This window comes from Meles meles, chromosome 18 (assembly GCF_922984935.1).
Source record: "Meles meles chromosome 18, mMelMel3.1 paternal haplotype, whole genome shotgun sequence".
NCBI classification, from domain to species: domain Eukaryota; kingdom Metazoa; phylum Chordata; class Mammalia; order Carnivora; family Mustelidae; genus Meles; species Meles meles.
This window is the reverse complement of record NC_060083.1, coordinates 2,509,720-2,644,691: the sequence shown is the minus strand read 5'-3', so window position 1 is coordinate 2,644,691 and position 134,972 is coordinate 2,509,720. Positions and strand designations below refer to the sequence as shown.

At 52.5% G+C, this 134,972-nt stretch overlaps 3 protein-coding genes and 3 non-coding genes across 10 annotated transcripts; 2 read left to right on the top strand and 4 right to left on the bottom strand.

The window, feature by feature from the left end:
* Positions 1–12,476: 12,476 nt before the first annotated feature.
* Positions 12,477–30,338, top strand: ZNF287 (zinc finger protein 287). Its single transcript, XM_045986379.1, has 6 exons — positions 12,477–12,707; positions 13,650–14,250; positions 14,890–14,990; positions 17,042–17,168; positions 17,628–17,714; positions 25,037–30,338. The coding sequence occupies exons 2-6, from the start codon at positions 13,848–13,850 to the stop codon at positions 26,602–26,604; spliced, it is 2,286 nt and encodes a 761-aa protein (XP_045842335.1). The 5' UTR covers positions 12,477–12,707; positions 13,650–13,847; the 3' UTR covers positions 26,605–30,338.
* A 33,185-nt stretch (positions 30,339–63,523) lies between these two features.
* On the top strand, positions 63,524–106,134 carry LRRC75A (leucine rich repeat containing 75A). The gene is made up of 4 exons (XM_045984055.1): positions 63,524–63,901; positions 92,350–92,478; positions 101,909–102,024; positions 104,796–106,134. The coding sequence occupies exons 1-4, from the start codon at positions 63,650–63,652 to the stop codon at positions 105,334–105,336; spliced, it is 1,038 nt and encodes a 345-aa protein (XP_045840011.1). The 5' UTR covers positions 63,524–63,649; the 3' UTR covers positions 105,337–106,134.
* Positions 106,135–106,775: 641 nt separating this feature from the next.
* TRPV2 (transient receptor potential cation channel subfamily V member 2) lies at positions 106,776–128,700 on the bottom strand. 5 transcript variants are annotated; one of them, XM_045984054.1, is made up of 20 exons: positions 127,362–128,700; positions 125,592–125,876; positions 124,040–124,179; positions 122,415–122,708; positions 120,940–121,238; positions 118,608–118,781; positions 118,062–118,217; positions 117,375–117,470; positions 116,501–116,571; positions 115,971–116,136; positions 115,078–115,144; positions 114,630–114,970; positions 113,603–113,730; positions 112,610–112,689; positions 109,214–110,914; positions 108,892–108,990; positions 108,644–108,695; positions 108,063–108,154; positions 107,464–107,565; positions 106,776–107,233 (listed from the first exon to the last, which is right to left on the bottom strand). In XM_045984054.1, the coding sequence occupies exons 2-15, from the start codon at positions 125,768–125,770 to the stop codon at positions 110,820–110,822; spliced, it is 2,286 nt and encodes a 761-aa protein (XP_045840010.1). In that variant the 5' UTR covers positions 125,771–125,876; positions 127,362–128,700; the 3' UTR covers positions 106,776–107,233; positions 107,464–107,565; positions 108,063–108,154; positions 108,644–108,695; positions 108,892–108,990; positions 109,214–110,819. The 5 variants fall into 5 exon arrangements, with proteins under 5 accessions (XP_045840010.1, XP_045840009.1, XP_045840006.1 ...); XM_045984053.1 differs by having other exon boundaries at positions 124,040–124,176; positions 125,589–125,876; positions 127,362–128,699; XM_045984050.1 differs by having other exon boundaries at positions 124,040–124,173; positions 125,571–125,876; positions 127,362–128,692.
* On the bottom strand, positions 107,303–107,374 carry LOC123930375. The gene has a single exon (XR_006816086.1). It is a non-coding gene; the product is annotated as a small nucleolar RNA SNORD65 (small nucleolar RNA).
* On the bottom strand, positions 108,242–108,311 carry LOC123930357. Its single transcript, XR_006816070.1, has one exon. It is a non-coding gene; the product is annotated as a small nucleolar RNA SNORD49 (small nucleolar RNA).
* Positions 108,766–108,835, bottom strand: LOC123930358. The gene has a single exon (XR_006816071.1). It is a non-coding gene; the product is annotated as a small nucleolar RNA SNORD49 (small nucleolar RNA).
* Positions 128,701–134,972: the final 6,272 nt, after the last annotated feature.

Sequence of the window (134,972 nt, the reverse complement as noted above, 5' to 3'; positions counted from 1 at the left end):
ACTGTAGTCCCTCCCTAATACATTAAGAATTACACAAACCAGGGTGCCTGGATGGCTCAGTGGATTCAACGGTTAAGCATCTGCCTTGGGCTCAGGTCATGATCTCAGGGTCTTGGGAGAAGCCTGAGTTTAACTCCCTGCTCCCTGGGGAGTCTGCTTCTCCCTCTCCCTCTGCCCCTCCCCCTGCTCATGCTCGCTCTCTCTCAATCTCTCAAATATAAATAAATAAAATCTTAAAAAAAAAGAAAAAAGGGCTTACAGAAACCACACGGGTGAACTGACGACCATGTACCACAGTAAGAAGCAGGATTAAGTCAGCCCTTTGAAGCTGAGGGGCACTGAAGAGGAGGGGGAAAAAAACCCTAACAATTGTATTGGTAGAGACTATGTTCATGAAGATTATATACGCATTTGCTTCTTTAATCCTCAAAGTGAGTCTCTACTTGGTGCTACCCATTTCCAAATGAGGTGGACACAGTTCAGAGAGGTTTAGTAGCAGAACTACAGGGCTAAATTATGAGGTGGCTAGAATTAGGATCCCTCTGCCTCTTTCTGGAGCTCAAATTCCTAAACACATGCATCTTCACGGTGTACATCTGAGCCGGGTTATGCTGGGTTTTCACTTCTCCGGTCCATCATCTGAGATCCCGCCCTCTTTCCATAACCTCCTTCCAGCGCACTCCCACAATCACGGGGTCTCTGACCATGAGGGAACTCCCAGAGCATTGAACCCACTGCTCACGAAGGATCCCCCCACTTCTTCTTATTTCTTTAAAAGGTTTCATTTACTTATAAATGACAGAGAGAGGGAGAGAGAGAACAAGCAGGGGGAGCAGCAGAGGGAGAGGGAGAAACGGACTCTCCTCTAACAGGGAGCCTGAGGCTGGTCTCAATCCGAGGACCCTGGGATCAAGACCTGAGCCTAAGCGGATAGCGGATGCTTAACAGACCGAGCCCCCCAGGCACCCCTCCCTGATCTCCTTTTGAGATCCTTCTATTTCCCGGGGTCCTCGGACATCTCAGGTTCCCGTCTCCAGGCTACCCTAACCCTTCTTGCCAGTGTCTTCTGCACGAGCTCCCTCAAAGGGACTAGTCGAACCCTGGTTGGAGACAGTGTCCCACCCCCCTGGTTGGAGACAGTCAGTGTCCCACCCCCCTGGTTGGAGACAGTCAGTGTCCCACCCCCCTGGTTGGAGACAGTGTCCCACCCCCCTGGTTGGAGACAGTGTCCCAGCCCCCTGGTTGGAGACAGTGTCCCACCCCCCTGGTTGGAGACAGTGTCCCACCCCCCTGGTTGGAGACAGTGTCCCACCCCCCTGGTTGGAGACAGTGCCCCACCCCTGTGCTCTCCTCTGACTTCACAGGGTCTTGGAAATCTCGAGCATTTATTTCTTCAGTGGCTTGAGTCTTCCATTGCGAGTTCTGCGGGGACTATGTCTATAAACTCACATCCGTATTTCACTCCTGCAGTATTTTTTTTTAAGATTTTATTTATTTATTTGACAGACAGAGATCACAAGTAGGCAGAGAGACAGGCAGAGAGAGAGGAGGAAGCAGGCTCCCCACGGAGCAGAGAGCCCGATGCGGGGCTCAATCCCAGGACCCTGAGATCATGACCTGAGCTGAAGGCAGAGGCTTAACCCGCTGAGCCCCCCAGGCGCCCCTCATTCCTACAGTATCATCTCGACTAACATGCGCTGCAGGAAGTTAAAAGGAAATGTGTCTCAAACCGAAACCCTCAAACTTTCTCCGCAAATAAAAGTGACTTTTTGTCTTGGTTCCCGTCTCACGTAATGGCTGCAGAAGAAGTCCAGTGAATTAATCCTTGACCAACCCCTCCAGCTACGCAGATACAAGGCCGCCCTGCAGTTCTCTCTACACGCATGAGCTTTCCCCGGTGTAAACGTCAATTCCTCAAACATCGCCACGGTTGGTATTGAAATCTAAAACATAGTGTTTCTAGGCGCCTGGGTGGCTCAGCGGGTTAAAGCCTCTGCCTTTGGCTGAGGTCACGATCCCAGGGTCCTGGGATCGAGCCCCGCATCGGGCTCTCTGCTCCACGGGGAGCCTGTTTCCTCCTCTCTCTCTGCCTGCCTCTCTGCCCACTTGTGATCTCTGTCAAATAAATAAAATATTTTCAAAAAAATAAAAGGGAATCTTTCAATCTCCAAACACCAGTTGACAAGTGTTGCCAACTTCTTTTTCCCATGAGGAAGCGGACTTAATAATGTAATTTCTACGCCCCCCCTGTCGCCATGGGGCCGGAGAGAAAGCCAAAGTGAACTAACAAGCATCTAAGACACCGGGTCATGAGCCATCGTCAAACATGTCCATCATCTCAGGTGAGAACGGGATCGGGTAGGAAACCCGTTCTGAGAGTTACGAACTGATGACTGTGCTTCCGTTAACGCCACGAGGGCCCATTCATAATCCACTTTCTTTTGGTAGAAGCTGAAATTAAAATTATGTGGGAAGAAAATTATAGGACACGTGGGGACACTCCAGACAATCAAAGCTCCTGCATTCGCTATTTAAGAGAAAGGTCCCTGGAGACGCTGCGGGCAAAGCCCCCTGCTGGGCTGCGGACACCCAGCGCTTTCCTCCCCGCCACCACCGCCCGGACCCGGACTCAACAGGCCGACGCCACACAGATCAGAAAGGGCGGGTTCGCGCGCCCTCTTGTGGCCATTAGGTGCAGCGCACGGAGTTTTGCAGCGTTGGCCTGTGCCCCCTGCTGGCCGTCTGCTGGCTGAATCACTGGAACCGAATTTTGCATTTCCCCTGAATTACCTCATTTGCAGGTGTGCTTTGCTCGCACTATTCTCTTATAATCCCTTTTCTTTTTGTAAAGCAGGTAGCAGTGTTTCCACTTTCAATTCAGATTTTACGCCTTTGTGTCTCCTCTCTTTTTTCTTTGGTCTGTCAAAGTAAAATGTGTCCATTTTGTTGATCTTTTCAAACGTTTGATTTTGTGGATTTTTTTTTAAAGATTTTATTTATTTATTCAACAGAGAGAGATCACAAGTAGATAGAGAGGCAGGCAGAGAGAGAGAGAGAGGGAAGCAGGCTCCCTGCTGAGCAGAGAGCCCGATGCGGGACTCGATCCCAGGACCCTGAGATCATGACTGAGCCGAAGGCAGTGGCTTAACCCACTGAGCCCCCCAGGCGCCCTTGATTTTGTGGATTTTATCTACTGTTTTCCTATTCTCTATTTCACTGATCTCACCTTTAATCTTTATTATTTACTTCTTTCTTCTAACTTTGGGTTTGTTATTTTTCTAATTCCTTAACATGTAAATTAGCATGTTAACTTGAGGGCACCTGGGTGACACAGTCGGTTAAGCAAATGCCTTTGGCTTTTGTATATTTTTAAAAAAACAACTTTATTTGAAAGAGAGAGAGCGTGTTAGAGAGAGCATGAGAGGGAAAAAGGGACAGAGGGAGAAGCCAACTCCCCACTGAGCAGGGATCCTGATGCAGGACTCGATTCCAGGACTCCAGGTTCATGACCTGAGCCAAAGACACTTGCTTAACCAACTGAGCCACCCGGGAGCTCTCTGGCCCTTCTTTTAATCAGTGCAAGTAATTTACCTCCCTTCCAACTGAAGACATGGTGAGCAGGTGTGAAGACTCCAAGCCAGCCCGTTTGTATAGTGTAAGTAAAAACAGAACTGGGCTGTGGTCGGAGATAGTTCTGCAGGGTTCAAGGCTGGGCTCTGCCCCTAACCACGGGAGGCCCTGGTTATGTCACCTTATCTCTCTGAGTGTCCCTTTCCTCATCTGTGAACGGGACAATGGCCTCAGCCTACAGCATGGAAGAAAATGCATGTCCCCTTACTGCGCAGACCTCACACCTCCGCAGAGGAGGGGAAACGGTTTGTGTCCATGTAGCCTCACCTCCCTGGTCTCTCGCTTCCCCTCTGGGAGGTGGCCTTGGGCCCTGGGGCTCCTGGAAGATGGGCTAGGGCTGCGTCCCATTCCTACCGGACCTCCACGCAATCACGTCCCAGGAAGTCTCTGCTGATGTGCGCGCCCAGAATCCCTGAAGACAAACACTACAGAGCAGAGGGGATTTAGACTTCCTACTGGGGAAACACTGCGGTACTGCGAGACAGTTAGGGTTCAGCGGAACGAGACCTAAGGGGCAAACATCAGGGACCCGGGGCGCTCCCTGGGGGCTGCTCCAGCTACGCCGCACCTTCCAGAACAGAAGCGGCCGGCGGACAGGCCCGGGCACCAGCCAACCCTAAAACGCAGGGCCCGGCTCCGAAATCCACCAATGAGCTGCCTGAGCGGCCTGGCAACCTCACCCAATCAGGGCGAGACCCTTCTGACCAATCAGAACGAGGCCCTCCCAGCCAATCAGGATGAGGCATCTTTTTTCCCCTTTTCCCTTATTAGCATATTGGACCGCTCGCGGGAGCCCGAACGGGATCTTTCTCCACGTAAGCGGACCCTTAGGTGTGCGCAGGGGGCGGCTTCGCTGTGTCCTGTGTCTCCTGCAGCTTTGAGCTTTGAGCCCCGATAAGGTCTTGCCTGTGCCTTTGATTTTGGGGTCCAGCCTCGTTTCTGTCGTTGGTCACAGGAACGTGACTCCGGTAAGGCTACCCTAAAGCTTCCCCGTTCATAGCCTTTGTGTGAGGGTGGGAAGACTTGGGTTATAATTTCTCTGGCTGGTGCTGATGAACCAAATTAAAATGCCATGCAAGCTTGGCTCTCCATTATTTAAATAATCCCCTTTTAAAAAAATATTTTATTTATTTATTTGACAGAGAGAGATCACAAGCAGGCAGAGAGGCAGGCAGAGAGAGAGGAGGAATCAGGCTCCCCGCTGAGCAGAGAGCCCACGTGGGGCTTGATCCCAGGACCTGAGATCATGACCTAAGCCGAAGGCAGAGGCTTAACCCACTGAGCCACCCAGGCGCCCTAAATAATCCCTTTAAAAAAAAAAAAAAAAAAAAAAGATTTCATTTACTTGACAGAGAGAGAGAGAGAGAGAGAGAGAGCGCAACAGAGAAAACGGAGGTGGGAGGCATAGGGAGGGAGCCACCCAGGTTCCCCTATTTAAATAACCCTTAATGCTCTTTAAAATCGTTGGCCAAGGGGGCGCCTGGGTGGTTCAGTGGGTTGAGCCTCTGCCTTGGGCTCAAGTCATGATCTCAGGGTCCAGGGATCATCGGCAGGGAGCCTGCTTCCCCCTACCTCTCTGCCTACTTGTGATCTCTCTCTCTGTCAAATAAATAAATCATCTTTTAAAAAAAAAATCCTTGGACAATTTTCTCGATCAAGTGTTTGCCCAAAGAGTGTTTTATTCATGTGTTCCTAGGTTCCTATTTTTGTTTTCGTTTTTTAACTTCCTCTTTGGATATAAGGATTGAAATTCTTTCCTAGGAAAAGAGAATGAGAAAAAAAAAATACCTAAGTCTCTAGGAATGCATTAGCAAGATATTATGCAGTGTAAAGTTTGCAAGAATAAGGATAGTTCAAGGAATACTATTATAAGCTTTACCCAGATCCATTCATTTGTAATATTTTTGTCCTCTTTTTTTTTTTTTTTTTTTTAATGTAGGCTTCACACCAAGCAGAGCCAATGCAGGACTTGAACTCACGACCTGAGATTAAGACCTGAGCCCAGATCAAGAGCTGGACACAACTGACTGAGCCGCTCAGGTGCCCCAATTTTTTTACATTTTTTTGTTACTTGTATCTGTTTAATTTCTCCTTCGGGATGAAGATACAGACACACACACTCAGAATATTGTCCCTTGAATTATTTGAGGTCCCGTTATGTATGTTCTGGACTTGAACCCCTAAATACTTAGGAGAGATTTTCCTAACTGTTGAGATACTCTCTCACGTTAAGTTCTGCAACTTTGGTCTCCATACACAAGTTTCATCTGTTCTGCTCTCTTGTGCAATTTGCCAAATGAATTGAAAGTCCTTTTTGCCTCTCAGTTACAGGATCTAGTCTGTAGTCAGTGATGCCAGTAATTACGAAGTGACCTTTACCTTCCTTTTTTTTTTTTTTAAGATTTTATTTACTTATTTGACAGAGATCACAAGTAGGCAGAGAGGCAGACAGAGAGAGAGGAGGAAGCAGGCTCCACCTTGAACAGAGAGCCTGATGGGGGCTCGATCCCCGGACCCTGAGATCATGACCTGAGCCGTAGGCAGAGGCTTAACCCACTGAGCCGCCCAGGCGCCCCACCCTTACCTTCCTTTAATCTGGAACGTTTTTGTGTCTTTCTCTGTGGTTTATGATACTGGCATTTTGCTAGAATTCCCCACACTCCTCATTATGTAAAAGAACATTCCGCAGTAATCTATCATTTTCTCACCAATAGATTCAAGTTCTCTCTCAGCTGAAATACCAGATAATCATATGCTGTTCAGGGTTTCATATTTGGAGGCACAGACGAGCCGTCCGTCCCCCACTGGATGTCGATTTTGATCAACCTATGGAGATTTGATCGACTTCTAGGATACGTAATCACTGTTTGCCTCCCTGTAACTGTGGGGAAACGCCCAAACACAACAGCCGGCTGAGAACCAGGAAGCAGGTTCTTCCTCAATGGGCACCAAATCTGTGGGTGCCTTGATCTTGATTTCCAGCCTCCAGAACTGTGAAAAGTAAATATGTTCCTAACCAGACCCCGCAGCGCTGGAGCTGGAAAACCAGCATTTTGCCATCATCGTAGTAAAGATACTGCCTGATCTCTCTTCACTGCGATGGTGGCTTCCAGACCAGCCACTCCCAATGCGGTCAAGTCTAGTGGGTCAGACAGTCCCAGTGGCCGCCACTGAGCCTTTCCCCCGCCCTGTGCTCTACTCAGAGCTGACAGCCTTCTGTTCCATGTAGTAGATGGCTTGGAACAGCCTGCCCAGTGGGGACAGTCTGCTTTCAGATGCCTGAAAGTCCTATAGGTATTGTTTCCCTCTTAAGAGATGAGAGTGTGAGATAAAAATAATCTGTCTGTCTTTTTTTTTTAAGATTTTATTTATTTATTTGACAGAGATCACAACTAGGCAGAGAGGCAGGCAGAGAGAGCAGGAGGAAGCAGGCTCCCCGCTGAGTAAAGAGCCTGATGCGGGGCTCAATCCCAGGACCCTGAGATCATGACCTGAGCCGAAGGCACATGCTTAACCCATTGAGCCACCCAGGTGCCCTAATCTGTCCTTTCTATTGCAGGGAATTCCTGACATGTCCCAAACCCCCAAGCTGACCCAATTTGACCCCCCAAAATTTTACCTCTGTGGCAGTCCCCTGAAACTTTGTAGGACCGGTCTCCACCCTCTGTGGTGTTTGTGTCACCGAGGCCTCCAACGTGCCTGTCCCTTCTTGCTTATCTGGCGGAAGAACGCATTTGCCAGAACCATGGCTGAGCGTCGTATAACTTGATGCTGTCTTAGTCCGTTCCAGCAAAGCAATCGGAGGGACTTTTTCACTACATAAATGTACGTTATACATTTATAAAAGATATGATCACCCATGGTCATCCTCAGATCCGTCCGGCTTTTGGAGGGGGCTGACTCATGGATTAAGTGGGAACGGGATGAGGACCTCACTGTCTACCCTTTAGGTGGTTAAGAGAGGCACGGATCTCGGCCATTCCTTCTGGGAAGTGATGCTCTTTCTGATTTCTGTCTTAGCCAGGGATGGAGTAGGGAGGCATGTTTCAGAGCATTCCGCGTGGTCTTCCCAATTTGTAGAGCTCTTACGCTACAGGCCAGGGAGTTGAGTTGACCTGCCAACTAAGAGTACATTTACTCCAGTTACTCCATTACTCCAGTTACTCAATGCTTCGAGAAACTGCTGCTGGTCGGGACAGTGAGTCCTGGGGACCTGCTGCGGGGCAGGGGAGTCGTCTCCTAGCTGACTCCCCTTTTCCTCCATTCTGACACACAGCGTCTCCTGATGCCCCAGGTCCCTAAATCTGGCCTTGAAACCTGTGGGAACTCCCCCTTCCCCAGTGCCCCTGAGTAAAGAGCCATAGGTCCCTTTGGGAGGAGGGCCAGAAATGTCATTGCTAAGCCTCTTGATCACCCATCCTTTATCTTCATGTGATTGTGTGGACTGAGCCCCTGCCCCTCTCGTCTGCCCATATGTCGCACGCCCGGAGAGACACCGCGTCTGTTGTGTCCACAGCTCTCGGAAGACCATGCACGCCCTCCTCTCTCCCTGCCTCCATCCGCTTTGCCCTTACTGCTTATCGTGTCCGCTGAGCTCACCGTGTTTCTGAAGGTCAAGTGCTGTCCTCAGGAAGCCCAGTTCTGTAACAAATCCCCTGTTGTCGGCCTTAGCCTGCACACACAGCCACCACTGAGCTTCTCAGTGATACAGCTGCCCGCCTCCACCGCACAGTCTTGGTCTCAACACAGAGGACCTTCCAGGCGGTCCAGGGAAGCAGTCGGCTGGTACCTGTTCCCGCCTCTCGTAAACCCTTCTCTCCCCTTCTGCCAGAGCGATTGCGGCATTTCTGCTCAGTGTAGGGCCGTCTCCTCCTGCTCTCCGAGAGTCCTTCCAGCGCCGTGTGTACACCAGCCGTCTCCTTGCATCCGTGCAAGACCTTTAAGCCCTGTTCCAGAGGAGTGTGCTTTTTCTTTTTCTTTTCTTTTAATAACAAAGCAGCATTTTATTTTTTTTAATTGAGATGCAATCTGCTTAAGATTGTCTCTCCATCTGCCCCTCCCAGCCCCTGTGTGTGCTCTTTCTCTCTCAAATAAATAAATAAATCTTTTTCTTTTTAAGACTTTGTTTATTTGACAGAGACACAGCGAGAGAGGGAAACAAGCAAGGGGAGTGGGAGAGGGGGAAGCAGGCTTCCCGCCGAGCAGGGAACCTAACGTGGGGCTCGATCCTGCTACCCCGGGATCATGACCTGAGCCAAAGGCAGATGCTTAACGACTGAGCCACCCAGGCGCCCCTGGATATCAGTCCTTTATCGGATCTATGATTTGCCAGTGTTTTCTCCCATTCACTACATTGACTTTCCATTTTGCTGATGGTTTCCCTTGCTGGTGCAGAAGAAGTGTCTGAGATTGATGTCATTTTACTTGTCCGGTTTTCCTTTTTTTTGCCTTTATTTTTGTATCAAATCCAGAAAAAATCATTGCCAAGACTGCTGTCGAGGGATTTAACCGTCTTTGTTTTCTCCTAGGAGTTTTGTGGTTTCAGGTCTTAAGTTCATGTCTTTAACCCATGTTGAGTTCATTTTTGCGTGTGGTGTAGGACAGTGGCCTGCTCCTGTCCTTTTGCATGTGGCTGTTCCGTCGTCCCAACACCAATTATTGAAGAGACTGTTCCGTCTCCAGTGTACTTTCTTGCCTCTTTTGTTGATGATGAATTGACCAGACCTGAAGTTCTCCCATACTCGCTGTATGTTCCGTCCTCCTTGGTCCAGCATCTTTAGGATCCAGACCATGCACTCTCCTGTTCCCACAGATACAGGTGGGCGAGGGCCTGCGGCAAATGCAGGGAATATTCCTTACCTACCCTATCAGGACCGGCATTTCTCCTGTTGGGTTTTGTGGTGACTTGACCCTATTCATTGATCTAATGGTCAGGAGGGAAGGAAAGGCTAGCTCCTCAGAGGGGCACGGGTTTTATTGCAAGGGAGAAACGTCTATAGGCATCGTCTTCAAGCAAGACTGCAAAGAGTGGGCCACTTTTGCAGACTCAGAGAACTCAGAGGGTTAGTGTTTCAAGGCGGTTGCCTGTATCAATCCGGATGACCCATCCCAAGTCTCGGGGTGCTACAGCAGTATTGTTAAGTAGTGTTCTCTACAAAAATACATGCAGAGGAGGGACATAGGAGGATTGGGCCCCAGGAAGAAGCTGAAATGCTACACGATTGCAGGAGTGGCCTCATCTGATCCCATAGGGAACTCAAGCCAGAACAGCCCTTTAGAGAAGTTGCAAGATGAAGCAAGACATCTAAGGTCTTTGACCCGCTGCAATGACGCCCTTGGCCAAGGACTGCTCCGCGGAGGAGAAGACGTCTGTGGGAGGCGGCTCCCTTCAGCCGGTGCAGTTCCCAGAGACATAGTTAGTCACGAGCTGTCAGCCATGAAATGCACGAGCCCCCAAGGAAACAGGTGCCCCAGCCCTGAAAGGGGGATCCCGGCAGCCCTGCACTCCGGTGCTTTGGGGGATTTGTTAACGCTTTCAGCTTCCGTTGTTAGTTTATGTTTTATTTCCTACAGTTATCAGTTACTGCTTAGTATCCCTGGAGGCCTTATTGTTAGGGACATAGAGTGATGGTGGATATATAGTCTTTGTCAGTTTTTCTTTTTATAAGTGGATACCGTACTCATTTATTCCCTCGGGATTGCTTAAAGTTCCCTTTTGTCAGTTATTAGGATTATTACCTGCATCAGTCAGGGTGCAGGCAGAGAAGCAGAACATAGGTACTGGGTTTCTACAAGGAATTGGCTAATTGTGGGGGCTGGCTGGGCAAGATCCAAATCCTAGGGCAATCTGTCAGGAAGGGCAAGCGGGAAGCATTGTTCATGGAATTTCTTCATCAGAGAAGCCTCGGTTCTGCTTTTCAGGACTCTCAACTGATCGAATCAGCCCACCCACATTATCTAGGATAATCTTCCCAACTTAATTCAACTGAGTTTGTGCACTTTTTTAAAAAATATTTTATTTATTTATTTGACACAGAAAGAGATCACAAGTAGACAGAGAGGCAGGCAGAGAGAGGCGGGGAAGCAGGCTCCCCGCCGAGCAGAGAGCCCGATGCGGGACTCGATCCCAGGACCCTGAGATCATGACCTGAGCCGAAGGCAGAGGCTTAACCCACTGGGCCACCCGGGCGCCCCTGAGTTTGCGCACGTTAATGATATCTACAAAACACCTAAATTCGTGTTTCACTGAATGGCAGGAGGCTGTAGCCGCGCTAAGTGCCACATCAAAAACCGTCACGCTGCCCAACGTCTTTTTGCTCAAATTTGCCTATTGTAGTTTTAAGGCCCTCTGACACTCCTCCCATCAAGCGATGAAGTCTACTTTTGCCTCTACTTGATGCTGCACAGACTTGTGACTTCTTTGATCACGTGTGACGGTGTGATGCTATGTGGCTTCAAAGCTATGTCGTCATCAGCCATGAAGCTTCTTTCTTATTCACTAGAATATCTGCTCTTGAGCCCAGAGATGCCATGTAAGAAGTCCAGCCAGCCTGAATCCTTCACGTGGAAGGGGTCACTCTGAACAAATCCAAGCTGAGCTCATCCTAAAGGCATCTGAGCTCACCCATTAAGACATGTGAGTGAGGGGGCGCCTGGGTGGCTCAGTGGGTTAAAGCCTCTGCCTTCGGCTCAGGTCAGGATCCCAGGGTCCTGGGATCGAGCCTGGCATCGGGCTCTCTGCTCTGCAGGGAGCCTGCTTCCTCCTCTCTCTCTCTCTCTGCCTGCCTGTCTGCCTACTTTGTGATCTCTGTCTGTCAAATAAATAAATTAAAAATATATATATTTAAAAAAAAAAAAAGACATGTGAGTGAGGAGGCCATCTTGGAAATGGACCCTCCCTGCCATTAAGTCATCTCAGCTGGGCCCCCTGGGCACAGTGGAGCTGGGAAGAGCCAAGCCCACTGTTCCCCTTCCAAATTCCTGACCTGAAAAATCCATGAGCATAACACAGTGATTGCTTTTTAAGACCTATTAAGTCTTGGGTGGTTTGCCAACATGGCAGTACATAACAGGGGCACCTCGAATGTATTCCCGTCCTTTTATTTCCACGTGTGTTATGTGGGTTTGCTGCGTCTCTGTAAACAGCATGCTGTTAGACGTTACCCTTTGCCAAGTCAGAATCCAATTCCTAGGCGGGACTCAGAACTTTTCGTAGTAGATGCGTGTGCACAGTAAGGCTCAAAAATGCACTTTGGGTTCTGCCTTTGGACCCGTATCTTCCATGCCCCTCCTTTCTCCAGAACTCTGGCACCAGCTTTTCTTTTCTATTTTTTTTTTCAGATTCTATATTTTTATTTGACAGACACAGCAAGAGAAGTGACACAAGCAGGGGGAATGGGAGAGGGAGAAGCAGGCTTCCCGGAAGCCAGATGTGGGGCTCGATCCCAGCATCCTGGGATCATGACCTGAGCCGAAGGCAGACGCTTAAGCGGACGCTTCACGACTGAGCTACCCAGACGGCCCATGGCGCCAGGTTTTCCCTGGTTAATTAGGGTCGAGCTTTAACCGCCGCCCATCCGCATCCCCCTGGCCCAGATGCTGGTAGCTCCCCGACCTCCCAGTCGTCTTCCAGACCCGCTTCTGGCCAGGGAAACTCTAAAGTTCCCTTAGAACCTTGCAGGCTAACAGGCAAGTCGCAGCGATGGGTGGAGGAGGTTACCATGGAGACGGGTCCACGGAATGAGGCTCGGGCGGGCGGGAGGGCCGGGACGCGCCTTCCGATTGGCTCGGCGGGCGCGCAGCGTTCCCCTTGCGCACATGCGCAGTGGGGCTGAGGCGAGGTCGCGGTGGAGCCGAGGTGCGGTTCGTGCAGGGCCAGGCTCCTCGGGACCCGGCTGGAAGGTGCGGCTCCTGGCCGAGACACGTCGTGCTTCCCGGGTTAGGGAAGTGGCGGAGCCGGAGACCCCTCTGCAGCGCGGGGCTGAGCTCGCCACGCAGGCGCCCGCGCCCCCGCCGCCATTGTTGCCCCGGGCCTCTCCGGCCGCTCCGGCTGCGCGTCCGCCCGGCCCCCGCGACAGGTAATGATGTCGAGGGCGCCGCCGGGGGCGAGGTCCGTGCGGTCAGGCCGGAGCCCCAGCCGCTTCCCGCGCGGCGTCCGCGCTCGCGGCCTGCGGAAAAGGCGAGCACGGGGTGTTGGCCGCGGTGGCGGGCCGCTGCCCGCGACCGTCCGGCTGAAGGGGCTGGGGAGACCCGACCGGGCAGGGAGGCGGCGGGCGGGGCTGGCGCACATCCTCTGCAGAGCCTGTAGACGGTTGGCTTCGGTTACGCGACTGAGCCTGAGGAGGGCTCAGAGCTGGGGCCCGAGGACAGGTGGTGTCAGGTCGCCGGGTCAGGCCTGCTCTGAGTTTTTTTCGGGAATCCTGGTTTCAGATTGACTCGTGGGGAATTGTCTCCCGTAGAAGCGTTTCAAAGGGCTTCCAGGCACACCAGCCTCCTCCTTTTCCCGGGTCCAAGCGGCTTGTCCCTCCAGCCCTCTGACAGTGAGAAGCTGGAATGTGCTGGCGTTAACATCCAAAGCAGGTGCCTGTCCGCCCTTTTTCCTTGACAGTTTCCTTGGGAACCTGGGGAGGATTCTCCTCCCAGGTTGTTCCAGGTACCTGCAGGTAAGCTCTGTTGTTGAGAGCCTTTACAGCTTCTGTGACATCGCAAAAATACTGAAGCTCCCCCCCACGCCCCCCCCCCCGAAAAGTTTAATTTCTGTTTCAACAAGTTAGAAATTCGATCTGTTGTTTTGCTCATGCTTCGTGGCTTTGCTTCTGTTACCCTTTTGATAGCCGTCCCGACCCCTCTCCCCAGCAGACTGCATTTATCTCACAAGTCTGAGGATGTAGGGGAGGGAGACCCAGGTAAAGTCTACGTGTGTTTACCTGTGAACACTTGAGTAGGCTGTTTCTGTTCGCGGATGTGGATAGCAGAGAGCACCAGAATTCTTGACTTTAGGGTCTGTTCTTGTGTTTCAGGGTCTCTTAACCATCCCTGCAAGTTCTGGGCTCAGAATTTGTAACCAAGGCTGCTGACTCTACCTTGACCCTGTTCTGCCCTTGTCTGCAGCAGCCCTTGATATAATGTCTTTGTGGCTCTAGCATGAGACTTGAAGCATTTGGCTCACTACTGGAGATATAAAGAATACTGCCAGATTGACTCTCCCACCTGTAGCGATGTTGGCCTCGTGCAAGAGGATGACCAGTTCTTCACGCGCCCAAGTCCTTCTCATGTGGAAGCCGGACAAGGCTCAGAGTGGACCCCACAACATTGCGAAGGAAACCCTTGCTTCAAGAATCTTGCGTGACACTGAGACCTGTCGACAGAATTTTAGGAATTTTCCATATCCAGACCTAGCTGGTCCTCGAAAGGCATTGAATCAGCTCCGAGAGCTCTGCCTTAAATGGCTGAGACCTGAGATTCACTCAAAGGAGCAAATCTTGGAGCTGCTGGTGCTCGAGCAGTTCCTGACCATCCTGCCTGGGGAGGTTAGGACTTGGGTGAAGTCCCAGTACCCAGAGAGCAGTGAGGAAGTGGTGGCGCTGGTGGAGGATTTGACTCAGATTCTAGAAGAGGAAGGTGAGAATCATAAAGGCAGAAAGGGGAGGAATCCTGGGCAGTGAGAGAAGTCAACCAGCATATCACAGAGCGGCCCTTTAAAGAAACTGAGGAGAGCAGAGGGCAGTGAGTCGAGAACGGGCTTTAACATGGAACCCCATCCTGCATGGTGTGCCCCTTCCAGGCTGCTTGGGACCAAACACATGTTACCTAGTGTCCTAAAACAATGACCAGACGCAACTCAGTTACCCCAGTGTGAGCCGTCGGGAATTTTACCTGCAGAGGTTTGAACCATTCCGTCAGTATGCCATTTGCTTTGTGAATTGGATTTTACAATAACATGCTTCCAAAAAAAGTAGGAAAGGTCCAGAGCATAGTTCCTTATTAAGAGACAGCACACACGATTTACATCGCATGGAGATTTAGTAGAAAATCGGGAATTTGGTGCATATCCTTAGCAGTCCCAGAACAGACTTGTTTTTGAAGCCTGCATTGATATCTTAGGACAAGTCTCACTGGTCCTTCCCTCTGATTCTTTAAAGTAAGAGTGCTGTTTTTTGTTTCTCATTTCTCACTTTAGGGAAGTATAGGCGTCTATTTGGTTAAGTTTCCTAGACTGATCATACAGGACTAATCTCCATCATGGTCTCCCTTCCCTAGCTGTTCCTCAGAACTCTGCCCTTCCCCAAGAGACCCCAGAGGAAGACTCCAAAGGAAGACCTGCTTTCCAGGCAGGGTGGTTAAATGACTTGGTGACCAAAGTAAGTGTTAGTTTTTTTCTGTGATTTTTAAATGGCTTCTTGGAGGTGTTGTGTGAGGACGTTTTATGTCCTGGATCTGTAACTTCTGTCCCCCCCGAAAGCCCAATCTAGGACTTAAGCTTCTATTCCTCTCTTTAAATCCAGCATGGCCTGTTAAGATAAGTGACTACCCTTTATAAGAAATAAGCTCCTGTTGCATTCCCCTGATACCCCTTTCCTCACTGTTTTGATTTTAAGGCAGCAACATTGCATAGAGGTTAGGGGATTGACCTCCACAGCCGGATGAATCAGAACCTATGATTTGGGGCAAGATACTTGACCACACTTAGCCTGAGTGATTAAACTCTAATAAATAGAACTTACCTGTTAGATTGTGAGGATTAAACATTACAAGACTTGTAGTTAACCTGGATTACAGTAAACCATCAGTAAGCAAGTTGCTAGAATTATTTTTCTCTTTAACAAGTAATTAAAGGCCATGTATTTTCTGATGTTGTGTTGATCGGGAGTCTGTGTTCTGTCAGGCCACCTTAAGAGAAAATTTTGTTGTAAAAATATACATCTGAGGGGTGCCTGGGTGGCTCAGTGGGTTAAAGCCTCTGCCTTCAGCTCAGGTCATGATCCCAGGGTCCTGGGATCGAGCCCCGCATCGGGCTCTCTGCTCAGCGGGGAGCCTGCTTCCTCCTCTCTCTCTGCCTGCCTCTCTGCCCACTTGTGATCTCTGTCTGCCAAATAAAATAAGTAAAAAAATCTTTAAAAAAAAATATATATATATACATCTGAAATTGGTAGAGTAAAATTATTATTCATAGATAGTACGATTATTTACCTGAAAACCATAGGAAAGTGAAGGGAAGAACTGAGAGATAATAGGAGAAAATTTGAGTGAGGTGATTACTACAGAAACTGGCATATGAAAATAACTTTTCGGGGTGGCTGGCTCACTCGGTAGAGCTTGCGGCTCTCGATCTCAGGGTCATGAGTTGGAGCCTCATGTGGGACATAGAGCTTACTTTAAAAAAAAAGAAAATAACTTTCTTACATACACACTGAAACCAGACAGATGATAAAATGAAACAAAAGGTTCTCTGCAGTTTTCCCCACCGCCAAAATTTAAAATGTGTAGGAGTAAACGTAGCATAGATTTGTAGTACGTCCACGTCCTGTATTGTACCGTAAGACATGGAAGCAGCTTTGAGTGTTGTCGAGTTGTCTGTTCTCCATAAAGTATAAGTAGTGTCATCGGCAGTTCAACTTTTTTTTAGATTTTTTTAAAAATTTATTTATTTGACAGAGATCACAAGTAGGCAGAGAGGCAGGCAGAGAGAGAGGGGGAAGCAGGCTCCCTGCCGAGCGGAGAGCCAGATGCAGGGCTCGATCCCAGGACCCTGGGATCATGACCTGAGCCAAAGGCAGCGGCTTAACCCACTGAGACACCCAGGCACCCCTTTAGATTATTTATTTATTTGTTTGTTTGTTTTTAGTCAATACAATTTTTATAAGGAACTTAGGAAGTTTATTTGAAAAACATATAAAAGGAATCAATTTTTTTTAACAAAAGGAAGAAAAAGAGCAAAGGGGGGTACTTACCAGATTGTGAGATATATTAAAAGTGTAACAGTCCCCCCAAAAAAAAAAGTGTAACAGTTCATCAGTATGGGTTTCGGTCCCAATTTTATTTTAAAAAGGAAGGAGGGGCTCTGCATTTCACCCTAAAGCATACAAATTTATCTTAAGATTTCAAATTAGGACAGTCCGAATTCTTCAGGCAGGACTTGAAAAGCAGAGCATTCGGCTGTCGGCTGTAAAACCCTCCTTGAAGACAGAGCCGTCCGCACCTGCACTTGAGCCAGCTGAAAACGTCATTACAAACTCTGTCTTCAGACTTCCCTGTAGGACCATTCACGTATGTTCATCCGTAACTGAACTAGATAACCTTTAGGCTCTTACGGAAGGTCAGCGTTCTCTGATTCCCGCAGCACACGTGTCCCTGGTGTTCGCACTGTCCTCCTCCTGCCAGTTCTCGAGCCAGGTTACATTTGCTGTTTCAGGAATCAGTGACATTCAAAGATGTGGCTGTGGATCTCACCCAGGAGGACTGGGAGATCATGCGTCCTGTGCAGAAGGAATTGTACAAGACCGTGACGTTACAGAACTACTGGAACATGGTTTCTCTGGGTAAGCATCCACCACGCCCACGGCTGCCGGCATGTCCACCGTCTTTCTGTCCTCTCTTGTTAAAAACGGGTTGTCCTCTGAAGCACTTTGCTGAGAATGGGGCTTAGGGGTGAGTTCGCTCCTTCCATCCGGGCACAGATACCGCTGTGTTCTCCCTTTTGCCAAATAAGACGTTTCTAATTGAAGGAGCATTGAGAACTATGACGCGCACCTTGCCTGCTCCCTGCTTTTCCTGTGGTCTCCTCCCACCGTGAGCTCGGTGCACACACCCTCCTGAGCGGCAGGACATTTTTATCGGAGCACTGAAAAGCACAGTGACCTAATTCTCCCACTAGACCATGTACATGAAACCACTGTTTCCTGTGGACGTCTGTCCTCACAGATAAGTAGAAGTTAGGCAGTAAAATTCGAACAACTGTTTATCTCCAGGATAAAACTCCTTATATTCCTCCGAAACAGGACTTACAGTGTACCGACCGACTGTCATTCCCTTACTGGAAGAACCATGGATGGTGATAAAAGAGATCTTAGAAGGCCCTAGTCCAGGTGAGAGAATAACTGTCGTGAGATTGTTTGCATTGAAGAGCATGAGCGCAGTGAGACACACTCATTTAAATATGGCCAGGTCACGCTCCGCGGACATCCCGACCCGTCAGGGAACAGAGGTCCAAACATCATCGTTTCGCCTGTCCCTGGTGTCTCCTTTTATCCTTCCCTGTGACCCCTGGGTCCCGTTCCCAGCTTTGTCTGGCGCTTGCATTGCTGTTCTCCCTCCCTCTTGTAAGCGTGCGTGAATGTCCCTAAAATTCTAAGTTTCAGACCTTCCTTGTGTAAGTTTCTTTTATTCTGTTACCAACAAATCCCTGTAGCCTCCAGCTTCCACTTCCCTAACTCATTTTCTTTCCTAATTTTGAAAAAATATCTTTAAAACACTCAAAAATGTTCTCTTACTGTATATTGCATTCATCCGGTCCCTGCATCTCTCAGCCCAACTGCTGGTGCTTGTTTCTAGTTGTTTCTTTTTTTTTTTCAAAGATTTTATTTATTTATTTGACAGAGATCACAGGTAGACAAAGAGGCAGACAGGGAGAGACGAGAAAGCAGGCTCCCCGCTGAGCAGAGAGCCCGATGCGGGGCTCGATCCCAGGACCCTGAGATCATGACCTGAGCCTAAGGCAGAGGCTTTAACCCACTGAGCCACCCAGGCGCCCCCTAGTTGTTTCTGTTCAGGTATTTGGTTTGGTTTTGTTTGCATATAAAGTCAATATAAAAATATTTGGGGGAGGCGCCTGAGTGGCTCAGTTGGTTAATCGACTGCCTTCGGCTCAGGTCATGATCCCAGAGTCCCGGGATCGAGTTCTGCATCAGGCCCCCTGCTCAGCAGGGAGTCTGCTTCTCCCTCTGCTCCTCCCCTTTACTCATGGTCTCTCTTATTCTCTCTCTAATAAATAAATGAAATCTTTAACATACATATATATATGTAAATTTTTTTTCTTAAAAAAATTCTATACGTGGGATGCTTTCTTTATATCATTTGGGGAAAAAATGTTTTCTCCTCCTTTTTAGCAAACTTTTTATTAATATTTTTTAGTAATCTCTACCCGCACTATAGGGCTCGAACTCTACTGACTTGAGCCAGCCAGGCGCCCCTTTTCCTCCCATTTCCTAGCAGAAATGGTAGCAAACGATACACATAGTTTTCTACTTTGCTTTTGTTTATGTAAAAGCATATCCTGAGAAGTGTTCCAAATGAGGATATAAAGAGCTTCCTTGTTCTCTTTTTTTCATATCTGCATCACATTTTATTGTATGTCTCATAATTTATTGAACCTGTTCCTTTTTGATGGGCTTTTTGGTTGTTCCCTTTCCTTTTCTTCCTTCCTCCATAAGAACTTCAAACCTGTAAAAAGATTGCAGAATCAGTACATTGAACACCTGTGTAATTTTTACCTGGAACCACAAGCTACCATCATTTAGCCACTTTTGCCGTTATCTTTTTAGGAGGGGTGAGGGCAGAGGCAGAGGGAGAGAGAGAATCTGAAGCAGATTCCCCGCTGAGTGCGGAGCCTGACACGGCGCTCGATCCTGAGATGATGGCCAGAGCTGGCATCAGGAGTCAGATGCATAACCGATTGAGCCACCCAGTCGCCCCTTTGCTTATCTCTTTATACACACATGTGTGCATGCACGTGCGTGTGCGCACACACACACACACACTTCGTTTTTGTTCTTTCCCCTTCCCTTCTGTTCCCTTCCATTTCCCTTCTGACATTTTCTGAAGGATCCAGGCCAGGTTTTTTTACAATGACCCACAATCTAGATTGGCCTGATGATTTCCTTATGTTTACATTCAGATGAAATAATGTTTACTGAGAAGATACCATCAGTGTGTGCTGTCTGTTGCCATTTGTCTCACTCATGTTAGTTAAGGTGCTGTTGACCTGATCTCTCCATCTTAATGGTGCATTTTTTTTAATAGTAAGTAATCCGTGGCATGATACTTAGAGGCCACATGGCTATTCCACTCCCTGGCACTATTTTATTTAAGGATTTGTAGCATCCATTCTTTTTTTTTTTTTTTTTAAAGATTTTGTTTATTTATTTGACAGAGAGAGATCACAAGTAGGCAGAGAGGCAGGCAAAGAGAGTGAGAGGGAAGCAGGCTCCCTTCAGAGCAGAGAGCCGGACGTGGGACTCGATCCCAGGACCCTGAGATCATGATCTGAGCTGAAGACAGCGGCTTAAACCACTGAGCCACCCAGGCGCCCCTGTAGCATACATTCTTGTGTCTCGCTTTATTATATCACTGAGTGATTCTCTAAATCAGTCATCTCTTCTAAAGGATGAATAGCATTCTCCTGTAAAGAATAGTTCCTCCTCCTCTCACCTCATTTTTTATGTGAACGTGTCACTATGGACATTTGGGAGTTTTTGAAACCCAGTGTGTTCTTAGTCCACCAATCCAGGTTTGTTTGTCCCAGACTTGGTTAATACTATTTGAAAAGCTAATTCTTGGGGCAGGTGGGTGGCTCAGTCGGTTGGGCATCTGCCTTTGGCTCGGGTCGTGGTCTTGGGATTCTGGGATTGAGCCCCGAGTAGGGCTCCTTGCTCGGTGGGGGGTTTGCTTCTCCCTCTCACTCTGCCCACCGCCCCCCACCTTGTGCTCTAGCAAATAAATAATAAAATCTCTAATTATTTTTCTTATATAAAAATAATATAACAAAAAATTACAACTACATCTCTAGTACTAAATAGCAATAAGTTATATAGACAGTATATTGAAAATTAGAAAATAATTTTTGAGGGCACCTGGGTGGCTCAGTGGGTTAAGCCTCTGTCTTCGGCTTAGGTCAGGATCTCGGGGTCCTGGGATCGGCCCCCACATCAGGCTCTCTGCTCAGCGGGCAGCCTGCTCTTCCTCTCTCTCTGCCTGCCTCTCTGCCTGCTTGTGATCTCTGTCTGTCAAATAAATAAATAAAATCTTTAAAAAGAAAACAAAAACAAAACCTATCTTCTTAGCTCTTTGATGATATTTGTGTAGTTCCAGTGCATTTTCATGTTAGCTATGGGACTACTTTTTTCATTCACCATTAGTCCCGAGCATTTTCTAACGCCATCTCTGATTTTTGTATCTGAATCAAAGTAGTAAGTCAATAATCATAAATCTGCCTAGTTATTGTTACCAGTTATTAGTGTTCCATTATCCCTTACTCTAGTCCTTTATTGATGAATGGCAGCTATCACTTTAAAACACTGCATATGAGGGGCGCCTGGGTGCCTCAGTGGGTTAAAGCCTCTGCCTTCGGCTCAGGTCGTGATCCCAGGGTCCTGGGATCGAGCCCCGCATCGGACTCTGCTCAGCGGGGAGCCTGCTTCCTCCTCTCTCTCTGCCTGCCTCTCTGCCTAGTTGTGATTTCTCTCTGTCAAATAAATAAAATATTAAAAAAAAAAAAAGAATTTCTTTAAAAAAAAAAGAATGCATATGATTCTGTGGAATGGATATGTTTTAAAAGTTTTTATATTTGGATCTGCATCTTAGAAAATTTCTGAACTATCCAGTACCATTTTTGCTATATTATAAACTCTGTATTTGGTATTTCATTACATAATTCATAATATTCAAAAGTCCTATGTTTCCGACCAGATTTCAAGAGAGAAAGATACTCTAATTTAAATTTGTTTTAAACCGTCATACTGGAAATATAATAGGCATGAATAAATACATATTTGATTGCTTTGCAGCCAGACTTGAGGTCAGGGATTTTTTATTGTTTGCTTTGCTTTTATGTGTATGTGTGTGCTTTCATTTTGTTCACCTCTTCACAACAAATTATTGTCATTTATTTTACCAGTTCCTTGCGTGGCCACCATAGCCAGAGTCTTGGGCCATGTTCTGAAGGAAATGTAGAAGAGGCACAGGCTATTCTCAGAGTTTGCATCCAAGTTGGAAACACAGGAAACACACAAAGTCGTGAAGTAACAATGTAAGGCCAAGTGCTGTCCTGGCCCCAGTTTTGCATTAGGTTGAATCACACGAGACTGCTGATATTTCAGCCATATCGACTACACAAAGCCAAGGTCGTGTGATTCAGCCTAATCTGTACTGAGGATTCTGAGAAAGAGAGAAAACAGGAGCTGGGCCATACACTTTTTTTCATCAGATAGAGAAGTTATCTTAGGCGAATGCCTGAATCTGGGGGTGCCTGGGTGGCTCAGTCAGTTAAGCATTCAACTCTTGGTTTTGGCTCAGTGACCTGGGATTGAGCCCCAGGTCTGCCTCCAAGCTCAGCAGGGAGTCTGCTTCTCCCTCTCCCTGCTCACGCTCTCTGTCTGTCAGAGAGAATGCCTACGTCTGGAATTTGTATGGCCCCTATAGAAGGCTATGAGGAAGTAGCTTGAAGTTATGGGTAACTTTACATTTTTAAGCTGAATATGAAGTTTGGAAGAAGATACAGTAGAATAGGAAAAGCTGGACTATTTGGGTACTGAATACGTCAAGTGGAGATATTTTGAACTTTTAAAACTTTTCTCCTTTAAGCCATTGGGGCTCAAACTTCAGTGAACCTCAGAACCACCTGAAGGGCTTTGTAAAACAGATTGCTTTAGCCCTATCTCCAGTTTGTTTGTTTGTTTTTTTTTAAGATTTTATTTATTTAAGAGACAGCACAAGCATGAGCAGGGGATAGGGGAACAGAGGAGAGGGAGATGCACATTCCCTGCTGAGCGGGGAACCCGACATTTGGGATCATGACCTGAGCCAAAGCTTAACTGACTGAGCCACCTAGGTGCCCCCAAAGTTTCTTCTTTATTTTATTTTAATTCAGTTAATTAACATGTAGTGTATTACAAGTTTCAAAGGTAGAGTTCAGTGATTGATCAGTTACATATAACACCAGTACTCACTACATCCTGTGCCCTCCTTAATGGCCATCAGCCAGTTACCCCATCCCAGTAACCCTCAGTTTGTTTCCTATAGCTAAGAGTCTCTTATGGTTTGTCTCCCTCTCTGATTTCGTCTTACTTTATTTTTCCCTCCCTTCCCCTGTGATTCTGTTTTGTTTCTTAAATTCCATATATGACTGGAACCATGTAATTGTCTTTCTCTGATTGACTCATTTTGCTTAGTATAATACCCTCTAGTTCCAGGGCTCAGTGGGTTAAGGCCTCTGCCTTCAGCTCAGGTCATGATCCCAGGGTCCCGGGATGGAGCCCCACATCAGACTCTCTGCTCAGCGGGGAGCCTGCTTCCCTTCCTCTCTCACTTTGCCCGCCTCTCTGCCTACTTGTGATCTCTGCCTGTCAAATAAATAAATTAAATCTTTAAAAAAAAAAAAAATACCCTCTACTTCCTTGCACATCATTGCAAGTGGTAAGATTTCTTTTTTTTTGATAGCTGAGTAATACCCATTGTCTGTGTGTTTGTGTGTATAAATATAAATATATATCTTCTTTGTAAATATACATATCTTCTTTATCCATTCATCTGTCAATGGACACCGGGGTTTTTTCCATCACAGTTTGGCTATTGTGGACATTGCTGCTATAAACATTGGGGTGGTGTCTCCTTTCAGATCACTACGTTTGTATCCTTCAGGAAAATACCCAGTAGTGCAGTTTACTGGGTTGGTAGGGTAGCTCTATTTTTAACTTTTTGAGGAGCCTCCATACTGTTTTCCAGAGTGGCTGCACCAGCCTGCATTCCCACCAACAGTGGAGGAGGGTTCCCCTTTCTCCGCATCCTCACCAACATCTGTCATTTCCTGACTGGTTAATTTTAGCCCTTCTGACTGGTGTGAGGTGATCTCTCATTGTGGTTTTGATTTGTATTTCCCTGATGCCGAGTGATGTTGAGCATTTTTTCATGTGTCTGTTGGGCATTTGTATGTCTTTGGAGAAATGTCTTTTCATGTCTTCTGCTCACTTCTTGATTGGTTTATTTGCTTTTTTGGGAGTTGAGTTTGATACGTTTTCTATAGATCTTGAAGACTAGCCCTGTATCTGATAAGACATTTGCAAATATCTTTTCCTGTTCTGTAGGTTGTTTTGATTTTTGTCATCTGTTTCCTTTGCTGTGCAAAAGCTTTTTATCTTGACGAAGTCCCAATAGTTCATTTTTGTTTGTGTTTCCCTTGCCTTTGGAGACATGTCTAGCAAGAAGTTGCTGCGGCCGAGGTCACAGAGGATTTTGATGGACTCCTGTCTCTTGCTTAGGTCTTTTATCCATTTTGACTTTGCGTGTGGTACAAGAAAATGGTCGTTTCATTCTGGATGTGGCTGTCCAACAATTTTCCCAGCACCATTTGTTGAAAAGACTGTTTTTTTCCCATTGGATATTCTTTCCTGCTTTGTCGAAGATTAGTTGACCGTAGAGTCAACCATGGTTGAGGGTCCATATCTGGGTTCTCTGTTCCATTGACCTGTGTGTCTGTTTTTTTGTGCCATTACCATACTGTCTTGGTGATTATAGGTTTATTATAGAGCTTGAATCCAGAATCATGATGCCACTGGCTTTGGTTTTCTTTTTCAACATGCTTTGGCTATTTGGGGTCTTTTCTGGTTCCATAGCCCCCAAAGTTCCTGATTCAGCTTGTCTGGATGGGGACTAATAATTTAACACATTCCCGGGTGATAGTGATGTTTATGCCACTCATCTGGGGACAGTACTTTAAGAACTATTACTATGAGAGATTTACTAGAGATATTTAAGCATGGAGAACACTCCTTGAAATTGCTTTTGGAGTATTATGTGGATTGTGCAGAGTAGGTTGGAAGGAGTCAATGAGAGTTAGTGTCAGCTTGATACAAATCAATCCATGAAGTCATCCCACATTGTCCCAGTCTTGTTTTCACATCTCTTAGTCCAGTCACCTGACTTAACCTGTTTTCTTAATCTATGTCCATGTTGAGTAGTGAGGAGCCTGTCCTTTTCAGCAGTTAGGTCTTCTGATTTTCTGCCCCTATAGTCTCTTTTCCCAAGCTTTTTTCTTTCTTGTTTTGTGTGTGTGTGTGTGTGTGTGTGTGTGTAAAGATTTTATTTATTTGAGAGAGAGAAAGGGAGAGACAGAGCTTGATTAGAGAGGGAAGGGTAGAGGGAGAGGGAAAAGCAGACTCCAGGCCGAGCAGTGAGCCCAGTGTGGGGCTTGACCCCAGGGCTGGGATCATGACCCAAGCTGAAAGGCAGACGCTTAACCGACTGAGCCACCCAGGCTGCCCCTCTTTTCCCAAGCTTTAAGGACCATGTCAAAAGGTTGTCAGAGTCATAGTCTTTTAAGGTATTTTATTCATGTTCAGTATTTTGTTTGTGTTTTGGCAGTTTCCTTCTCCAAATAGAGGAAAACTTTTTATGTTCTATATTCTTTTTATCCCAGAATGGAAAACAGAAGCCCCAGAGTGTACTCCAGTTACAAATACTTCTACCCTCGTAAAGACTGGAACTCAGACTGTCAAATTGGAAGAACCATATGACTACGATGAGAGATTTGAGAGGCACGCATCAGATACCTATAGGAAAATTGCCACGAATGAAAGAAATTTTACTTTGAAGTCAGTCCTCTCAAAAGATGACGACCCTATGGAAGAGTGTCTTAGTAAATATGACATCTATCGAAATACTTTTGAAAAGCATTCAAACCTAATTATTCAGTTCGGTACCCAATCAGATAATAAAACTATGTATGATGAAGGCAGGGCAACCTTCAATCATGTTTCATATGGTATTGTACACAGAAAGATATATCCTGGAGAGAAGCCTTATAAATGCAACGTGTGTGGGAAAAAGTTTAGGAAAAACCCATCCTTTGTGAAACACCAAAGCACCCATACCAAAGAAAAATCTCATGAATGTGAAGAATGTGGGAAAGAGTTCAGGCACATCTCATCCCTTATTGCGCATCAGAGAATGCATACTGGAGAAAAACCATACGAATGCCACCAGTGTGGTAAAGCCTTCAGCCAGCGCGCTCACCTTACCATACATCAGAGAATCCACACTGGAGAGAAACCCTATAAGTGTGATGACTGTGGCAAAGACTTCAGTCAGCGCGCACACCTCACTATACATCAAAGGACACATACTGGAGAGAAACCGTACAGATGCTTGGAATGTGGTAAAACTTTCAGCCACAGTTCATCGCTGATTAACCACCAGAGAGTTCATACTGGTGAGAAACCTTATATATGCAACGAATGTGGGAAGACTTTCAGTCAGAGTACACACCTTCTTCAACATCAAAAAATACATACCGGAAAGAAACCATATAAATGCAATGAGTGTTGGAAAGTGTTTAGTCAGAGTACTTACCTCATTCGACATCAGAGAATTCATTCCGGAGAGAAGTGTTACAAATGTAATGAATGTGGAAAAGCCTTTGCTCATTCCTCAACTCTTATTCAACATCAGACCACGCACACGGGAGAGAAATCCTATATATGTAAAATATGTGGAAAAGCCTTCAGCCAGAGCGCAAACCTTACTCAACACCACAGGACTCATACCGGGGAGAAACCGTACAAATGCAGTGTGTGTGGGAAAGCGTTCAGCCAGAGTGTCCACCTTACTCAGCATCAAAGGATCCACAATGGAGAGAAACCCTTCAAATGCAATATATGCGGGAAGGCGTACAGACAGGGAGCCAACCTCACTCAGCATCAAAGGATTCACACCGGAGAGAAGCCGTATAAGTGTAATGAATGTGGGAAAGCCTTTATTTACTCCTCCTCACTTAATCAACATCAGAGAACTCATACTGGAGAAAGGCCCTATAAATGCAATGAATGTGATAAAGATTTTAGCCAGAGAACATGCCTTATCCAACACCAGAGAATTCACACAGGAGAGAAGCCCTATGCATGCCGTCTGTGTGGTAAAAGCTTCACGCAGAGTACAAATCTCATTCAGCACCAGCGTGTTCATACAGGTGCCAGACACCATAATTAATGGACGCAGGAGACTTCAGTTAGGTCTCACAGTTCATTCAAAGTTTATTTTGTGCTTGTTAAGACATTCAGAAGAAACCCAACAGAAGTGCAATATATGTTCGATGTGGCTCAGCAGGAGTATCAGAATTAGTGAGGTGGATATAAGCTATTTAAATCGAATGTGAAATTGAAAAAGAAAACTTTATTCACTTCTTCACCTTTACTTGAAATCAGTTTAATTCATGCCAGAAAGAAACCCTGCAAAAGTAAGAGTACTCAGAAACCTGCAACTCATCGACTCTTAGTGTATTTCAAGTACTTCTTAATGAGACTTTATGAATGTAACTGGGGAAAGCTTCCATCAAGTAGGGATTTCACACTAGTGAGTCATCTTGGGGTAACTGAAAAAGCTGCTTTCAGGCCTTTATTGCTTCCCAGCTCTGAAGCCTTAAATATGTAAAGGGTTCCCTTCCCTTTTCCTGTTATGCCATAACTGCCATGTGGAGCCGGTAGGTTTGCAAAATACATATAGTGGACAGCATCTTAATTTTTATGTGACAGCTGTTGAATTACATTTTCCTTTAAGTATGGAAATGTTCAAGGAAGAGAGCTTAAGGAAAGATGAGCTGTTAGGATAAACTAATGTATATATAGCCCTTAGGCATTTGTACAAATTTAGTTCAACGGGCAAAAGTTAAACACCTAACCTTAAATTCATCTTTAAAACATCAGCCTTCGTGTCACTAGGTTTTGACATCTGTCCGCCTGAAGGAAAAAAATAAGAATAAAAGTCCCACTTTTTCACCTGACTCTTAAATTCGTAACTTAAGGTTCCCTGTGGCTGTTTTACCACAGAAAGCCCATTTCTGTTGAGACACTGCTCAGGGCCCAGACTTCCTGACTGGAACCTTTCAGGGCTTCTTATTGTGCTAAAAACCACAGCTAATTTAGCGACAGAAAGCTTCCTGAAGTAGTGGAAGAGGACAAGGGACGTGTCACGGAATGAGCCTAAGAAGCCGCCTAAGCTGGGTTGCCAGATGTGGCCCCCCACATTCCGAGACAAACGAGGAGTGAAAACAGCTATTTACAGAGTGTGAGGAAAAGATCAGTGATAGAAAATAGACGTAAAGTTCACTACAGAACGTGGGTCAGGGCAGAAATCAAGGGTGAAGACTTAGCCGTGAAGAAGGGATACACCGGGGACTTAGCACAGGAACTGTTGTTAGACTTGGTTTGTCTAAGTCAGAGTGGCTAATGGGATGAGACAAAATTTAGCCTATTGATAAGGAACTAAAAATGAAGTGACTGATTTTAGAGTAATAATTGGAATCGATACTTTCTCATAAGTAAAAATGGGGATTACTCTTAAAATGTCAGAAAACATTGGAAAACACATTGATGCAGAAACTGTCATTTGATGCAGTCATCATTGAACAATAATAACTAAGTTTGTGGGGTCCTAAACCTAAAAGGGAAACTGGCAGAAAAGCAAACAGAAGTAGGTACAATTACTGTTACATTCAATCTCCACAGCATTCCGCTGTCAGAATTAAGACCATATTCTGAGAGCTGAGGTTTCGTCCTGCTCTTAATTCGTTTCTTCAGTGCCTTGCGCGTGGGAAGTGGTCAGTATATGTTTGTTGAATTAAAGAATACGTGGGTAAGTTAGAGGTGAGTAATAAGGTAGAATTAACAGACTCAGAGTGAAGTTGGATTTAAAATTCTTTTTTGTACATGTGCAAAATGTACAAAACCACTAACAAAGAGTGGTTATTTATTGGGTACTAGGAACTACTTTAAAATTGAAGAGTCAGAATTCCACATCTTTTTTTATTTTTTATTTTTTTGAAGAATTCCACATCTTAACGTGGGGAATATTCTCAAAGAAGTTGCAGGACATCTTTGCACAGAAGTTTTCCTGAGCTGGATGAAAAGTCATATTCTGGTGCCATAGATAACCGTTGCAGCGTATATAGAGCACGCGGTTCCATTTGGATGTTCCTGTTGATAGAAACATCCGGCAAACAGGTGCCGAAGCCAAGACCTGGGGTTCTAGCATCTTCCAGGCTTTCTTGTTGAGTGTTTTCTTCAGAAGTTACTGCTTTCCCTTGTCCTCACATCAGTTAACCCCAATGTCACGGAACCCTTCACGAAGCGTAGACTGTCTTTGGGTTGCAGAGTCAAGTTACGCTTATGCCATAGTTACCGTGTTAGACAACAACCGCTGTATTTAAGATGCAATTTTTATTTATGATGCCACTTCACACCTTGCACAACACTTTTCCCCCCTCCTGGCATGGATGTGTGGAGTATCACAGTCCCTAGCGCCTTTCTTTGCTTTAATTTGTATTTCCTGCCTTTGTGAGTTTTATGTAAATAACGCATTCCTAAAGTCTTCCATTAATACACTGAGGCAACCGATGCCCTTATAAAAAAACAAGCGAATCATCAATCTTTGTGTATTTTTCCCACTTTTACAGTTGTCTGAGCCACTTGGATTTAGTAGACTTATTTTCCACAACTTTTTTATTACAAACGTGTTGAAATATACAGAAAAGTTAATAAAACGTCTTTACCTACCACCTAGCTTTAAAAATTTAACCTTTTACTGAACATTGTCAAGTTAGACATGACATTTCACCCTAAATATTTCAGCATGCCTCTCATAAAAATGACAGCTTTTCACATAACCACATACCACTACATACCTTGGAAAAAGAATAGTAATTTTCAAATATCTAATGCTTCATCCATGTTTAAATTCTCCCTGTTGATGCTGTCAGGTTTCACGCATCATGTTTACTTGTTGCATTTGTCTCATCCATCAAGCTGCCTCCCACCTCAGACTTTCTCCAGGACCTTTTTTTTTTCCCCCAGTATAGCAGGTCAGCTGTAGAATGTCTCAAATTCAGGACTTAACTGTTGGTTTATATGTGGTTTCTCTTGTTCCTGTGTCCCCTGTGGTTTCTGCAAACTAGCATTTAGGGCCAAAGCCCTGATTGGCTTCAGGTTCAACATGTTTAACAGATGTATTCTGTGTCGCCTCACATCCAAAGTCTTCGTAACGTTTGGTCGACTACTGGCGAGGTCAAACCAGATGGCTCGGTTGACATGGTAACCATCCTATCTTCCCAGTGTGAAGACCTGTTTGCCAACAGCCTTTCACCTGATAGGTTTAGTATCCAGTGATGGTCCTGAATCCGCTGTTTCATTAAGATTTGCAAAATGGCAATTTTCTTTCTATGCTGACTGCTGAATACTTCCGTGAGGCAGAGCCTTCTGTCAACTGGGAACGCGCTAGAGGCAAAGTCATACTTAAATTCTTTTCCTTTCCTTAAGAGTTTCAGAGTACGTGATCGGCAGTGATGGCAGGTGATTCCGTGTATTGAAAATCGATTATGGCCATTGTTTCTGTTGCTCAGATGGTCCCAAACTTGGCCACTTGGAACCCTTCATGTAGCTCTTCTATCCTTTGACATTCCTTCTTGTCTAGTCTTTCAGAACTTTATTTCCTTCTGCCATATCTCAGGTTCAGGGCCCCAGATACGGAATGAGCCATTTCTCCAGGAATCTTTGGTTAAAGAGGCAACTGTTTAGAAACCGAGATCCGGGCACAAGGCGTGCTCGTTGCTGCTGAGGTGTCCCTCAGGGGTAGCCTTTGAGTCTTTCTAACCACTCAGCGGAGGTTCTCATAAAGGCAGCCTTTTGCACTCGTTTCATCCGTTACACAGTTCTGTGGGAGATGTAATTACGTCCTGGGACAAACTGGGGAGCACACCTTAAGCCCTGGTAAGCGTACAGCTAAACTGGGGAGGACGGAAGTGTTCGTGTATACCAGAAGGCAAGTGTAACTACAGGAGGTCTTGGGCCAAAGGCAGCAGGTTTTACTGGAGCTCGTCAGTTGGTCTGGCAGGTGGGTTCATCAGAGAGCAGTTAGGACCGCAGCTTAATGTAGGGTACCTAGTACGTTGTCACTCTTACGTGCCTTGGTAGTTGGCATATTTATAAACTAATCCCATCTTTCCCATCACATTCTTTAAAGCAGGTTTCTGATCTAAGTGTGAATCCTGAGGGTCTGTTTCGTGCAAACCTAAGTGCTAGTTTTTCTTGCCAGACCTGGGCTTCAGAGCTTGAAGAGTGTTCGGTTTCACCCTTCAACCGTTTCTCCTGGTGTCAGTTCACTTGCACGTGCCTGCAGAGGGACCCAGTCCTCTATTTCTGTTCTCCCCACGGCTGTATTTCACTCCAGCTACTAGGCCCCAGGCACTAAAAATGGCAAAGCATGTGCACTCTAGTGATATGTATAAGTGTGTGTGAGCTTGCAAGCCGCACTAAGTCTGCAGCCCTCTGTGTGGCGGGGAGATGATGCCCACGAGGTTGATGTGTCTTGCCTGAGGTCCTATAGTCGATCCATGGCTCGAGCACTTAGTGGGTCTCACTCTTAGCTGCAACTGGAAATGACCTGGGAGCTCCTAAAATTACCACCTCAAGGGATACTGATTGCTTTACGTGGGTTGGAGACTGGCCATCCGTGTGTCAGTGCCCCAGGTGACTCCAGCGTCCTCAAGTACAGCAAGGGCAGAAGCGGGAAGCTATCACAGAGATTCAGAGGACCAACGGTGGTTGTGGCGGCGGAGGTGATGAGAAGTGACCCAACGCGACATAGTTTGAAGGTGAGTCTCTAGGACTCGTTAAGGATCTGGACTGGGACGAACAGGGGCACGAGGCTGGCTCACCTGGTAGAGCGGGCAGCTCTCCATCGCAGGGTTGAGTTTGAACCTCACGTTGGGGAAAGAGGTTACTTTAAAAAAATAAATGTTTAAAAAAAATAAAGACCTTCAGAAGAGTGGCCACCTTTCCTACTAAAGAACATGCTCCTAACAAGGGAGAGACTGTATTGTACTCACTGGTGTATCTCCTTCACCAAACACAGCCCCTGGCACCCAGTTTGATCAGGGCAACCCTGCAGGAACTTCCGCACAATAATCAAGATTCTGTTCCCAGAAAGAAAAACATGTTTTGCTTGTCCAGAGCTGTCAAGCATCTGGGTTGGGTTTTTTTTTTTTTTGTTTTTTTAAGTTTTTTTTTATTTATCTGACAGAGATCACAAGCACGCAGAGAGGCAGAGAGAGAGAGGAGGAAGCAGGCTCCCCGCTGAGCAGAGAGCCCGATGCGGGGCTCGATCCCAGGACCCTGGGACCAAGACCTGAGCCGAAGGCAGAGGCTTTAACCCACTGAGCCACCCAGGCGCCCCGGGTCTGGGGTTTTTACAAGATATAAGCTAGGCTCTCGTTATGTCATAGATGGAGAAAACAGCAGAGTCCTGGGTCACAGACAGCTTCATTACTCACGGCAGAAGCAGCCCGACTTCACGCCTGAGCCGCTCACTGGACTCGCACCCCCACCTCAAGTTGCAAGAGGGTGACCCCAGGTGGGCCTAGATGAATTCCGGCACCAACAGTGGGCAGCACGAGCGGAAAGCAACACTGAGCCTGGGGAATCGCTACTTTTCTAGTGAGCTGTGAGCAGACGCGCGGTCTCGCCCCACCACCCGCCACCTTGCAAGTCTGGGCTAAGAAATGGCCCAGGGAATAACAAGACCTCGCAGTGTCCGCGTACCCAGCAGGAATACGTAGGGATGCTCAGAGCCCCTGGCCTATCGCTCCTCCCAATATTGTCCTTTCCAGTGCAGAAGACTGGAAATCTCCAAGAATTTGGGGGCCTTTACGGCTTCTATGTAGAGAAGACAGAAACCCAAATGAAGTTGCCTGTCCCAAGCTTACAGAGTAGATCTTTCCCTGAAAACAAAAAATCTTGGGTCATTCCAAATCCGGTCTATACCCAGAGTTGAGAAGTGATCATCTCACTCCACTGTACACGGATTAAAAACCACACCTGGGGCACGACCCTCCCTCACTGGAGTACAATGTATTTAAAGGGTTGGGGGAAATAAGAGTATTTTCTAGTACACGAAATTCAGATTTCAGTGTTAATGACGTTTTATCAGAACACAGCCATATTCACTGGAGGATTCCCTTTGGCGGCTTTCCCGCTACAACCGCAGTTACAGACGCCGCGAAGCCTAAAATATTTACCGCCCTTTAGAGAACGAGCTGCATCCGTGTATCCACGCAGCGGGGCGGGGGTCGGTCCGCAGGCGAAGCCCAACACCAGGCAAAGTGATCAAAGGCGCAACGCTCGCCGGGCGTGTGGGAGGGGAGCGCGTGTCGGGAAGCAGCGGTCCGTTAGGGGCGCCCCGGAGCGTGAAAGGAGGGCCACGGAGGCACGACGCCGGGAGTCCGGGTCAGCAAGGGCAGCACCCGGCTGGGAAGAAGCGAGCAGCCAGCGGCGAGCGCGGGGCGAGCAACGGTGCCCTCTGCCGGCCACGCCGCGCCGGTGCGCCTGTGCCCCGCCGTCCTCCATCCGTGCCCGCAGCCCGCAGGGGGATGGGAGTTGACAGGTGGACCTCTGCGGGCCCAAGAGGGGTCTTCCCGTCCGCAGTCGCCCGTGCTCGTGCACCCCTTCTCCAGTCCTGCTTCGGGAACGTGGGTTCAAGCCCGCGCGGGGTTCCCAGCCGCCGCGGAACTCGGGCGTCTCCTCGAAGCGCGCTCGAGCCCCCGAGGAATCAAGACGGCGGGGAGCGTCGCTCCTCGGAAGTGAGTCCTCTTGAAACTCCGTTTCCTCCCCGGCGTCCCGCGCGCTCAACGGGCCGCAAGCCCACCCGTGCGGCGGGGTGGGTGGTCCTCGCCCGCCCCCGGGGACGGCCCGCCGTCGAGGGAGAAGTGACAAAGGACCAAGCTCCTAAAACTCGTTCCAAACGGCCTTCGGCGCCTTCCCTGAGCTAAGCCCCGGGAGCCCAGAGGAGGTCCGGGAACAAGCCCGCCGCCCGGCTTGAAAGGGACTCTGGGGGCACTGGGCGGGGCTAGACGCGCCGGCGTTCCTGGGAAGTGTGGTCCGCAGCCTCCGCGGCGCATGCGCACCTCCCCGTCATAGTGGCTCCGCGCCTGCGCAGCTGAGCGCCCTCTTCTGGAGAGGAGGTCGGGAGCGGCGTGCTGGGAAGGTGTCCGCAAGCCCCTTCCAGGGCACCAGGCCACCTCCAAGTGAGCTGCATTAGAAGCTCAGCTTTCAGGGACAGAGGGACTTGTTGGCGCGGTTTCTTCAAGTATCTGCGTTGGCTGCCGTTACAGCAGCTACCATTTCTCGCTCCAGGAATGCCGCTGCCTTCTCCCTGGTCTCCTGCGTACCTCGTTCTTGTCCACTGGCTTCCACTGTCGTCCTGTCCCCTCCGATCTACAGCCTGCACGTGTCCACCGCCGACGCGGCCACCCCCGCCACGTGGAAGCACATCTCAGCATCGTCGTATCGGTTCGCGTTTCTAGAGGGCTCTTTTTAAACACAGCGACGGATCTGTATTGCCTTAAAATAAAGTCAGTCCTGGGGTGCCTGGCTGGCTCAGAGGTAGAGAATAGGACTCTTGATCTGGCCCTAAGTCCAAGCCCCACCTTGGTCCTAGAGCCTACTATAAATAAATAGAAAGTCCTAATATTATCAAGTGAATTGTTGAGATCTTCCCCCCTGATGTAAATTCCTTTGCGTTTTTCAGTTTGAGTCAGGCCCCAAGTAAGTTCTACACTTTGAACTTAATTATGTCTGTTAAGTCATAATTTTTCAATCTATAAATCCCGCTGACGTTTCTCTTCTACTTCTTTCAATATATTTCTCCGAGAAACCGACTCTTTTGTCCTGTAAAGTTGCCTACAATCCTGATTTTGCTAGTTAACTGGGGAGATATTTTAATGTTCTGCTTTCATTTCCAAAAAAAATGCTAACACAGGAGGCTTGATCCCATTCAAGTTCAATTTTTTTTCCACAAAAATACTTCACAGAGGGTTTGTGTTGTATCAGAAAGCATAGATGTCTGGATTTTTCTTCTTATGATGTAAGCACCCATTGGTCATCATTACCCAGATCCGTTAATTCATTAGGAGTTGCACAACAGTAATATTCTATAATCTGTAATTCCTTCCTGTATACATTGGATTATCCCTATAAAAGGAACTTCCCATCAACTATTGGGCTGCTCTGGGGGATGGTTCATTCCCTAGGATACTCCCAAGGTGACCAATGAGGTTTTTGATTATTTAGTTGTTTGCTTGCTAAGTGCCATTGAGTTCATGCATTTAAACTGTTTAATGTGTTTCAAATTTATTACAGTGAGTGTAGTCATTGATGTTCAAATTGTCCCACCTTGGACCTTTATAGGTTGTTCCTATAAAGTCTTTATAGCTGGGTTCCTGAACGCTTTAACATAACTGGTTACCTTTGATACTTGTTTGTTTTCTGAAATGATATTGATGAGGATGCAGGAGGCTGGCTGAGGACAAAGCAAAAGCTGGCACCTTGCACCCCCTCTCCACCCGCTCCCCTCGGTGATATGTGTGGCATTCCTCAGTCACCCCTGACCGCCAGAAATGAGAAAGAAATAGTGAACTTGCAGAGATCAAAATCCTGCAAGACAGGAGTCTCCCAACTATCTTGATGTTAATGGCCAAAAGGCCACATCGATCAAGCCGGAAGACCTCCGGGATACTCCCCACCTTGCAGGCCCTCTTTAGCATGAGAAAACTCCGTTGAAACCTCCCTTTCCCTCACCTTCCCCCAACCGCAGGGTCCAGAACCTGCCATCCCTCACAACCCGGGGAGCCGCTCTTCTGCCCCCGGGGCCCATCCCGTGCTTTCATTAACCACCATTTTGCACCAAAGATGTCTCAAGAATTCCTTCTTGGTCATCGGCTCCGACCTCAGCCCACCGAACCTCCCCTAGTTCTAGAACTTCATCACTACCAGGTTCGTCTTGCACACTTCCTGTCCCAAAGCAGGATTTCACCATTTCTCAAGAAGCCCTGCTTCCCTTCAGCGGGAGCTGGATTTGGAGAGCACAGTCTGGGTACTAGGGAGTGTACTCCTCCCCAAAAGCTTAACTATTTAAAACATCTCGGATTTACTCTTCCATTTTTTAATACAAGGAAATGTGTGCATATATATTTCTATTCCCCCCACCATTGTCCCAACAAACGGTAACGTACTATATACACACGTCTCAGCACTTCCTCTGCATAAAGATATATCCTGGGGCACCTGGGAGGCTCATTCGGTTAAGTGTCCAACTGAGACAGATAGACAGACAGATATCTCCTCACTGAGACAGACAGACATCTCCTCACTGAGACAGCTAGACAGACAGACAGACATCTCCTGGTGATCACAGAGGTAGTTCTTCCTTCTTTCTACACTTGCAGTACTCCATCGTTGGGAGGTACTATAATGCGTTCAACTAGTCCTTTAATGATAGACATTTGGTTTGTTTCTAAAAGGGGGCAAGCAGGGAGAGAAACAATTCTGGTGAGACAAGTAGAAAACAAAAAGCAAGAAGGTAGATTGAAACCCAAACACATCTATAATTACATCAATATATAAATGGAATGGGGCGCCTGGGTGGCTCAGTGGGTTAAAGTCTCTGCCTTCGGCTCAGGTTGTGATCCCAGGGTTCTGGGATTGAGCCCCGCATTGGGCTCTCTGCTCATCGGGGAGCCTGCTTCTTCCTCTCTCTCTCTCTGCCTGCCTCTCTGCCTGCTTGTGATCTCTGTCTGTCAAATAACTAACTAAATAAAATCTTTTATATATATATATATATATATATTCAGAATAAATATTTCAAGTCAAAGTCAAAGATTATCAGGTTGGAATTTTTTTTAATCATTCCATTTTCAAGAGACACACGTTAAAATAAGGGCCCAGGGGTGCCTGGCTGGCTCCGTTGGTAAAGCATGAAACTCTTGATCTTGGGGGGGGGGGGGGGGGTCTTGAGTTCAAGCCCACACTGGGCATAGTTCACTTCATAAAAAATAAATTAAATAAAATAAAACATACAGACACAAAAAAAGTAGAAAATTAAAGTACAGAAAAAGAGATACCATGCAAACACTAATCAAAAGAAAGTTGATGTCACTGTATTAATATCAGACGAAAGAGATTTTAAGGCAGAAAGTACTACTAGAAATGAAGAGTGGTGTTATTTCATAATGATAAAAGGGTTAATCTACCAGAAAGATACAAAAATTTTGAATTTGAAATGAGGTTAACATAACCTCAAGATACATAAAGCAAAAACTCAAGAGAAACAAATTCTCAATCATAATGTCATAACATATGCCTCTAAGGAGCTAGTAAGATAAGCAGATAAAAAATCGCTAACAATACAGACAATTGAAAGAGTATGATTATATTACTCCTACAACTGCATAATTTGCAGTTTCATTTAAACACTTGTAAGCTGTTTGATTTTTTACTTCCATAGAAGTGTATTTCTTTTATAAAAACAAAAGCTTTGAACAAACACATATAAATTATCCTATTATCAAAAGTACAAAATCAGGGGCCCCTGGGTGGATCACTGCATTAAAGCCTCTGCCTTCGGCTCAGGTCATGATCCCAGGGTTCTGGAATCGAGTCCTGCTTCAGGCTCTCTGCTTGGCTGGATGAGGGAGCAGGAGGCTGGCGGAGGACAAAGCAAAAAGCTGGCACCTTGCACCCCCTCCCCTCGGTAATATGTGTGACATTCCTCGGGCACCCCTGACCGCCATGAAAGAGAAACAAATAGTGAACTTGCAGAGATCGCAATCCTGCAAGACAGGAGTCTCCCTCGGTTTACCGATGTCCTGGAGATTTACAACAAAGAAGCTATTTTAACAATAGCACAATTTCCAGAGGCAAATAACTCAGTTCCTCAAGCCCTAAATAAAGTTAAATTCCTTCTAAACCCAAATCTCACTAACAAGGACACTTGATGGGAGAAATGTGAAACTTTATCTCTCGATCTCCAAGATAGTGTCGAGAATCATTCCCAAGCATATGGCCCACTGATACACATCTCACAAGAAGATTTTTACTACTAATAATAAATAACCTTTCTCCCAACAATAGTTAGCCCCTCAAGGTCTTGGAGACCTTGCTTCCAAAAATCCTTGGAGACTAACATCATCCCCCTTTGTTCTCACCTACCCAACTCCTGTGTATATAATCAGTCACTTCTTAGGATAACCGGGCGGCAGCCCTTTCTGCCCACGGGTCCTGTCCCGTGCTTTAATAACCCACCATTTTGCACCAAAGATGTCTCAAGAATTCTTTCTTGGTCATCGGGCTCCGGACCTCAGCCCACCAAACCTCACCTAGATTCTAGAATTTCATCAGGCAGGAAGCCTGCTTCCTCCTCTCTCTCTCTCTGTCTGCCTCTCTGCCTACCTGTGAACTCTGTCAAATAAATAAATAAAATCTTTTTTTAAAAAGTATAAAATCACTAACTTTTTTTTTTAAGATCCCATTTATTTATTTGACAGAGAGAGATCACAAGTAGGCAGAGAGGCAGGCAGAGGGAGAGGGAGAAGCAGGCTCCCTGCCAAGCAGAGAGCCCAACTCGGGGCTTGATCCGAGGACCCCGGGATCATGACCCGAGACTAAGGCAGACACTTAACAACTGAGCCACCCAGGTGCCCCCAAAATCATTAACTTTTTTTTTTAAAGATTTTATTTATTTATTTGACAGAAAGAGATCACAATTAGGTAGAGAGGCAGGCAGAGAGAGAGGAAGGGAAGCCGGCTCCCTGCTGAGCAGAGAGCCCAATGCGGGGCTCGATTCCAGGACCCTGGGATCATGACCTTCAGCAGAGGCTTTAACCCACTGAGCCACCCAGGCACCCCAAATCATTAACTTTTAAAGCTCCTTTCAGTGAAATAAGGAATTCAGTATCCTCCCCCCATCTCACAATTTCTCACTCCTGTTCAGCTCCCCCAGCTTTCACTGTTCTCATCTGAGGGAGAAAACCCACCCTCTTCTTCCCCACAGTATTTAAAAAAAAAATCTTTAAGTCATCTCTACACCGGACATGGGGCTTGCACCCCAAGGGTCATAGGCTCTAGCACCTGAGCCAGCCAGGTGCCTCACCCCCCAGCATTTTAAAGATTTTATTTATTTATTTATCTATTCATCTGAGAGAGCGCATGCACTTAAGCAGGGGGAGGGGCAGAGAGGGAGGGGGAGAGAAGGAGAGGGAAAGAATCCCAAGCAGATTCTCCCCACTGAGTACAGAACCCCAGGCAGAGCTCAGTCTCAGGACCCTGAGATCATGACCTCAGCAGAAACCAAGAGTCTGACTCTTAACCAACTAATCCCCCCAGGCGCTCTTCCCCAACATTTTAAAAGTTATGTTCTCTTGCTTTTTTAGAGTGTGGAGCCCTATGTGGGGCTCGATCTCACGACCCTGAAATCATGACCTGGCCAAAACCAAGAGTCTGACGCTCAACCTACCGAGCTACCAAAGCACCCAGCATGGAAACACTTTTTTTTTTTTTAAAGATTTTATTTATTTATTTGACAGAGAGAGAGATCACAAGTAGGCAGAGAGGCAGGCAGAGAGAGAGCAGGAAGCAGGCTCCCCGCGGAGCAGAGAGCCCGATTTGGGGCTCGATCCCAGGACCCTGGGATCATGACCTGAGCCAAAGGCAGCAGCTTAATCCACTGAGCCACCCAGGCGCCCCAGCATGGAAACACTTTTAACCAATCATTCCTCACCTAAGAGAGATAGCGTAGCTTTAAGTCTGCAAAAAGAAAAAATTTTTAACCAAGTATAGGACATTGTGGGAAAATGTCTCTGATAACTTTTAAAAAGTCAAAGCCATACAAACCAGCAGCTCTGAAAAGGAGTGGCTACATTCACGTCTCTGACGCTGAGAGGGTGAGAGGTGACGGCTGGAATGACGCTGCTGGCAAACTGTAAAAGAGAACAGGGAATACAGTTAATTTGATTGTTGATTTGGAAACTGAGTTTAGCCTCATTTCCAAGGTTTGTGCCTACCACTTCCCCGGGACAGGTCCTGCCCCAGAATGGAGCACCTGCACACTTCCTGGGCCGCCCGCCCTCCCCTGCCCTCGGCGCCCCGTGACAGGTCTGTCCACAGCGTCATTGCTCTGGGTGGCCTCTTGGCCGGAGGCAACAATACGAAGTTGAATACAAATGGTGTCTGTGGTGTATTGGGAGATACTTAGAAATATTTGGGCTTCATTCCCAGCTCCTGGCCGGAGCTCCTAAAACCCTTGTAATTTCCTAAGAGTTAAGAGCCATAGTCACATCCTTTGTTATAATATTTGCATTCCATGAGCTATAAAGGTGAAAAGAGGGTCTTTTGTTATTCATAATAACCCCAGGGTTTACATTAATGAGGTGACTTTTGGAAAGCCCCTAAGGAGGCTGCTGGTGGCCAGAAGAACCAGTCATGTGATGAGAGGGTTGGAATTTTCAGCTTCACCCCCCAGACCCCTGGGGAGGAGACGGGCACTGGGAGGTGACTTAATCACCAATGGCCGATGACTCAATCCCGTGACGCCTCCATAAAAACGCTGAACAACAGGGGTTCAGAGATCTCTAACAGTGAGGTGCTGGGAGGGCGGCACGCCCAGAGAGGGCACGGAAGCTCTGCGCCCCATCTCCATACCTTGCCCCATCATCGATGTCTTCCATTTGGTTGCTCCTGAGCTGCGCTCTTCATAATAAACCAGTAAATGGGGGTACCTGGGCTGCTCACTGGGCTAAGCCTCTGCCTTCTGCTCAGGTCATGATCTCAGGGTCCTGGGATGGAGTCCTACATCGGGCTCTCTGCTTGGCAGGGAGCCTGCTTCCCCCTCTCTCTCTCTGCCTGCCTCTCTGCCTACTTGTGATCTCTGCCTGTCGAATAAATAAAATCTTTAAAAATAATAAAATAAACCAGTAAACATAAGTAAAGGTTTCCCTGAGTTTCTGTGAGCTGTTCTAGCAAATTACCAAATTCTATGATTGTAATGAATGTGGAAAATACTTGTCTTCATATTTTATTCAACATCAGAAAATCTGCTGGGCGGAAAAATCTTTTCATTGCAAAATATGCAGAAATCTCTCAAGCAAAATACACACCTTATTCAACGTCACAAGATTCGAACAAGCAAGGATCCTTCTGAATATAAAGGATGAGAGAATGCTTTCAGCCAAAGCTTATCTCTCATGCGTTATCAGACAAATCATACTGGGGTGTATGATCCTAAAACAAGTGTAAGAATTGTGGGAATGGGGTGCCTGGCTGGCTCAGTCAGTTAAGAGTCCGACTCCTGATTTCGGCTCAGGTCGTGATCTCTCGGTCAGGTTCTGTGCTCAGTGGGGAATCTGCTTGAGATTCTCTTTCTCCTTCTCCCTCTGCCCCTCCCCCTGCTCTCTCACAAATAAATAAAATCTTAAAAAAAAAAAAAGAATTGAGGGAATGCCTCAGCCTTAAGTCGTCCCTTACACGAGAATTTATATGGAGAGAGGCTATCTGTGTGCTAAATGTGAGGGATGGTCTAAAAGATCATCTCTTGAATGGATACAGAAGGTGTGGTGTGTATATCTACAGTGGAATATTATACAGCCGTCAAAAATCCTGCAACGACATGAAAGGAACTAGAGGGTATTATGCTGCCGCTTCCAGTACACAACGATGGGAGAAGAATTAGGCACAAACAAGTCAGCTTCAAGAGACTGGGAGCAGGGGGCAACAGTCGAAAAGACTGCGGCCACGAGCAGAGCAACGCCACAGTCTCACTTTTATTAGATAGAAACAATAGCCAACAGAAGCACCGATGAAGGTCAAATATTAGTCACAGGTCTTGTGGACTAGCAAGGAGGAGGATAAAGTTTATAGTTAACCAAGCACATTCAAATGGCCTCAACTAAAAGACAATGGGCGCTTCTGGGAAGACAAAGGAGCGATAACGATAACGCAAAAGCGAAACAGGTGGTATTTTGTTCTACCCTGAGCAAGCGGGCGTTCCCCGCTGCCCGGCTTCAGGGTCGTATATCATCCTTCTCCCCAACGACCTGTTGCCAGTATATGTTTTTCTCAAGGCCATATCTAAATGTGCTTGGCAACTAGTAAAATCCTCCAGGGGCTATAGTTTAAGCAACAAATTGTTCCGAGGGGCAGTAGCATTATGCTAAGTGAAATAAGTCAATCAGAGAAAGACAATTATCCTGTGATCTCACTGATATGAGGAATTTGAGAAACAACACAGAGGATCATTGGGGAAAGGAGGAAAAAAATGAAACAAGTCGGAAACCAGAGAGGGAGACAAACTGTAAGAGACTCTTAATCTCAGGAAATAAACAGAGGGTTGCTGGAGGGGTTGGGGGGAGGGAGGGATGAGGTTGCTGAGTGATGGACATCAGGGAGGGTATGTGCTGTGGGAGTGCTGTGAATTGTGTAAGACTGATGAATCACAGACCTGTACCCCGAAACAAATAATGCATTATATGTTAATTTAAAAGAAAAAAAAAAAGATCATCTCTTACTTTCCATCAGAGAATCCAAACTAGGGGAAAGCTCTGAATATCATGAATGTAGGACATCCCTCCATGTTTACAAAATCCCATCTGCGCATTAGGAAATTCACCACGGGGAAAACCTGAAAGCATGACATGGGAAACAACCTTCACCTAGAGCACTGAACTTATTCTATGTTCGCGTACTCATGCCCGAGAGACACCTTATACATGTCGTAACTGTGAAAAGCCCTCGTCACAGCTCTTCCCTTACTGCCGTCAGGAGTCCTGTTACGGGAGGACAAGCCAGCAGACGTCCCCAATGTGGGACAGTTCTCAGAGCAGACATCTCATTAAAGACCAGAGCGGAGAGGGTCCAGCCACTGCAGAAACAGTCTGGACTCCACCAGAAATTAAAAAGAGAAATACCGTATGACCCAGTAATTGCCCTTCTGGAGGGTTAGGAAAGAAAATGAAGACACTAAAGAGCTATACACACCCTATGTGTCTTGTAGCATTATTTACAACAGCCAAGATAGGGAAGCCGCTGAGTGTCGGCCCATGGAGGAGTGGGTACAGTTCCTGGGTGGCTCAGCGGGCTAAGCGTCCGATTCCCGATTTCAGCTCAGGTCGTGATCTCAGGGATCCAGCCCCGAACTGGACCCTGTGCTCAGCAGGGAGCCTGCTTGAGATCCTCCTCCCTCTGCCCCTCCCCAACCCTGCCCGCACTTGCAAACCTGCCCTCTCGCAAACAAAGAAAAGATAAAATCTCTCTAAAAAGCAGAGGAACGGGGACGCCCGGGTGGTTCAGGCTTCAAGCATCTGCCCTTGTCTCAGGTCATGATCTCGGGGTCCTGGGATCGAGCCCCACGTAGGGCTCCCTGCTCAGCGAGGAGCCTGCTTCTCCCTCTCCATCTGCTGCTCCCCCTGCTTATGCTCTGTCAAATAAATAAATAAAATCTTAAAAGAAAAAAAAAAAAAAAAGTAAGTCCCGGGGATGAAAGGCACAGCACAGGGAGCGTAGTCTACGGTGTCGTAATGGCACCGGCGGCGACTGTCCCATCGCTGTGTGGAACGCCTGAAACTAACCTAACAGTCCGTCGAAGAATCACACTAGAAAAAGATCTCACCGACGTCAGAACTGGCAGCACATCTCTTTTTTTAAAGATGTTATTTATTTATTTGACAGACAGAGATCACAAGCAGGCAGAGAGGGAGGGAGAAGCAGGCTCCCCGTGGAGCAGAGAGCCCGATGCGGGGCTCGATCCCAGGACCCTGAGATCATGACCTGAGCCGGAGGCAGATGCTTAACTGGCTGAGCCACCCAGGTGTAGAGATTCCTAAAAATAAAATCTTTAGGGGTGCCTGGGGTTTCAGTTGGTTAAGTGGTTAAGCATCCAACTCCTGATTTCTGTTCAGGAAAAGATCTCACGGTTGAGGGATCCAGCCCGGAGTAGGGCTCCACACTCAGTGGGGAGTCTGCTTGAGATTTTCTCTCCACTCCTTCCCCAGCTCACACTCACTCAAATAAATAAATAAATCTTTTAAAAATAAATAAATAGGGGCGCCTGGGTGGTTCAGTGGATTAGGCCGCTGCCTTCGGCTCGGGTCATGATCTCAGGGTCCTGGGATCGAACCCCGCATCGGGCTCTCTGCTCCGCGGGGAGCCTGCTTCCTCCTCTCTCTCTGCCTGCCTCTCTGCCTACTTGTGATCTCTGTCTGTCAAATAAATAAAATCTTAAAAAAAAATAAAAAATAAAACAGAAGTTATTCCTTTTTGTATCTGAGCATGCCACATATATTTATTTGGAAGTATTTATCAGTCTGTTCCAGAATGTGATTTGCAGTGGATTCACATTCCAATTTTTTATTTTCATGGGAAGTTTTTGTTTCTCTCTCTCTCTCTCTCTTATCCTGCACTCCCGTCTCCACGCACCCAGTGGTCTTGCAGTGGCTTCCACCTGCCTCCTGGCCAAGCCATCGTCTTACCATGACATCACGGTCTTAAGAGTCATGCAGAATCAGGGAACGTGCCCACGGGCGACTTGGCTGAAAGCTTGTCTCCCACGTCCTACATGCCCGGTCTCACAGCATAGGAAATGCCACGTCCACAGGTGGCCGTCAGCCACAGTTCTTTCTTCCCAACTGCCTTTCATGACCTACTCTGCCCCTCACTTCCAGCCGTGAGCCCTGTGTGGAACGCTTCTGCTTCTCTTCATCCCACAGGATTCAAACCCCCGGTCATCCCCACTGACTTCTGACCGGAACACAACAAACCCAGGGCTGCCGTTTGCGCTCAGCTTTACATTTCCGCTCTTGGAGTATTTTGTCTCTCTCCTGCTTGATCTTTTCCATCGTCAAGCATTCAGCCTGTCTTTGAGTTTGTGTGGGTATTTGGGGTTTTCTGTTTCAACAGTTTATGTGTCACTGCTGTACGTTTGGAGCAGAGGACGTGCCTCAAACACAGGCTCTCTGTCTTCTCCCTCGCCTTGCTTCCCTGCTCTGGGTTTTCCCGTCTAGTGGCGACTGCGCCGGGAGGGGCGGTTTTGGATCTGTGGACGCAGTGGTGTAGGTAGGTGTGAGCTGATAACCCACCAATTACCAGATGGTTTAATGAGCTGCCAGACCTTTGACGAGATAGACAGGCAGGGCTTCTCACAGGTGGATTATTTCTGAATGACTTATTAGACTTATGAACCAACTCTCTCTTTCATGCCTGGAACCACCAAGAGATCTCAGATAACACAATCGGAACAATCTCAACCAGATTTTTATTTATTTTTAAAGATTTTATTTATTTAAGATTTTATTTATTTATTTGACTGACAGAGATCACAAGTAGGCAGAGAGGCAGGCAGAGAGAGAGAAGGGGAAGCAGGCTCCCCACTGAGCAGAGAGCCCCATTGGGGCTTGATCCCAGGACCCCGAGATCACGACCTGAGCCAAAGGCAGAGGCTTAACCCACTGAGCCACCCAGGCGCCCACGATTTTATTTATTTATTTGACACAGAGAGAGAGATCTCAAGTAGGCAGAGAGGCAGGCAGAGAGGGAGAGAGAGTGGGGGAAGCAGGCTCCCTGCTGAGCAGGGGGCCTGATGCGGGGCTCATTCTCAGGACCCCAAGACCACAATCTGAGCCGAAGACAGAGGCCCAACCCACTGAGCCACCCAGGTGCCCAAAGATTTTGTTTATTTATTTGACAGAGATCACAAGTAGGCAGAAAGGCAGGCAGAGAGAGGGGGGACAGGCTCCATGCTGAGCAGAGAGCCCCATGCAAGGCTCAATCCCAGGGCCCTGAGATAATGACTTGAGCCGAAGGCAGAGGCTTAACCACTGAGCCATTCAGGCGCCCCATCTCAACTAGATGTAAATAATCTCCCATATTAAGTCCTTACTTCAGAGGAACACATGGCAACCAAGTTATTTTTGAGTGATTTTGTAATCACCAAACTCAATTATGAATTTATTAGGTCATCTTATCCTAGGGTACGGAACACCGAGACACATGTTACAGCCTCACTGCAGAAAATCCAAGCCTCTGAAGGACTGCGGTAAAGCCAGTCACAAATCGCTATCCTTGATGCATATCCTTGATAACCACCTACAAATGGGATGTTTCTTCTTTACGAAGTTCCTTTTCCCCAACCCAAGTCAGGGCTTTCAACCACTAGACAAGGGAGCCGACCACCCTCCTGGAGAAAAGCAGACAGGGGACAGGACTCAAAGGCATGGATTTGGGGATCTAAGTGTCTGAGTCGCAATCCCAAATCGGCCACTGGTTGGCTTTATGAAACAGGGCAATTGCTTTCATTTTTCTCATCTCCTGATAAAGGAATAGTAATTGTTCTCCCTCCTCGAATTACCATGAGCATTCAGTGAAAGCCTGTGGGCAATAAATTAATGAACACAGATTTACCATATGATCCAGCAACTCCACACCTAGGTCTATCCCCCAAAAACCCAATACTCGAACGGGTGTTCGTACACTTATGTTCATAATAGCCAAAAGTTGGAAGCAACCCAGGTGTCCCTCGATGTATGAATGGATACACAAAATGTGGCATACACACACAATGCTGTATCATTCAGCCTTCGCTCAAGAGGAAGGAATTTCTGACATGCTACAACACAGATGAGCCTTGGTGACATTATGCTCAGTGAAAGAAGCCACGCACAAAGAGACAGTAGGACAGGATCCCACTTACATGAGGTCCCTAGAATACGGATCTGTCTGATTCAGAGAGACAAGCCGAAGAAAGGTGGCGGTCAGAGGCTGAGAGGGGAGAGGGATGGGGAGGGAGCGTATAACAGGTACAGAGCTTGGGTTTTACAAGACAAAAGGAGTCCTGGAGGTGGTTGGTGACAAAGATGAATTTTACGTTATGTGTATTTCACCACAATTAAAAAAAGAAAAACCACATGACAGAAATTTCTGTTAAGATTTTTTTTTTTTTTTAAATTTGGCACAGAGAAAACACAAGTAAGCAGAGAGGCAGGCAGAGAAAGCAGGGACAGGCTCCCTGCGGAGCAGAGAGCCAGATGTGGGGCTCCATCCCAGGACCCTGAGACTATGTATGACTTGAGCTGAAGGCAGAGGCCCAACCCACTGAGCCACCCAGGTGCCCCAGAAATTTCTGTTTTTTTCTCTGTTCAATAAATTCGTATTGAACAAACATTCTCCACATCCTTCGTTAGGCACTACTGCTCCCCCAAACAGCTTAGACACTGGCCCTGCCCTCAGAGGAGGGGCAAGTCAGACATCTAAATAATGTGTGACGGAAAGTGCAAACATTCTGAGTGACAAAGGCGTATCGATGACAAGAGGGAGTGGAGTGGCCAGTTTTTCTTGGGTGGCCACAGTAAAAGTCGGGAAGCTTTCTAGAAAGTGTAACATGTGACCTGAATCCTGAAACCCCGAAAAAGCAGCCATCAAGCTTTGGGGGGTTCGGGAGAGACACGTCTGAGCAATGCTGGGGGCCTGACATGTCCTGGTGCATTCATGGCCTTGCACTGGGCTCTGCTGGTTCTAGGTGGCGGAGGAGGTCTGCACCAGCAGCCAGAGAGAGCTCAGAAAGGAGCCACAGAGGGCTTCTGGACCTGGCGAGGTGTTTGGACGCTCACTTGTAGGTCGTGGGAAGTGACTGAGAGGTGCTGAGCAGGGGACTGACTCCGTCACAGTGGAATAAGAACGATCACGCGGCAACAGGAGATCAGTGATGCTATTGGCTCACTGTCGTTTCCAGACTACCTAGCAACTGGTGAATAGCCAAAAGTCTAGTGTTTTTAGGCGTGCCCAGAAAGAATGATACACACGGGTCTGTGAATCTTCAAATGCTTATTCAGACCCAAATTGCTCATCATCGGAAGGAGTACTTAGCTATTTGCACACAAATCTGTCTCACAGAAACCTGTTACTCTGTGCCCCTCCAGCACCACAGAACATTTCTCTATTCCTTTTTCTCACTGTGTTTCAAATTGAGGTTTATTGATTATGACCTTGTATCTCATCTTTTTTTTTTTAAGGTTTTATTTATTTATTTGACAGACAGAGATCACAAGTAGGCAGAGAAGCAGGCAGAGAGAGAGAAGGAAGCAGGCTCTGTGCCGACCAGAGAGCCCAATGCGGGGCTCGATCCCAGGACCCTGAGATCATGACCTGAGCCAAAGGCAGAGACTTTAACCCACCGAGCCACCCAGGCGCCCCCACTAGAATCTCATCTTAATTAAGTAGCTTTAAAATTAAAAAGACGGGGGTGCCTGGGTGGCTCAGTGGTTTAAGCCTCTGCCTTTGGCTCAGGTCATGATCTCAGGGTCCTGGGATCGAGCCCCGCATTGGGCTCTCTGCTCAGTGGGGAGCCTGTTTCTCCCTCTCTCTCTGCCTGCCTCTCTGCCTACTTGTGACCTCTCTCTGTGTCAAATAAATAAATAAAATATTTTTTAAAAAATAAAAAATAAAGAATAAATTAATTAAATTAAATTAAATTAAAAAGACGTAACCACCTTTGCTTTGGGTTTGAGCACCTTGCGCACTGCCAGTGAACCAGGAAATGAATACTTCGTGTTCCCAGCTACACACAAACCTACAGTTCATTGTCCGGGACTACTGCCCAAACCCCGAAGCTCTTCCCAAAGATCCCTATGGAACAAGAAGGAATACCCAACTGCTATAGCCAGAAAAGCTGTTTCCCAAGAAGTCAGAACATCACTGTTGGGTTTCTAGAAGATAAAGCAAACTATCGGCATCCTTAATCCTTTGCTGGATGGTAGCACTTGCTGTTTTTACCAGGTTACAAGGAATTCTCACCAGTTTTCAAGGAATTCTCACCAGTTTTTCCAGGACAATCCATTTCCTAAAAACAAATATCCTTCTTAGGCATCTTCCTCTTGTTTCCACGTCCGTACAGAGCAAGAACTTGCCAGATCCTTACACACATTGTCTCGTATTAGGCAAGATGTCAAAACAAAAACAAAGACATAAACAATCCTTATTGCTCACAGAAATTTCAGAAAATCTGCACCAAATAACCCAGAAAGTGTGTTCTTGCGCAAGCTGGTATGGTTTTGGAGATTTGTACGAAGTGAAAAGACGTACTGTATGCGCTGCTCTGCTGTGAAAAGCACCTGCTGCGTTCGTATCCGGGGCCTGGAGAGTCTGAGGGCTGGGGTTTGTATCACCCACTTTTCTCTGCAACTTCAAGTCAGCACCTCAGCAAAGCTGTCAATTTTGTGTGCAAAAACTAGCAGCAACTCCCTGAGTTTTCCAAGTGACAAAGTGTGGGCAGGTTCTTTCGTTGCATTGCGTCCCTGGACAGGAGATTCTGACACTTGTTCTCGTTGTCTAGAATGGTTCTCGGCTGGGGGTGATTTTGTACCCCAGAGGCATTTGGCAATGTCTGGAGACATTTCTGATATCATGACAGGACTGGGAGGAGTGGGGGAAGGGTGCTGTGGGCATCAGGTGGGGAGAGGCCAGAGATGCTGCCCATCATCCTACAATGCACAAGGCAGCCTCCCTCCCACCCCCAAAGAATTATCCAGCCTAAAAGGTCAAAAACGTCAAAATTAGGAACTTTTGGTCTAGAATTAGAAATCGAACACTGGAGTGCCTAGCATTTAGTCCTCTCAGAAAGTCAAACTTTTCTGCCCACCAAAATCCTTCTCTCTTTTTGTAGTCACGGGGAGCCGGGGGGAGGGGGGGCAGGGGGTGTTAATAACAAAGTGCAAGGTTAGACTACACTTCCCAGCCTCCTTTGTAGTTCAGTATGACCATGTGACTAGTTCTCACCAATAGAATGTGACCTGCAGAGACCGCAAGCTAAAGGCTCCTAAGAATTGTCTTTCCCCTTCTGTTGGCAAAGCACAGACTATCACTAGGCTATGTTAGAACCACATACTGGATCCTGAGTCCCTGAATCGCCACACGGGAAAGGCCCACCCATCAACTAAGAGCACATGTTGCAGTTTGTTATATGAATGAGAAATAAACGTTTCTTATGTTTGACCCAATATGTATCTTGGGGTCTTGCTGTCATGGTTGCTTAGCTCCGCCTACCTAATAAACAGCTATTTCCCAACACCATGTTGGGAAGCTGAGACCTCTGAATGGGGCACACATGCTGGGGATCTTTGCCCCTGGAGTTAGCTTGGGGTTCCTCCTCTTCTACCTGGTAGGGCTGCATGTGTCAAAGCCCACAGCTCAGGTGCACTGAGTCCCAGATCTGTGTGACCTTGATTACGTTCGAAAACCTGTTGGGAGGGATTTGGGTGAGCATTCTTGCCGCGGCTGGAGCAGAATGTTACCAGAAGTGAGGAATGGGTGTTGCTCTGACAGAAACCATAGCCATGTGCACATTCTACTAAATTGAAATATTCCCAGTGAACCATCTTGCCTCGGATCGCAGGGGCTCTGAGCCACGTAGTCAGGGTGTAGCCTCAGGGTGTGAGCATTTCACAGAATTCTATTCCCCCAGCCCCTCCCCCACCACTCCTACCATTGGCAGCAAGAGTTGTCCAAAACGTGAGGGGAGAAAATTCTCTGCAACATGTGACCAATCATTAAACAAGATGGTTCCTGAAATCTACTGTGTGCTGAAGTTGGGAATTTTTCAGCAAGATAAACTGACTACCATGTATCTCAATTAATTCCTCTCCAGTTTCTACGGGCCCATCGTACTTTATTTAGTTCATGTCATTTATCGCACTTGTTTTTGTTTTTTTTTTTCACTTTTTAAAAATTTCTTTTCAGCGTAACAGTAATCATAGTTTTTGCACCACACCCAGTGCTCCATGCAATATGTGCCCTCCCTATTACCCACCACCTGGTTCCCCAATCTCCCACCACCCCCCAACCCCTTCAAAACCCTCAGGTGGTTTTTCAGAATCCACAGTCTCTCATGGTTCACCTCCCCTTCCAATTTCCCTCAACTCCCTCTCCTCTCCATCTCCCCACGTTCTCCATGTCATTTGTTATGCTCCACAAATAAGTGAAACCATATGATATTTGACTCTCTCTGCTTGACTTATTTCACTCAGCATAATCTCTTTCCAGTCCCGTCCATGGTGCTACAAAAGTTGGGTATTCATCCTTTCTGATGGAGGCATAATACTCCATTGTGTATATGGACCACATCTTCCTTATCCATTCGTCCGTTGAAGGGCATCTTGGTTCTTTCTACAGTTTGGCGACTGTGGCCATTGCTGCTATAAACATTGGGGTACAGATGGCCCTTCTTTTCACTACATCTGTATCTTTGGGGTAAATACCCAGTAGTATCGCACTTGTTTCTTGTCCGTCTCTCCTACTAGAATACAAGCTCCCTGAGGGCCGGGATCTTGTATGTGTTGGTCCCCACCTTGTCCCTCACATTCGGCACAGTGCCCTGCTTGCAACGCAAATAAATAAATTCTATGACACATAGTGGGCTCTCAATATATGTCCCAAGAATATTATATACACACAAGCTCCATGAAAGGGGCACCCTGTCGTTTGGTACACTGCTGTATCCTCGGAGCCTAAAACAATGCCTGCTACATAAGTTATTCAACGGGTATTTGTTCAATCTCTGAGTGAATACAAATAAAAATGTACACACCAAATGTATATCATAGACACAAATTCTAGAGGCTACGAACCCATGGAATTTTTCTGTAAAGTGAGCCCAAGGAGACTCACTTCTCCTTCCCTCAATGGCCAGATACCAGCGCAGCAACGTCAACTGCCTCCTGGGCCTCCCGGATGACTCACTGGAGAGCTTTCTTGGGGAGGAGTGGGAGGAGATGACGGTTGACAAAAATAACCACAAACACTTGAAGCATCATCAAGCCGCAGTCTGTGGGATGAACAACAGGGCGGATCTCAAGGTCTCTCCCAGGCAGGGCAAGGCCGTACTCAGCCTTCCAGGCAAGTGGTTATCAAACACTCACGTGGTCAGAGTCAGAAGGACCTGGAGTGGATGAAATTAAATCGCCCTGACTCCTAAGCAGTCAGCCACGAGCATTACATTGAGCACGTTCTTTGTAAATTGTGAAGGAAACACACGTCTAAGCTGCAATTATTAAACATCATGAAGTCGAGAATTCCCTCTGTGTCTTTTTAAATTTTTACAAAGGGCTTTCCCATACGCAATCTCATCTGAGGATCCCATCGACCAGGAGAGAAGGGAAATTTTACAGATGAAGAAAAAGACTCAGAGAGGACCCGTGACTTCCACAGAGCGTAATTCTCAAAGTGATTCGAAGACCAACAGCATCAGCCTCACCTAGGGACTTGTCCGGCAGGTACCAAAGCCCCGAGAGGTTAAACCACCTACTGGAGGTCCCATAGTTGTAAGTGGTTGAGCAGGAAGCTACAACCAGGCCTGCGTGATGCAAGCCCCGGCTCATAACCCTGCAGCCCTCGCCATCTGTGCCCCTCTGGCAGGTTAAGAAGAAAGGCTGGGACAGGGCTCCGTGACAAGTCACAGGAGTCTCTCCCCACAGCCCCAGGCTGCTGGGAAGAATACCAGGGTGGGGGTTAAGAGCCTAGGATCTGCTAGTCTCCAACCGGCTGGGGAGTTTCCGGAGCAGTCAGGCCACTGCCCTTGGCCTCTGACAGCACTGAGAGTCAAGACACTTTCTGGATGGGGAAGTGCTTTTTGTTTGGATTTTTAAGACTGGTGCACAGAGCATGCCTCTATCTCCCGGCACCTCTGAACTTGGGACTGGCTCCACGCCTGTGACTCACAGAGGGTCTGGGGTGGTGGAGGTCTTGCTTCTGTTGTGTCTCTTCAAACACCCACAGGTGCCCACAGAGAGGGCAAGGAAACGTCTAAAAAACAAAGATCGAGCACAGGCAGAACCGTGGTCTCCCAAAGACATCCAACGCTCTATTTCCCAGACCCGCTGAATGTTACCTTCCAGGACAACAGCCCCTGCAGATAGGATTAAGATAAGGATCTTGATATGGGGAGATTATCCTGGAATATGTGGGTGGGACCGATGTAATCACGAGGGTCATTATAAGACGGAAGTAGGGGGCGCTTGGATGGCTCAGTGGGTTAAAGCTCTGCCTTCGGCTCAGGTCATGATCCCGGGGTCCTGGGGTCCTGGGATCAAGCCCCGCATCGGGCTCTTTGCTCAGCAGGGAGCCTGCTACCTCCTCTCTCTCTGCCTGCCTCTCTGCCTACTTGTGATCTCCGTCTGTCAAATAAATAAAGTCTTTAAAAAAAACGATGGAAGTAGGAAGATCAGAGAGAGGCGCCGGGAGGACTGAAACAGACGTCCAAGTGCTGTGACTGCTGGAGGAGGGGCGTGATCGAGGGAATGTGGGCAGCCTCTAGAAGCTGGGAAAGGACACAGATGCTCTTCGCGAGCCTCCCGAGGGAGTGCAGCTCTGCCAACACCTTGATTTTTGCGCAGGAAGACCCATGTCGGACGTCTGACCTCCAGAAATGGAACGTAGTAAAATGATGTTCTTTTAGGCCACCGAGTTTGTGGTAATTTGTTATAGCCACAACAGGAAATGAACACAACCCAATAGAAAATGGATAAAACACACCAACAGGCATTTAACAGAAAAGGAAAGGCATGGGCCGGCAAACCAAGGAAGAGATAGTCAACAACATGTCCTGCCTCGCACTGCCATAACAAGTTGCCACGAGCTGGGTGGCTCAGAAGAGACATCCCCATTCCAAAAAGGGGAAAGAGGAAAAAGGGATGGGGTGACAGGTCCTAAGTGAGTCCAAAACCTAGTCTATAGTATTTTGTGATGTCAGCCTAAACAGACTAGGAAACCAGTTACTAAGGAGATGCAAATTAAGGCCCCAGCGAGATTCCATTTTAATTGGCAAGGTAATTGCAAAACAATGAATATGCCTATCAATAACCTGCGTGGGAGAGAAGGTACCAAGCAGGGAAGGGATCGCTCCTATGGTTCCTGGGGCAGGGCAGCACTTTGGTGGGAAACAATCCAGCATTAATCCTAAGGCTAAGCAGGTGCACTCACAGACTTACACAAGGTGTTCGACAAGAGAAGGGCCATCAGTAGTAACACAGCGGAGAAACAACCAAGGTGTGCTCACGAACGGACACCATCAAAACGGATGACAGACAGTGATGGGCCGCAACAGGGGTGACACTTACCAATGTAATATTAAGTGAAAACAGTAGCTCTGAAAAAAATCACACAGGGCAACATCCCGTTTGATAACATTAAAGACAAGAGAAATGAGAAACAGACAGCCCTCTAGGAACACCTGGACATGCAGTACAAGTCCCCACAGGATGTGGGAATAGAAGGCAGGAGCGAAACAAGATTGGGTGCGATCTGAAAAAGTGGGAATCCGGACAAGAGAGACATTTGGGTTCACGACACTAGTCTCCGTCGTTTTTGTATGTCTGACATGGCCCATTATACAAAGAAAGTTTAAACTAATATAAAGGGGAAAGCTGGGAATGATGAACGGGGAATCAGGAGTTGGGACCAGGGGCTGGAAGAGAACCCTAGGACGGAATGGTTGGCTTGGCTTCGCTCTGTTTCGGGTTCCGGGCACTGATCACGTAACTAAAAAGCTAGATTAAAGCAAACCGTGCATGCAGCAATGGAGAAACAAAGAAGTAGAGGAGAAGCGCACGAGGTCAGCTTTGTACACAGTCCCCAGCGGCACTAGGCGGATGCGTCCCTCTGCTGTCCCGTTTGCATGGAGGCACCGAGAACTCACGGAGACGGGGCCCCTTGCCTCCTCCTCGTCAGAGGCCATTTCTCTCACCTGCGTTCCTGAGCAGCCCAGAGCATCCTTCCTGGAAAACGCCTGGGCAAGGTGTCCCAGGGCTTCGAGGCTCCTGGGAAGAGCTGCTGGGATGTCTGGGGTCTCACAGAAGCGGTCCTTGTACCGGCGGACTGTCAGACTACCACGTGGGGGTTCACATTCCTCCCCGGCCCCTGTCATCATCCGGGCCCCTAACGCATTTACCTGATCGCGGAAACAAAGCACCAGGTGTCTGGAGAGCTGCTGAGAGAGAAGCACCCCACCAAGAACGAGGGTCTTTCTTCGAAAGAAAATGAACTGAGAGGCCGACCTCCTTCGGCGCATGCGTGTTACCGCACGCATGCATGCGTGCGTGCGTACGTGCGTGCGTGTGCGCATGCGTCCTTGCATGCACGCTTCCGGGTTCACACAGCCCGGGTTCTTTCAGGGACGCCCTGAATTCCTCCGAGTTCAGAAATGGTTAGGTCCCCTTTGCAACTTAATGAGACCTCAGGAGAGAAAAACTGACTTCCTTCCTGCCCATGCCAGCTCTTCCAGCTCTTCTCAAAGTGTGGTCCCCAGACACACGCTGACGGGCAGCATCTGTATCCCTGGGAACTCATTTAAAATGCCCCCGGCCCTGATTTACTGAATCAGAGACTCTAGGGCCGGTGCTCGGGGATCTGTGTGTTTTTCGTTTTTTCTTTTTTTTTTTTATTTATTTACTTGACAGAGAGAGATCACAAGCAGACAGAGAGGCAGGCAGAGGGAGAGGGGGAAGCAGGCTCCCCGCTGAGCAGAGAGCCCGATGCGGGACTCGATCCCAGGACCCTGAGATCATGACCTGAGCAGAAGGCAGCGGCTTAACCCACTGAGCCACCCAGGCGCCCCTCGGGGATCTGTGTTTTAACAAGCCCCCCACGGCTCTCGGGTGGCTTCTCAAGGTTGAGAATCAACGGTTGAATTATCCCATCCCTGGACTCCCGGCATCCCCTCCTTGAATTCTAGATCTTCAGTTACTATCAAGGACACACTCGCCAAATTCTTTATTTTTCCTAAACTTCACCTTCTCTTTTAAAAGGGGTATCACGCCACCTCACGCCAGTGAGAATGACTAAAATTAACAAGTCAGGAAACGACAGATGCTGGCGAGGATGCGGAGAAAGGGGAACCCTCCTACACTGTGGGTGGGGATTCAAGCTGGTGCAGCCGCTCTGGAAAACAGCATGGAGGTTCCTCAGAAAGTTGAAAATAGAGCTACCCTACGACCCAGCAATCGCACTACTGGGTATTTACCCCAAAGATACAGATGTAGTAGTCCGAAGGGGCACATGCACCCGAATGTTGACAGCAGCAATGTCCACAATAGACAGACTATGGAAAGAACCTAGATGTCCATCAACAGATGAATGGATAGGGACACCTGGGTGGTTCAGTGGGTTAAAGCCTCTGCCTTCGGCTCAGGTCATGATCCTGGGGTTCTAGGATCGAGCCCCACATCGGGCTCACTGGGCAGTGGGGAGCCTGCTTCCCTTCCTCTCTCTGCCTGCCTCTCTGCCTACTTGTGATCTCTGTCTGTCAAATAAACAAAATCTTTTAAAAAAGAAAACAAACAGATGAATGGATAAAGAAGATGTGGTATATATACACAATGGAATACTATGCAGCCATCAAAAGAAATGAAATCTTGCCATTTGCAACGATGTGGATGGAACTGGAGGGTATTATACTGAGCGAAATAAGTCAATCAGAGAAACACAATTATCATATGATCTCCCTGATATGAAGAATTTGAGAGGCAAGGTGGAGGGTTTGGGGGGTAGGGAAGGAAAAAAATGAAACAAGATGGGATCAGGAGGGAGACAAACTATGAGACTCTTTTTTTTTTTTTAAAGATTTTATTTATTTATTTGACAGAGAGAGATCACAAGTAGGCAGAGAGGCAGACAGAGAGAGTGAGAGGGGGAAGCAGGCTCCCCGCGGAGCAGAGAGCCCGATGCAGGGCTCGATCCCAGGACCCTGAGATCATGACCTGAGCCGAAGGCAGCAGCTTAATCCACTGAGCCACCCAGGCGCCCCAAACTATGAGACTCTTAATCTCACAAAACAAACTGAGGGTTGCCAGGGGGAGAGGATAAGGAGAGGGTGGTTTGGTTATGGACATTGGGGAGGGTATGTGAGTGCTGTGAAGTGTGTAAGTCTGACAGTTCACAGACCTGTACCCCTGGGGCTAATAATACATTATATGTTAATTTAAAAAATGAAATAAAAGAAATGCAAATCAAAACTACATAAATAAATAAATAAATAAATGTGGGTATCGTGGGGCGCCTGGGTGGCTCAGTAGGTTAAGCCTCTGCCTTCGGCTCAGGTCATGATCTCAGGGTCCTGGGACTGAGCCCCGCATCCAGCTCTCTGCTCAGCAGGGAGCCTGCTTCCCCCTCTCTCTCTGCCTGCCTCTCTACTTGTGATCTCTCTCTTTATCAAATAAATAAAATTTAACAAAATAAATAAAAAGGTATAATAACAGTTTTTGCATGGTTATTTTAAAAAATGATAAATACGGTGCCTGGGTGGCTCAGTTGGTTGAGCGACTGCTGAGCTCTGCTCAGCGGGGAGCCTGCTTCCCCCTCTCTCTCTCTGCCTACTTGTGATCTCTCTCTCTCTGTCAAATAAATAAATAAAATCTTTTTTAAAAAAGTATTTACTGTTCAGTCCATGTGTTAGATATTTTGATTTCAACATTTATATAACCCGAGTGATTTTCAAATTCCACGGGCATCTTCTACTTCAAGTTCTTACAACATGAGCAGAAACCGAAATGAATGTTCAAAGGGAAATCATGATGTGAATTCCTTAATTCCAGGTTTGAAGATGAGAAAAGGCCAGTGCTTCCCTTGTTACAAAAATTACTTGCTCACTGGGCATGTGGGTGGCTCAGTAGGTTAAAGGTCTGACTCTTGATTTCCACTCAGGTGATCTCAGGGTCATGACACCCAGCCCCAAGTTGGGCTCCAGGCTGGACATGAAGCCTGGTTCAGATGCTCTCCTTGTGCCCCTCCCTCCCACACACACACACACACACGCCCCCATGTGCATGTGCTCACTCTCTCTCTCTAAAAATAAATATATACATACATAAAAATAACAAACAAAAAGTACTTGCTTAAAAGAGAATGACCAAGGGGTGCCTAGGTGGCTCAGTTGGTTAAGAGTCTGCCTTTGGCTCTGGTCACGATCCTGGCGTCCTGGGATGGAGTCCCATGTCAGACTCCTTGCTCAGCAGGGAGCCTGCTTCTCCCTCTGCCTACCGCTCCCTCTGCTTGTGCTCTGCCTCTCTCAAATAAATAAATAAAATCTTTAAAAAATAAAAGAGAAAGACCAAAAAGATAAATTCCATGATCTTCTCCTAATAAAGTGATCTATCTCCCGTTAAAAAAACAACAAATAACAGTGCCATTCACAAGTTTCTTTTTCTTTTTTTTTTTTTTCACAAGTTTCTTGAAAGAACAAGCTCCTCGATTCCCTGCTAACTGATTTCCTCAGGCTCATCAGTAGCTTCCGTGTCAACAAATCCCACCTGCATTTTAGTGCTCTTTGTGGTTCATTCAATCATTTTCTTGCTCGCCTGCCGTGTACAGACTTCCTGACGCTAGGCTAACACACTGGAGGAGGCCACGTGTGCCTTTTTTTCATTCAACAAGTATTTTCTGAGCTCCTCTAATGTGCCAGGCACTGAGCTCTGTAGTCTGGTGGACAACCTGCGCTTAGGATGCTTTTAGGTCATTACGGCGACATCGGGCTCAGGCAGTGGGACTTGAAGAATATGAAAGATGGACACCTAACTTTAGGTGGTGGGAGGCAAGAGAGACTCAGAAGCTATCCCTGAGGAAGCGACATCTACGTTTAGTCTAAAGGAAAGACCGGGGCGCCTGGGTGGCTCAGTGGGTTAAAGCCTCTGCCTTCGGCTCAGGTCATGGTCCCAGGGTCTAGGGATCGAGCCCCGCATCGGGCTCTCTGCTCAGCGGGGAGCCTGCTTCCCTTCCTCTCCCTCTGTCTGTCTCTGCCTGCTTGTGATCTCTGTCTGTCAAATAAATAAATAAAATCTTTAAAAAAAATAAAAAAATAAATAAAGGAAAGACCAACGAGGGGATGAAGAAGGATGTTCCGGGCAGAAGAGCCCAGGCCAATGAACAGTAGAAACATGGTACAAGGTAGGCTATGGTATTCTCAAGGATTTAGACCCATACAGAGGAGGACAAGAGACGCGTTCAAACTGGATCTTCAGGGATGACTAGGCATCTGCTAAGGAGGTGAAGACGTCCCAGGGAGACTGTGCTGTACGGACAAGGTGCCATGCTGGGTGGGGGGTGAGTAACATGGGATGACGGCTTCATGAAGCGCAGGGCATGAGGACAGTGTAGCACCTGGAGGACATGAATGCCATGGTTAGCAGTTTGGGCTGAAAGTGAGAGGAACTACGGAGGAGGGGAGAGAGGGAGGATGAGCGAGAGACAGAGTTAGTTTCCTTTTATAGTGGCGGCTCCAACTGCCGCATGGAAGACACGGTAGAAAGAGCAACACCGGAGGTGAGGAGACAAGTCAGAAAGAAGACTATCGCGATCCACCAACTGCGGGGATGAATGGCAGATCCTCAACAAGGCAGTTAAACAGCCGGATCAAGGATATAAAGCAACATTAACAACACAGGCTTCCAAGTCAGACAGACCTAAGTATGGACCCCGGTCCTGCCCGTCACTATTCGTGAGCAAGCCACAACTCTCTGAGATTCTACTGCCTCCCCTGGGAAATCAGGACAACAATAAAACAGACCTCGCCATTGTCGAAAGGGTGACATAATATGCCAGACACAAGCACCCGGTGAATGTGCATAAATGAGAGCCACCGTCCTTGGCATCACTAACTGGACATGGTTGACCAGATACAGATCCAGAGAGACACCAGAGACCACAGTGACTCCAGGGTCTCTGGCTGGCCACACTAATGGAAAGCAGAGAGCAGAGTAGGCAGGTGGGGAAGGAGGCCTGGAAGAGGATGCCCTCGTTTGTTGAGTATCAAGTGCCCACAGTTGAAAGAGCTAGTCCTCCAGCGGTCTTTTGTACTCCGCATCTTGCTGTGTGCGCCAAGGCGGCAGGACCCTGACCACTTTGGACCCCGGCCACTTCTCAGTGTTGTCTTTGTAGCAAGCACCCTTGAGAGATGAGGTGGTGTCTCCCTCTAGGCTTGCTTACTCCTCCCTATGGGAGCGATGGGTTCCCAGGCTTGGTGTCCCCCCCGTGATGTGAACGCATCCATCTGGGCCCATCGCACTGCCCCCGTGGGACTCAGAGGCAAAGGGGATCACTGGAAGCTGATCACTGGAGATGCCGCAGCTCATGTTATGTGCTGTGTGTGCCTGAGTGATAAGGTCCCATGTCTCTGATCCCAGGTCTCCTGTCTTCTGCCAGCATCAGGGAATCAGTGACAGGTGAGCCTACTCGCTTCTGAGCTGGAAAGAGAAACTTGAAGCCATCGGTGTGTGCATGGCAGGTAAAGCCATGAGCAGAAACAACATCGCCTCGGAAGAGGTCGGGGTCACACCCTAGGTGACACCAAAAGGAAAAGGATGCCTGGGTGGCTCAGTTGGTTGGGCAGCTGCCTTCGGCTCAGGTCATGATCCCAGCGTCCTGGGATCGAGTCCCACATCGGGCTCTGACTCTGCCTGCCACTCTGTCTGCCTGCGATCCCTCTCTCCCTCTCTCTCTCTCTCTGACAAATAAAAAAAATTAATTAATTAATTAAAAATAAATTTAAAAAAAAAAGGAAAAGGATGAGGGTAAGAAAAGGAACTCCCAGAGGACCTTAAGAAAGAAACTGAGAGGGGACTAATGCCTGATAAGCCAAGGGAGTGTAGTTTCAAAGCAGGCAACAGGAAGAGATGCTGCTTAAAAGTCAAATAAGGTGAGGACTGGGGGCTCCAGGGTGGCTCAGCTGGTGAAGCGTCTGACTCTTAATATTGGCTCCGGTCATGATCTTGGGATCATGGGATCAAGCCCTGTGACGGGCTCCAAGCTAGGCAAGGAGCCTGCTTTAAGATTCTCTCCTCCGGCTGCCTGGGTGGCTCAGCTGGTTGGGCATCTGCCTTCAGCTTGGGTCATGATTCCCAGTCGGGCTCCCTGCTCAGCGGGGAATCCACTTCTACCACTTCCTCTGCCCCTCCCCCAACCTGTTCTTCTTCTTGCTCGCAAATAAATAGAATCTTACAGGGGCGCCTGGGTGGCTCAGTGGGTTAAAGCCTCTGCCTTCGGCTCAGGTCATGATCCCAAGGTCCTGGGATCGGCTCAGGTCATGATCCCAAGGTCCTGGGATCGAGTCCCACATCAGGCTCTCTGCTCAGCAGGGAGCCTGCTTCCTCCTCTTTCTGCCTGCCTCTCTGCCTACTTGTGATCTCTCTCTGTCAAATAAACAAAATAAAATATTTAAAATATAAAAAAAGAAAAGAAAAAGAATCTTACAAAAAAAAAAAAAAGATTCTCCCCCTCCCTCTACCCCTTCCCCCACTCATGCTCTCTCTCTCTCTCTCAAATAAAGAAACGGAATTAAAAAAAAAAAAAAAAAAGATTTTCTCTCTCCCCCTACCCTTCCCCCCGTTGCACATCTTCTCTCCCTCTCTCTCAAAAAACAGTGCCCACTGAACTTAGCAACGAGGTCACTGGCAGAGAGATTTCAATGATATAGTATGGCCAGAGTGGGCAAAGAGTAAATTAGGTAAACATCTTAAATAAATATGTTTCCGAAAGGCTTAGCAGAAAAGGAAAGAGAAAGGTGGGGCATTGGTGACCAGAGGGGATGGGGAGGGGAAATGAAAGTTTTCTCTGTAAACAGATGGAAGAGATTTGAGCAGACTATACACTAAAAAGAACACACCAGGAAAGAGCGAAAAATTGAATAAAAAATTAAGAGCAAGGGGCACCTGGATGGCTCAGCCCATTAAACATCTGCCTTCGGCTCAGGTCATGATCCCAGCATCCTGGGATTGAGCCCCGCCTTTGGGTTCCCTGCTCAGCGGGGAGTCAGCATCTCCCTCTCCCTCTACACCTTCCCCCTGCTCGTGCTCTCTCTCTCAAATAAATAAAATCCTTTAATTTTTTTTAATATTTTATTTATTTGACAGAGAGAGAGGTCACAAGTAGGCAGAGAGGCAGGCAGAGAGAGAGGGAGAAACAGGTTCCCCACTGAGCAGAGAGCCCGATACGGGGCTCGATCCCAGGACCCTGAGATCATGACCTGAGCCGAAGGCGGAGGCTTAAACCACTGAGCCACCCAGGCGCCCCAAAATCCTTTAATTTTTTTTTTAATTAATAGCAAGGAGAAGAAAGATGGAACCAGGTCTCAGAAGAAGAGGAAGAGGATGACTTCCAGACCCCAGGTGAGGGACTGGCCAGGACCCTCCTCCGCTGACATGGCATTTGCCCCAACCACACACCCTCAAGCAGGCCAACCTGCCAGCTCAGGCGGTAGTCTGCCTCCAGGTGAGTGGACCCTCCACGGTCCCTAGGGAGGGGCCTGGTCATCAAGTGTCCCTGGTGCCCCCCTTGCCTGGCACTCCAGCACGCATGCACGGGTTTCCCAGCCTAGGCTCTTTGGAGATGCCCCCCAGCTGTCTTCTACACACAAAAGGTCCAGGCAAGTTGGGAAGGTGTTGCTCCCAGGCCTGGGACGCCGGCTTCCAGGAAGACTGAGTGCTCTGGGCGGGCAGGATGGGCATTTGGGAGCGGGCATCAGAAGGAAAGAGAAGCCTGCTCTTGGAGATCGGGCGACGCATCCTCCAGGTCCTGGGGGTTGGCGGCGGAAACACGGACAGGAAGCCCCAGGGATGCTCACAGAGGGAAAGGACCTGTCTTTTGTAGCACGCCTGCCCTCTCTTTGGAGTTTCTGCACCCCCCGTTGGACTCTCCCAATTCTTGATACAGCCTTCTCACCTCCACAGGGCAGAGGATGGAGCTGAGGGCTTGCGCGATGCTCTGCTCGCAGTGTGTGTGGGCTCCAGCTCCCTATGACTCCCGTCCCTGTGGCTCACACCGCCCTCTCCACGAAAGCAGCCGCCAGCGCCTGGGTCGGGGCCAAGCGCGCACCACTGCTAGCCCTCCTGCACCCCCCAGATGACACGAGGGCAGCGACCACCGCCTCCCAGCATGCTCTGTGCCCGGTGCCAGGGAAAGTCCCCGAGTGCCTTAGCTTTCTCTCTGCCAGGGCGCTGTCCGGCTTCCCAAGCACCATCAGACCTCAGGGGGTCTGATCCCTTCTGGGTCAGGCCTGGCACAGGCAGGGGCCCAGCAGAACTATGCAGGGGGCCTCCCTGCGGGCACGCCTCTCCTTTTATGCACAGGATGACGGCGAAGAACTTTCTGCAGAGGTGTGAGAGGAAGAACAAGAGCAGAGAGCGGTTCCTGACACCCCGATGGTCCAGACCCTTTAAGAGACTGCCGGAAGCACCAGACGGACCCTCTCCATGAAAGAGCACGCACCCAACACACAACCTTGCATGTAGTTTGGGCTTTGAACACCTCCAACCACGGCCGCCAGCACCCGGCCCTCCTCCTGACCTCCTGACCTGCGGGGCAGGCGAGGTATCCAAGGAGCGCACAGCAGATCAGCCCAGAGGCTAAACATGCAGATTCCCAGGCCCCGCCTCGGAGGTTCTCCTGTAGGGGGTCTGGGCCAGGCCCCGGAGCCTACGTTTTTAACCAGCACCTCAGATGACTTGCGCGCCGGTGCGCAGCGGACCCCACTTTGAGAAACCCGACTCGGGGGCTGAGACCCAACCCCCCAAGCTCCAAAGTTTCCCCATCTCGTCGGGCGCACCGGCCGCCTCCCCTCCCCTCCCCGCCGCCGGCCTCACCCTCGCGCGCGGTCGCGGAAGCGTCGGGGAAACCTGGCGGGGACCCAGAGCGAGGGCCCCCGGGGCCTGCTCGCTCCCGTCGCCAGCGCACGCGGCCCCCGGGAGGCGCAGCGCGGCGGCCGGCAGGGGGCGCGGTGCCGCGGACGACGCCGGAGGGGGGCCCCGGAGGCCGCAGCCCCGAGCCGAGCTGCGGGAGGGAGAGAGGCGGGAGTGCGGGGGAGGGGGACGGAGGCGGGCGGCGCGCGGCGGCGCGGAGCCGGGCGCGGGCGCCGGCGCAGGGGCGGGGGCGGGAGCTGGAGCCTGAGCCGGGGGCGGGGCGGGCCGGGGCGGGGCCGGCGGGCGGGCGGGCGGCGAGCGCCGGGGGAGCGCGCCCGGGGAGCGCGGAGGGAGGAGCGAGGGGAGCGCGGGCAGCCGCTCGCCCCCGCCCCCGCGCCGCCCGCGCGCAACAGTTCCCCCAAAGTTGCCGCGCGGGAGGCGGGCGCGCCCGGGCGGCCGAGGGGCGGGCGGGGGACGCGGCGTCGCGGCCGGGCGCGGGCAGGGCCGGCGGGCCGCGGCGGCATGGGCACCCGGCAGACCAAGGGCAGCCTGGCCGAGAGAGCCAGCCCCGGCGCGGCGCCCGGCCCCCGCCGCGAACGGCCCGACTTCTGGGCGTCGCTGCTGCTGCGCGCCGGGGACAAGGCGGGGCGCGCGGGCGCCGGCGCGGGGCTGCCTCCTTACCACCGGCGCGTCGGCATGGTCCAGGAGCTGCTGCGGATGGTGCGCCAGGGCCGGCGGGAGGAGGCGGGGACGCTGCTGCAACACCTGCGCCAGGTGAGCGCGCGGAGGGGGCGCGGGGGGCGCGCCGGCCCCGGGAGCGCCCCGCCCCTTGCCGAGCAGGCCGGGAGCGCCCAGGGCACCGCCCAGGGCCCCCTCTCGCGGGGATGTCGCGGGTCTGGCAGCAGGTGCCTCGGCTCTCCCGCTGAATTTGAGGCCTCGGGGCGGGGCGGAGGAAGGCTGCCCGGTGAGGCCCGGCTGAAGGGGACCTGTTGGAATAATGTCCCCCCTTCTCTCCTCCACAGGCAGAGAGGGAGGCAGGTCCCAGGGATGGTCGGAGGGAGCAGATGCGGGGAGGGATGCCTAGTCTGGATGCCAGGGCGCTTTTCTTCCTCTCCATCCGCTGACAGTCACCAAGGGTCCTCAGGGAATGCGCAGTCGTCAGTTTCCCCGGGGGGATTCCAAGGGCACAGCCCTGGGACTGGTGGAGTGCCAGTCCCGAGGTCATTTGCCTACCCGGGAGGCTTCCTGCATAGCTGTCGAGGTGGGAGACAGCTTTTATCTCCCCTGGCTTACTTTGACAGGTTCTCAGCCAGGAGCCTCTGCTGAACAGTGGAGAGAAGGGAGGGGGGAGCTGGCTTGATTTCCTTTGTGAGTACCGGGCTGCAGGAACCTGAGGTACTCTGCCTTCAGCCTGTTCCTGTCCCTGTTCCGTTGGCTAGGGACTGACTGCCGATCTGGGCAGTCCCCTTTGCTGCGGGGCTGCCCTGGGCAGATGCCATCATCCCCATCTCTGGCTTGTTTTCCTCCTGCACTTTCCTTTGAGGGAGGGGGCCCCCGGTCCATGGATTTTGTTGAGAGGCAGGAGGGTGCATCTCCTGCATCACCAAACAAGTTGTCTCGGCCCAGCTTCTGGGGGATGACCGAGTCCAGCCCCCATATTCCTCCTCGATTGACCCCAGCAATGGTGGATTCCACTGCAGACCTGGGAGGGGGGACCTCAGGTAGCCTTTCTGAAGTTTCTCTATCACTAATGAAAGAGGCTGCAGGAGCGCTGCCTCCTGGTAGGCGCTTGGAAAATCTAAGCAGACACACATCCCTCCGGGGTTTTGTAGCACCCTTCCCCCTCCCCCACTCCACAGACACACACCTTCTGTATCTGGTGCACTGTTACCGTGGAGTGTGTTCCCAAGGTGTGTGCTGCATAGGGAGAAGGAAGCAGGGGCTTGGGGACTTGAAAAGACATGGGGCTACTCCTCTTGCCTTCGCTTTTCCAAACAGCATCCAGCATGGTGCCTGAGATGCCTCTGGATCCCTAGGTTTTTTCTCTGAATTGAATCAGTAAGGAAAGATGACATTATGCAGGACATAACTTCAGCAGGCGTGTATTTCTCTGTCTTTTGAAAACGGGAAACCAGTGCATGGCTTCTCCGGAAACTCTGTTGCTTTCAGACAGAATGATGGATTTTCCAGACCGTCCTGTCCCATGGAGCACAGACAGTCAGATGGTTCTACTACTGATCGTGTGCTTTTCCCCCAGCACTGGGGTGGGTGCTTCAGGGGGTACAGAGGAGCAGAGAGGGCTGACAGGGGGGGTCAAGACAAACCCCGCTTCAACGGTAAAAGAACAAAGTCGAGCCAGCGTTCTCCAGGGCCATTCGCGTAGGGCCTGCAGGCGTCGGCAGACACCGTGGGCTCCTCCAGTCCCTCTGAAACTGAGTGTGATTCCACATCCAGAGGCTGAACCTCTCCCTGGTTTTTGGAGAGTAGGTGAGTTCCTGTGGCCTTAAGGGGTCCCTGAGACAGGGAACATTTCCTGGGAATTGTTGGTCTTGTCTGTGGCCTGACACCCTTCTTAGTGGCAGGACTGGGAGGGCTGATGGGGGCAAGCTGGGGTAAATCAGACTTGCCCCTTTTCTGTGAAAGGCACAGGATAACTTGCCTTCCTGCTCCTGTGTCAGGCTCCCTTGGCCTCTGGCTTGTGGGTGAGGTCTTCGGGTCTGTCCGGAATCAGTGAGGGGCCTCCCCGAGGGGCATGGAGAGCTACCCTGTTGCCAGGAACATACAGATCAGGGCTCCTCCCAGAGATGGTCATGGCCCATGAGCGGTGTGAGAGGGGAGCCCAGGGGTCCAAATGGCAATGAGAGACACACGCAGGCAGTATTCTAGGACCCTGAGGCTCTACAGAGGAATGTCGCGCTGGGTCTGTGCAAAGAAGTGGCTCTTTCTCCCAAATTGTGTTTCCTTTCCAGTTTGCTCCTCTAGTCTGGAGGTGGTGATGTTCAGAAAGGGAATGAGCAGCCACTGAGAGACAGGAAGACACCCCGGGCCTCACCAGGGGTTGGCCCAGCCCCTCAGGGCAAGTGTAGGTGAACGGGAACAGTAGGGACCCAAGAGCAGCGAGGACGGTCACAGCCCTGCGTTGCTTTTTTGCACAGTGCTTTCTCCTGTGTTTGAAAGCATGTGTTTGGCTGCTGGGTTTGGGAAGGTCATAGCTCTAGGGCTGGAGGAGACTTGGGATCTTAGACCCCTGTGCTTCTCAGCTTTAAGTCCTTAGCATTTGGAGCCCTGAATGAGCCATGGACATTCTTCCCAGACCAATGCACCAACATGTATGTACAGTCTTGTAAGAATTGCAAAGGGCTCGCCGATCCCAAGTTCAAGATCTGCTCTAGGCTGGCACCACGCTTCTCCCTCTCTGTGACTTGCTACAGGCTCAGGAATGGAAGCAGGGACCTCGGGACCTTGTGTGGCAGTTTGGGGTGGACACTGGCGTCACTCGCTTCTGAATGCCCCCCCCCCCCCCCACCTTCACCTCTGAGGTCTGGAGGGTGGTTTCCCTGATTGGAGACTCTCGGGTCAGTCTGTGCTCGTCACTTGCTGGAAAGGAATTAGGAGGCTGTACCTACTGCTAACTGAGCTGAACCCCGGGGTTCAGGCAGGATGCTAGGAAACTGCCCTGCACGAGTAGAGCCATCCCTCCTTCTGCAGGAGCTGTGTAATCGTGAGAAGAGCTGGGGCCCGAGGCGGCTTGCCTTCCAGTCCTTAGTCAGCTTTGACCTTGGACCCAGCAGATAACCTCCTGAGTTCTGTTTCCTGATTTCCCAAAGAATCGCTGGGGGACTGAGCCGAGCAGATGGTACCAAGAACGTGCAGTGGAGTTAGCTCTGCAAATCCAGATGCGTTGTCATGGTGATGATAAGAAACAAGAGACCCCGCCCTCCTTTGGGGCCAGCCAGGCTACCGGCAGGGTCTTGGCATCCTCTCTCAGGCCAGGTCCAGAGAGTTTCTGGATCTAGTCGACCTGGCCGGGGCTCCACCTGGATGGAAAGCTCGGGGCACGTTCAGAAATATTCTGTCCTGGGGAACACATGGAGACCAAAGAAGCCAGCTGTGGGTAGAGGAAGCCATTCCCCTCCCCATCCCTGGGCTCCATTCCCGAGGGCCTGCCCCTTCCCCCAGATGCTTCTCCCTAAGCCTTGGGCTCAGGCCTGCCATCTTTAAGGAGCCCTGGGAAAGAAGTGCCTTCAGGCATGGAGAGAGGGCAAAATGAGCCTCTCTGAGGCACACAGTTGCAGACTAGGTTGTTGGCTAGCTTCACGGGACGCTAGAATAAGGGGTCCGTCTCCCCAGGATCTACAAGGCTGAAATGGCCCTCCTCCTCATGTGCACCTGCCTCCCTGCCTCCCAGGAAGAGGGTCTGATTAGGTCGGTTTACTGCCACTCAGTATGGTACAGCCCTGCTGGGCAGAGCTCTCCCGGGGTTGGTCTGTGCAGTCCCGCCCAGTGGCGTGGCTTGGGCCTGGATCCCTGGTTCAGTCTGCTGGCTTCACTCTACACCTGGGGGAATGAGCCCCATCAGCTACTGCAAAAAAAAAAAAAAAAAAAAAAAAAATAGAACCCCCACCAGGGCCTAGGATGACTTGCTTCCCAGGGGTGCTGAATAGTGGACCAGCACTTAGAGGCTCCCTAGGGACCTGGACACTGCATGGGTGTTTCTTACCTGGAGTCAGAAAGATGAACAGAACAGCCTTGGAGGTCCCCTTTTTCCTCTGACACCCCACCTAAGAAATCTCTTTCAGTGAGCCGCTTGGAAGGCCACCAGACACCAAACGGGGAGCCCCCCGCCGCCCCTTGGCTTTGATCTGATTCTTCCCCCCGACCTGGAATGCCTTTCCCCGTTTCCAGTGAATGCCCCGTGCCTTTCCGAGGCAGCTTCCGTGTCAGCCCTTGGCTCTGAGAGTCAGTCGCCTTTTAGGTCCCACGACACTGGGGAGCAGTTAATCTGCACAGAGTTTTTCACCTGATGTAGATTTTGTTGGTCAGACCAAGTCACGCGCTTCCCGAGTGCGGAGACCCCGCCATCACCGTTGTCCCCGGCATGGTATGGAACCCCCGCAGGCCTGTGACAGTCTTTGCAGTCTGTGCAGCGTGAAGCTATGCATCACCACCCCTCCCCCCGTCACCGCGTGTTCTGGAAAAGCTCTCGAATCCCCAGCCACAGCTGGACATCTGCGAGCTTATCCACCGGGCACATCCGTATGGTCATGAGACCGCGTTTGCCTTCCGTGTGGCTGGGTGTCTGGGAGCCGTGTCCTCGGGGCCTGGCTGTTCCTGACAGCCTTCCAGGTGGTGGTGTTCTTGGAGAGAGGAGCGGCCCGGTGCCCAGGCCTCCGTGGGCGCCGCAGGGCTCCCATCCTACAGGTGCAGTGCGGAGCCTCTGCTGAGGTTTTGGGGGAGGGGAGCCGAGCCGGCAGGGAGAGCCCGGCCTCCCCGATCCTGATCAGCTGCTTGTGCTGAATCATGTTCCGTTTGTCCACAAAAGAGAAACCTTCCTTTTTAAAGTCCACTGCTCTCCGACTGGGCCGGGCGCAGGCATTTCCAGTTTATAAAGGTGCAGAAGGCGGGCGCGGCTGGTTTCCCAGCCTGGAGACGCAGCGGCCTCGGTCTGGCCAGCCACCACGGCACGGCGACGAGCTGGGCAAGAGAGCTCCTTCTTTCTGGAACAAGTGCCTGTCTCCTCAGAGATAACCAGCCTCTGCTTTGCTCTTTGTCTTCGGGGCTCCCAAAATACCCCGGGGTCCATCCACGGACTCCCCTCCTTGGTGTGCGGTGACCCACCCCGCCTTCCCCGATGCCGTTTCATCTCCCTGTGCTGTTTCCTGGGCCAGATCCCATAGATCCCTTACTGGGCATGGTGGGGTTTCAAGAAATCCTCATGGAATGGATCTCAAACTTCTTTTCAGGCACACTCCCCTCCAGACCGCTGCCCCTGGAACTCTCTCCCAGGAGCCAGCACGGTCTGGCTCAGACTTCTGGAGCGTTTCCACTCCAAGCATGGGGCCAGGTTATCCTTCCAGCAGCCCACAGAGCTGAGAGCGCCACTGTCCCCCTCCCAGTCCCAAGCTGCCAGCAGCGTCTCTGTCCCGCGCCACGCACTCCTCCTGTAGGTGAGGGCCACCTTGCAAAAGTCACCAGGGTGATGAGGGTCTTTCTCTGGCTTCCCCACCAGGATACGCAAGAGGGGGGGGTCATCGACTGAGGAGATCTCCTCCTTCAAGTGGGGATCTCCGCCAGCCATCTGCCCCCTCTTTCCCTCCAAGAGCAGCGCTGTGGGGGACCCGTGAGAAAAATGACACAAACAGCCGCGTGCTCCCTGCCCCCGCCCTGGCTGGCTGTACAGAGCCTCATTCATTAGGAGAAACTGGAGGGGTGGGCGAGGAGCCCAGCTGTCCGAAAGAGACTCAGTCAGGGTGTCCTGGGCTCACTGTCACTAGAAGAGCTGGCTGTCCTGATGAGGATGGTGACCTTGGCGCAGGGAGGGGAGGGCCCTCCTTACCACGCCTCTTCTCCTCCCCACCCCGCCCACCGGCCCTGAGCAGTGCCCACGTGGCTCGCCGGGAGCATTTCCCAGCTTTTTTTCTTCTTCTTTTTTTTTTAACTTTTATTAGTTCCAACTCCTGGCTGCCGTAGCCATATGGAGTTCTGCTGACGGCTGCTGCTCAAAGCCATGTGGCATTTTGCTGTTTCTAACTTTATCTTAAGCAGCGTAGACACAAGAGTCCCACTGGGAGGTTAAGGGGGTGTGTCAGAGCTCCGGGCCTGCGGGGGCGGCCTCGCTTGGGGCCTGGGGTCAGTGCCCACCTTCAGGCTGTCCCCTGCCCCTGCTCAGACCTCCTCGCTTTGGTTTCTCTTTGTGCTCCAGCTTTTCTCTCCCAGTCCTCAGGGCGGAGAAGCAGGCTCTTTGCCTCTTGTTTGTGGGCCCACCCCGGTCAGCTTCCTTCTGCAGCAACCCCCCAGCCTCCGCGGCCGGAGGCCAGAAGGGGCTGGTGGAGGTCGGGAAAGGGGATCTGCTCATTCCAGTCATCCACTGGGTACTCCGGTCCCTTGAGCCGGAGGTCAGGCAGTTGAGACACCCCTCCTGTCTGCATGTCGCTTTCTAGTCCATAAAGCATTTTCCCCATGTTTATTTTGCTCCTTGGATAGTCTTGGCAGGTTGGAAGGATATTGCTTACAGTAAAGAAAAAAGAAAAAGGCCTTTTTTTTTTTAATATTATGAAAGCACTGAATAATCATTGTAGCAAAAGATGAAAAGGCAGATGAGCAAAAAAGAAAACCGCGGGAATTAATTCATCTCCTCTACAACCGCAGGCCTGTGCCTCCGGACACTGTTCTAGGCACGGGAGAGGCAGCAGACAACCAAACCGCAGGCATGATGTTTCCCCACAGCGCTTGGAGGGGTCGTGAGGACCTGAGAGGCAGACCCTAGGGCAGTCACTTTAGCATGGCCCAGAGGAACGGCTCGGGAGGTGGGGGGCACCTTCCCTGGCAACCAGGAGCCCTTGTGTCTGGTCCCAGTTCAGACCTTACCTGCCCAGCTCCTTCCTTTCTTTGGACTGAACACCCCCGTCCACAGAAGGAAGGGGTGTCTGCCACCACTCAGGTTCCAGCCAGGCTCCCGCGGTTTCCGAAAGACCCATTCATTCCCGTCTGTGGTCACTTTATTTCTTCCAGGCCCAGAGCCAGGTGAACATTCATGCCCCGAGGTCACTCCTTTGTCCCCAACCCGTGGGAGAGAGCTGGGACACAGGAAGGGGCTTCGGGAGGGAAACAGCCCCCTGGGGCTCTGGGGTCAACCCAACACACCCACCCCCGACCCCTGCCCTGCCACGCTGGCCACCGCACAGGCCGGCCTGTCATGCACGCAACAGTCCTAGCTGACCTAGCCCTCCTTTGACAGAGGACAGTAGTCACACAGCATGGGGGGCGGAGGCCAGAAGGGGGGACCTGCAGACCTTCATGTAGCCGGGGCAGCAGTGTGTGACTAAAGACCAGTTTTGACAAGGGCCTGCGTTGTCCTGTGTTGTGCTGTGAGCCCAGGGTGCCACAAAGGAGAACAAGGCCCGTCCCTAGGCCTGGCCACGCCCTGCTGGGACCTGCTGCCTGTGGGACTCATTCAGGCTTCCCCTTCCCCGCCACCTCCTCTGCCCCAGGAGGCTGCCTGGGCGCCCCTCACATTGGCCTCTCCTCCCTCCCTCCGGTAGGCCCCTTCCTTGGTGCCTCTCTGCTGCCCCCAGATACCCAGACTCCAAGCCCAGGCAGAGCGGGGGAGGGGGGTTGTCCTCAGGGCAGGACCCCCGCCCAGCCCCTTCTGCATCCTGGGCGCAGTAGCTGGTCTCACCCAGCAGACCCTCCTCCTGAGCATCGACGGGGTGCATGGCCCCCGGACAAAGTGGGAAAAGTTGGGTCAGCCACGGTGCTCGTTTTTTAGAGGGATCAGAGGAGCATCGGTCCCGTGGGTGGTGGCAAGTGAGAGTAGGGCCGGCCGCAGCCGGTCAGAGGCTCACTCTGCCCGTTGACTCTTGCCACAGATGGAGGGAGGCTGGGGCTCCTGAGTGGATGCCCGCACCGAGCCTGGAGGCCGCAGAGAGCCTGCCCTCCCCGTCTGTCCATTTCCCAGCCGGGGCTATGCTTCACCTGCCCTGAGCGAACCCTCCCAGCAGCCCTGGTGCTCAGGTCTGCCCCCGCCCCGTGCCCTCAGCCTGGGTTCCCCAGGAGCACACCAGGGAGCTCCGGGTCTCCAGGTCTCCGGGTCTCTCTGCACCCCTCCAGACACCCCACCGCCCCAGGGAGGGCCGTCCAGGGAGGCTTGCAGGACACCGCCGTCCCACTGAGGGCCACCAGGCAAGGGGTAGGACCCCCAGGGAAGCCCTCCCCATCCACCTGCAGAGAGCCCGGATGCAGAGCCTGGGAAACCAGCTGTCTGGAAGCAACCCCCTCCCCCTTCCTCCATGGCCCTGCTGCTCCCAGTTCCGTCCTTGCTGTCCCCGCCTCCGGGCGCTTCCGGCTCAGGCCTGCGGAGAGGCAGGAGTCGGGCACTGGGGACAGAGACCCAGAAAACCTCTCAGACAGGGAGACCCCACGCTGGACGTCACCCTGGATGCTGGCCAGCACCCACCATACCGCAGCCAGCCGGGCCCACCTTGGGGAGGGTGGTCTGTGGTCAGCTAGGTGGCCCCAGAGAAAGAACGGGTCTTTCTGATTTTCACTCCTGGTAAATGGTCAGACTGGAACTGTCCACCCCGCTGTCCTGGAGGCCTCAGGTACAGGGCCAGGGCCCCCATCGCTCTGCGGATCGCCAGACTGCCTCGCCCCGCCCAGCCCGGTCCTGTCCTTCCGGACAGTGTCACCACCCGCGAACCACCTGACTCTGCTCCCCTCCCCACCCTCAGACCCCGCTCAGGCCTGCCACCCTGGGAGCTGTCCTTTGCACCTGCCAGGACCCAGGTGTTGAAGATTCAAACTCCAGGACCCTAGAGTAAACTCAGCGTGACTCCGGTGTGTTTGCCGAGATTGGTTTATAATCTCTTACTTAGGGCTCCTGATGGCCTTCCTGTGGGACTGTCACTTTCTCCCCGGGTAGGGAAGACAGTAAGAGAAAGCAGAAGCTCCAGAGGAAGAAGCGTGGGAGGTGCTCTAGGCCCACCTGGCACCCTGGCCTTCTGATGGGCCACCTTGACCATCTTGCCTATTGAGGTCCCATTGGCTCACTCCTGGCTATGATCCTGGGTCCCGGGCACCAGAGAACAGGAAGGGCTGGGGTTTGAATGTCCTTAGAGAACCAAAGGACTTGGATCTGTCCCTTGGTTCCTCCCCAGAGGAACTGGACAGAGAGAAAGGGGTTCCTGTGGTTCCTCTCTTCCTCGGCTGCCTTGGGAAACCAAGGACTTTGTTGGTATGGAGGCCATTCACTGAATCCTGGTGACCCAAGGATGCCTCACCATCTTGGCTTCTTTCAGTGAGATGTAGGGCATCTCCTTGCCCATACAGTTCCTTTGTAAGAGATAGAGGACACTCCCTGGTCGGCAGAGCCAGAGTCAGATCTTGGTGAGTTCAGTTCCACACGGACACCTTTGTGCAGTACACGCCCTGCTCAGCTGTACTTGGCAGCCTTGGCAAAAGGGCACACAATTTCAGTCTTTATCAGCTGAGCCCAGTCAGGAGCCTCATCCCTTGCCCACTCATCTCCTCAAAACAGCCTTCGCAAATCACCTAAGGCAAGGAATGGTAATGTGTCAGCCGCCACGTGATTTCTGACTCTGAGCCAGATGCTCGGCCTCTTCTTCCTAAATTGGAGAGTTAGAGCAGTTGGGCATCTTCTGTAAGGTTCTGGCTCAGCACTCCTGCCTCTCAAAGGGGGTCAGACAGAATCAAAAACATCCTGAGCGGGTCCGGAGCCAGACCCAGTCAGGAGCACCAACAGAGAAGCAGGAGAACCATGGTGTCCTTCCTGGCTGGGCTCCCATGGGCTGTGGTCCTTCCCGTGTCCCCGGAATCCAGGAATTCCCCTCCAGTTTCCCAGACTGTTTCCATTCCCGCCTCCACTAGTTCTAGGGGAAATAAGGTCTGGATGCTTCCCATCCCCTGTAAGTACCCTCCACATATCCCCATGAAATAATTCCATCCGATGTAGTTTTCCTAGGACGTGCCGGTGTTTGGAACTTTTTATTATTCTCAGCTGCAGACTTGTATTTTCCACTTCCTTCTGGAGTTGTGGAGTTTTGTGGTGGAAACACTTTGAGGCAAGATCCTTGCCTTGGGGTTTTCCAGACTGCTGGTGGCCCAGAGACCCTCAGGAGTGTGGAGGGTTACAGTTCTTGGATATAGAAACTAGACACAAAAGAGGTTACGGGACACCTGAGTGGCTCAGTCCGTTAAGCCTCTGCCTTGGGCTCAGGTCACCGTCCTGGGATCCCGAGATCCTGGGATCAGCCGCAGCAGGGTCTCTGCTTCCCTCTGCCCCTCTCCCTGCTCATGCTCTCTCTGACAAATAGATAAATAAAATATTTTTTAAAATGGTTCCAAGGTCCCTGTTCCAAGAATTCCCATCTCTCCAGAATTCACCTGCTGGTAGCGAATCCTTCACGCCGAGCGAGAAGAACAGACATGTTTTTGGTGTATGACGTATCTCAAAGAGAGGCTGGTGCATGAGCGAGGACCCAGAAGCAGGCACCCTGGAGGGGAGGAGGAGAGGGCCATGCCCAAAAAGGGGAGGGGTGTTGGGATGGAAATGAGAAACTGTTCCAGAAACCAGCAAGGGCTGGCAGCGGTTGCCTGGGTGGTTCAGTCAGTTAAGCGTCTGCCTTCAGCTCCGGTCGTGATCCCAGGGTCCTGGGATTGATTCCGCATGAGCTCCCTGCTCGGCGGGGAGTCTGTTTCTCCCTCTCCTCCCTGCTCATGCTCTTTCTCTCTCTCTCTCTCAAATAAATAAAATCTTCTAAAAAGTGAAATAAAATAAAAAACAAGAGGCCGGCCAGGAAGCCTGGAGGAGCAAGGGCGGTGGGTTGGACACAACGCTCCCAGGAGTCCTGCATGGGCCATGCTCTGGAGGGAGGAGGGCCACCAGGGGAATCCTGTGGGCCGATTGCAGGGATGCCAGGATGGAAAGAGAGGCCGGTCCCTCCTCGCTGGAGAGCTCCGAGCCTTCGCTGGGCCTGCGGCTCTGGCCCTCCCACCCCTAGCCACACCCCTCCCTCTCATGGTCCCAGGAAGCTGTGGACAGACTCAGTGGCCTCCCAGAAACCAGGCCAAGGCCCCCCTTCCTTTGCAGCCTCTGAGTCCCTCGGACGGATTCCTTCTTGCTGCTGCTGGTTGTGGCCCTGTTCCTTGTGTCCATGGGGAGAACGAGGCCCTGAGGAGCAGGGCCTGAGAATGGGGAAGGTTCTAACAGGCTGGGGTCCCTCCTGGGGGGTCCTCAGAGAGCACAGCTGTGACTCCCTTCCCAGGCCAGCCTCTGCCCTCCCCTCTGCCGGGAGAATGACTTGAGGCTTCTTAGTGACAGGTCATCGAAGTCACTGATTCTGCATGGAAGGTTCTCGGGGGAACTGGCTGATGGTGAGGTGCAGACCAGGCCTCACACTGGGCCCTGGGGGATCTCCTCCTTCCCTCTCTACACCACTTCCTGCTCAGAGTTGAGAATGAGCTGGATTCAGGCTGGATCCCTCCTCCAGCGTGACTCATCTCTGCTCACCCGGATTCTTGGAGGCTTTGCCTGGGCCTTGGCTCTGACCTAGAGATTTAAAGTGGTAAAGACCATCAGTTGGTTGTGATGGTTGCTTTTCTGTCAGCGTGGCTGGGCCATGGTACCCAGCACTGGTCAAACACCAGTCTGGATGTCACTGCTAACGGATTTTTAGATGAGATTAACGTTGAAATCAGTAGACTTTGAGTAAGGCAGGTGGCCCTCCGCGATGTGGGTGGGCCTTGTCCAATCAGTCGAAGACCTTGAAAGACAAGGCGGGAAGGAATTCTGCCTCCAGATTGCCTTCAGACTCAAGACAGCGACACCAGCTGTTTCCTGGGTCCTCAGGGGGCCACCCTACCCTACAGACTCCAGATTTGCCAGATCCCACAATCACATGAAGCAATTCCTTATCTCACACACACGTGCACACACACACCCTACTGGTTCTGTTTCTCTGGAAAATCCTGACTAATACCCTTGTCCTCTACGGGTTGGTGGCTAAAGAGAAGGAGTTAGAAACCTCGGGGGACTCGAGGGCCCTCCGGTCCCTGCTACTCGCTCACCGTATGAGAAAACCCTCCAGTCCTCAGCTTCTCGGTCTGAGAAATGGGCTGTTTCTGTGAACTATGTCCTACTTGGAAAGCAGGATGGTAGGAGCCAGAAGGAGGGTCTGAGTCGTTCCTCCATCCACCTCTTTGTCATTACCTACAGTTCCTTTGACAATGGACCAGAACCTTCATCTAAAAAACAGACAAAATTTACCACAGAGAGGGACAAATGCATTCACCAGAAAGCATAAACAACTCACACAGACTGTTTCCCAAGCAGAGAGATCAGGAGGCCGCTGGGACTGATGAGAAAGTGCTGAGAATTCTGGAATGTAGAAAAGCCAGGGGCCCTCGGGGACCCTCTGGCCCCAGGCTTCCTGCAGAATCCCAGCCCCACAAGATGCGGGGAAGTGGGGAGGGGCTCGGAAACTAAGTTTGGGAACCAGTGCAAATGTCCCCCCCCCCCCTTCAGAGAGTCATCAAGCACAGTAGCACACATGTCCTCGGGCAGGAGAAAGGAAATGGTGTTCCAAACCTCTGGTGTTCCAAACCTCTGGTGTTCCAAACCTCTGGTGTTCCAAACCTCTGGGGGCCAAGGCCCCCTTCCGCTCTCTCCTATCTTCTGCTCACTCTTCAGGAAGAATGAGCCGGTGCGATCCTCATTTGTAGGTGGGCTTGCTACCTGGTGGGGAGGGGGTGACTTGCCCGCAACCACAGCGACTTAGGGTCTAACCCCCGACAGGGATCTGGGGTGTCTCCTTTCCCACCCTGAGAAGAATCTAGATGGCTATGTGACCAGAGGGGGAGCAGACCAAACCCTTCTCAGGCCTGCTATACCTCCCAGCTGACTATATTTTCCTAAAGAAAAAATTATCTTTTCTTTGTGGGGGGGAGATCATATTTATTTAGAGAGAGAGTGTGTGAGCTGGGAGACAGACAGAGGGACAGAGAGAGAGGAAGTCGATTCCCCGCTGAGCACTGAGTTTAATCTCACGACCCCAAGATCATGACCTGAGCTGAAACCAAGAGTCAGATGCTTAACCCACTGAGCCCCCCACAGGAGCCCCCAGAAAAAGTATCCTTTTGATATTTATGTGTTGCTACGGCTGTTGCTTGGATTTTAATTAAATTACACTTGGCCACAGCCGGGCATCTGTTTCCAGGGCCCTGTTTCATGCAAAGAGTGTCATTCTGAAAGACTTCGAAGTTCAAATACAAACAACACACAATCGCGAAGCCCCCGGCCAGGCGAAGGGACAGGGACCGCCCAGCCCGTGCACCCTGGTGGGGAGGGCACGGGTCAAGGTTGAGGAGGGCCAGCAGGCCAGGATGCGGGACTTCAAAACCCTGCAGGGGCCAAGTGGCCTGCCCAGGAGGAACAGGAAAGTCACCAGACACCCCTGAGAGACCAGAGAACCCCACTCCTGGCCCCTCACCCCTCAGCCAGGCGGGCACATTGGGCAAGGAGGGTGCATGCTGACGCCCACACACACACACCATGCACACACCACATACACACATACATGCACACCCAGACACACATACATCTATAAATGTGTACACACATTCTACGTGCATTTACATCTACATGCGTACACATGTATACAGACACATGCACGGACTACTTGTGGGTGCTTGGGTTTCTCAGTTATTACTATATATATATAAATCTTATATAAAATAAGATTTTATTTATTTATGTGACAGATTTCACAAGTAGGCAGAGAAGCAGGCAGAGAAAGAGGGGTGGGGCAAGCAAGCTCCCTGCCACTCAAGCTCCCTGCCACGCAGAGAGCCCGATGCAGGGCTCGATCCCAGGACCCTGAGACCATGACCTGAGCCGAAGACAGAGGCTTAACCCACTGAGCCACCCAGGTGCCCCTGTTTGTTTTTTAAAAATTTTATTTATTTATTTGAGACAGCATGAGAGAGAGCAAGCATGAGCAGGGGGAGTGGGAGAGGGGGAAGCAGACTCCTCACTAAGCAGGAAGCCCAACATGGGGCTGGAGCCCAGGACCCTGGGATCATGACCTGAGCCGAAGGCAGCCGATTAACCAACTGAGCCACCCAGGTGCCCCAGAATAATGGTATTTGTAAGTTAAACATAAAATTGTAGTGAAACGGTAGGCTTTAAGATTACCACTTCAATATATTAAGTAGTAGGGGCGCCTGGGTAGCTCAGTGGGTTAAAGCCTCTGCCTTCGGCTCAGGTCATGATCTCAGGGTCCTGGGATGGAGCCCCACATTGGGCTCTCTGCTCGGCAGGGAGCCTGCTTCCCCCACCCCTCTCTCTCTCTGCCTGCCTCTCTGACTACTTGTGATCTCTGTCAAATAAATAAAATCTTTTAAAAAATAAAAAACAAACAAACACCATTATTCTGCTGATAAATCTAGTAGATTTAAACCATTGCATTTTAGGGTGGGGGGCTTAGAACTTCAGTAACCAAATCTATGTAGATATATCTTAGTGATGTTACTGATTTCACACATCCAGCTTTCTTAAGTTTATGAACAGCCTTCCTAAAAAGCAGGACCCTCCCCAAGTTCCTAAACAGTTCCTAAAATTTAACAGATTAAGCCTATGACGAGGGCGAATATTAAATTCTCTTGAACATTGTTCTAAGTAGGCTCCTCGCCCAACATGGGGCTCGAACTCACAACCCTGAGATCAAGAGTCACACACTCCACGGACTGAGCAGCCAGGTGCCCCAGGTGTTTTGTTTTTGAGTAGGCTGTGTACCCAAAGTGGGGCTTGAACTCGGTACTCTTGGAACCCTGAGATCAAGAGTCACATGCTCTCCTGGCTGAGCCAGTGAGGCGCCCATAAACATTTTGAAACTGTCCCAAACTCCTCCAAGTCCTCTCTGAGCCTTCTGCCGGAAATTGTAAGCCTAGAGTCCATTACTCAGTAACCCATCCTAAATGGGAATGGCCCGGCTCATCTGTTAGGGACTGTAACGTATCTAAGCCTCCTAAACATTACAAATGTATCCGATACCAGATGTGTACGGTTCTGAGTTTATCTGCACTTGACTTGCTTCCCTATCTCCCAGTTGAGTTCAGCCCTTCCTGGGTTAAGGACACTTTGTTGCTGCAGAACAGTTTTGCTCTTGGGAGCCCAGGAGCCCAGGGTCTGGTTGCTGGGGCTGAGACACCTCAAGTACCACCTGCAGGTCTGACCCTCCCCCCCTTCCCCTCTCTCTCCCTGTCCTAGCACTGCCCAGCCCCAAACCCCGCCTTCTCCTCTCTCTTGGAGTCTGCCTATTGTTTAGATGCTATCTGTTGCTTCGGATTCCGGGTTTTTCCCCCATTTTTCCTGTCCTCAGGGTCCTACCTCTTGCAGCTATTCTGGGCATCTTCTGGAATGGGACACACTCTCACACCCTGGCTCCGTGACTCCTGGATCTCACGCCCAGGGGGGTCACACTAATGATGAGAATCACAGGGAGCCAGAGAGAAGATTCCTTAGCGGCTACCTTCCCTACTAGCATGGAAATCCTGCTACAGTGGCGCTGAGTGATTATCTCTCTGCTGCTTACATACCTCCAGTGACTGTGAGCTCACCATCTGTATTTTTAAAAAATTATTGTGGTAAAGTATACTTAACGTAAAATTCACCATTTTCAGGGTGCCTGGCTGGTTCAGTTGGTGGAACATGCAACTCTTGACCTTGGGGTGGTGGGTTTGAGCCCCATGTTGGATGTAGAGATGACTTAGAAATAAAGTCTTTTTAAAAAAATCACTATTTTGGGGCACCTGAATGGCTCAGTGGGTTAAAGCTTCTGCCTTCGGCTTGGGTCATGATCCCAGGGTCCTGGGATCGAGCCCTACATCGGGCTCTCTGCTCAATAGGGAGCCTGCTTTCTCCTCTCTCTCTGCCTGTTTGTGATCTCTATCTGTCAAATAAATAAATAAAACCTTTAAAAAAAAATTTAAAAATCACTATTTTAAAAGTTCTTTCTCACATGGAGCAGGGAATCATCCCACTCTAGGTGGTCCTACAGGGAGCATCTCTGAACAGCCAGCCCCACCTTGAGGAGGAGATAGCGAAGGAGAGTGTGTCGGGGATACATGCCCCCAGAGAGGACCCAGGGCTGGTAGAAACAGGAAGTAGATTTCTGAGGACAGTGGTCCTGGGTTGTGCACAGCTGCAGGGCTGGATGAGGGGAGGGGGCCCAGCCCCCTTGCCCTCCTTAGTGCATCTGCTGGGGAAAAAAATGCCTCCTCTGTTTTGATTGGGCGTGTATTAGTTTCCCGGGGCTGCTGTAACAAAGGATCACCAACTTGGTGGCTTAGAACAACAGAGATTGATTCTCTCACAGTTCGGAAGGGCAGAAAGTAGTCCAATGTTGGTCAAGGCGTTGGCCCGGCCGGGCTCCCCCCAGAGGCTGTAGACGTGATTTCATGGTTTGCCTCCCCAACCTAGGAATGCTTTCCTCCAGTCTCTGCCTCCGCCTTCCTGTCACCTTCTTCTCTGTGACTCTTAGAAGGACACCGGTCGTTGGATTTAGGGCCACCTGGATAACCCAGGCTGATCTCATCTTGAGACCCATGACTTAACCTAGTCGGTAAAGGCCCTTTTTCCCACCGAGCTAGCATTCACGGGCAGCAGGGACCAGGAATGTGAATGTGTCTTCGGGGACCCACCGTTGGCCCTGTCCAACCTCCATCTCTTTCTCACACTCGGTGTGGACACCCACCCCAGCGGCCCCCTCCATCCCCTGGGGGCTATTTTTTTAAATTATTTTTTTATTATTTATTTGGCAGAGAGAGATCACAAGCGGGTAGAGAGGCAGGCAGAGAGAGAGGGGGAAGCAGGCTCCCCGCTGAGCAGAGAGCCCTACGCGGGGCTTGATCCTGGGACCCGGAGATCATGACCTGAGCTGAAGGCAGAGGCTTTAACCCACTGAGCCACTCCCCTTCCTGCTTCCTCCTCAATTCTTGTCTTCCCTGAGCCAGCAGGTGCCTGGAGTCTGCACCAGGCCCCCATCCTTCCCTCCAGCTCTGGCTCTGGAGACGTTCTGGCTCCTTTCCCTGGAGGCTTCCTGGGGCTGCATTTCCTGGAGGGCACCTGATAGTTCCCTTCCCTCCCCTGGGAATCCCCTGGAAGGCCAGCCAGAATGTCATGGGGGTGGGGACACAAGACCGGTATAGCCCATGAGGCCAGTATTCCCATCCCCTCCCTCAGGCGAACCCGCCTCTGGTGTCTAGGGAGCCAGGTGGGGGGTGGCGGGAGGAGGAGCCGGTTCTGCTTCCTGCTTGCCCTCTGGACTCTTATTAATCTCCTTCTGGCGGACTGTGTTTGATTACAACCTCATTAAGCAGCTTTGCACATGCGGGCTCTGGTGGTTTCCGTGTTGAAGCTGTCTACCTGGGCTGGTTAATATTCAGAGCTTGCAACCTTCCTGCTTGCCGGCTCTGTTGCTGCAGACGCTGTGGAATCATGCCTGGAGGGGAGAGACCGAGGCGAGCTAATTTCCCGTGGGGCCTTCCTTTTGGGAATGGGTTTAGAACCTCGATTTGAAAGGGAAGGGGGTGGCCGTGGTTTAAAATAGCGCCTGGCAGCTTCCTGTGCGGCTTCGCCCCCCCTTCCCCTAAAATACCTAAGAAGATCTGCCAAAAAAAAAAAAAAAAAAGATGAAAAATGCTGAAAACAGAGACAGGTGGACAGTCTGGGAGGAACCTCCTTTCAGTGTGAGACAGGCAGAGCGGCCCCCGGCTTCCTGAGATGGATCTGAGGCCTCCCGAAGGAAGGAGGGAAACCCCTTTCTTCCTCCGTCTGAGACTTCATTAATCAGGAAGTCAGGCAAATGTCCCTTTCCCACTCAAGTGGTGATTTGGGGGTAGAAAGAGTGGTGCTTACAGCCTTCCCATGGCACGGCCCTCCCCTGCCTCCAGGAGCCCCCGGGGAGCAGGGAGGAGGCGGGGGAGGGGAGATATCCCTTCCCAAGGTCAGAGTCACGTTGGCTCAGTGTCCAAGGCTGGGCTCTGAGCTGGCTTTCTCAGCAGGCCAGAGCCGGAGGAGGTGGAGTGGACTCTTACCCAGGAAGCAGCCCTGGGACAAGGTCAAGATTCCTGTTACCGATTCCAACGCATGGGCGCGGTTTTCCACCAACAGGCACCACACCCCGGCCCTAGCCAGGTGCCCTGCAACTCAGCCCCATTCTGACACTGTCCGCCTGGAGACAGAACCCCCAGATCCACAGGGTGAGGGCTCGGGTGCTACAAGACAGATGCCAACTGAAAGTCCAGATTGTCGCCTTTGCTTCTGACCCACGGACTGTAGGTTGGAGGTTCCCCCGATCCTCTCCTGGGGTTCGATTAACTTGCTAGCGCCGCTCATAGAACTCGGGGAGACAGTGTACTTACTTGATGACCATGTATCACAGAGGATACAACTCAGGAACGGCTACGTGGAAGGGACTCGTAGGGCAGGGGACGTTCCAGCCCTCTAACCGCAGCAACCAGTCCTCTTCACTAGATGATCCAGGGGGTTTCCAAAAGCCACCTCATTAGCATGACAAGACACTTGTGTCACTTTCATCACTTACGAAGTTTCAGGGGTTTTAAGAGCTCTGTGCCAGAAATGGGGACAAAGGACAAATATGTATTTCTTCTTATAAATCACAGCGTCTCCCACGAGGCAGATGATAGACATGGATCTTGCTAGATTGTGCCGCCTTCAAGGGTGAGCAAGTGACGGGCGGGAACCCTGGTGTAGGGTACATGAATTCTGTGGAAGCTGAACCTTGACCTCTGCAAATGATCTATAGCAGGATCCGGAAGAAATGAACTTGGTGGGAAAAGAACAAAATGCCGGGGCGCCTGGGTGGCTCAGTGGATTAAGCCGCTGCCTTCGGCTCAGGTCATGATCTCAGGGTCCTGGGATGGGGTCCTGCATCGGGCTCTCTGCTCTGCAGGGAGCCTGCTTCCTCCTCTCTCTCTGCCTGCCTCTCTGCCTACTTGTGATCTCTCTCTCTCTGTCAAATAAATAAATAAAATCTTAAAAAAAAAAAAAAAAAGAACAAAATGCCACCAGAAGGGGCCAAGCCGAGATGGGAAAAAACGAGAGGGTGAAGTGGAAAGCGAGATTAGTGAGAAAAATACGCATTGCAGGGGAGCGAAATGCCAGTCCACTTGTGGTCCTTACTGGAGGCAGTGGGAGCTGAGCCTCGTGCTGTGGAACAGGAGCTCAAGACCAGGGACAAGGAAGGAACGCGCAAGACTCTCCATCTCAGGGTTGTGGGTTCAAGCCCCACGCTGGGTGTGGAGATGACTTAGAAACAGAATCAAAACAAATAAAGAAACGGGGGCGCCTGGGTGGCTCAGTTGGTTGAACAGCTGCTTTCGGCTCAGGTCATGATCCTGGTGTCCTGGGATCAAGCCCCACATCAGGTTCCTTGCTGGGCAGGGAGACTGCTTCTCCCTCTGCCTCTGCCTGCCTCTCTGTCTGCCTGTGTTCTCTCTCTCTCTCTCTGACAAATAAATAAATAAAATCTTTTAAAAAAATAAAATAAAATAAAATAAAAGAATAGGGGCGCCTGGGTGGCTCAGTGGGTTAAAGCCTCTGCCCTCAGCTCAGGTCATGATCCCAGGGTCCTGGGATCGAGCCCCACATCAGGCTCTCTGCCAGCGAGGAGCCTGCTTCCTCCTCTCTCTCTGCCTGCTGCTCTGCCTACTTGTGATCTCTGTCAAATAAATAAATAAAATCTAAAATAAATAAATAAAATAAAAGAATAAATGATAAAATCAGAAGACTCCGGGAGCCAATGTTGGTTTTCCCGATGAAAAGACGGGCTGTGAAAAGGTTTCGCGTTTGGAGATGGGAAGACGGGCAAACGGCGGCAACAACTTTTAAGAACCGAGTGTGAAACAATTGGCCGGATGCACATGCCCCCCTCTCCCGATGCTGCCTCATACCTCCAGAAGGTGTCTAGGTTTGCCTTCCTGGGTCTCTTCTCAAATTGTTACAAAATACACAAAACATAAACTATACCATCTTAACCATTTTTACAGGTCAATGTTGGGTGCGTTCGCATTGTCCTACGATCCGCCTCCAGAACTTTTGTCATGTTGCAAAGCTGAAACTCTGTACCGGTCAACACAAACTCCCCATTCCTTATGCCCCTGAGCCCCTGGGAGCCACTGTCCTACTTTCTGCCTCTGTGAATCTGGTGGCTCTTGGAACGTCATATAAGTCCTACTTATTGCGAGGGACTTATTTTACTTAGCTTGATGTCTCAAGGTTCACCCAGGGTGTGGCTTATGTGGGATTTCAATTCCCTTTTGTGACCGATTAAGATTCCTTTGTGTCAACCACGCTTTGTTTCTCCATTCGTCTGCGGCTGGGTTCTTTCCACCTTTCAGCGGCTGTGAATAGCGCTGCTATGAACACAGGTGTGCAGGGGCTGGCTCGAGTCCCTGCTCTCGGTTCTTTGGGGGACTGTGTGGTTATTCTGTTTTCAGTTTTTTGAGGAAGTGCCAGACTGCTTTCCGCAGTGACTGCATCCTTTTACATTCTCATCAGCAAGCGGGAGCGGTCCAATTTCCTCCCGTCTTTACTAACACTTGGTATTTTCCAGGTGGGGAGGGGGTTGATCTAAGATCCGGATCAGCCAGAGATGTTGAGTTGGTTTGTATCCGAGAGGGAAAGGCTGGGTGCTGAGAGGGTTGGCAGCATGGAGAGGTGACGCTGAAGGGCATTTGGGGGTCAGGGGAGAGATTCTGGGAAGGGATTTTTGGAGTTTTGAGGGGTATCCTGTAGGGATGCCCCTTTGGTGACTTTGAGAGATTGTTATACAGACAGAAATGGGTTTTTAGGTCCCCCTATTTGCTGAACTGGTGTTTCCAGGAAAGGGGCAGTGTGCTGGGCTGTCCAGGAGAGGCAGCTAGAGGTTGGTGGCAAAACCATCCTGTGGACCTGGGGCAGAAAAAAGCAGCTAAAGACAAGCATCAGCTGACCTCAGAGTCATCTGGGGCGGCCATGCCAAGGGCAGCCAAGGGATGAGTAGCAACTGGGGCATTATCTACCCAGATCATCTGCAGGTGTGATTTCATTCCAAAATAGTTTTGGAGACACCTGGGTGGCTCAGTTGGTTAAGCATCTGCCTTCAGCTCAGGTCATGATCCCAGGGTCCTGGGATGGAACCCCGCATCAAGCTTCTTGCTCAGCGGGGAGCCTGCTTCCTCTCTCCCCCTCTCCCCCCTGCTTGTGCGTGCTCTCTCTGATAAATAAGCAAAATATTTTTAAAAATTTGGGGGGGGGGGCGCCTGGGTGGCTCAGTGGGTTAAAGCCTCTGCCTTCGTCTTGGGTCATGATTCCAGGGTCCTTGGATCGAGCCCCGCATCGGGCTCTCTGCTCGCCGCTCGGCAGGGAGCCTGCTTCCTTCTCTCTCTCTCTGCCTGCCTCTCTGCCAACTTGTAATCTCTGTCAAATAAATAAATTTAAAAAAAAATCTAAAAAAAAAATTTTTTTTTTGGATAGGGTAGAGCTCAGAAAGCAACCCCCCCCCATGCATTCCTTCAGAGAGGAAAACTCCTCCAGCCATGCGAGAACACAAAGGACCGGTATGTGTCCAGTCATGGGAAAGTACTGAGGACAGGCAGCAAACACACCCGCTCAGTCCCCAAATCTGGTCCAGACCTGAATGCAGAATGCCAAATCGTATTGTCCACAGAGTAGTTTTAACATTTAAATTAAAAAAGTAAGAGCAGAAATTGGATCGCCAGTGGTCGCCCCAAAGACCAAGCAGGGGATGGAGCTGGTGGGCTGACAAGCATGGAAATTCCCAGTGACCCTCTCTTCCAGCCCCGGTCCAGGTCCTATGGACTTGGTCCCCAGGGTGCCAGTTCTCCAGAGCCATTCGTCACTAAGTTGAAAGTCTGGAGTCAGTCTCTTGGACTGATGTTGCTCCTTCTCCCAGACACTATCCAGGGGTGTGTGGGGAACTTCCCTCAGATCAGCCCTCAAGGGGTCAGGGTAACTCGAGAAAGAAGGAATGCTGCTATGTATAGAGTAGGAGTTTCCCTGGGACCCAAAGGGAAGGCTTGGGGCAGATAAACCCTTCCCAGAGGCTCCCAGCTCCTAACCCAGCTCCCCAACCCTCAGGTTAGCCCCTTTCTCCCAGAGCACCCCATTATTCTAACCCTGAAGTTCTCAAATTTCTTTCAGTATCAGGATTTCTTCATACTCTCTGTTTATTCTCTTTTTAAAACTGAGGGGTGCCTGGTTGGCTCAGTGAGAAAAGCAAGCGACTCATGACCTGGAGGTCATGAGTTCGAGCCCCATGTTGGGTGTAGAGATTAAATAAACCTTAAAAAAAAAAAACCTGAGATATAATTGATATTGTATTATTTAATATATAATTACTGTGTTTATCATTGAAATACAATATATGAAATTGAGATGTCCTTTCAATAATATTATATAATAATTGTATGTTTCAGGTGTACAGCTTTGCTTTGATACACCGATGTGGCCGTATGCCGTTGGGTTAGCGAACACATCTGGGGATCACATAGTTGTCATTTCTTCTAGCGGTGGGAACAGTTAAGATCTAGTCTCTTTGGAGGGCTCCTGGGTGGCTCAGTGGGTTAAGCCGCTGCCTTCAGTTCAGGTCATGATCTCAGGGTCCTGGGATCGAGCCCCTTGTGGGGTTCCCTGCTCCGTGGGGAGTCTGCTTCTCCTTCTCCGTCTGCCCCCTCCTCCCTGTTTGTGTTCTCGCTCGTTCTCTCGCTCTCAAAATAAGTAAATAAAATCTTTTTTTTTTAAGATTTTATTTATTTATTTGACAGAGAGAGATCACAAGTAGGCAGAGAGGCAGGCAGAGAGAGAGGAGGAAGCAGGCTCCCTGCGGAGCAGAGAGCCCGATGTGGGGCTCGATCCCAGGACCCCGAGATCACGACCTGAGCCGAAGGCAGCGGCTTAACCCACTGAGTGAGATCATCCAGTATTTGTCTTTCTCTGTCGGACTGATCTCATTAGCGTCTTGCTGTCAAGGTCCATCCATGTTTTTGCAAATGGCAGGACTTCTTTTTTCTCACAGTGGAATAGTATTCTATCTTTTGTATATATTTATTTACCGCAGTTTCCTTGTCCATTCCACCATGGATAAACACTTAAGTTGCTTCCGTCTCTTGGATATTGGGAATAATGCTGCGGTGAACATGCCGTGCATGTAGCTCTCCAGTGGCCTGTTTTCATTTCCTTTAGATATATATGCAGAAGTGGGATTGCCGGATTGCATGGTAGTTCTCATGGTAGTTCTATTTTTAGTGGTTTTATTTTATTTTATTATTATTATTTTTTTTTTATTTTTAGTGTCGAGAAACTTTGTGCCCTTGAAAGTCACTGAGGACCTCAAGGAGAGTTTTTCTTTATGTGGGTTAAATCTAGTGGATGGATGCCAGGTACTATATTAGAATTTGAAACAAAAGTATTTTACAGGTGTCTGTATTCATTTTGGGGGCGCCTGGCTGGCTTAGTCGGTAGAGCATGCGAGTCTTGATCTCAGGGTCGTGAGTTCAAGCCCCACACTGGGCATGGAGCTTACTTTAGAAAAAAAAAAAAAAAGATTGATTTATTCATCCTTTTAAAATTAATAATCGTGTGTGTGAAATAAACTTTTACAAAAATAACTATATTTTGCAAAAGAAAAACGTTTTTCCCCCATAAGAAAAGCCTTTCACTGAGGAGTGCGACACCGTTTCACACTTCTGTGGATGTCTTTAATGTGTGGCTTTAAAGAAGACAGCTGGACACGCACGCCCGCCGCTCCTGCTCTGGGTGTCTGGCGGTGGCTTGTTTTGGTTGAAGTCTGCGAAGAAAATCTAGGTCGCGCTGACAGGTCATCGGAGAAGAGGACGTCATCGGAGAAGAGGACATCACAGGCCCCTGAAAGGGACTAGAGACCACACTTCGAGAAACGCTGCTCTAACGGTGATCTGTGTGGGCCTCTGCTCACTTCGTGGAGGGCCAGTACCCCAGCTTCAGGCCCATCATCTCTCTTCCCACTGGAACAAGTCCTTAAACCTGATTCTTCTCACTCAAGTGACATGGGGACCCCATAGGCAAGGTGGCATGGGCTGGCCGTTGGCCCCCTTGACCCCCTGCAGGTGACACTCTCCAAGCAAAGTCGTGTCCTGCAAAGACCCAGACACTCCTCCCCACCGCCCTCCTGCCTGCTCCCCACCTCCCGCCACCCCCCAAGCAACAGCTGAATGACCCCCGACAACAGCAGCCCGGGGAGCTGGGACCACTGTCAGCGGGCCGGGAGCCCAGAGTGACCACGAGGGCAGAAGGACACGGAATGGGGGCTCTGGGGAGAACATTCTATGTCTTCCCAGACCTGCCCCAGGCTCCGGGGTTCACAAAGAAGCTTTTCTTAGTCCTCCCCAGATGGAAGGTCTCTACTGGCCTAGAGAGGAGGGGAAGGGGGAGACGGGCAGGGCTGGTAGGCAGGCAAGAGCCCAAGCAGTCAGCCAGGCTGGGGTTTTCAAACTTCGCTTTGGCCTCAGAACTAGATTGGGGGTTGTTTTGTTGGTTTTTGTTTTGTTTTGTTTTTAAAGATTTTATTTATTTATTTGACAGACAGATCACAAGTAGGCAGAGAAGCAGGCAGAGAGAGAGGGGGGAGCAGGCTCTACTACCGAGCAGAGAGCCCGACACGGGGCTTGATCCCAGGACCCTGAGATCATGACCTGAGCCGAAGGCAGAGGCCTTAACCCACGGAGCCACCCAGGCGCCCCTTTGTTTTGTTTTTTTAACCAAAGGGAGGCCGGCCGAGCTGCTCTGTTGAGAAATGGGTCCCAAGCCTTGAGGACTCTTCTGGCCTCTGTCCTGTTTGCCGCCAACAGCCCCAAGATCTTGAAAATATGGTTTGGCGACTACGAGTGTGGTTCATCCGCCCATTTCACAGATGGGCCGACAGAGCCCAAGAGGGAAGACGTCTCTGGCCGACTGACTGTCAGTGGGTCAGGATTGGGTAGACCTGGAATGTGGTGCTTTCTGCAGGGGCCCTCAGGGACAGGGAGCAGAGACCAGCATGAGACGGGGTGCACGCTGAGCAGAGGGGTACACGGGGGGCAAGGTGGGGGAGGCAGAGGCTGTGTTCAGGCAACAACTCACAGAGGGGCAGTCCAGCCTGCAGGACGGGCAGGAAAGGAAAGGTAAATCTATCTTCTGTCCTTCTGTGGACACAAATCCAGCCTCTGACTGTGACAGGCACCACCCCTCTGTTTCCACCCATGGGTCCCTGCCCCAGGAAAGGGGAGCCCTGGCTCTATGACCTTGGTCTTGGCCTTCCACGACCCTAGAAGAGAGGCCCTTTGGTGCCCCCCCAGCCCCCCGCCATTTCCTACATTCCCAGCCTCCTCCTGCCGCAGGGAGTGTGGGCTGCACTTTTGCACACACCTGAGTTTGTGTTCCGAGATCCCATGGGTCCGGGCCCCGCTGACCATGAGGCCTAACTCCCAGGTTTTCTGGAGAGAGAGGTCGTGACATCTGGCACCTTCTCAGGTGGGTCTGTGGTCCAAAAAGAGGTCACGAATCCCTGCGTGAGGAGAGGAGGGGTCTTGCAGAGGGGCAGGGTGGGGAGGGAAGGATTGTGGGGTGGGGAGAGCTGTGCGGGTGATGTTCCTCCCTGCCAGAGGCTTTACGTGTTAACCTGGTTTTATTCCTCTCACCTACCTGTGATGGGGGTGGTCACTGGCTCCATTTTACAGACGAGGAAACTGAGACTCAGTGACATCCGGTAGCTTGCCCGGGACGCAGCCCTGGCCGAGGGATGGAACAAGCCAGGGTAAGGACAGAGGCCTAAGATGGTGTTTTATTTATTTATTTATTTATTTTTGTTTTTTTTTTTTTAAAGATTTATTTATTTGACAGAGAGAGATCACAAGTAGGCAGAGAGGCAGGCAGAGAGAGAGAGAGGAGGAAGCAGGCTCCCAGCCAAGCAGAGAGCCCGATGCGGGGCTCAATCCCAGGACCCTGAGATCATGACCTGAGCCGAAGACAGAGGCTTTAACCCGCTGAGCCACCCAGGCGCCCCAGATGGTGTTTTATTTAGTTCCACAAAGGCCTTCAGCTCTGGGACTGGGCAAAGCCTCCCTTTGCCAGCATCCGCACCAGCCCTGAGCCCCGCATCTAGGTCCCCAGGAAATTATTTCGGCAGCCAGAGAACCCAACGGAGGGCTTGTAGCCTCCGAGAGTCAGTCCTGCTGAATGGAACACAAGACCCCCCAAGATTGGCCCTTGGTGTCCATTCCTTTCTAACAAGGAAAAGGGAGCAAAGTGTCCCTTCCATGGCAGGTAAGACCCAGCCAGAGGGCAGGTTCAGCAAGTTTCCCCAGCAGGGCAAAGGGCATGGTGCCCAGGCCCCTCCAGATCCCCCCGGCAAAGACCCTTTCTTTCTTTGCCCTTAGAAATGTCAGCCACCGGGGCACCTGGGTGGCTGAGTGGGTTAAAGCCTCTGCCTTCGGCTCAGGTCATGATCCCAGGATCCTGGGATCAAGTCCCCCATCCGGTTCTCTGCTCAGCGGGGAGCCTACTTCCTCCTCTCTTTCTGCCTGCCTCTCTGCCTACTTGAGATCTCTCTCTGTCTGTCAAATGAATACATAAAGTCTTAAAAAATATAAAAATAAAAAATAAAATAAAAATAAAAGCATCTTTACTATATGTGATTTTTTCCCTCTCATTGTTATTGGGATTTAACTGCATTAAGCCTTGTGTAAGTTTCAAGTGCACAGAATGATGATTGACTTACATACGCTGAAACGATGACCACAGTAAGTTCACATCCTCACTTCGTGTCATTTTGGGGAAGTGTCAGAAAAAACGTGTTTTTTCTTTCCGACGAGAACTCTCAGGATGTGCGCTCTTGGCATGTTCCAAATCTGCATCAGTGCTAACTGGAACCATCACGTCCCTCATCCCATTCCTGAAACCCTGGGCCTTAGTTGCTCCATCTGTAAACTGGGAATCGTGATGCCCAACCTACTTGCCTTACTGGGATTTCTAAGAATCACACGGGGAAGGTGTTTGGAAAAGTTCAGGATCCCCCATCGACAGGACAGGGAGCAAACCCCTGCTGGGACTCACCCATCAGGTGACATTTCACGTCCCCAGGGTACGGGATCCGGGTCACTCAGCCCGGGAGGCTTCCTCCTCCCAGCTGTGCTGGGGCAGCTCCATGAATGGCCTGGGGGCGGGGCCAGGGGCCCAGAGGGTGAAGGCAGCACAGATGGGTCGCCCTTGCTTTCCCTGCCCACCCTCAGCAGCCCCTTGGTCCTCAGGGTGGGCTGCGGGCAGGAATGTCATCATTCCTGTCATGGCCTGGTCTGGGCAAGGCACCAAGCTGAGGACAGAAGCCACGGTCCCGCCCGATGACAACAGAAACCAGGGACAGGTGTTGAGACAGTCACGGTGTTTACCCATGTCCTTTCACACGTACGGGGCATAATGTTTATTCTAGCCCTCTGGGGTAGAAAACCATGTTTCTCTGCTTCTCTAAAGCGCTTAAGGCTCTTCCAACTTGACTGGTGGGGAATTCGAGCAAGAGTCGCGTTTGGGGAGCCTACTTTTTCCCTGGAGTGGGGCGGGAATCTTGGGGGTCTTAGGCCAGAACAGGTCCTCCTCCACACTGGTGACTGTTCATGGCCAAGTCCGTGGGGTCCTGTGCTGGTGGGCAGGGGTATCTCCAGGGGCTCCCAGCTGGGGCTCTCAGAGTGCGGTGCCCCCCAAACCCTTGTCCCTCCTCAGGCTTGGAAAACCTCTGCCCCCAGCCCTCTCAGGGCCCTTTTCCCCCACGCTCCCTCTCCTCTCTCCCACTTAATATCCTTTCTAAAGGAGCCCTCATAGGGTTTTCTTCTGGGTCCCCGGCAGCTTTTCCTTGCAATCCCGCAATCCAGAAACATGCCCCCCCCCCAACCCCACGGCAACGGAGCACTGAGGTTGGGTCACCTGGAGAAGCAACAGTAAAGATGACCTCAGAAGCATGGAAAAAAAAATCATTATCAGTACATGGGACCCTGTCACAGAGCAGGGAATTTACGCCGCACACCGTTTCCAAGGTTTGCCCTATGTAGAAAAGCAGCCTCTCGTCTCTCATACCACGGCCAGCCGCCTTTGGCTTCCTCCTGGGTTGGGTGAGCTGGGGAGTGGTCTTCGTCCAACCGTGGAGGGCTTGGGAGACGGGCGTGCACTGGGTAGACCATCTCTCCGGAGTTTTCCTGGCCCTCCGGCGGGGGGGGTTCCAAGATGCTTCCTTGCAACTAGGAAAGCTTCTTGAAGGTGGGGGGGGGGGGTCTCCTCCCTGGCCAGGGTGTGGCGGGGGGTGGGTGCTAAGCCACCTCTGGGGCTGTCCTGCGTGTGCTGGGTGGGACTCAAGGGTAAGACTAGGCCGCCCCTGACCTCGGGGCGTCCTTCCCTCTTGCAGGACCTGGGCATGGAGTCGACCTCTCTGGACGACGTTCTGTACCGCTACGCCAGCTTCAGGAACCTGGTGGACCCCATCACGCACGACCTCATCATCAGCCTGGCCCGCTACATCCACTGCCCCAAGCCGGTAGGGCAGCCGTGGTCTGAGCCGGCCACCTCTGGGGGTGGGAGGCGGGCGCCTTTCTGGCCAGAGCAGCTAAGGGTCCAGGGAGGGCTGGTCGCTACTGCCCGGGGCCCAAGGAGGACAAACCAGTGGGGCCTGGGGTGCCCACCCTGTCCAAAGGCCCAGCATCCACGAGCCCAGGTTTTGTTTGACCCCTGGGGGTATTAAATCTGGACTCATCGCCAACATTTAGAACTCAGACTATTTCACACATTTCTCCCTGTTCAGCTGCCCTTGAATAATGGGACGCTCCTGCAGCAGGGAGCCCTCCTTTTATGGACTGGAGCTGAGTAGCCACCCCTGTGATGTGGGCGTGGACCGCCGTGGACAGTTGTGTGCGTTGTAGCTTGCACAAAGACAGGCACACGCCAAGGTGGCAGGAGACAGTTCAGTTCCAGCCCTCTCTCTGCCACCAAGGCACAGGCTCTGGCTCAAGCCTGTGTCCGTCTAGCGGTGGACCTCTTCCTGTTTGCACAAAGGGGCCGTGTGAATCTGGCAGTGACCCCACTTGGTGCTTTCCAGGGCCTCAGTCCCCGGCACTCCCAACGGCCTTCCTCTGGGAGGCTGAATGTCATTTTACACACATCCCCCCACGTTGCTCATGCCCACGTCTGCCTGGCTTCCAGAGCTGAGAAGGGAGCGCTCCGAGGGCGGGTGATGCTTAGCCAACTTCCCGATGGGAGCGCCTGCCCCCTCCTCACGGGTGCCGGGCCAGCTTACCCAGCATGACCCTGGCAGGGAAGGGGAGGGCCAGTGGGGGGGGGCAGCTCCACTCTGGAGCGCTTCTCTCCCATCCCGCATTTTCCAGCAGCTTCCAAAAGAAGGGCTTCCTCTGTGACAGGGCCAGGAAGCCTAGAGCAGGACCCAGGAGTGCCTGAGGGAAGCTTTTGCTTCCAGAGTAGGACTGAGGAGAAGAGGGAGGGCATGCTGGTCAAACCCACCCTCCCTTGGCCTGAGCCCAGACTTGAGCGCAGGCAACATTGGTCTGGAGCTGGGCCTCCACCCGGGCCTCTGTCTGCTGCGTTCTCTCTGGCTCCTGGGGCTGTCTGGGGTCAAGGTTCTGAGGTGAGGAGCGAGCTCTGAAGGGCAGGGCAGGCATTGGGAGAGGAGGGGTTTTGGGGCTGGTGGTGGGATGCAGCAGAAGGCAAGGATAAGGGGCTCAAATAGGGGACGTATAAAAAAGTGGGTAAGGAGGGTTGGCAGGCTGGGAGCCTCAGGGCCCGGGCGAGAGGGGCTGGCGCCAGGAGCCACAGGGGAACCAGCCGGCCTGGAATCATCTTCCCTTCTCATTCCCATTCTACCTGGCTCGGCCCTGGGAAGCTGCGAGCAGGGTCTGTCTGAGGCCTCACGAGTGCCAGACCTCTCTGCCTTTTCTGGAACGTGAATTCAGGTGCCCCCAGGTGACGGGGTGACCGATCACAGGGCACTTGGAACAGCTCAAGAGGAGGGATGTTATTTTTAGGCCTGTTTTGGAGTTTCCTTTGAGAGGAAGCCCAAAGTCAGGTAATGAAGCTTTCTGCTAAAAGGGACACCGCAGGTGTGATTGGACCCGGTTCCGGGTTGGTTGCAGGCTGGTGCTCGGGCACCGGCCCCCTGTGCTCCCAGTGCTCGGGGTGGGGCCGGGGGAGACTTGTGGGGCTGCATCTGGGCCGGAGGAGGAGGGCTTGCGGGTGGGTAACTGCCCATGCAAACCACAGGACACACGGGAGGTGCCCCAAGGGGTTCTGGGCTGAGCCCTGTCCCCTCCGTCTGGGTGGGGAGTGCGGGGCTGTACCTGGGGGCTCCGAGCTCAGGCTGCTACAACTCATTCCCCCTGACTGGGTGGCTTAGAGTCAACAGAAAGGCCTTGCTCACAGTTCTGGAAGCCGGAAGTCCAAGATCAGGGCGCCGGCACGGTCGGGTTCTGGCGAGAGCCCTCTTTCCGGTTTGCAGACGGCCACCTTCTCGCTGTGGCTTCCTGTTGGCAGAAAGCCAGCCAGCTAGCTGTTTTCTTCTTCCAGCCCTCACGACCTCATCTAATCCCACTTCCCCTCCTAAAGTCCTACCTCCAGACACCATCACCCGGGGGTGGGGTTCGACCTATGAGTTGGGGGGTGGGGGACACAAACATTGCCGCCCCCCCCCCGCCCCGGCATGGGGTAGCTACCCAGAAGCTAAGCTGTCCCTAGTCAGTGAGCACCCATCACAGGCCAGGCAGGGTGCTCAGACCCAGCAGGTCTGTGGTGGGACACTGAGGCAGGGATTGGACTCAGAGTCTTGGAGAACAAGGGGACGGCCTGGGATTTCCTGATTTCCAGGGCAAGTCAGGGGTGTCAGCCCGGTCGGAGGCCCCGGGGCCTGGCGGGTTCCCCTCACCACACCCAAGGTCCTGCGGCCGGAGAGGCCCTTTGGAAGGGCTCTCCTGGTTGCGGTTGAGGCCAGGGCTGAAGGTCCTGGCTCTGGGGCCCCGAAGCTGGTGATAAGGGCAGCCTCTGATCGCCCTCACCCCAGAACGTGAGCTGGCTCGGGGCTGGCCAGGACTTCCTGTTCTTAGATCTTTCATCTGAGAACTTCAGATCAGAGGCGTCAAGACCATCAGCCACGAGGGGCCGCCCCCCTCAGCGGTGACGTGGGACAAAGGAAATAGCCCTTCCTCGTCCGGTCTCGGGGAGGGTCCGCCAGACCCCTGACCCCACGACTAAGATGACCCCCCTCGAGTGAGTCCCAACCTACCCAAAGCCCCCTCTGGTGTCCCACCTGGACATGGGCCTCGGCCCTAGATGGGGGTGGGTCTGTGCACGCCCTGAGAAGGAGGGGACAGGCGAAACCCCATCTCGCCCATGACTGTGTGTTGACTCATCCACGGCCCAGCTCAAAAGTCACCCCCTCTTGGACATTGCTGCCCGGGGGGTCCCTGAGTCACCACCCCTCCCCCACCCAAAACATCACACCATCAGCACAAATCCTGTGGCGCGCCAGTTCAGAGACCCCTCCCTCCCCCCTGGCTCAGTGCCAGCCCCGCACATCCCCTCGCACCTCCCAGCCCTCTGTGCTCTGGGAGCAGCCGGCTGGATTGCCCAAGAACCTTGCTGAGAAAGCTCCCATGTGGGCTGGTGTCCTACTTTCACTAAAACCCAAACCCCGTCCGTGGCCCCCCGCCCGAATCTCCTGTCTCATCCTCTCCACTCCGCTCGCTCCGCGGCTCGGCTCGGCGGCTCGGGCCACCTGGGCCTCCTCTCGGTTCCTGGAGCATCCAGATCTCTCCTGCCTCCGCCTCTGCCTGGGCTCCCCAGCTCCTCCTCCATTCAGACTCAGCCTCTCCAGAACCTTCTGTGACCAGCCTCGTCATTGACACGGCTCCCCCGTCACCCCCGTGCCCTGTTGAGGGCTTCATTTCTCTCACCGGTCTGGCTGATCTCTTTGTCGCCTGACACACGGTTGGCGGTCCCCCGTGAGAACAGTGGTGCTGCCGAAGGGGGAAGAGATGACATCTGTCTTGTTCGCAGTGACGTCTTGCATCAGGCAGGGCTTAGTACAAGCTGTGACCCGAGTCACGAGAGCTCCCTTCCCAGGACGGTGCTGTTTTCTATTGCTGTGTAACAAATGACCCCAGAACTCCGTGCTTTAAACCATCAGCATTTACCCCTGGGCAGTCTCTACTGGGTGACTAGGTAATTCTAGCGTAGGGTCCCTCCAGACAGTGGCCAGGGCGCCAAGGATCTACAGGCAGGCCCCCTTCCGGGCTGGCCCACTCTTTGGCTGCTGGCAAGAGGCCTCAGTTTCTTGCCACGTGGGTCTTTCCATAGAACCGCTTGAGTTTTCTCTCAACAGCAGCAGGCTTAGCCCAGAGCAGGTGATCCGAGAAAAGAACAAGGCAGACACCACAGTGTCTTTTATGACCTCGCCACCTTCTAGGCATCACCCAGATCAACCCTGATGCGGAGCAGGAGAGGACGGGAGGGGGCGGTGACAGGAGGCCAGGGTCCGTGGGGCGTTCTTGGTGTCTGGCTGCCTCACGGGCGGAAGCTGGGAGGGCAGAGTAGGAAGGATCCTTCCTCCCGCTCTCTGGTCTCACTCCAGTCGCTCTCATTAGCTGAACCGAACTGGAAGTCGGGGCAGGAGGCCCCGCGATGCTGTCTACAGCGCTCAGCCTTCCAGGCACTGAGAAGAGCAGAGAATGGACTCAGGGGAGGGAGAAAAGGCAAAGCCTAGCAAGTCTCCCCATATCCGGAGCAGGATCCAGCCTGTGGGAGGAAGGACGGTCAATATCTGAAGAACGAGTTTATATGAACGAGTGAGGGAAGCCGGTGGCCGGCGCTGGTGGAGGGCTGTGCTTGTCTGGGGGCCTGGGGGAGCCAAGATGGAGGATGGGAGCCCCCAGGGGACAGGCGACAGGCGGAGCAGCGGCGGGTGCTGTGGCCCCTCCTGCAGGGGACTGGGTCTGCCTTGAGCATCCTTCCTGACAAGTCAGCCAGAGGCCCTGGGGTCCTCTCCAGCACCCCCGCCCCGACAGAGGCCATAGGGCGCCCACGTGCTTCGGGACCCTCACTCCACCCTGCAATGCCCAGCTACCCAAGCCTTGCATCTTGTCCCTCTCCTTCCTTCCGTGGGTGGCAGGAAGAGCTGCAGAATTAATTCCACAAACTGCCTTTGAGCCCCCGGTGTGGGTGAGGAGGGCTTGTTGGCGCCTCGAGCTCGGAAAATAATTTGTCCTGATACCGAGGGCTCTCGTGGGGCCCAAAGGCAGCCAAGCTTGGACGGAGGGGCTAGAAGTACGGCCTCTGGGCTCCCCCGGGCCTCACTCTCCATCCCCGGGGCTGCGAGGCTGCGGGTCGGTGTCCAGCCCTGGGAGCAGACCGGGGTGTGTCGTCCCCAGGAAAGGGCCGCTTCTGGGCCAATCAGCTGCAGCGTGGGATGGGGTCGGGTTGCACCAAGGCGCCGCTGGGCCTCACCACTTTGAGGAGCAGAGAGGGGCCTGCCGGGTGCGGGGCGCACGGACCGGGTAACTCGTGGGGCCGGCGGTCACACTCCTCGGCCAAGGTTGCATAAGGGCGCGTGGCCGCGGTTGCTGGAAACCACGCAGGAACGACCCTTTCTCCTCCTCTGCCTCCTCCCTGCCCTTCCAGCCCCTGCCTTCCCCACCCTCTCCTCCTCCAGCTCGGAGCCCGTCCTGCTGTCCTCCTCCGCGGGAGGGACCCCTGAGTTGGGGGCGGGGGGACTAGATGGGCTTGCTTAAGGCTTTTGCGGGTGCACATGATAGAAACACCTGGAACCCACCGAAGCAAATGACTTATCCCAGGAGGGCAGCGCAGGGCGGGAGGGCAGGTTGGGAAGGATGCCAACCCCGGAGCCGGGCTTTGCGTCCATCTTACACGTTGTGGGGCTTGCCTGTCTACTCGGCTTCTGTACGCCTCAGTTCCCTCCTTTGCAAAGGGGTGGTAGTCGCCCCCGTTTCATCGGATCCTTGTGAGTTCCAGGGCCGTGGTGAGCTCGTGCGCGCAGGGCGCAGAGGCGACGCGGAACCTGGCAGACGCGCGGTAAATGTTAGCGGCTGTTTATGTAGCCCAGGCAGACGGAAGCGAGCTCTCCCTCCACCAGCCCACGCGGAGCCTCAGATCGCCTGTGGGGTGACCGTATCTGTTGTCCTTGTGGTGAGGAAACAGGCTTGCTCAGTCTCCCGGGCGGGGAACGGCGACGCGCGCTCAGCCCAGTGCGGCGCCTTGCGCACAGCTGCCCCCTTGTGGCAGCGCCGGCGCACTGCGGCGGCTGCTCTGCCGCCTTTTCCTCTTTGTTTCTTCCTTTCTCGGCCCAGCGGCTCAGGCCTAGAGGCTCCCGCCCGGAGGCTGACACCCCCCCCCCGCCACCCCCCCCCACGGAAGTGTTTGAAGGAGCAGCCGAAGCTCTGGAGCTCGGCGCTCATCTGTGGAGCGGGTGCCGCGGAGGGTGGCTATGTTCTGGCCCCAGGGTGGTCCCAGGAGCGATGCCAGGCAGACCCAGTCCACCCCAGACCCGCCCCTCTGAAGAGTGTGCCCCGGTGCCTCTCCACCTTGGCGACACAGGAATCAAATATGGAGCTTTAAAAAAAAAAAATCTCTGCATGCAAGCTGCCCACTCCTGGGCAGGGTTTTTTAAAGCCCCTTGGTGATTCCCAGATGCAAGGACCCAAGGGAAGAACCACAGCTCTCAAGGCGCCCTCTCTGCTGTCGCCTCCCATCCTCCGACTGGCCTCCAGAGTCGGCCTTCACCGGGGCCTCCACCATGACCGCCCCTCCGTGAGCCTCTTCTGGCCAAGGCCTCCTTATCGGAGTCCCGCCTTCTTCTCCTTGGTGCCCATGGCTACACTGTGCCTTCTCCATCCCTTCCAGTCTGGTGTGTCCTCCCCCTGCCCCTTGCTTTCCCCCTCACCTCATTCCATGGCTGGGGGGTAAATCAGAGGCTGATGAGTGTGTCTTGAGCCACAGCTTCATAAATCCAATTACATCTCCCAGGAGGGACCCACGGACCCCCTCAGACTACATGTGGCGCCGAATGAACGCTCATTCCCCCCTGTCTTGCTTTCTCATATCCTCTCCCAGAGCCCCTTACCTTCTACCCAAGTCCTAAGCCCAAAACCTGGATCCTTCCTCATCCCACCCTGCCCACACCCTCCATCCTGGGCACTGTTCAGTCTCCATCACTTTCAGGGCTTTCCGCAGGCCCGGCGGGGGGGGGGGGGGGCAACTTCACAAAGCAGATGGACCTGGCCCCGAACCACTGTCTGTCCGAGGGACAGTCCCAAAATGCAAACACGATCCTGCTGTTCTCCCCCATCGGGCCGCTGCCTGCCGCTCCTGCTTCCCATCACACACACCCGAATGAGGAGGCTTAGCAAGAAACAAAGTCTGGAATGAGAACACGGCAACCCAGGCGTTGCGAATGTAATCACCTGAAGCGACAGGTGACGTTTGTCAGACAGGCAGGCTGGGGTAGGAGGAAGTGAGGTCCTTGGAGAACCAGAGACCGGAGGTGCTGTCTACACGGATTCTCTTCCGTCTTGAGCCTCTGTCTCCTGGATCCCTGCTCAGATGCTTTACCTCTTTGGATACTCAACATCCCCCTTTCCTGCCTCTTCTCTCTCTTGTCTCTTGCCTTCAGGGTCTTCTTTTCCTGCCTTTCCAACAGCCCCAGCCCTGCTCTCTATGCCTCAGTTTCCTCCTCTGTAAAATGGGGCTAATGAGAGCAGTTCCGCTCTGGGGTGTCGTGGGACTTCCATGTGCAGCAAGCCAGCTGACAGATGAGAGTGGCTTGGACCAGTGTGGTAGCCGCGGAGGTGGTGAGATGTGACCAGACCCCAGATTGTCACCTGCTCCCGTGCCTGTAACACCCCCAACCTCAAACCTTTGCACACATTTCCTCCTCACCCAGGGATGCCTCGTTTCCTCCCTCCATGCAAAAATCACAAACCCGTCTGCCCTGAAAACCCCAATGCACATCTGAGGACTCATCTTCCTCTACCCTGCCCGACTTTTGCCTGTCTATGCTCTTCTCATTTGGGACGTTATTATTATTATTTTTTAAGATTTTATTTATTTATTTGACAGACAGATCACAAGTAGGCAGAGGCAGGCAGAGAGAGAGAGAGGAGGAAGCAGGCTCCCTGCTGAGCAGAGAGCCCGATGCAGGGATCGGTCCCAGGACCCTGAGATCATGACCTGAGCCAAAGGCAGAGGCTTAACCCACTGAGCCACCCAGGAGCCCCTCATTTGGGACATTATTCACACAGTGAGCATAGCTGGAGAGCTAGCTGTGTCCTGAGCTATAGTCACAGCCCTGTGCAAATGGGGACTCATTTCATCCTCACAAAATGTCCCGTGCGTTGGGTTCTATTAACCCTTCACAGAGGAGGACTGAAGGTCAAGTGACTTGCCCAAGGTCACAGAGGAGGTGGCAAAGCAAGGGTTCACATCCACACGGTTTGGCTCTGAGTCCGTGCTCTTAAGTACTTCATAGGCTGTGTCTCCATTAGCAGAATGTTGATGGCAACAACCATCCGCTGGCCTTTATCGAGGGCCCGCTGTGTGCCAGGCACTGTACATGGGCTCAAGGTTGAACCTCACTCACTCTTGGTGCCCCTCCCCCAGGGCTTGGTGACTGTCTATTGAGCTGACTGCCCTTGGGACGGAGGTGGTCTCTCTAGCATCTCTCTAAACCCAGTGTAACTTTGCGGGGCCGCCATAACAAAATACTGTTTAAACAACAGAAATGTATTTCCTCATAGCTGTGAAGGCCACAAGTCCAAGATCAAGGTGCTGGCAGGGTTGGTTTCTTCTGATTCCTCTCCTTGGCTTGAAGATGACCAGCTTCTCCAGGGTTCTCATGTGGTCTTTCCTCTGCGCGTGTCTGTGACCTAATCCCTTTTCGTGAGGACACCAGTCCCGCTGGATTAGGGCCCTCCCCAAATGACCTCATTTTAACTGAATTGCTCTGTGAGGCCCTATTTCCACATACAGTTGTAGTCTGAGATACCTGACTTTAGGACTTAAATTTAAGAACTTTGGTGGGACACAATTGACATAATACCCAGGGTTTCTGGGGGCGCCTGGGTGGCTCAGTAGGTTAAAGCCTCTGCCTTTGGCTCGGGTCATGGTCTCAGGGTCCTGGGATCGAGCCCCGCATCGGGCTCTCTGTTCAGCAGGGAGCCTGCTTCCCCTTATCTCTCTGCCTGCCTCTCTGCCTACTTGTGATCTCTGTCTGTCAAATAAATAAATAAATAAAATCTTAAAAAAAAAAAAATACCCAGGGTTTCAAACTCAGATGCTGATGGGCCTGCTGCATCTCAATCAGTCAGTAGAGCATGGGACTCTTGTTCTCGGGTTCAAGCCCCACATTGGGTGTAGAACTTAGTTTTTTAAAAAAAAGTGCTGATGGGCCAGACTAGGATTACAGTAGACAAATGAATTGGGCTGGGAAGGACTTGGATACTCCTTTCTTGTGTATTTTCCTATTTTTGACATTTTCCCACGTGCACCATCATAAAAGTATTTCCCTTTCTTCTTTTTGCCTAGAACAATTGCCTGGCACCTAGTAGGTGCTCAGTAAATCTTTGTTGAGCAAATGAGTGAGCAGAATGGCCCTGGCCACTGGAGAGGCAGGGACCATGATGAATACTGGCTAAGCACGCAGCTCTGGTCAATTGTCAGATTGCGAATGCAGAGTTTTATGCAAATCTCCATTTTGCCGTGATAGCAACTAATTCACAGCAACTAGAGAGACCCATTGTGCAGGTCAGTTTGCAACCAACTGCTTTCTGCTCCGAGGCCCAGCGGGAGGAAGCCTCCCCCAGCTCATCCCTTGGAGACGGGAAGCCGGAGGGGAGGGCCTGGTCTCTCGGGCCTGTGCCTGCGACTCAGGCTCCTGCCTGTGGTTGTCTCCGCAGGAAGGCGACGCGCTGGGCGCCATGGAGAAGCTCTGCCGGCAGCTGACCTACCACCTGAGCCCCCACTCCCAGTGGAGGCGGCACCGGGGGCTGGTGAAGAGGAAGCCGCAGGCCTGGTGAGTCTCGGTCCCCTGGGGCACACCTGCCACCCCCCCCCCCCCCGCCACCTTTCACAAGGGCAGCCCAGAGCGAACCCATGCCAGGCTGGGGTGGGGGGGGGTGCTGGAACCAGAGGGGTTGCTCTGGAAGACGCCTGAAGGAGAAGTCAGGGTTGGGTGGGGAGGGCGGCCAGGAGGGCGCTCCAGGTGGGCATGAGGTATGAGGGGAGCCGCCGGTGGGGAGCGGGCACAGCACCATTCGGACGGGGTGGGTGGGGAGGAAGACAGAAGGAGTTTCTGATTCCTGCTGTGCCGAACGTGGGCACTCGCTCTGGCTGCCCCATTTCTGGAAGTTTCCTGGGGGGACCCAGGCTCTAGCCATCCCCTGGGCCACGCAGCAGTGAGAAGCCTCGAGGGTTTTACGGCCCCCTGAAGACTGGGGGCTTGGGGGCACGTGGGCACAGAACCCGCGGGCGAGACAGCTAGCACCACTGGGAGCGAGTAAAGGAGAGCTGGAAGTTGGGCTTTCTGGAGGGAGCAGCCCTGCCTTTCTTGCAGATGACCACGGGGCGGAGTGGCTTGTGTGCTTCCCCTAGCCTGGGCAGGGCCAGGACTGCCCTCCGGCACTCACAAGGGGCCTGGTTCCTCTTTCTCTTCTGGACTCTTCCACCCCAAAGCCAGGAGAGGAGCTGGATCCTGGGACGCCTTCCCAGGGGGAGGAAGAGAGCGTCCAGGATGGGATTCCAGCTGGGCTGAAGTCAGGGGCTGTCCATGGGGACAGAGCGGAGCAGGAGGACCCGTGGGACCTGGAAGTCCGTGACCCAGTTCTTTGGGATTGAAAAGCTCGAAATGTGACCTGGAACCCAGGAGCCTCCTCTTCTGTCTCCCCAGCACAGCCGCTTGCTTTGTCCTTTCTTCATCCCAAAAGCCTCACTCCCCACGTCACACTTGAATGCGATCCCAACAGGGTCCTCTGTGATGGGCGCTCGGCCCCTCTCTGGTCTCTTGCCTCCCATTTCCCCTCGCTGCAACCATGCTGGCCTTCCTGCTGGCTCCCGGATGCCTCAGGGCCTTTGCCCATGCCCTCCCTCTGCTGGAACTTTTACCAGACCCTTCTGAGGGACGGTTTCTTCAAATGCCAGCTCGAATTACGTCCTCAGAGAAGCCTTCCCTGAGTAACCACGTCCAACCAAGCTCCTCTCACTGCAGTCTCCTTTGCTGTCTCCCCCGTCCCTCGTAGAGCGAAAACAGGGATCGTGTCTGTCTTGTCCACGACTAGGACCTCAGTGCCTAGGACAGTGCCTGGCACATAATGGGAGCTTAAAAATACTTGCTTAAGGATTGAATGGGGTAGGGGATATTACTGTCGCCGTTTGGCCACAATCACCGAGCCGCTAAGTGGCAGGGCTAGATCCAAACCCCAGGCCTAGGTTAACCTTATGCTCCCTATCTCCCAGGTATAATGGGTCTGTTCTATTCTACCCTGAACAAATGGCAAGCAATGTAGAGGTCATACCCTGAGAGGCAAGATGAGACTGGAGGCCGCCTTCCAGCTTCAGATCTCAAGGATATGACCCTGTTTTGCTAAGAAGTCCAAGCTGTGATCCTTGGGATCACAATATATGCGTATCGACATATGCTTTTTTTTTTTAAGATTTTATTTATTTGACAGAGACAGAGATCACAAGTAGGCAGAGAGGCAGGCGGGGGGGGGGGGGGGAGAAGCAGGCTCCCCGCTGAGCAGAGAGCCCAATGCGGGGCTCCATCCCAGGACCCCGAGATCATGACCCAAGTGGAAGGCAGAGGCTTAACCCATGAGCCGCCCAGGCTCTGTGCTCTTGAAACACGCCCCTGACATATGCTCTTGAAACACGCTGTGAGCCCCTCTTACCCTCCTCTCTTTCCCACTGTTGGGGTCCCAGGGCTTGCCTGGGATCCCTGGAAACGGGGGAGCTCTGCCCGCAAAGCAAGGTCCAGGAAGAAAGAAGAGCAAGGAGTCGCAGAGGGCAGGGAGCAGAAGCGCGTACAGAGCCCTGAGCCTCCAGGAGTCAGCACTACCCCACCCCCAGGCTCAGAGACCCTGTGCCCTCCCCTGCCTGCTGCCCTACAGGCCTCTCCCGAAGGATTCCCCCGGTCTGGTGGGCAAGACGGTCTAGCGGTGCTCTTGGGCAAGCAGGAAGTGCAGTCTAAGTGATTCATAATGACCGCAGCAAATACTCCTCTCTCTGGTATGCGAGCGTTTGAGCTGGGCATCCGTTACCTTAGTTACCTTCTTTCACATTGTTCAGGTAAGTGACTGAGGCACAGAAAGTTAAGGGACTAGAGCTCAAGGGAGCAGAAGAGTTAAGATGCAAACCCAGGGGCGCCTGGGGGGCTCAGTGGGTTAAGCCTCTGCCTTCAGCTGAAGTCACGATCTCGGGGTCCTGGGATCGAGCCCCGCATCGGGCTCTCTGCTCAGCAGGGAGCCTGCTTCCCCCTCTCTGCCTATTTGTGATGTCTCTCTGTCAAATAAATTAATATAATCTTTAAAAAAAAAAAAAAGATGCAAACCCAGGCACTATGGCCCCAGAATGTACCCTTAGTCACTGCAGAAGGCCTCTGGGCCTTTCCCCTGGGGTCCCTCACGCTCTAGGCAGCCGGCCCGGCCAGGCTGAGACGTGAGGTAGAGCGGGGCACCAGGTCTTTGGTTTCTCCCGTCCCTGGAGCCGCAGGGTTGGGTGGCAGCCACTGCTGCCTCCAGAAGGGCGGCCCCACTTGGTTGAACCTGGCTTGTCCCTTCTCCCCTGCAGCCTCAAGGCCGTCCTGGCTGGGAACCCTCCAGACAACACCGTGGACCTGTCCGGCATCCCGCTGACCTCCCGGGACCTGGAGCGGGTGACCAGCTACCTGCAGCGCTGCGGGGAGCAGGTGGACAGCGTGGAGCTGGGCTTCACGGGCCTCACCGACGACATGGTCCTGCAGCTGCTGCCCGCGCTCAGCACGCTGCCCCGCCTCACCACGCTGGCGCTCAACGGCAACCGGCTGACCCGGGCCCTGCTGCGTGACCTCACCGACACCCTCAAGGACCCCAGCAAGTTCCCCAACGTCACGTGGATCGACCTGGGCAACAACGTGGACATCTTTTCATTGCCCCAGCCCTTCCTGCTCAGCCTGCGCAAGCGCTCCCCGAAGCAGGGCCATCTCCCCACCATCCTGGAGCTGGGCGAGGGCCCCTGTGGTGGGGAGGAGGCCCGGGATGGGACAGTAGACCAGGATGACCCTGGGGGAGGCCCTCCAGATCCTGCCAAAGACCTCGAGGGCAGGGAGACTGTAGGTACAGTTCAGACATGACACAGAAGTGGGGGTCCTCACCAGGGAGTCCCAGTGGGGTAGGAGGACTGAGGCAGGCTAGGGGCCCCCCACCAGCAGCCTCAGGCAATCACCCAAAATTGGCCTGGGCAACCCTGCTCACCAGAGCCAGACTGTAGCATCTGGGAAGGGGGCTGTGCAATACTGCTCCAGTCCTCTCACTTCCTCCTCTGCCTTTTGGCTCCTGAGAAGTCACGTATGGCTTGAGAGCAAGCAGCCCTCAAGTCCCCAGATTTGTGGGTGGTCTTGTTTGGAGATGAACCCTTGAGCTCCTGTGGGTCAGAACTTATCCCCAGGCAGGGAGTGTGACTCCAGCCCTACATCTAACCCAGTATTTTCTGATGTAACCTTTTTTCCCTGCCCTAAACCTGGCCAGGAGTCTGGAGTAGGGGCACTGACCAGCTCCCCAGAGACTCCAAGAACCAGTCCCCATCTGAGGTGGTGGTCTATCGCCTCCCTGTGAAGCCCTGGGGACTCGGGGAGCCAACCACTTCTCCGTCTCAGCCTCCACTTAAGCCCACACCTCCCCCTGGGGTCCCAGGCCCTTCCCTGGGCACCAGCCCCTGCATACCCTTCAACAGACCATCCCAGGATGCCTACATACATGGCATATGCCCAAAAACACCTCCCAACCCAGACGACCAGAACTTCACTAAGGTTTCAGTGTTCCAAGTCAGAGTACTAACCTTGAAAAGGATTTTAAAACCCTTTTCCTGTTGCTTGTGGAGTCCCTGAGAAAGTCATCAGGGATACTAGGCTCACTCCCAAAAACCTAATAAACCCAAGACCATGAAAATGAGCTTAGACTTAAGAACTCTTGGCAGATATAGTGCCTCCCAGAAAGAGAGCCAGGAGATGGGCATAAACTGGGGGTTCCTTGAATGGTTCTCACATCCCCCACCCTTAATACTACCAGCTAAAAATCCCTTCTAGGCACATTAAGCCCTAAAACCAAGGAAAAGACTTGAAGTCCAGGGAGACTGGAGACCAACCTTTTTTTGAACCTTAGAAAATTTTACAGATGCCCATGGTGGTGACCAGGACACAAATAAACAGCAGACAGTTGAGAAGGCCTCTCAACTCAGGCCTCTAGCCCAGTGACGGGTAGGTGAGATCCCAACTCAGGAAGGCACCAAGACGGGATAGGTTATGAGCCACACTATGGGGACCCTGCCTGCCACTGCCCGGGTGCAGAGCTTCAGGGGGCAGGCAGCTATGCAAAAGGACACAGCCCAAAGGCAGACTGGACTCAAAGGTGTGGAGGCCTTAAACGCTTTGGAACTTTTACCCTCAAGTCTGAAGTTGTTACAGAGGGGAAACAGCTTAGGCTGACCTTGGAGAAGGTGACAAGTGCTAACACCTTGACTGCTAATATGGCAGCAGTGACCATTTTTCTTCAAATACACGTTTTTAAAAAGCAGTACTAGAGACCACCCTTTATTGCAGTTTGTGGTAATTGCAGTATCAGTTTCAGTTTCAGGAAGTTTCAGGAAGAAATATGTTTGCACCTTAAAGAACTCAGACCCTCACCCAAAGAACAAAGTCATACAATATTTAAAAGTATAGACGCTCTCTTTGGGTAGGAGATAGAAATACAGTATTTATAGTATTTATAGTACATTACCAGAAAACGCAAGAATTCAATGACACCAACAGTGCCTACCCTACAGTTTGCCAAACACACTTGTTGGCTCTGCTTTTAAGACTGTGAGCCAACAAGAGTCTGTTCACTTGTAAGAGAACAGCCTCTGCATCTCAGCACAAGGTAAGCACCGTTTCCACACGAACTCTTGAAGCCTGGGTTTTCAGCCCGAACTGATGGTGACCACAGGACCCTGAAGCTGCTGCAGCATGGCTGACCATTCTCTGCAAAGACAGCCTGCAAAGAAACGAAGCATCAGTCTCACTTCCTACTCCAACCAACAGTTCTTCAGTGTGAAAAAGGTATCTTCAGAAACCATACATTCACCACTACACAATCTGCCGGTAATTCCAGCTATTTTGGGTGATTTCATCACGTGATACCCTTTTCCTGAGACTCTATTTTAACACCACTAGTTGTTTATTCATTCTACCACGGGGGAGGGGTCCTTGTCCTTGGACGCTTACCTCTCCGCGGGCCAAGCTGCAGCCGCTACCAGCTCTAACTCCACACCACCGATCACCGGTCTTTAGCACACACAACCTGGAGGGGAACGAACTGAGGCATCCCTAGACAGCAGGTAACAAAGGCAGAGAAAAGAGTTTTGCTCATGAGTCTCCCAACTACAAATTCCAGCCCATCCTAACAGGAGCCCTTTAAGAACCTACTGGGGGTGTTTTTTTTTTTTTTTGGTCCACGAAGCCATGTGAAGTCTGTAAGTCGTAACTGGCTTTTCTGGGTGTTGCAACCTCATTTCATCCCATCATTTTAACCCCACACCCCTCAGTGGTCATCTCCAAAGACGAGGAAAGCTACATCTCAGCAGACAGGCAACCGGCCCAGCATCTTAGAGCAGTGAGCTAACAGAACTCCCGGGTCTCCCCTGCCCTCTGGTCCACCGCCACCAGGAGCCGTATCCGTGTCTCCAGGATACACCCAGTGAAGGTCAAGGGCTACAGTAATACAAGGTTATTAGGTTGGCCGGATAAAAGTGCCACTACCTGACCTAACCGGAAGGTCACATCATCTAACGGCCACGCAAACGGTCCCACAGACCCAAGCTTACCTCAACGGCAGGCCAGTGCTCCCCCCTCGAACACTCAGCGGCAGGTCTCGATCTGATCACCCACTGGTGACCGCGCGGCACTCAGGTGCAACCTGGGTGAACAGACGAGAAAAGGTCACTGTTCAACCCAGACCAATCTACTCCAGGGCAGCGGCAGCTGGGCAGGACTTGTTGACCGCAGTCAGCCAGGAACGTTATCGTCAGTTATCGCTTCTGACGGCACTTCCTATAGGTCATCTCATCAGAGCAGTCAACACCTCCGTGCTCCCCAGCACCCTCCCGAAACCTGAAACTGAGCCCAATCCGGGCTTGAGGAACCACTGGGGCACTGGCCGCTTTAAACCAGGCATTATAACGGGGTTCACCTCTGGCGACAGCTGCGGCAGAGCAGCTCAGGGCCAGCAGCCGCCCCCTGCCATTGCTATTGCCACTCCAAGCGCCAGGCTACGCGTGCAGCGCAGCGGGGCACAATTGCTGCCCGATGCATCAGCTGTGAAGGGGCAGCCAATACCGGTGCGTTTACGCTAACAAAGGGAAAAGCGAAGTGAGGGATTCTAAGTCCTGCCCACACTGGGTCCTACCTCCGGGTGGGAGACCGCTCCCGGCCTGAAGGCGCTCCAAGGGACGTGCCACCTGGAACACGGGAGGGCGACACGCGTTAAGGGCACGCAGTGGCAGTGACCGCTGAGGCTCCCCCGACCGCGGTCAGAAAGGCATCCGTGTCTTGAGTTACCGCTTCTGCCGGCACTTCCTAACCCCAGATCATCAGCACCGTCGGGGAAGCCCTCCTCGACGTCCCACGCCCCACGCTCCCCCGGGCCGCGCTTACCCAGTCCTCCCGGGTTGGCGCACCTCCCACGCCGGGTCCGGGGAGCAGGGAACCGGCCTTCGGGGACCTCGGGCTCCGGAGTCGACGGCGGCGGCCACCCTGCCCGAGAGACACGCGCGCGGGCCTTGAGCCTCGATCCCCGGCAGCCCTGCCGGACTCTCCCCCACCGCCGCGCCCGCCCCGAAACCCGGAGACGCGCCATAGGGAGCCGCCCTGCGCCCCCCACAGTAGCTTCCCGAAAACTTCTTTCCAGGAATTAAGAAACCTTTAGCTCCTTCGCCCTCGCCGCCAGCTACTAGGCCCAACCACACACCCTACTCACCCCCATTTTCACGGTACCGGAAAGATCGTCCCGTTCGCGGCCTGGACTTTTAAGGAGTCGGAATATTCCATTCTTCACAGAAGGGAGGGTAATACTGGCAGAGACTCACGGGAACCTCCAGCCCCTTTCACGACGCAGACTCCGCCTCACCACCAGGGGACACCCCCCTCCGCTAGAGCCTATGGTCTCTTCCACGGCCCCGGGAATTCTGGGTCCCGCGGCGCGCTGGGTGTTCAGGGCGCATGCGCGGGGGCTGGACGGCCGCTTCTTAGCTCGGTGGTTTGGAGGCGGTTTCTCAGCCAGTGTGAGCTTCCGACTGCTCGCGTGGTAAATGAAGCTGTCGGGACCGCAGAGGCTGTTCTGAGGATCCCATGACAGACCACGCTGGAAACCCCGCGGAGCCGTGGCAGGCAGCAGGCGTTCGTAAAGTCGTAGCTGCTTCTCACTCTTCGGGCGGCCTGTCTGCTCTCTCCCCACGGCCATTGCCGAATATCGCGCCTGCGCGCCGACAGCTCGCATCACTCCCCTTGAGAATGACCTCTAAGGAGCGAGCCGACGTGTCTGAGCTGAAACCGCTTCCATCCTCTCCGCGCCTTCTCTCCTGACTCCTAGGACTCCCGCATCCGCTGCCCAGCGCACCGGCGATGGAAGCCTCTCCCTCTCCGCGCATGCGTTCCTTTCGGCCTGTGCCCGTGCTCCGGCCTCCCACTTACCAGCCGTTCAGTGCAATCGCATGTAGAAACGCTCACTACTCCGAGGGAGAGCAGTTCGTCCGGACGAGAAAAGTGGAAACGCTGTCGCGAGACAACTTTCTACTCTTAGACTTTTAAGGATTTTAATGGTGGGGCGGGGGCTCCAGCAAAAGCTTAGTCAGGGGGTTAAATAAACGGGTTCCTCGGTCTGCCCGAAGAATTTGGTAAAGGTGCTAAGGAGAGCATGGGGGGCAGCAAGGGTATCGGGGAAGAGGTGTCTGGAAGTTCGGGGTCAAAACCGTGGAGGACTTGGGGAGGCCAGCCAGGGCGTCCTGTGCGCACTGAAGGAGCCTCTTAAGCCTTCAGGGCACAGAAACATCCTAAGATGTTTCTCCCGCTTCCATCTTAGGAAGGCCCCTCTGCCTGCTGTGCAGAACAGCTTGGAGGGGCAGGAACTGAGCAGGCAGCCCAGAAGAGAAAAAAGCTAATAATCCAGGGCCTGAAGGAAGCCATGGAGCTCAAAAGCTTTGAGAGGGATCTTGGACGTGGCTTTAAGGGATGTCTGGCAGAGGAAGGAGCAGTGGCTGTTTTGCCTGTGTCTACCACCGCATATCTGTCATGACAGCGGGCACAGCACCCAGGAAAAGGACCACCCCGAGGCTGGGGGTCAGCAGGGAAGGGTCCCCTGTGCCTGAGTGAGGCTGAGAGTAGCCCAGCCCCAGACAGAAATGCTCACCCGAGACGTGCAGATTGTCAACCAGCCCCAGAGCCCATGAACGTCACTTAAATAATGTTTCCAGGAGAGTTCGTGATGAGAAAATATTTATTTACATTTGCCACCGAAGGTCCCTGGAGGCCCAGAGCCACCAGGTAGGGCTGGGAAGGTCCCCTGACTCTGTCCTGAATCTGGGCCGTTACTGGGACTTTAAGAGCTGGAGGGACAGCTGATCTTCCTCCGAGGCAGTGTCCTCCTCTACTTGGGAGGCTGGGGCCGGATTCTTCAAGGTGCCTGTAAATAGGATGGAGAGTGCTGTGGCTTGGCCCTTGGGCTGTGTCCCCAGGAGGACGAACGGGAGGTGGCCCAGCCATGGAAGCACATACTCTGTGTCCAGCAGGTAATCCCGAAGTCCCCAACAATCCCTCTCTCTACTTCCCCCTTCCATAAGCATTTCCTGAACCCCGGCTTGGTGCCAGTCGGGGGCTTCCTCCCAGGAGTTCAACGTCCCTTGTGGTAGAAACCAGGGCACCTGAGACTTGCTGAAGAGCTGGAGGGAAGTGAGAACTGTTCAGGGAGCTCCGAGGGAACCCAAGCTGTAAGGAAGGCAGCAGATTTGGACACCCAGAGGAGCGGGAATGACACTTCCACAGAGAGCCAGGGAAAGCAAAGAACAGGGAGCACCGCGGAGGGACTGGATGTCGGAGGGACTGGATGTCGCCTGGAGGGAGGTGTCGGAAATGGGCGGGATTATAGCACTGGATATTCCCCTCCGCACTGAGGAGTGAGTCCTTCCTGGCAGTGGGAGGCGTGGAGCGTGGGCCTCGTGTAGTTTCTGTCTGCCTCAGAGAGACTTGTCTAAAGGAGATGGGGCAGCCTGAGCCCAGCAGTGGTGCAGAAGGGGGAGAAATGAGGGGTGAGGGCAGAGGGGTGAGTGGGTGCCTGGGAGCGGGACACCGAGCAGAAATCTTCAAGGCCTCTTGCCTGGGTGAGGAGGTGTGGGATTACACACACACACTACCTGGTAGGGTAACCCCACGGCCGTTCCTATCGGGAATTTCCAGTTGGAAGCCCCAGCAAGCAATGGGTGTGGGATTGGGGTGTGGAATTCTTGGGGCAAGATGAGGGGCAAGGTGACTTTCAGAGTCTCAGCATTAAAGTGACAGGGGCAGGACTCAGGGGAACGGAGACAAAAAGAGGGCAGGCAGAAAACCTATGGGTTTGTGAGGGCCACGGTCACCTGGTCACCGGGGACTCAGGAGCCTGGGAGACCAGCAGGCTTTGTAGCCAGAGTCTGGAGGAACCTCCCTACACAGGGGTCAGAGGTGATGCACGTGCTGTCGTGGGGAGTTTGAAGTGGGAACTACCGAAGGTTCTAGAAAGGACATGCTGTGGAGAAAGTTAAGCCTCAGAACTGGCCTCTGGGTGGGAAGAAGGAGCCAAGACCCATCCTGGTGGAAGGCAGCAGGGTAGAGACAGGAGGGGCTGTCCCCACACGAGAATGGACAGGACGCAGCCCAGGACAGTGGGGGGGAAAGCATCAGAAGTAACTTCTCAGGGCTGTGGGGGCTAGGGGCTCCTGTAGCCGGGGAAAGCTGGGGATCGACAAGCCTGGCCTATCAGTGGAGGCTCAGGGAGATGCCGCCGAAGCTGCGGGATAGGTAGGGGCCCCTCTCTAACCTCCCCGGCTGGGTCCCCAGGCTCAGCCCAGGCCTGGCGCTGGAGGGACCCGCAGAACAGGCCCAGAGGCAGGAGGTGAGGGCAGGTTTCGGGCTGGAGCGGGGAAGCGCCAACAGCCTCGGAGTGTCTCCCAGGTGACCGCCTGAAGCAGGCCAGTAAGGAGGTGGGAGTGGAGAGGAAAGGCGGGAAATGATCTTAGTGGGGCAAGCCTTGGGGACGGAGGAGGTCCTGGCCCAGACTCTGCATGGCTGTGTGGCCGCGCGGACTGACTCTCTCCAGGGCAGGACTCCGGCCACCGCGGCTACTCACCAGGCACGGCTGGCCCTGACGGCTCCTCACACAGGGACGGCAGCGTCTGCTCCCACGAGGCCCAGTTCACCTCCTCCACCCTGAGGGCCACAGAGCAGCTCTGAGGCTCCGGGAAGCCACCCGGGCTCCACGCTCCGGCCCAGGAGAGGGGCGCGCGGAGACAGGGTAGACACGGGGACTGGGAGGAGGATGGGCTTTGGCCACCCCTTCTCCCCCGACACTGAGCCACCCACCATCCCACTGTGTGTGCATTTGCCACCAGGCTCTCTGTCCCGTGGAAGACGTTTTCCGTGGGAGGGTTGTCGCCTCTGTGGCCAGGCTGGGAGAGTGGGCAGAGCAGACCAGCCGGGGCAAGGCTAGTGTGCTGTGACCCGACGGTCCCGCTGGCTTCCCGGCCTCCCAACTGTTCCCCATTTCATCCCACGGAGTAGGTCGGGAGCAGCCAGGGCGGGGACAGGCGGTAAGTGGGAGGCCTGGGCCGATGAGATCCAGCATCCCTGACCTCGCCTGCCTGGGGTAGAGTGCCTGGTGCTCCTAGGCCCTGCCTTTCCCGCCAGACCTGCCTCCTGGCAGCTGTCCCCTGGCTTTTAAGAGGGCACGGCGGAAGAAAAGAGTAAGGCCGGGGCCGCCAGTCAAAGAGCATGTGACTTGATCTCCAGGCCATGAGTTCGAGCCCCCCACTGGGCACAGAGATGACTAAGTAAAAATTTTTAGGGCGCCTGGGTGGGCCAGTGGGTTAAAGCCTCTGCCTTTGGCTCAGGTCTTGATCTCAGGGTCCTGGGATCGAGCCCCACATCGGGCTCTCTACTCGGTGGGGAGCCTGCTTCCTCCTCTCTCTCTGCCTGCCTCTCCGCCTACTTGTGATCTCTGTCTGTCAAATTAAAAAGTAAATAAATAAATGAAGAGTAAGGCTGGCCTGCCCCACAGCAGCCTCCAGGGGTCACGGGGTCAGCAAGGCCCCAGGCCTGCCCCTCACGGGCCTCCCTCCCTCACCTGAAGCACCAGCGCTCGTCGGGGCTGCCATCCGGCCTGGTGCCGACAGTCAGCTTCACACCGGCCCGCTGCTGCTTCCTCCTGCACCACCAGTAGCCGTTCTCCATCTCCAGGACAGAGATGGCTTTCTGCAGACAGAGGACACATCAGACAGTGGCCAGGAGGATACGTCCCGGCACTTGACAGTAACACCCGGGGCCTGCCCCACAGGTGGATAGGAGTCTCGCTCCAACGTTTGATTACCTGAGGGATGGAAGCCCCCTCAGCACCCCCCCCCCATCTCGGTTTCCCCACTTGCTGGTGGACGGGTGTCGGGAAGTCAGCCCATAATGCGTGCTCAACAATGACTTGCAGAGTTACAGATTCCAGAATTCCACACCACGAGGTGTAGGAGCTTGTCTGCTCTGCCCACACGGAGTCTGCCCCCGGCACAGGAGCGAATTAGGTGGGACACGGAACTTGCGGGTGAGGACGCCGGCTCAGAGAAGTAAGGGGCTTGCCCAAGGTCTACGGTGAATCGGTGAGAGTCCAGCTTCCCAGCAAGGCTCTTGGATCACCAACTGCCCGCCCCCACCCAACCCTTCTCTGGAGAAGCAGCAGCTACTGCTTGCAAGGTAGGCAGGTGTCTACATCAGCCCCCAGCTACAGGGGCCTCTGCGCCCCGACTCCCGCAGACTGGCCCGTCCCAGGACTGCACGTCCTGCCTCACCCACCAAGCCGACCCCATCGACCATATGAGAAACACAGAAGGCGAGCTGCGTGAGGGCAAGGATTCGATCTCGGTCTCTGCCGTGTGGTTCGCACCTAGAACCGGGCCGAGCCTCACGGCAGGCTCTCGAGGAGTCCTTGATCATGATCAAGATCACGACCCTGATTAACACATGGAGCCCCTACTAGGTGCCAGGCACCGTCCCAAGGGCTCTAGGTCTGTGAGCTTTCTCGATCCTCACAACAGTGCCGGGAAGGAAAGCGTGGGTGAGGGGGGCCCAGACCGCAGGCAGTGGGGGAGGGGAGCCGCCCACAGCACCTGCAGCTTCCAGATGCTCCAGCTGTCGGAGGCGACACTGTTGACCGTCTCGCTCATGAGGGCGATGAGCATGTTGAGCAGCAGGATGTAGGTGAGCAGCACGTAGGCCAGCAGCAGCAGGAGCACGACCCCGCGGAAGCGCAGCTGGTCCTGGAAGGCCAGCTCACCCATGCCGATCGTGAACTTGAACAGCTCCAAGGACGCGTCCAGGATGCCGCCGTAAGGGGTGGAGCTGCCCTCCTCCTCCGTCCCTCCTGCCCCAGGCTGTGCTGCTGCCTCCGTGACAGGGGGGCTCGTGGGGACCCTGGGGTCCTGGGCTTCCCGGCTCAGGCTCACTAGGGCTGCAGGAGGGAGGCAAGGGGGATCCTCAGCCTGGGGAGGCCAGGGGCAGCCCCCAGGGCATACGGACCGGGCAAGAGCTGGGCAGGGGCTAGAGGGGCGCCTTTACCTACAGCGAAGCCAAAAAGGAAGACTAAGTAGACGAGCAGGAAGCGGAGCAGGTCCCGCAGGATGACCTAGAACACACGGGTGCATCCAGGAGCCGGGGCGGGGGGCTGGGCCGTTGGGCCCGACCCCCAACCCCTGCCGCGGCCCTCACCACCCACACGCACAAAGGCGTGCAGACACAAGGCCTCGTGGAGCCACACGGAGTGGACCAGTCTTTAAAGAAACCTAATCAGGGGTGCCTGGGCGGCTCAGTCAGTTAGGTGCCCGACTCTGGATTTCAGCTCAGGCCATGATCTCAGGGTCATGAGATCGAGCCCCCGGTCTGCTTAAGATTCTCTCTCTCCCTCTGCCCCCTCCCACTCAGTGTCTCTCTCAAAAAAAACCCCCCAAAACCATAGAGCAATGTGCAATCTTCTCATCTGTCTCTCCAAGTGTTTTCACTTCCCCTACCACAATGTCCCCTGCAGCAGGGCTGACGAGTTGCCCATTTTGTTAGCGACCAAAGGAGCATACTCCAATGCTCAGAACAGGGCCTGGCCCACAGGACACACTTCCCAAACTTTTGCTGAATACATAAATGGATGCAGAAAAGTCCATGGGCCTAGATCTCCCAGGGCACAGGCGTGCAGACGAACTCTTGTGCACCGTGTCTGCCCCTGGGCTGTGCAAAGATGCACGTCCTCCCCGGGGCCACGTGTCTGCTTACCCGTGCAGAGCACTGACCCCTGAGGGCAGGTGCCTGCACGCCCATGCTCCGGCTTGCATTCCGAGAGCGCCTGGCCAGGTGAGCCGTGGAGGAGGGCGCTTGTCCGCTGAGGCCCAGAGGAGCCCTGCTGGAGGGCGGTGCTCAGCTTTGCCTGGTCAGGCTACTCCGGGGCCACCCCCGTCTCTCACCTTCTGGATCATGACACTGTAGATGCCCGTGTGTTGCAAGCCACGTGTATAGTAAAGCAGGTTGAGCCAGCCCAGCACCAGCGAGGACACAAGCAGGGGCAGGTACCACTCCACGGCCAGGAAGCACAGCACCTGGGACAGCACCGTGAGCAGGGCCTGGACCAGGCTGTGCAAGGACAGAATCTGGGTCAGTTTGCAGGCTGACCCCTGGCAAGGCTCCCCCTGACCCCCACTGGCCAGCGCTGACCACCGCTGCCTCTCCCGCCTCCACCTGATGGACGGGAAGGCCTCCTTCTGTCTGGGACCGGACCCCATCAGGTGCAGAGTGAGCACTCAGTACGGGGAGCTCTCAGGGACGGGAGCGGGAGGGCACTGCAGCCCCAGGCCGGACAGCCTGCGCTTTGGTCCCGGGCCCCTGGCACTCCCTGATGCTGCGTCCTCTCCTCTCAAGCCAGCCTGGAGCCTTCTGCCACACCAGCCTCTCCTGTCACCGCGGCCTGACACAGGGGAGGGAGGGAGGGCCCACGTACAACAGCAGCTCGAAGTAGCTGTCCACGAAGGAGATCCAGATGAAGAGATGGCGCCTCCAGAAATACCACAGCTGTGGGAGAAGGGGCAGAGGGCGTGTCCCAGGCCACGGAGCACCGAGCAGCCCTGCTGCCCCACTGTGGGGCCTTGGTCCGGGCTCCCCACTGTGCCCCCTGCCTGCGGGCCTGGCTCTGTGACATCAGGGGCTCAGGCAGCCTCTTGGACTCTGGGGGAGGGGGGGAGTGTGGAACTCATAAATCCTGCTGACCCCTGAGAGAGCTTTGAAGCCTGTTTCCAGAACGTTCACCTCCCCCCCCCTCCACAGACTCCCAGACAATGCCAGGGGCCTCAGAGCTCCCCGTGGATCCTGATGAAGAACTCGCTCACTACTCCTGGTGAGGGGAACAGCTCCCTCTCCTCCCCTCCCCCCATCTTGCAGAGACACCCCTGGACGCCAGTCCCCCTGGTCCCGAAGTTCTGTCCACTCTGAGGCTCAGTTTCTCCTCAAAAGGCCCTGCCAGGGGAGTCGACCTGAGCCTGCCTGCCCCATCCTGTCTGTGGTCCCCACGTGAGGAAGGAATGGCCCAGCCAAGGGACCTGGGGGCGGGAGCTTCCAGCTCCGTTCCTCGGGGAGCAGAGGCCGGGGAATCACAGAGGCCACGGGCTACCCCACAGGCACCGCAGAAAGCACGGCAGGGAGTTGCCAGCCCCAGAAGCCGAGGCGTTCAGCTGCCCTGAGGCTGCTAGGGGCGGGCCTGGGTAGAGGATTCGGTCTCTGTGGTTTTCAGGGAATGAAGGCAGGTCGGGGAGCGCCGGGAGCCACAGAGTTGCGGAGTTGAGGGGTGGGGGCGGGGGAGGGACCGGAAGAGCCCTCACCTGGCCCACGAGGATGTAGATGCCCCCAAGCAGAATCAGGATGTGGCCGAGCAGCAGCAGGGAGTCTCCAGCAGTCACTTGCCGGAGGAAGAGGGCCTGTGGGGGAGAGTCTGGTAGGACCTGGGGCCTGGAGTCCCCTGCCGACAGGGAGACTCTCGGCGGAGCTGCGGACAGACCACGCAGAGCAGCACAGGGAGCACGGGCTCAGCGGCAGGACCCCCAGCCCACCCCGGATTCTAGCCTGTCACAGAGACACACTGACGTGGTTCTGAGGGTGGGGTCCGGCGCCAGACTGCCCAGGTTCAAATCCCAACCCCCGCACTTACAGCCTGTGTGGCCCTGGGTGAGTTACTTCACCTCTCTGTGCATCCCTTCCCTCCACTGTAAACTGGGAGACGGTAACAGCTGTCACCTCTGAGGGTTGTTGTGAGCAATGATTAAGTCAGTTAACGCAAGTCACTTCCTTAGAATACCGTCTCCCGAGTGGCGAGCACTGGGCCAGTATCCTTGCTTTCCCCACAGCGTGGGCTTCCGTACCGTCACCCGCTGAGGCCGAGCCCGGGCTTATCACTCAAGCGGTCACAGCCTCGGTGTGGGGATCTGCAGACGGGGCTGCCCCCCCCACCATCATCCTCCCAGGTCGCTCCCAGGAGGCCTCCCCTAGAATGTGCCCCTCCCGGGCCTTGCCTTCTCCAGGGCCGGCTGGTGGTAGGCAACCAAGGTGAAGAGGACGGTGTAGATCAAGTAACACAGGAAGTTGAAGAAGAACTTGGGGATGAGCAGATCCCATTTCGCCTGCAATAGCTTGTTCAGTGGCTCTAAAATCACCATTCGGTGCCGGTCCTGGGGATGGGAATGTGAGAGCAAGGGTCAGGCTCAGGTCAGGCTCAATGCAAGGGCTGAGGGAAATGGAGGCGGGGTTGGGGGGGCAAATGAGCCCTCCCCACCGACCTCCACCCCACCCGCATGGCTATGGGTTGACGGAGCGCCTCATCCTCCAGCCCCAAGCAGGGGCCAGTCAACAGGCTGCCCGTGGTTGCCCCCACGCCCCCTGCCTGCTCCCCAGGTCAGGTGGGACTGGTGTGTGGAACGAGCATGGGGCCGGGGGCGGGGGCACATCCTCACTGGCACAGTCCCAGGGCAGCTTCGGTCCCGCGGGCAGCCCTGAAGGGTGGACCTTACAGGGAGCCGGGCCAGGTTCCCTTACGCACACGCCGGCCCCGCTGGGCTCACCGGTCTTCTGCAATGAAAGGCGATGATCTCCAGCACTGAGTTCTCCTCCCAGCTGTCCACGGAGGCCAGGTCATACAACGACACCCGGACTGGCCCGTAGCACCACTCCGTAAACTTGCGGGAAAGTGACTGGAACGGCTCGGGGAACTCCCGCTGCAGGATGTGCTTGAAAATCTGCAGTGGGGGTGAGGGCGCATGAGCCGGGCCTGCACGGCTACCTCCTACCACTGACCTTGGGTGGGGAGAGGGGGTGGCTGGGAAACAGCACCCCTCAGAGCTGCCCACCACCTGCAGAGCTGCACGCAGACACACACACACACCCAGACGCACGGGTCCTTGTGCATATGAATGCTCACATATCCCACATGCTCAGCCACGACATAAACACTCCCGTCCACTCACGTATGTCCAGGTCTCAGGGAACCTGGCTCTTCCTTCCCCACTTCTGTCCCAAGGCCTCTTTCCTGGACTCCCTACTGGCAGAGGGACCACCAGCCCAGGGCTCCTGGAGGCCCCCTGAGATGTGTCCACTTCTGTGGTCAGAGCTCAGCGCTTCCAACGTACTAGAAAGCATCCCTAAGTTGAACAGGTTAAGAGGCAATTTGGTTTTGGCGTGCCTGGCTGACTCAGTTAGTGAAGCATGTGGCCTTTGATCTCAGGGTCATGAGTGTGAGCCCCTCACACCACCATGGGTGTAGAGATTACTCAAAAGAGAAGAAGCAGCCAGGCACCTCGGTGGCTCAGTCGGCTGGATGTCTGCCTTTGGCTCAAGTGATGGTCTCAGGGTCCTGGGATTGAGTCCCGCATCAGGATCCCTGTTCAACGAGGGGTCTGCTTCTCCCTTTCCCTCTGCCCCTCCCCCTTGCTCATTCTCTCTTTCTCAAATAAATAAATAAAAATATTTTTGTTTAATATTTTATTTATTTATTTAACAGAGAGAGATCACAAGTAGGCAGAGAGGCAAGCAGAGAGAGGAGGAAGCAGGCTGCCCACTGAGCAGAGACCCGATGTGGGGCTCAATCCCAGCACCCTGAAATCATGTCCTGGGCCGAAGGCAGAGGCCTAACCCACTGAGCCACCCAGGCACCCCAATAAATAAAAATCTTAAAAAAAAAAAGAGAGAGAGAGAAGCAACTTGGTTTTACAAATGAGGAATGGGGAAAGGGAAGGCCACCCAGCCATGCCTCTGGACAACAAAGGGAGGTTCCCTTTGGAACCCAGGTTCCCCAGGAAACTTGGGGAATAAAATAGTAAAACTTCCATTTATGATTTTTTTAATGTTTATTTTTATCTTAACCCTTTAAAAGGCCTGTGTTCGAAGCATGGGGCCCTGTGTAAAATGAACAGGTTGCCCACCGTGGAGCCCCGCTGATAATTAGGCTCAGACAACCTACTGGTTGTCATTTGAAAAAAAAGTAGAGCTGAGTCATGCTTCCTTTTTGTACCAAAATAACTTCCAGACAAATCAGTTTTAGGCATTAAAAATAAAACTGCAAAGTCTGGAGGAAAATATGGCTACAGAATATATATGTATACGCACACACACAAGCTCATATATATATATATGTGGATGGATGTAAGATACATATATCATCTTATATCTATACCCGTGTATAGATATAAGATATATATATCATCTTATATATATACATGTATGTATATATACATACACACACACAGCCTTATAGAAGGTATTAAACAGTAGCAAAGGGTGCCTGGGTGGCTCAGTGGTTTAAAGCCTCTGCCTTCCGCTCGGGTCATGATCCTGGGATCGAGCCCCACATCGGGCTCTCTGCTCAGCAGGGAGCCTGTTTCCTCCTCTCTCTCTGCCTGCCTCTCTGCCTACTTGTGATCTCTGTCTGTCAAATAAATAAATAAAATCTTAAAAAAAAAAAAACCAGTAGCAAAACCAAGGAATTCTAAAGGAAAAGATAATTAGAGTTGTGTATATATAGGAAAATGTAAAATTTCTGCAGGACAAAAATCCCATAAGAAATGTTTTTATGGGACGCCTGGGTAGCTCAGTCTGTTAAGCGGCCGGCTCTTGGTTTCGGTTCAGGTCATGATCTCCGGGTCCCGGGATGGAGCCCCATGTGGGGTTCCCTGCTTAGCAGGGAGTCGGCTTCTCCCTCTCCCTCTGCCCCTCCCCCTGCTTGTGTGCATTGTCTCCCTCTCTCAAATAAATCAATCAAATCTTTAAAAAAAAAAAAAAGTGGGGAGACCCGTGATCTATGTAGAAGACCACTCCTGGCTCTTTCTGCAGAAAATTCAGAGTAAGTCCTGTTGGTTCCTGGAAAGGTGGGGAGGGGATGGGGGCTAGCTAGGTACCCACCTCGATTTTGCCCTCCTTGGCAGCCAGCTTCAGGGGCGTGAGTCCCTGCAGGTTGGGGATGTCCTCGAGCTGCACTGTGGGGCAGAGGTGGGCCCCCTCGCGGAGAAGCCTGTCATACATGTCGATCACCAGGGCACTGTTCTCGGTTGAGTTGTCTGCGATCATCACCAAGGCGTGCAGCACCGTGTTGCCGAGGGAGTCGGCGGCCTGCAGGCTGGCGGGCTGATGCTCATTATTCAGCAGGTAGGTCACCACGTCCCACTGGTTGGTGCATGCGGCCAGAGAGAGTGGCAGCTCGCCTGGGGACCAAGGCGGGGCAGCTTGAGCCTCAGGCCTCCCAGCTTCCACCTGACTGCTCCTCATGCTCCCAGGACAGAAGGCCAGGCCTCCTTCAGGAGAGACAGCCACCCATAGGAGAGGAGGAAACGCTGCCTTGGGATCCCGGGCCCTCCCAGGTCTGTACTATGAGGGAAGACGGTCCCAGGCACCGTGAAGGGCAGCTGTGCCTTTTCCACTGGTGAAGGCGGCCCTGTCCAGCTCTTGACCTAAGGGAGTGGCGACCATGACTCTTTACCATCTAAAGGAGCGGAACATGGAGCGCCTAGGTGGTGCAGTCGGCTAAGCTTTTGGCTCAGGTGGTGATCTCAGGGTCGCGGGATCGAGCCTGGGGCCGGGCTCCACATTCACTGCAGAGTGTGCTGAAGACTCTCTCTCCCTCTCCTTTGCCCCTCCCCTGCCAGGCTCTCTCCCTCTCCTTTTGCCCCTCCCCCACCAGGCTCACTTGCTGGCTCTCTCTAAAACGAATAAATCTTTAAAAAATTACAATACAGGGGCACCTGGGTGGCTCAGTGGGTTAAGCCTCTGCCTTCAGCCCAGGTCTGGTCTCAGGGTCCTGGGATCGAGCCCCGCATCGGGCTCCCTGTTCAGTGGGGAGCCTGCTTCCCTCCTCTCTCTCTGGCTACATGTGATCTCTCTCTGTGTGTCAAATAAATAGATAAAATCTTAAAAAAAAAAATTAAAATACAGGGCGCCTGGGTGGCTGAGTTGTTGGGCGGCTGTCTTCCGCTCAGGTCATGATCCCGGAGTCCCGGGATGGAGTCCAGCATCGGGCTCCCAGCTCCATGGGGAGTCTGCTTCTCCCTCTGACCTTCTACCCTCTCGTGCTCTCTCTCACTGTCTCTCGCAAATAAAAATAAATAAAATCTTTAAAAATAAAACAACCCTGTCTGGTCAGGTTTCCCACACACCAGTTCTGCCAGCCCCTTCCCCTCGCCCCGGTCTGGGTGTGGATGTGGGGAGCTTCCTTGCCCAGACAGGGCTAAAACATCTCCTAAGACAAACTGCTTCTGCAGGCAGCCCAGTGATTAGAAGCATGAGCCCTTGGGGTCAGACAGCTCTGCACTCATTACCCAGGTGACCTTGAACACGGCCTTAATCCCCTCCACCCCTCAATTCATCCAAGAAAGGCTCCTCACCAAAGTAGAAGCAAGTCCCCTGGCTCTTTTTCTGGAAGAAGTGGCCGCAGGCCCGGGCATGCACATCGGCCCCATTCTCCACCAAGAGCTGCACACACTGCAGACTCCTCTTCTCGATGGCAATGTGCAGGGCGCTGTGGCCTCGGTAGTACTCATCCGTGCATTGGGCGTTGACCAGGGGCTGGGGGTTGCCAGAGTCCCGGTCGATCTGGAGCAAGGGCAGGATGCAGGCGTTGGCTCCATCCCGAAGGTTCAACACGGCCTTCATCAGGCAAGTCTTGCCCGTGGAGCCCTCTGCGGGAGAAGAGGAGGGGAAGGGGCACCAGGGTGCTCAGATGGGGAGTGGCTGGGCTGCCCAGGAGCCTGCACAGCGAGCCCATGCAGGGGGATAAAAAAAGATTGCCACACAGGACTGGTGGAACCAGAGTCAGGCCGCAGGGTTAGTAAGTCTTGAGTCAACAGGTATTAAGATACCAACAGGGGGCGCCTGGGTGGCTCAGTCGTTAAGCATCTGCCTTCGGCTTAGGTCATGATCCCAGCCAGGGTGGTGGGATCGAGCCCCGCATCAGGCTCCCGGCTCAGCAGAAAACCTGCTTCTCCCTCTCCCACTCCTCCTGCTTGTGCCCCCTCTCTCACTGTCTTTCTCTGCCTGTCAAATAAATAAATAAAATACCGACAGATATGACTGTAATTTCTGCCTCAAAGGTAAGTTTCTAAGACATAATTTGTTGTACATGCAACACGGTCTACACAAGACCATTTAGAGCAACATTAGGTGGTTCTACCCCTTAATGGCTCTGTCTCCTTGGGCAGGTCACACGGCCTTCCTTAACCTCAGTTTTCCTGACTGTGAAATGGGACTATTCCAGGGTTGTTCTAAGTGCCCAGTGGAATTATATACAGAATTTTTAGCACCCAGAGGGCCTGGCACAGAGTATGTGGAGGCCAAAAACGACACACGACCTTAAACGGCCATCATTAAGGAATTCGTTAGCTAAACTGTGGTAAATGTACACAACGGAAACCTCTGTGGTTTCCGTGACTGACTTAGAGGTCTGTGTACTGAAGTGGAAAGTAGGAGATATAGCATATGGCACGACCCGTCACGTAAGTATGTACCTAATATATTTAAACGCTTTGAAAAGATCGACGCCAAATCATTAACAGGGATCTGGGATGTCTTTCTGTTTTACCTCAGCTTTACACATACCATTACTACCGGAATCTTCTAGAATACACAAATCTTGTTTTTCTAACCAGACCAAACGATCAAGATACTTCGATCTGGGGTAAAAAATGTTCTGAGATGGGTCAAGTGTATGGTATGTGTGTTACATCTCAACAACGCTGTTATACACAAAGAAAAGAAAAAGAAAACAATGCGCCGAGGAAGCCTGTGAGTATCCATTTGGCCAATGAAATGGGCTGAGGACGGCAGAGGTAGGCCAGGAGCCTGTGGGATGGGTGGACATGGGAGGCACAGCCATGACCAAAACGAGGCATTCGGGCTGGAGGGTTGCTGAGAACTGCCCCTTGGCTCTTGACCAAGGTCAAGGCCAACCCGTCTGCCAAGTCTCAGCACAGCAGTCAGGGCGCATGGGCTCTGGCCCGCAGGGCAGACCTACCTGTGTACTCTGAGTCGGTGAGGTACTTGCTGGTCCGGGACAGGTACTCTGGTAACCCAGTCAGATCCTTGGGAACACCCCGGGCAACCGCGCTGAAGAGCCGATCACGGTCAAAGCGGTTTGGGTCCGGCTGGCTGTGGGGATGTGACTTGTGTCTGATGCTGTGGAAGAACCATGGTCCCCTCGGGAAGCCCCCATCCCGGGGAGCCCTTTCATGGAGTCCTGTGTGCACCTTGCAGGCTCATGAGCCCTGGGGAGCCTTTCTGAGGACCTCTTCCTCCCAGGACAGACCGAGGACTCACTGAGAGACCCGAGAAAGGGAGACGGGCCTGTCCGTCTGTCCGGGGCATAGCCCCCAGCACCCCCGTGACTCCAGGCAGAACAGATAGAGTCTGGTCTCAGGTGCTTATCATTTGCTGGTTGACTTGATGATTTCACAACAGGCTCCTGATTCCAGAGGGAGGATTTCAGCACAGGAACGTGTCATGCCCTTGACCTGGAATCCGGGTCGGGATGGGACCACATGTGCAGAACTGGGGCTCACATGGCGGGGGAGGGGTGTCTAACTAACTCCAGACCCTGACTGCTAACCTCCAGGCAGAGTCTAGGCTAGGCAGACAGAGGTTTCTCAGAGACACGGGGGCCCAGCGCTGAAACCTATCAGATACTCACCAGAGTTTGACTGAGAAGCCACCTTTTGGGGAAATGCTATAACTCTTTAGCATTTAGAAGTTTCTTGTGACAGGGAAGGGGAAGGAGCGGGGGGACCCCTCCTGGGGATGCCCCCTGTGCTGGGGGCTCCTGGAACCATGGTCAGCAGATATGAAGGGACAAACAAAGGTGAGGGGCTCTTTGATTCCCTGGAGAGTCTCAGGTCCTGGCTTCGCCAAGGAAGGCTTTGGTGACTGATGAATGGGGGATTGTTGGGCTCAGTCATGTGTTAAAGCTATAGCTGTGTGACTGAGAGAGCCATGCCCTGTCTCTTCCACGGCAGGAAGTTGGGTGTCCGCCTGGCCTGGCCAGACACACCCTCATCTCCCCAGCAGGCCACGTGGCCACACCATGACCGAGAGGGCCGTGCGGGTGACTAGGGAGCCCTACGGGCAGTCTGGCTGGGGGAATTGGCCATTTGGACAAAACACTTCCTGTCATAGGATGGCATCACCGTCTTGGGGTAGGGCAGCCCAGTGACAGGCCTATCAGGGAGGCTCCTGGCTCCCAGAAGCCTCACGCATATCCTCTCCTGGCCTGGTCTGAATCTGACCGTGGCCTTCCAACACCAGTGATACAGGGCGGGGGGTCTCCGGGCTGGGCAGCCAAGGGCTGGTGCCCCATCTCAGGCACAAGGATGGAGGCTTTCCTGACGGAGTCCCGCCTTGCCAGCCTCGTACATCGGATTTCACACTGAGGGGACAACCGCACACACCCGAAGGGGCACGGGGGCTGGGCCAGGCCACCAAGTCTGACTCCGGGTCGTCCACTGGTGGGGAGCGCCCCCCGCCCCGAGTCCCGCCCCCGTTTGCTGCCTCACCTGACACCCGCTGGTTTGCGGTACGGGAGTCTCACTCTGATCTGAGGGGAGGACTTGCGGTCCTCCCCCTGGAACGGCGACTCCATGGGCGGTGGCCCATCCCCGTGGCCGGGCTTTCCTCTGCCCGCCTCACCGCCATCTTCTTGGTCTCCATCCCATGTCTGGAGCCTGAACGCCGGAGGGCTGGAGGGCGAGGCCATCCTCGGGCAAGGAGGCTGCTCTGTCCGGCTCAGACCCCGGCGACAGGGCTGTCAGAAGCTCCTTCTTCTTCGCAGCCCGGGTAGGGGTAGGAGGTCCAGCTGAGGCCTGCAGAAAGACAAGTTTCGAAGCTGAGTCCGAGTAGACCCAGTCACCGAGTCAGCCCAACGGGACAAGGAATGAGCCGTGAGGGAGGCAGGCAGAGGGTGAGGAGAGAGAGGAGGCCCCTGGTGTGAGCTTGGACCATGGAAGAGCAGGGACCCAACGGGTCTGCCTGTGGACGCAGTCCCACGGGAAGCGTTGAGATTGTCCCTGACTGTCCCTCCGGGACTTCCTGGGATCTGAGAGGCCACAGCCGCTGATCCAGGAAAACAGACTCTCGGGTTCACCGCGTGAACCTTTCTCTCCATCACATCCTGTCCAGTGGCCAACACTCACAGCAGATGAGAGTGCCGTTGGAGGCTTGAGGCGGGCCCTTCAACCTCCCGCCGCAGAACGGAGCGTGCGGAGGGGGGGAAACGGTTGGAGAACCGTCTACTAAACCTCCGATTTTGCTACCAGGACGACTACGGCCCGGAAAGGGGAAGTGACTTTCCCAGGGTGGTCAGCTGTTGGCAGACCCTGGTCTGAAACCACAGACAGACAGCACGCTCCCGTGACGGTCTTCTTCAGTTCTCAGTCTCTCTCGGGGCCCATCCCTGTTTTCAGTCTGACTCATCTCTGAAGGCGTCAGATGCCGGCTCTCTCTGTGCTGTTGGGTCTGTGGGGGCTTCAGAGAGGGGAGGGAGACCCCTCGCTGGAGGCCCAAGCTCCCCCTGACAGACGAGCCCACCTCAGGTCCTACATGGGGCTGGGGGCTTTGACATGTCTTCACAGGAGAATGGGAACCGTAGTCCCCACCTCGTGGCAAGGTGTGGGGCCCGGGTGGGGGGAGCCGTTAGGGGGAAGACTATGTACCCGACCCTGGGGAGGAGCAGGAAGAAGGAAGAAGGGCCAGCGGTGCGCCAGGGGACAGCTGGGCGGGAGCAGGGGGCCGGAAGCAGAGAGAGCATGGGGAAGGAAAAGAAGGGCCAGAAGTAGAGAGGGTGGATGGTGGCCGGGCTTGGGCTGTGTCCCGTCCAGCTTCAGGCTCCCACAGCCCTCAGGGACCTGGAGGTGGGGGTGGGGGTGGCATGGGCCGGATCTGGCTGGCCGCCTCCGCATGCGGGGTTTTTTGTTGTTCATCAGTTTGGTTTTGGTTTTTTACTTCAACGTGAGCCACCATCTTTCTGTCCAATCTGGGGCATCCTCCCCAAGCCACACACCGTTTCGCCCGGCGAGTGTCCCTCACCATCCCCCTCCCTGCCCCCCAGTCTGCCTCCCCGAGGACCCATGGCCAAGCGTCAGCGGCAACAGCTATACCTGTCCAGCCCCCGCCCGGCCTGGGGCCTGACCCCCACCCGGCGCAGTCCAGGTGGAAGCCGGAGCCCCTCCAAGACCCTGGCTCGGGGCCGAAGGAGCAGGGAGCCCCGCCCTCGGGCTTCGCCGCCCTGATCAGTCGCTGTCGGGTCAAGGCCGCCCCTGCCCCGGTGCCGGGATCGCCCCCCGACTTACCGGGCAGCGCGGCCGAGGCTAGGGCGCGGCGTCCGGGGCGGCGGACCGCTGGGATCCCGGGCCTCCGGCGCTGCAGGGGCTGCGGGGGAAGTGGAGCCGGGAGCGCGGCGGGCGCTGCCAGCCCGGAGCGCGGCACCCCCGGGAGCGCGGCACCCCCACGCCTGCTCCGAGCTCCGCCAGCCGGCTGCGCTCTCAGGGTCTCGGCGTCTCCGCACCCTCAGCCCCCCCGGCCCGCCGGCATGGAGTGGGGTAGGGGGATCCTTGCCGGGTCGGGACAGGAGGGCCATCGGTGAGTGACCCTCTGGACCACTGGCCACACCCTGCTCCCGGGAGACACGCCCCGCTCCCCGCCCCCACCGTCTAGCCGGGAGGGCCCCGGTGGGGGTGGGGCAAGCAGAGGCCACCCTTGGGTGCGGGGCCTTGCCTCCGGCGGGAGGTGGAGTGGGGGGTTCCCGCCCCACGGTGCTGCCGTCTGCCTCCTTCCGTGCCCCACCACAGGGCCTCCGGGGGTCATGTGGCTCCGACTGGGAACTGGAGGGACCCACCGCGGGGCGGACAGAACGAATGCGGACGGGCCCGGGGACAGGAGAGACGCAGCCGAGCACACGACCCTGGGAATGCACGCCTCCCACCCAGCTAGCAGTCGGAGGGGCTTTTCCCACCCGCCGGGGCTTTCCCCAGCGCCCAGCCCCCCGGCCCCCCAGCCCCCCAGCCGGGGACACACTTCCTTTCGCCAAAGGCGCTTCCAGCACCAACCAGCAGGGGCGACAGGGAAGCCCCCAGGTAAGGCCGAAAGCGTAACTCCGGGCCACGCCCTGGTAGGGACGAATTCCGCACTAGGGTTTAGGGACTCAGTCACCCTCCAAGGAGACCTAGGACACCTTCCTCTTTCCAGCTCCCTAAAATCCAGTCCCCTCCCCAAACCGGCCAAATGGTCTCTTTCTCCGTCTGACCCAAACAACTATCATCTCTGCCCGGGGAGACGGCAGGCGTCCCCCAAGGGGTCTCCCTGCTCCACACCAGCCCTACCTTCCTACTCCATTCTCCCTACAGCACCTGGAAGGATCTTTGGATCTTTGGAAAACCTGATCACCCCCACTCCCCTGCTTAATCCCACCTCCCACCCCCAACCCATCGCTTCCCCTGGGCTTCAAATAAAATGCAAACTCTACACCATAACCCTGGGCAGTCTAGATGTTTTCTCCACCGTCATGTCTCATTGCAACCCTGTCTTGCAGGTTACACTCTAGACCTGCGCTGTCCCACTGGGTAGTCACTAACCACAGGGGCTATTTAAATGTAAATCAATTATAATGAAACAAGATTAAACATTCAGTTCTCCAGTCGTGGCAGCCACATTTCGAAGACTCAATAGTCACATGTGGTTACTGGCTACCATACTGGATGGCCCAGATACAGAACTTCTCCATCATTGCAGAGAACTCCCCCGGACACGTGGCTCTAGACACTGGAACGTATTTCAGTCTCTCCACTATGTCATGCCCCCTTCTGTTGCCTCCAAGCCTTGCGCAAGTTGGTGCACCTGCCAGGAACAACCCTCCCCGCCCCCCCCCCCAACACGGCCCTTGTTCTAGCCAACTCCTACTCATCTGTTGTCGCTCCATTTAAACATCAGTTCCTCTGGGTAGCCCTTCCTAGACCCTGGACCAGGTTGGGGGGTCCCACCATGTGCTCTCATGACACTTAGTACCTCCCTGATCATACTTCACTATCCATTATTGATAACATCTGTCTGGCTCCACCTGTAATAATAACAGACGCCTACTAAGCGCTCAGCACAGACGCAGGCACACTGCGCCCGTGCTTTATGTGCAACTCCCGGAGCAGCCTCATTTCACACACCGGCAAACTAAGGCTGGGCAGGGTTAGGCACCTTGTCCAAAGCCAGAGGGCTGGGATGAGACAAAGCAAGGTTTGAAATCCAGGGCCACGCGCTTACGCACCAAGCTCTACAAGGGACAAGGTTTTGCTTTTTTTTTTTTCCCCCATGACCTCCGTATCTCCATATCCCAGCAGCCTGCTTGTGCTCAAGAAGCCTTTTATTTTCCCCTCAAGAAGGCTTTGAATGACTGGATGGCTAATCGTAATGCAGAGGACATTACTGTGTTGTTGGGGAAACACTGAGGAGTGAGTGGATACACTTACGTCCTTCGGAGGCATCACCATGTCAGGTGACCCTGACAACTGGGCTGAAAACCCCGGTTGCAAATAGTTTATAAAAAGTTCTCAGATCTCAGCCATCAGGGAAAGGCAAATAAAAACCACAATGAGTGCCTGGGTGGCTCCGTGGGTTAAATCCTCTGCCTTTGGCTCAGGTCATGATCCCAGGGTCCTGGGATCGAGCCCCGAATAGGGCTCTCTGCTCAGCAGGGAGCCTGCTTCCTTCTCTCTCTCTCTGCCTGCCTCTCTGCCTACTCGTGATCTCTGTCTGTCAAATAAATAAATAAAATCTTTAAAAAATAAAAATAAAATGTGCAGGGCTTCTTTTGGAGGAAGTGAAAATGTCCTCAACTTGACTGTGATGACAGTGGCCCGAGCCTGTAAATACACCAAAGACCACTGAACTGTGCATTTCCATCGGTGAACCGTAAACAAGTTCTACCTTAGAAAAGAAGGCCTCTGAGCAGGAAAGAATGCCTGTGTTTTTAGTGGAAAATGAATCAGGCAGAAAAGCAAGTCTTCCTCAATTCCAAGGTTACTGGATTTCTATTTCAAGAAACTTCCCCAGTCCAGTCTCCATGTAAGGAAAATCTCCTCTAAGAAGACTTTACAGCTCTGTGTTTCATTTCACACTGAGCCACTTTTTATAAAGGCATGTTTCTTTTCTTTGAATTTATTTTCATAATCAATTTTAACAAAAACAAGAAAAAGGTCACAAAAATGTGTAACAAAGGTATCTTTTGGAGGAGGGAGTTAAGAATCAAGGTTGGGACACCTGGCTGGCTCAGTCAGTAAACTCAGGATCCTGAGTTCAAGCCCCAGTTTAGGTGTAGAGCTTACGTTAAAAAAAAAAAAAAAAAAAAAAAAAAGGATCAAGAATGGGAAAGCAACTTCCTTTTCAATGTGTATCCTTTATACTATTTGATTTTTTTTTCCATTGACTTTTAAAAAAATATGGAATCTCTTGAGTTAAAGCAATCCTCACATAGGCAAGATCTGGGCAAACTCTGTGCATCATTAATGTAAATTCTAAGGAGAGGTGGGTGAGAGGGGTTCAGAGTCTGGAAGGTGGGAATTGTTCTGGCCTTAGAGGGAAGGAAGGGTAGGACTTGGGGGGAGCCGGGTGAACAAGCCAGGACCCATGCCTAAAGCTTTTGCTTCTCCTTGTGCCAATCCCAAAACTTGGTCCAGAGCCTGGGCTGGGCGATGTTTACTGGCCAGATACATGCAGCCTCCGTGAGCATCTCTGTGTCTGGAACTGACAGAAAAGGCATAGAAATAAGCCCCTTTAGGAACCTGGACAGGCTTCCTGGTACAGCGCAGAGAGAGACTGGAGTTTAGCAAGCTCACAGTGGGAGAAAAAAAATGCTAGGTGAGGTGACCCTGGTCCTCAGCGAGACAGGGACCCTTAGAGGGCCACCAAGGCCAAGAGCTCCACCCGGAGAAGGGGACTAAACTCCTGCCGGTGTGAGTACAGCCTGCTGGCCTGGGGGAATTCTCCTCTCGTGGAAAGTGAGCTGCCCCTTCCCACACCTCCTGAGCCCCAGAGGCCACTGCTTGGCCAGACCCCTATGTGGGACCTTTCCCCCCAGGATCCAGAACAGCCACATCCAGGCCCGGGGCTACATCTGGGAGCCCAGTCCCAGGTCAGCTCTAGGGGATTTCCCCAACCTTGGGCTGGAGCTGGGCCCTGTTTTCAAAAGGCCCTGCTACTGCCTAATGGATTTTTGATTTTACTAATGAGAAGATCAGGAGAAAGGGATGTCATCTGAGAGGCCAGAACTGAGAAAGGGGGGATAAGGGTGTGGAGCCCGAGTCAAGGTAAAGATGGGGCAGAGAGAGGCAGCGCGGGTCTCAGCGACAGGACAGAGAAGAGAGACACAGCCCGGGGCGGGACAGGCCAGAACCCGCGACAGAGACGAGGCGAAAGGGCAGACGCGGGCGGGGTCGGTCCGGCCGAGAACCGAGAACGCAGCAGATAGGCTGAGAGCAAGGATGACCCGGGCTGCGTGGACGCCGAGTCTGGAACTCGGCGGTCGGTCGCGGAGGGGTGGATGCGGGTCGGAACAGCGAGCCTGGAACGCAGGGGGAGACTCCGCCCGCGCCCCGCCCCTCCACCGCCCCGGGACCCGGGACCCGGGACCCCGCCCCCACCCGGCCTCCGCCTCGCCCCCGCGACAGTTCCGGGGACGGCCCCGGTGCAGCCCCGCCCCCTTTCCCTACGCGGGCACGCGCCCCGCCCCGGCCACGCCCCCCTGCGGAGCCCGGTCCCGCAGTCGGAGCTAATGCTCCCGTGACCACGTGGGGGCGCTGCGGAGCTTCCCCTCGCGTGCGGGCGGCGCGCGCCTCCGGCCACTCCTTTCCGCCCGGGACAGAGCAGGCGAGGGAGGGGTCAGGGCCTGCGGCGTCCGCCTCGGTGAGGAAGCGGGCTGGTCCGACAGGGATGCAGCCTAGAGACGGGGAAACGGAGTCAGAGATGAACTAACTCGCTTGCGCGAGACCCGCACAGTTGCAAGTGACCGGCGGATCTGAGCCCGCACCGGCTGACCGCCCTTTGCCTTCCCATCTCTTTTTTTTTCTTTTAAAAAGCCATCCTGGAACGCCTGGGTGGCTCAGTGGGTTAAGCCTCTGCCTTGGGCGCAGGTCATGGTCCGGGCGTTTGGGGATCGAGCCCCGCATCGGGCTCCCTGCTCCGCTGGAAACTTGCTTCTCCCTCTCCCACTCCCCCTGCTCGCGCCCCCTGTCTCGGTGTTTCTCTCCCTGACAAGAAAATAAATTAAATCTTTTTTTTAAATCAGCTATATTGTGGTATAATTTACACGCATTAAAATTTTAATTTACTTCATAATTTAAAAAATTTACATCGTTTTTAAGCGGACAACTTAAAGAATGTGGGCAGAAGTGTGTAATCTTATGATAACCACAGGTATCAAGATACCAACAGCATTTTCATCACTCCAAAATGGGTTCTGGGCCCCCTCTAGTCCTCCCTTCCCCCGCCGCCATGCTCTGATAAGCACTGATTTGATTTTTTGTTGTTGTTGTTCCTGTAGCTCTGGCATTTCCAGAATGTGAGGTGAATGGAATTGCACCGTACATATCCTGGCTTCCTGTTCCTGCTTCAGTGGCCCTTGGCAGTGACCGGTCCCCTTTCAGAACCCTAGGCTTTGAGGGAAGTTTGCTGCTGCTTCCTGGGGCTGGTGCAGGCCTAGACAAGGCAGAACGGGCTTTTGAAGGTGTGTTAGTGCCTTCCAGCTGTTGTAACAAAACACCACAGGCCGGCTGGTTTATTAACAACAGAAATTTATTTATCCTATTGTGGGATCTGGAAAGTTCAGGTCAAAGCCCCAGCATGGTTGCCTCCTGCTCAGGGCCCTTGTCCTGGTTCATATCCAGCACCTTCTCCCAATGTCCTCACCTGATTGAAGAGGCATGGGACGGCTCTCGGTCTCTTATAAAAAAGAGCACCAATGTGACTCGTGACCTAAGCACCTTCTGAAGACCGGGCCTCCCAATCCCATCACATTGGACATTAAGAATTTTGCCGGGTTGGGAGGGACACAAACGTTCTGATCATAGCAAAGGGAAAAAGAGTTTGACTAAAGAATCAGGGCGAGTTCAGAATAAGAGGTTATGATTTGAGTGTTAGACCCTCCCTCAGAGCCCTAGGGGACCCCAAGGGTTGCCCCATTGCTACAGAAGCCAATCTCCTTTTTTTTTTTTTTTCTTTCAGAGTGGGGGGAAGGGCAGACAAAAGCCTAGTCCTGATCTGGGTGTCCAGGATACACATTGCACTTAGGGTCCAGAGAGTTAGGTATGGGTAAACACTCTTCAGAGTGTCCTTTGTGTTATCTCCTTTTCTCCTTGTTTTGTTTTTTAAAAGATTTTATTTATTTATTTGACAGATCACAAGTGGGCAGAGAGGCAGGCAGAGAGAGGGGGAAGCAGGCTCCCCGCCGAGCAGAGAGCCCGATGCGGGGCTTGATCCCGGGATCCTGGGATCATGACCTGAGCGGAAGGCAGAGGCTTTAACCCACTGAGCCACCCAGGCGCCCCTGTCTTTCTTTTTTAAGGCTGTATTTATTTACTTGAAAAACAGAGAAAGAGGGAGAAGGAAAGGAAGAAGCAGACTCCCCACCAAGCAAGGAGTCCGATGTGGGACTCGAACACAGGACCCTGAGATCATGACCTGAGCGGAAGGCCGTGGCTTAACCGACTGAGCCACCCAGGGGTCCCCATTTCTTTAAATATGAGGCTTTGGAGTAAGTCTTAGAAAAACAGTCTCATTTCCTCAGATGTTTTTGGGCCCAGATTCACACAGAGCTTTGACCCCATCTTTCCAAAACGCAAGGGATGATAGTTATCTCCTTCCGGGCAGACCCAAACCAGGCCCCACAGGAAGTTTGTGTCTCTACCTCCTCTTATATTCTGTGGTTTGGGGTCACCCCAGAGAGCCCGGCCAGATGTCCTATTTACTTTGTGGTATGTATTTTAGGCACAAGCCCTTAATTTCATTAAAATTTTCTGCGTTAGGGGCGCCTGGGTGGCTCAGTGGATTAAGCCGCTGCCTTCGGCTCAGGTCATGATCTCAGGGTCCTGGGATGGAGCCCCGCATCGGGCTCTCTGCTCCACGGGGAGCCTGCTTCCTCCTCTTTCTCTCTCTGCCTGCCTCTCTGCCTACTTGTGATCTCTCTCTCTGTCAAATAAATAAATAAAATCTTTAAAAAAAAAAAAAAATTTTCTGCGTTAAAAAAAAAAAATTTCTATGTTAGAGGCCATGCTCTTCCGAACCAGGATGGAGCTTGGCGTCTCGCTGGGCTGCTTAGGCCTGAAATACAAGTTTGGGAGGACAGAATTGGAAGCAAAGCGAGTGAGTCATTTTCGGCAGCCGCAGTCAGTCTGTAGGCCCGCGGCCACTTAGAGGAAATCACGAGCACATTACGGGAAGCCAGAGCAGCCTCAAGTTCATGTTCTTGCAGAAAAGAGTAGACAGTAGACATGTCCGCAGCTCCAGGAAAGCCCGGGCCCAGCACACCATGTGTACACTCTGCCAGGTCTCTTATCTCTCTGTCTTCTTATCTCTGGAGGTCTCTGTTTTCCCCAAGCTCCTCTAGTCATGCCCTGGGATGGCTCCGTGCCCCCTCCCTTCTCAAGGTCATGACTGGTGCGGGGACTGGAGCCATATTGTTCCAGTAAACCTTGCCAAGCTGCTTCCAGGAAAAGCTCAGGGGAGGAGGGAGAGGGGGTAAGTTTACCTAAAAGGCCAGGAGAGCTTCTGAATCAAAGCTTTGGCTGCTAAAGAGAGCAGGCTGTCTCAGCTTTTAGAGGAAATTACGTTCAGGTCTGATGCTGGGAAGGGCTGAGGGGCTGCTTCCCAGGAGGTCAAGGGAACCAGGGGGTGTCGGAGGCTGCCAGCCGATCTGCAAATTA

Bases quoted from the DNA above. Each gene is read 5' to 3' on its own strand.
- ZNF287 (XM_045986379.1), top strand. From the start codon at position 13,848: ATGTTGGCCTCGTGCAAGAGGATGACCAGTTCTTCACGCGCCCAAGTC. The intron at 14,991-17,041 runs GTAAGTGTTAGT...TTGCTGTTTCAG, and splicing joins TAAATGACTTGGTGACCAAA to GAATCAGTGACATTCAAAGA. The intron at 17,715-25,036 runs GTGAGAGAATAA...TTTTTATCCCAG, and splicing joins CTTAGAAGGCCCTAGTCCAG to AATGGAAAACAGAAGCCCCA.
- LRRC75A (XM_045984055.1), top strand. From the start codon at position 63,650: ATGGGCACCCGGCAGACCAAGGGCAGCCTGGCCGAGAGAGCCAGCCCC. The intron at 63,902-92,349 runs GTGAGCGCGCGG...TCCCTCTTGCAG, and splicing joins TGCTGCAACACCTGCGCCAG to GACCTGGGCATGGAGTCGAC. The intron at 102,025-104,795 runs GTGAGTCTCGGT...TCTCCCCTGCAG, and splicing joins AAGAGGAAGCCGCAGGCCTG to CCTCAAGGCCGTCCTGGCTG.
- TRPV2 (XM_045984050.1), bottom strand. From the start codon at position 125,770: ATGGCCTCGCCCTCCAGCCCTCCGGCGTTCAGGCTCCAGACATGGGAT. The intron at 121,239-122,414 runs GTGAGGAGCCTT...CTTGGTCCCCAG, and splicing joins GGGGACTTGCTTCTACTTTG to GCGAGCTGCCACTCTCTCTG. The intron at 118,218-118,607 runs GTGAGCCCAGCG...TCCCATCCCCAG, and splicing joins CCTTTCATTGCAGAAGACCG to GACCGGCACCGAATGGTGAT.